The sequence below is a fragment of the Sciurus carolinensis genome, chromosome 19, assembly GCF_902686445.1.
Source record: "Sciurus carolinensis chromosome 19, mSciCar1.2, whole genome shotgun sequence".
NCBI classification, from domain to species: Eukaryota; Metazoa; Chordata; class Mammalia; order Rodentia; family Sciuridae; genus Sciurus; species Sciurus carolinensis.
This window is the reverse complement of record NC_062231.1, coordinates 26,709,324-26,851,957: the sequence shown is the minus strand read 5'-3', so window position 1 is coordinate 26,851,957 and position 142,634 is coordinate 26,709,324. Positions and strand designations below refer to the sequence as shown.

Genomic DNA, 142,634 nt, shown 5'->3' with positions numbered 1-142,634 from the left:
GGGTGCACCACACGCTTTAGGCCCCAGCGGGAACGCTCTGAGGAGTCAAGGGGGTACTCATAGGTACGCTGGGACTGTCCCCACAAAGCCAGGGCACCCTGTCACCCCTCTTCCATGCAGAGAATGCTGTCCCTCAAGGTCTGATGGCAGCGCTCAGAGGCGACCAAAATAAAGGCCGTCTAGACCTCCGGGCCGCGAGCCCTCGCGCTGATTTCTCTCTTAAGCACTCCGTTTCGGTGTGTGGTTAGGCAGGAAGAATCGTTCTAGAGAACACATTAAAAATTAATTACAGGAGTCTCCCCGCATATTTAATGGCGGCAGTCAGGTTCTCAGAGTGATGCTTCCCCAGGCAGGCGTCGGGCCGAATCATTCAAACACGGGGAGTCTGACTCGGCCTCCCAGGAGGTTTTGGGGGATTCAGGATCGGCGCAGAACCCAGGCCCGCATCAGCCCCGTGCTGGGGACCCCGTCCCGCTCGACCTGGGGGTTCAGGGGAGGCGGGGCTCAGAGCCCTGCAGAGCCGCAGCCCCAGGCCCCACCCTGCCCTGGCGCCCCGGGCAGCCTCGGGCTCCTCTGCCCGTCAGAGCCTCCGTATGGCCTCCCCGGCAGACACGGGCTGCTTTCGTGTGCACCATCTCTGAAATCAGGACGTCAGTTAAAATCAGGGGGAGGGTGTCAGGGGCGATCCCGGGGGTGTCACAGAGGAGAGTGACCAGCGAGGCCCTGGACACTCACTCCACCCACCCTGGCTCTGTGCTGGTGGCCCAGGCAAACCACACCTGCATCGGGATGGTCGGGAGAGGGCGTCCGGCAGCGACTGGCAGGAGTAAGTGGCCAGGCACGCCGGCTAAAGTCCCTGGTCAACCCCTGTGTGCGGTTACTCAACTGCTGGTGGACCTACCAACAAGTGTCCAGGGGCTGCCGTTCCGTCCGCCACAGGAGTTCAAAGGCGGTGATTCCAGACCCCCGGGCGACCCTCGAGTGCGGCTCCTGGCCCAGGGTGGATGGACGGGCGGGGAGAGTCCCGTGTGAGTGCGGGACTGTACTGGACTCACGGCCGCTCAGCCATAGGCAGGAAGGCCGTAGGTCCTCCGCCCCACTTCTGCCTCCTCCAGGGGCAGGGCTCTGCTCTTCCCTTCCCAGGGTGCTCTGCCACCGAGCTACCCCCCAGGCCTGTTAACGTCACTTTATTTTGATGAAGGGTCTCACTAGGAGCCTGGTCTGTCCTTGGGCTTGTGATCCACCGGCCTCGGCCTCCCCAGCAGCTGGACGACAGTGGGGACAGCAGGCCCGGCAGGTCTTTCTTTACCTTTAGCACTTGCGTCCGTCACCAGCCCTGGAAAGGGGGGATGGAGAGCGAGGCTGTCCCTGGGGCACTGGACACGGAACGAGGCAGCAGCTGCCAGTCGCGGCCAGGGAGCAGCTTCGGAGGCCTGCGGTTCCGAGACACAGTGCTGGCCAGGGCCTCGGGGCTGGCCTCAGTGCCCATGGGCCACCCTGTCTGCCATGTGTGGGGACGGGAGAGACGGCCTCACAGAAAATCCTTCTCTAAACGTCTGCCATTGTTGATGCCCAGAAGCCCGGTAAGCCCCTCTCAGGGTTGTCGGGACGGACAACAGATCCGCTCAGGCTTAGTTAAGCAGAAAGAATGTGTCAGAGGAGATCAGCAAGCCATGGTCGCCGGCCCTTGCCAGTGCCGGGAGGGCTGTGGAGGGCCACCCTGAAGTCCAGAGCCAGCCACCGTGGGGACTCTGGAGAAAGCACCATTCCCGTCCCTGCAGACAGGTCCTGGCCACGAGAGCTGGAGCCCGGGGCCCCCAGCTGCCCCTGGAGCAGAATTCCTCAGACACCGAGCGCGGGTGACCGGGGCTCTTTATAGAGCTCACTGCTGCCCGCTGGGCTCCCAGGGCTGCATCCCGCTCACAGGGCAGCAGGGCACCTTCCAGGACACCGAGGAACCCGGGAATGTGCAGACCCCAGTCTGCATCAGGCAGGGCCCCACACGGAGGTCACCAAGACACGGGGAGGGTCCTACAGGCCCCAGCAGGGACGCCTCCTCTGCCGTCCTTGCTGCCCCTGGCGTCTCCACCGGGCTTCTCCTCTGAGTCTTCGCTGTGCGTGTCTGCGTCCGAGTCACAGCCCCAGGGGAGGTGCCACCCGCCAGGGACGCCCAGCACAGGCAGCTGCAGGGCCGGCCGAGCAGCTCCGGCTGGGCACTCCGGCTTTCCTAACTGCGTGTCCACCAGCGCCCAGAGTGGCTGGAAGGAGGAGCTGGCGACCCTCAGGCTCCCAAGCCTGCTTCTCACGGTCAGGGCCTCCTCCGTGCCCGCTGCCGAGGCCTCTGCACACCCCTGGCCCCTCTCGCGGTTCCAGCCCCTACCTGACAACTGGAAATGAGGGCAGGAGCTGCTCTGGCCCCCGGCGTGGAGGGGATGAGCCCAGCCGAGGCGGAAGCCTGGGTCGCGGGAACGGCAGCAGCGTCCATCAGCACAGTCCCTCTACCTCCGGGGTCCTGGCCTGGGGGCGTCATGAGCCACATCTGCACGAGGCTCGTGTGCGACTCCAAGCCGCGACTGTCCATGAGTGGTCCTGAGTGCAGACAGGAGGGGCTGCTGGGCGGGTGGGGCCGGCCCTTCTCCCCGAGCCCTGCACGCTGACCGACCGCACCCGGCTGGCTAATGCCCACGTTACGAGAGACCGCGGGAGCAGGGTAGAACCGCAGCTCCCATCTGCCCGCGCGTGGCTCCCTCGTGCCTCCTCCCTGGCGGGGGCTCCAGGGCGGGGGCTCCAGGGCTGACGTGTGGACTCAGTTCTTTCCCACCTCCCCCCGGCTCCTGCAGACTTGCCTCAAAGCCCGGCCAGGCAGCGCAGGAGGTATGTGTGGCCTCCCCGCGTGGCAGACTCTCAAGGAGCCCAAGGAGCAGGGCTGGGCGGAGATTCCATTCCCATCGGGATTGCGCCGTGCACAAGGGAGCCGGTGGAACGTCGCTGGCACGTGAGCACGGGACTCGTAATGAGCTCCTCTCGCCGCCTGCTGCCAAAAGCACCCCGCAGGCTCTGGTGGGGTGGGGACACGGGTCTGAACAGGTAGCTGTTGCTACGCCCGGGGCTCCGCCTGGCTGAGAACCAGCACTTCAAAAGTGGGTGCTGACGGACAGGGGAGGGTGGTGCAGGCTCCTGCCGGCCCTGCACAGCCAACTTGGGCCGGCTGGGGTCCTGGGCACCAGCAGTGGCCTCCCGCTGGCTCCCCCCTGCCTGCTGGGTGCCGTGTCCTTCCTGGGCAGGATCGCCTTTCAACTCCCCGGAGCCTGGCATGCTGCTGAGGACTCAGCCTAGCTCCTGGAAGCTTCCAGCACCCCCTTAGGAGCCCTGAGCTGGGGGACGTGGGAGAGCGTGGGGACTCTGTAGCGCCAGCGGGTGCTGGGGAGGCCGAGCTGGCACACAGGGAGAGGCCGGGAATCCAGGTGGGGCCCAGAGCAGCCAGCCCAGCACAGGGCCCGGCTGCAGGGGCTGGCCACCCGTACAGGTTCCATCTCAGCCTTTCCGTCCAAACTTGCACGCCCAGCCCTGGCCTCCCACAGGGACAGGCTGGGGTTAAGGCCACCAGGATGCCCCTCTGCACCTGGGGTCCTGCCTGGTCCAGTCAAGGAAGCCGCCCGGAGGCGGGGCTGAAGCAGCCGCTCCAGAGCCACCACGCCCCAGTCCCCCAGGATGCAGAGGCCTCAGCTGACCGCCACCCTGCCTGGGGCCGCGTCCCGGCCAGCGCCCGTGCGGAGCGTGACAGCGAGGTATCACTCACCCCTGGGCCAGGCGCCTGACCCCCCACTAAGGCAGACCCTGGGGGCCCGTTTCGTCAGGGTCTCGGGCAGGGTCATGTGGCCAGCGAGGTCGCTGCTCCTGTGCTACGTGCTGGCCATCCATCGTCGCGGAGGCCACGGGAACACAGCAGTACCATCTCACGGATCAAGACCAAGAGGGCCCGGGAAGTCTCCTGGGATCTGTGTGGGCACCGCTCGGAAGCTCGGAAGCCCTTGCCCGGGGCCTCCGACGCCTGGTCCCCGACTTCAGCCCGCGGGGCTGACACGGCAGACGCGACCCCTGATGGAGCCCCCTGTGCAGGTGGGGCGCCTGCCCTCTGGGGTGCTGCTGCCTCCCGTCCACTCCTGGCACCTGGGGCCCCTCGCTGCAGCCACAGGACCCAGGAGTCCCCAGATGCAAGGCAGGGGTGGACCTGCATGGGAACAGAGGTGTCACTGTCCCTCGCCTCTGACTCGCGTCGAGCCTTGGTCTCTGTTATGGACAGGGGACTGTCACCAGGAGCAATCCCGGAGACTTCCCTGATGCCAGACAGCGCTGTCAGCCTGGCCGGGGGCCCTGGCATCCGATGGCTGATCCAGCACAAGTGCAGCCCCTTTAAAGGACTGACCTTGGAACTTGGAGACCATGGCTTCCCTTGGCTTTCTTACGTGGCATAAAAACATCCTTCTGAAAAGGATCCTGAGGCTTCATCCAATGCCCAGGGTCCAGGACGCGGGGCCCAGTTGCAGAGATGGTCACATCTCCCACCGCCCCGCACCCCGGGATGGTCAAGGCCCTGGGCCCACACGCACCGGCTCCCTCGCTCAGAGGCCCGAGCACCCCGGCTGCCGGGGACGTTCAGGGTGGCCCGGTCTGCGGTCCCCTGAGCCGGGGCAGAGCTGGTCAGAGAGCACGCTCCGGCCTGCAGATGGGGACCCCAGGGGTTCCCAGCAGCCACTCTGACCCTTCAAACAGGCCTTCGCCTGACCAAGCTCACCACACAGGCAGCAGGGAGGCCGGGGTGCCGGGCTGCCCTCGGCCATCGCCTGGCGGCTTCAGAGAGGGCTGAGACCCAGTCTCCCCGGGCAGGCCGACTCAGTCCATCCGGCAGATGCCTGGACATCCGGGTCCTCACGCTCCCCGGGCATTCGGATGGGCGGCTGGAGCTTGGACCCTCTGAGGCAGCCCGCAGAGCCCGAGCCCACGGCCGGCCTCAGCAGGCGGCACCTCTCTGGTCACTTACCCTGCCTGCCAGGGAGCAGCGGCCGGCTTTCCATACAGGCTCTGAATGACCATGTGACGCTGGAGTGCTACCCTGGGCCCCTGGTCACCCAGCTAGCGACAGGCTGGACGGGAACCCTATGCGTCAGGCAGCCTCCATCCCTACCCAGCAGCCCCTGCCCACACCCTGCCGAGCCCTGCTGGAGGTTAACAGCTGGTTGGAAGCAGGTCCGATTTGGCAGGGAGGGAGGACTTAGGGGCTGCGGTCCCAGGAGCCCCGGAGCATGGAACAGCCAGGGGTGATCGTGGCCAGCATCCGTCCCCTGTGCCAGGCTGGCCGGTGAACATTCTGGGCCCTCCCTCTGCCAGCCCGTTCCCTGTTCCAACGGCAGCTCCCAGGCCTGCTGTAGGGTTGCCGCCCCGCTCCCTCCGCTCGGTCACGCAGCTTTGGTGACACTGACAACCACACAGCTTCAGGGAGGGTGTGACGTCCCTCTCCAGCCAGGGGCTGGGGCTCAGGACAGGCGCCTAGCTTCACACGAGCAAACGGGCCCTGGGACGGGCCCCTCTCTCCACAGCACCGGCACGGGAAGCTCCTCTGCCCCGTTCCTCCGGGAGAAACTAAAGGAGGGCCCTCGTTTCCTCTCAGGAAGGGACAGCCCAGGACAGAGGGCTGTAGGACAGAGCTATGGACAAAGGGTGGGCAGAGCAGAGACACAGGTCCTTGGAGACACCTTATGTGGCTAGACGTAACTGCGCCTGAAGCTCACCCGGGGTCATTCAAGCCCCTTCTGGGTAAAAACCAGCTTCGGTTGGGGTCTGTGCCTTTTAGCTTAAAGTCCTGATACGGGTTTGAACCTCAGCACAGCCACACAGAGCTGTGCGGTCTTGTGCAAGCCTTGGTCTCTCTGAACCTCGGTGTCTTCGTCTATGAAATGGAACTGACAAGGCCCATCCTAGATCATTGTGAGGATCAGGAGAGGCTTGAGGTCTACCCAGTGAAGGGCGGCTACGCTAACAAATCCAGTGATCAGTGCCAGCTCGCAGGCCCTGTTCTTAAACCTGTGCGTTAGCACCGAAAGGGGAGCCAATTCCCCTAGAGGCTGGGGAGCGGGCAGCCTGAGGGTCATGGAGAACATCGACAAGGAAGAGGGGAAGCCGAACTCCGTCCGTGGGAAGAAGTCTTCCTGGCTGGCCGCGGGGCTCCCAGGCCCGAGAGATCTGGTCATGACACTCTGACCTGAGTGTCCCGCAGGGCGCTCGGAAGCCACGTTCTGCCTCTCCGGATGTGTGATGGTCTGATAGCCTCAGCCCTCGTAATTGTGTTGTATTGACAAATAAATTTGTTTGGAACAAGCGAACGTTTTGCAGGCAGGAAACAGACCAAGTCCGAGAATTCATTTTGCTTTTTGGCACCGCCGAGCCCAGCTTAGCATTCATTACGCGCCCGTGTAAAACGGTCCCCGAGAGCGCAGGCCTGAGTTATCTCTTTAATTATATTTATTTTTTCAGCTGCATTTCAGATCATGAACAGACTCGCCGGGCAAGCCTCCCGCCTCCCTGGAAACCACGTCGCGGGGATGAAATGTTCAGAGACGTGAGACAGACCTGCCGGCTGCCACAGGCCATCATCCCTCCTGGACGGGAGACGGGGCTCGGCCACTCAAACCCCTGCGCTCGGGCCAGGGAGTCCACGGAAACCCAGGCCTGGTCACCAGAGTGAAGTGGCCATCAGGTTTGTGCAGAGAGGGCAAGTCGCCGGGAGGCCCTGTGGGGTGGACCTCTGGGGGTCACTGGGACCCACCAGTCCGCCGGGTCTCCCGCTGCCCCGGGGCACCTGGCAGCCATCTCTGAAGGTGGCCCTTGTCCCTGATGGGTGAGGAACAAACCCTGACCCCAGCAGGGCCCGTCAGAGTCCTGCAGCTGACCGAGGACGGGGCAGCTGGGAGTGCAGGCAGCCCTGCCCGCTGCCACACGCTCCGAGGGCAGCAAAGGCCCCCTGGGCACTCCACAGGGTTCCAGCTCCGCAGGTGACGCTCCCGTGCTGCCCGAGGCCACGGTGTCCTCTCTCTGACCTCCAGAGCCGAGAGAGCCACGCAAGAAGCCAAGGAGGTCGAGAAAGAGGATCAGCGGGAGGGACTTGCCGAGGACGGCTGAGCGCCCCCTCCCACCTCCAATGGCCCCTGCGCACATACTGTGTGCTGGCAGCTGCGAACACATGGCAGTGGGCGGTGGCCCGGGCCTCGTCAGGCTCACGGAAGGACGGGCCCGAGTCCACTTCTCTAAGAAGAGGCCTGCGACCCCAAGGTCGCCGGTGCCACATCCCAGAGAACCAGGCCAGAGCCGAGCACGGCCGGCCCGCGCCCCAGACCTGGGTCCCAGCGCTTCCCGGGAAACTCCAGGAGCTCGGGACACGTCGGGAAGAGCCACCGCAGGCCCGCCTCCCACTGCACAAGGACGCCCAGCGGCCTCCAGGTTCCCATTGCTAGAGCCCCGTCTTCAGGGGCACCAGGGACACTGCGGAATCCGCAAATGGTCATACCAGCCAGTGACGGACGGGCGGACACAGGTTATGCCACGCTCCGAAACACGCCGCCAGGTAGGCGCTGTGTTCCAGGAAACTGGGGCGCAGCGAGGCCGGGCCACTAGCCCGGACGCACAGCTGGAAAGTACTGGAGACGGACGGCAAGCCCCAGCGTCGCTCCCAGGACCCTTTGCTGCCCTGCTCCGCTCTGCTGGAGGTGGACCCCGGCCTCACAGGCGCCAGCTGATGCTCTACCGCGGAGCTGCACCCGAGCCCCTGATCTGCGCTTTGAGCCACTGACTCTGACTCCTCATCAAGGGAGTCCTGAGCCTCGTGGCTGCCTGGAGAGGACGGAGCCCCACTGACCCTGGAGACCTGACCCACTGGCTGCTCCTGCTCCTGATTTCAGCGAGACCTCCACCTGCCGCACTCAGGAGAAGCCTCCCTGCCTCCTGCGAGCGAGCCTCGGGGCTCTGTGGTCGGAAGGGGCCCACAGCAAGGCTGCCGAGCCCAGGAACACGGTGCCTCTGCACGCTCGCGCACGGCCTCCCCTGCGGGGCCTCCACACAGCCGGGGGTCTGGCTCAGGAAGGTTCTGGAAGCAGCCCGGGCATCCCAGAAGAACCCGACCTCCAGCCACCACCTGGGCTGGGCCTGGGCTCGGGGCCTCCACGCAGGCCTTCCCGTCCCTCACAACAAGCGTGTGCCCACGGTCCTGTGGTCCTCCCTGACCACCTGCCCCTGATGGAGGCCAGTCCCGCCCACAGGCCAGGCCTCTTTAGCCTTGAATCCCAAGAGTGAGACCAGGATCCAGGTTCTTTTCTCCCGGGAAATCCCTCAGTGCCCCCAGGGACGAGGGGTGACGCTGCTTTTTTAAAAAAAGAAAGAGGCGTTTGTAGCACAGCCCAGAAGCCTGGAGCTGCACCTGCAGACAGGAATGTCCACGGGAAAGCGCGTCCTCCCGCGCCGGCCACCAGTGCCTCTCCTGGGAGGGTCGCCTCGCCTCTGACAGGCCGCTCTGTGCTTCAACGCCTCACCGATGGAGGCTGCTTCTGAGGCGCTCCTCCTAGCGGCCGCTTTCCTAAGGCTCAGTGGCTCTGGCAGACCCGTCGCAACCGCGAGCAGGACGTGGCCTCAGGTGTCTCGGGAAACCAGGTCCAGGCCCGCGGCCGAGCACGGTTCTCCCCTGGCCCCGGCCGCCCGGGGGCTCGGCCTCCGTCTCTTGCTGGAGATCGGGAACTCATTGAGGATGGCCTTCCTCCCGAGAGCAGCTTGCGTTTCCTGAAGTGCCTGGTCAACTGGGAAGGGGGCCAGGACGGACCTTTGCAGAGCTCAGCCGCCGAGCGAGGAGAAAGAAGAGAAGGCACCCTGGAGCGGCCGGGTCACCATCGAAGCCAGCAGAAACGAGACTCGCACACCACCGCCACCCACAGGCTGCCCAGAGCAGACATCACCAGTCGATCACAGACGGTGGCTCTCCCGACCAGCCTGGCCCCGCAGGCCGGCCGCCAGTCCAAGTGCAACTAGAGATGCCTGTTCTGCCCCAGGACTTGATCAGCGACCCTGACCCTTCAGATGGGCCCCCTAGGAGCTCTGGCCGGTGGCCGTAGGTCTCCCCTGGTCCTGACTGCACCCCGCGGGGACCTGGCTATTTCCCTCTGACTCATGCAGAGGTCTCTCTGGCGCCAGGGGAACTGCCCTGGGTGCCTCCGCCCTCTGCAGGTGACCCGGAGAGGCCGCGCCCTCTCGCCGCCTTAGATCAAGCTGCGTCAGCGGCCAAGCCACAAACTAGCAGGGCCGCCTCAGCCCCGCCCCCGAAAGCCCCTCCCAGGACCTGCAAGGGCTCCGCCACACAGTGGCGGTCACTGGCCCCGTCCCTGCCCCAGGGTTCTGCACATGAGAAAGCGAAGACTGGAGAGAAGGGAGAGGCAGAAACTCGTCTCCCGACTCCCCAGCCAAACACCCAGGCTGGCGTCAGACGTCAGCACTTGTCCCCCACGGGACGCCCCCCGAGCTCCTGCCACACCTCCCGCCCTGGGTCCAGGTCTTCTCCGTCCACTGGTGACTTCCATTTCTAGATCTGCAAGCCCCGCCCCCGCGTTCAGCTCACAAAACTGCCTCCTGGGTCTCACCACCACGAGGTTCCACCAGGACCCCCAAATCATCATCTAACCCTGACACCAGAGCGTGCTCTTGCACAGTTCCCCATCTGCACGCCCGACCCAGACAGCCCCAGCCCTGCAGGGGCTCGTGCCTTGAAGCTGGGCTCCTCCCTCCTGGAAAAACTGCCTCCGTGTCCTTCCACCTTGATCTTGACCTTGACCTCCACCCATCTCTCCCATCCCTGAAAACAGGTCAGCGTCATGTCTCTTAAGTGCAGACGTGAGGCTCTTACTCTCTGGTGTATAATACCTCAGAGCTGCTCAGCGATGACCAGATCGCGTCCAGCGTGGCTTATCAGGCCCTGCGCGCTCTGGCCTACGCCCTTCTCTACCAGTCGCTGGGGACTCCACACGCTGGAACTTAGCATCCAGTGTCGTGTGCACATGTGCCCAAGCGTCTGCCTCCTCCAGTTCTGCTGCTCGCAGCTCGCTGGGGAGGCCGGGAGGCCAGGAGGCGCAGCTGCAGGAGTCGGGGCGAAGGCCAGAGCTGCCCACTCAACACTGTAGCGTGGCGCAGCCCACAGGTGGGAGGGTGGTGGACCAGCCAGCTGCTGGGCGCTGCTGTTCCACTGTAGTCGCTTCACATTCCAAACCCGCGCTGGATCCGCCGCGAGCCTGCCCGGGGCCTGGGGCCAGCGCGGGAGCCTCCTCAGCTGCGGGGGCCAGGCGCTGAGGCCGCCAAGCCTGCCCCCAGTGCCAGCATGCTGCCGGGCACACACGGAGCTCGGATCGCCAAAGAGCGGGCACGGCGCCTCGCGAGGACCCGCACCATGGGTCCTGCGCCGCGAAGGCGCATCCAGGGTGCGCGGGGCCCGGGGTGGAGAACGGCTCGCTGTTTGTACTGTTTCCACCGGAAAGTCGAGTCGGACCCAAGACGCCGTTTCACTTCATGGGACCGTGCAGGTTCGGAGGACCGGGCAGAGCCGAGGGTGCCCTGGGCTTCTCCGGAGGCCGAGCTGGGCTTCTCGGGAGGCGGAGCTGGCACAGGGTCTGGCACCCAGGCCTCCCGCACAGGCAGGGGAGCCACCGGCTCGGGATCAGCGCCGAGCCTTCCCTGCGGGGCAGACGGGGACCTGGCAGGGCGGACGGGGAGGCTGAGTGTCCGCGGGTGGCCACTGCTCAACGAAGCCCAGAGGGACGGCTGGGGAGCTTCTCGGGCCCCCAGGAGCCGGGAGGGAGGAGGCTGGGCCTCCCTCTCGCTGCCCCGTCCAAGGGCAGCTTCACCAGGGCTGCGGTGGGCAGCCTCGTGCTCCCCAGCCTCCCGGGCCTCGGCCGCCCTGCCTCTCTTCTCCGGCTCTCCAAGCAGCCACCCAGATACTAGTCACCCGCCTTGCCTCCGCCCCAGGGGACGCTGGCTGGACGGAAGCCAAGACGGGAGAGGGACCCACGAGGCTGGGGGCTGACCCTGACCTGACCTGTGCCAAGCGTGGCCTGGGCGCCACCTGGCCAGGTCCCTCCCGGGCTCTGGAGCTGTTATCACCCCTCACAGACGAGGACGTCAAGCTCAGAGAGGGTTAGCGTCTTCCCCAGGGACACACAGGCACAAAGGGCTGGAACAGGCGGCTTCCGAACTCTGAGCTCCTGCTCTCAGGCCGCTGCAAGTGCAGACCTGCGGGCACAGGGCAGAGGTGCAGGGAGGCTGCCCGGGTGTCCGTGCCACACGGGAGCCTCACCGGAGGTGAGGAGAGGCCTCGTGTGCCCTGGGGCCACCTCCCTGCTCCAGCCTGGATGCCCCTCCCCAGGGCTTCCCCGACCCTCCACCCTCGCGCCTTCGGCTCCCCGGATGGCGATTTTCACCCACGTCACCCAACAGGGCGAGCAGCTCGGCCTCGCTGCTTCCGTTCACCTTGCGACCACCCAGCAGAGACGGGACCGTCACCCGTTCCTCTCCTCGGAGAAAACGGAGGCAGAGAACGAAGGTCGTCGGCCTCGATCGCGGGGCTCGCAAGCAGCCCGACAACCAGCCGGGCCCAGTGGCGCCAGTGCCCGAGGAGCCACGGGGTCCTGCGTGTCACAGCAGCAGCCGGGGACGCTGGCTCACTCCTGCCTCCCGGCTCTCACGCAAGGGAACCGGGAGGCACCGCCCCAGGGTGGGAGCAGCCCCACGGCCGCTTAGAGCAGCTGGATGCAAGTCCTTGGCACTCCATCCCCTTCACTGACTCACTGTGTACTGACTGAGCACCTTCTGTATACAGCCACTGATGACCCAGCCCCCTGGAGCCTCCATTCGAAGGAGGAGACAGAAATCCCGTGCTCCGTTCAGCATTTCAAGTAACTCACAGCCGTCGCCAGGCCAATAGCCAAGGGGCCGCCGGGGGCTACAGCGGGCAGAGGGGCACAGCACAGGGACGGAGCCCAGGGACAAGGCTGTGCAGGGGAGCGGGCTTGCTGTGTGCACGGGACCAGAGGGGGACACATGAGATAACCAACACTCACAGCTGCGTTGTCCGTAAGAGCCCGAAGCAGAAACGAGCCAGACGCCACCACCACAGAGCAGGTAAACTCAGGTATATCCAGACAGTGGAATATTACTCGCCCCTATAAAGGAGTGGACAAGCCCATTACAACAGATGGCATGCTGATGGCTCCTCTGTTGGAAGGCCCACGGTGGCAAACGTCTAGAAACAAGTAGCTCAGAGGTCGCTCGGCAGGAGGGGAGAGCATGACCCACCATGGGGACCAGGTTGCTTCGAGGCAAGGAAAATGTTCTAAAATCAGGTGGCAGCAAGCATGGCCCCTCTGCGCACATACCCAAACCATCTCGCTACCCTTAGGTCTCCACAGAGTGTTTAAATAACACAAAGAAGCAGGAGGGGCAGAGCGGCAGGGGAATGAATGTGGGGCGACAGAGGCCCTGAGAGTAAGAACTCCGGGTGGTGTTCCGCGACGGGGAGCCACGGGGGTTTCTGAGCCGGGACTGTGGTGTCCCTTTACACGTTTTAAAGCTTGTAGCCAGGCAGGTGGCGCACCTGTGATCCTGTGACTCGGGAGGCTGAGGCAGGAGGATGGCAAGTTGGAGGCCAGCCTCAGCAACTTAGCAAGGCCCTGTCTGAAAATAACAATAAAAAGGTCTGGGGATGTAGGTCAGTGGTAGCACGTTCCTGGGTTCCACCTCAAGGACCAAAAATAAATTCCTAAAGAGAAATACAAAGCGGGTTCGTTCCCACGAGGGCCAAGCCGGTGGCTTCTGGTCCCCGATCCAGAGCCCAGCCGAGCCCAGGGTCCCGCCCCCGAGGTCACAGCGAGTTCCGTCATCTCGGGGACTTCGCTGCTTGACCCCAAAATAGGAGGATGACAGCGTCTCATTTGCTGGGAGGCTAAAGCCCTTAGAATGGGGCCTGGTCCCCGGGAGGCAAGGGCCTCTGAAGCCATGGCCGTCGAGGCCGGCGTGGGTGCTGGCTGCACGCAGCCTCCCGCCCGGACCCCAGAGTGGAACCGTCCAAGACCTCCTTCCAAGCCGGCCATCAGCCAGCGCCGGGCTCCTGCCGCCCGGCCCTCCCGGGTAATCGGAAGCAGATGCGGCCGCCCGACGGGTCTCCGGAGGCCTGTCCTGGCTCTCACGTCACGGCAGTGGGCCCAGCCACGTCCTCGAGCCTTTAAATCAGAGGTTGTCCAGGGACGGCCTCCTGGGCTGCCAGATGTGTGGCCGCCTGCTTCGCGGCGGAGGCGGGCAGGGCTGGGCCCGGTCGGGTCCTGGACAACACCGGCTCCTCCGCGGCAGGCAGGGGGCAGGGTGTGCGGCAGGGAGAGGCGGCCTGCGCTGCAGAGCAGGAGGCTGAGGCCGCGGCCTCTGCTCTCCCTCCCCGCCCGGGGCTCGCCCTCCGACCCGTCTCCTCGCGGCCCATCCCTAAGAATCTGGAGGGTGGCGGTGAGTGGGTCAGACCCCAACGCCGGGACTGCGGAGAGCGGAGGCCCCAGAAGAGAGGCCGCGCGGGGCCAGGGCGGGCGCAGAAGCGGGAGACCGCCTGCCGGCCTGCAGCCCAGGCTCGGGAGGGCCCGCAGCCCCCGCGCCCGCACGCCTCCCACACACCCGCGCAGCCTCCGCGCTCACCCCGGACGAGGCAGCGGGGCCTCCCTGAAGCGCCGGCCGGCTGGCCTCCACGGTGGGGCGGGCCGGGCTCCATTCGGGCTGGGCGCCCTGGGGTCCAGCACCGCGCCAGGCCAGGTGTGGCCGGGAGCCGCACCCACGGGGCCAGAGGCCAGCGTGTCCTGCCGCGGTCCAGACCCTGGGCCTGGTGGGCGCACCTCCAGCTCCCGGGACAAGGAAGGTTCTGGAAGGCGCAGAGCTCCGGCTGCGGGGAGACGGGCGGGCCCTCAGCTGGCAGGTGGCCCTGCGGGTAGGCGGATCTCTCCAGGGGAAAGTCCCCCATCCTGTGCTCAGGGGAACGGCGTCCAGGGTCCACTCCCAGCCCGGGGTCCTCGGCGGCCAATCGGGATGGGAATGGGAATGACGGGCGTGGCTGCGGGTTCTGCAGGTGAGGGGACCCGGCCGTGGTCACAGGTTCGGAAGCCGACACGACGTGAGCCTGCCCTGTTCTGTCCAAGGGGCGCCACGAGGCTCCCCTGGGCGTCCCTGCCTCTGCCCTGCTGGCCGGGGCTGCCCGTGCCTGGGCACGGCGAGCGGGTCCCCAGGCCCTGCCCTCTGGGAGCCAGCAGCAGCTGTGCCCCGTGACATCACAGATGCCTCTGGGACCTTGCCCGACGTCCCCGGAGGGCAGTCCCTCGTCCCGGGAGGGCCAGGACATAGCAGAACAAAACGCCCACGAGTGTTCCCGTCAGCGCCAATCAGGGCTGGTCAGAGGCGTCCCTGGGGAGCGGCCGGGGGCTGGGCCGGCCAGGTCCCCTGGGAGCCCAGAGACCCCAGCAGAGACGCCAGCTCCCCAGCTCAGCCACGCCTCTGTCCTCCTGCCCGAGTCCAGCTGCACTGAAATGAGGCCCGTCCCTCTCAGAAGCCTCTCCCGCTCCGGCTCACTGGACACAGCGGAGGGGCCGGGCCCAGGGGGCTCTTGTGTCCTCGCTCCCAAGAGCCCGAGGCGTCCAGAGCCACGTCAGGCCGCCAGGTGGCCTGACCAGGGGGTGCTCCCCCCTTTGCTCCTGGTCACCAAGAGGAGGTGCCAGCCAGCTGGGTGAGCACCTCCCTTAGGTGACGCGGCCTCGGCTTGGCCTCCCCAGCTGGTCACCTGGAGCCAGCTGCCTCCCCCGGGACGGTGGCTTCGGGGCCTGTGGCCCTGCCGCTGCCGCTGCTTGAACTTGCTGCTTCCTGCACTCAGGCCACTCTTACCCTCGTCCTGGCCACACGTCCCTGTCCCGGGCGGTGGCACCACCCACAACAGCTCCACAGAGGGTCACACGGGACCAGCCTGCACCGCGGGACCTGCCGGCCACCCTGGAGCCGTGGTCACCAGGCCCGGGCACTGGGCCCATCGCAGGAGGAAGCCCTCGACGGGCCGTGGCGGAAGCTTCCGGGACCTTTGAAACCCGGTGTGTGTTATTCTGGTCGCTCCATCTGTTTCCTGTGGTGAAGACTGTCCAGATGACAGGGCCCTGGACCTGGAGGGGACAGGACCCGGGACGAGGCAGGGGTGGCCGGGCTGGGCGGGGGTCCCCGGGCCGCCCCGGCCTCTGCAGGTGGGTTTCCAGCTGGTTCTCAGGACCTGCGCCCACCCACCCGCCTGCAGGCACCGGGGCCTCCATTACAGACGGACAGGCAGGGTGAGGACCACCAGGCCAGGCAGGGACACCAGGGCCTGTCCACCCCGTCACTGCCACCACGGGGGCCGGGGGGCCAGGCCTCACCCACGGCTGGGGTTCTCACGTGTCCTCAGACGCTAGAGCAGGTGTCCCCATGGGACCAGGAGAAGGGGCCAGCCCAGAGCTCAGGACACCCTGGGGGCTGCCCTGACCAGTCCCACCCACCCCAAAGCCAGTCCCCACCGGCGTCCTCAGGACGGACAGGCCACGCAGCTCCTGGGCACTGACAGTGGGGTGGCCAGGGGTGACCCCGTTGGAGGTGCCAACGGCCCCTGGGCATCCCGGGCTGGTGACCTGGTGTGCTGCCCATGCCGAGTCCACTCTGCCCACAGGGCCCTGGACCTCCCTCCCGCACTGCCTCCCCCAGCAAGGTCCTCCCTGTCCTGGCCCGCGGGCCCTGGGTGCTGTGCCGAGTCATCCCGACCCAGAGGCCGAGGAGGGGACCCGGGAAGCAGAGCTCCCGGGACAGAAGCCACAGTCGCGCACACGTCGAAGTCACGTTCCGACCCGTCTCCAGGACGCAGCCGAGACCCACGCGACGACTGTCCTGCCGCAGCTGAGACAGGCCTGTGGGATGGCCCCGTGGGGGACATGGGCCCTGGGTGACCAGAGGCTGAGGGAGGCCTGCCTGTGTCCTGCTGCGTCAGACCTGGAGTGTCCCCAGAGCCCTAGTAGGAGGCTGGGTCCCCAGGCCTGGGTCCCAGGCCTGGCAGTGAAGGAGGCGGGACCTTGGGAGGGGCCGAGGGGGAAGTCAGGTGGCTGGGCACATTGACCTTGGCGGGAAGGTCGGGTCCCCACACTCCTCCTCTCTTTTGCTTCCAGACTGACAGGAGGTGACGGCTCCCTCGGTCACACCCTCCTGCCAGGATGTGCTGCCTTGTCACAACCCCCAAAGCAAAACCCACCATGAACTGAAATTCCAAAACTGTGAATCGACCTGTGTCAACCTTTCTTCTTAAGTTACCTCGGGTGTTTTGTTACAGTCCTGCCAAGCTGACCATCGCACACCAGGACCCCAAACCACCAACAGAGGCGTCGGCAGAGACCCGAAGCCCAGATTTGCCCATGGTTCCGACTTCTGGGAGGAGAGACCAAGTCTCGGCCCGGGGCCCTGTCCTGCCGAGGGCGGCTGCCTGAGGCCTTAGCCCTTTGTGAAGTCGCGTACCCACGAGCCAGAAGGTGGTCGCCAGGGAGCCTCTGACGGAGCCACAGGGGCGTGGAGGCAGTCAGTCAGGGCCTGGCGCGAAGGGCTGAGGGGAGTTCTTTCCGCTCCGTGCTCCAGCCTCGTTGAACGTGGGCATCTCTTGTCGATTTCTGTCAATTAACATAGAAATATCTTGGAAAATCCTCTCCCACCTGGGAAAGGCTCCAGCCGGGATCCGAGGGGAACGTCTCTCTCCGTAGGTGGACCAGGCGCGGTCGGCTGGCCAGCCATCTGGAAAGTCGGGCGCCCTCCTCACCTGGGAGACGCTGCCAGCCCCTCTGCCCAGCGGCCTCCCCGCCGCTCAGCTCCTGCCAGTTCACCTCCAGTGGGCCTGTCCGAGGCCTGGGGTCCCCGGGGGCAGGACGAGGAGCCGCTGAGCCCGCAGCCTCCGTCCCAGAGCCGCTGGCCCTTGTCAACGGCTGTCCTGCAGAACGAGCGACCTTCTCTGCTGAACTTGCGCAGAGTTGATGATCCCCCGGGGCCTGGCCAGTGCCGCTGCAGATCTCACCCGGAGCCAGACGCTGACCCGGGGACGGCTCCGAGCCCCCAGGGCCTGAATTACCAGTCATAAAGCGGCAGCAAAAACTGTCACCCTCCCGGATCCTGGAGTCCCTGCCTGCAGACCCACAGGCTCTCCGAGGGCAGGGCTGGGTCTGCTTCATCTTCCAGGGGGCCCAGCAGAGGTGCCTCCTAGGAAGAAGAAGAGCCGCGGAAATACAGTAGGTCGTGCTCCTCCCTGGGACCTACTGTGTGCCAGGAGCTGGGCCAGTCGCCGGCCAAACGCGATGCCATTTAATCCTCACGAGCTCCAGACTATGTGGTCACTGTTCCCAGGGGATAGAGAAGGACCCCAAGGCCATCGGGGGTCTCACCTCCTCGACCTTCAGCCCTCGACCTTGGCTCGTTTTCTCCCATCTCCCCCCTCTCAGCCCTTCACCCTCCAGCAAAGAAAAAGGCAGGACCTGGTATGTGAAACCACGAGGTCATTTGTGTTGGACGCTCTCTCCTAACTGGTCATCTCGTCACAAAACAAGGATTTCAGATTTCCTCTGCACAGCATCAGTCCAAACGTGGGAGAGAAAATAACCGGCAGAAATAAGCGGATCCACCCCGGGGGCTCCCAGCCTGGAACACAGTCAAACCCACGCACATGTAGTCTTCCCCACCCACCTACGTTTTTCTCACGTGTCTCCAACTTCTCTGACTTACTGAAGAGGAGTCGGTCACGCTGCAAGTGACCGGAAACGCACGTGCAAATGGGTGCCTTAAAGCTCTAAGAAGGGGGGTGCTTGTCTCTGAGGACACGACATCCCATGGTTTAAGAGCTAAAAGCCTACGCTGGTCTCTTGGCCTTTGCTTCATGAATATAAGAAAGCTGCCACAGCTCCTGCCATTAAATCTGCATCCTGAGAAAGAGGAAAGTGGGAAAACCACAAGCCAAAAGCCCATCTGCTGAGCCAGCCTCTCCTGGGTGGGTTTTTCTGGGAGTCCTTTGTGGCGACTTCATTGCGTGTCCACAACAGAGTCCCTTGGCACTCCTCATTCAGCCACCACAGAATTCTGCTTCTGCAAACGCCTTCCCTGGGCCCCAGCAGCTGGCCCAGGTCAGCATGCAAAGCCGCCTGGGAGCGTCAGCGGCTGGATCGCACTGCCTGGCCTTCCGGGGAGCTTGCTGGCGCCCCTCGTTGGCTGGGGACAGGTGCAGGCCTGCTGCCCGGGAGCAACCCGCTCACACTCTGCACCTGGCTCCTCTGTCCCACCCGCTGTCCCTGGGCACTTCTGCCCCAGCCTGCTGGTCCAGGGCACAGCTCTGCCTCCCGAGGGCCGCGGCTCTGCAGGCGCCTGGCAGAGTGGAGCGGCCTGCGTGGAGCGGACACACGCCTCGGCTCCCAGGGTCACCTGGCTGCTGAACCCACGTGGCCTCCAGCCCTGGCCGGAAGAGGGCAGTTGTGCCCATGGACACCTGGGCTCTGTGGGCGGCCAGGGAGTGGTGCCGGCCAGTGTCCACCATTGCCACCAGGCCCGTGCCAGGCTGGACACAGGGCTGCAGTGCTGACCAGGCAGGCCCGGCCCTCGGGTAGACAGGCAGGCACCTGTGCACAGCGCAGGGTGCAGGCTCGGGACCCCAAGGCCGGGGGACCTCAAGATGTTCAAACTACAGACGAAGAAACCGAAGGCCAGAGAGTCGAGGGATTTGCCCCCACAGGCGCCTACCTCTGAGTGCGCACCCTGAACGCCTGGCCAACTCGGCGAGGCGGCTCTCACTGTGGGGGAGCAGGAGCGGCCCAGGCAAGGGAGGCAGGGAGGAGGGACAGCCCAGGCCTGGCCAGGCACTGAGCCCTGCGGCTAGAGGGGCTGCTCAGGCCCCTCCAAGTGCCCCAAGGGACCAGGAGCCCCCTCCAGGTTAAAGGGGCCACGCAGGACGGAACCAGGAGCTGCTCCTCCCTCCCCCCTCTCCCCCTCCATCCCTCTCTCCCTCCCCTGCCCCATCCTCCCCTCCCCCTCCCTCTCTCTCTTCTCCTCTCTCCCCCTCCATCCCCTCCCCCTCCCCCTCCCTTCTCTCTCTCTCCCTCCCCTGCCCCATCCTCCCCTCCCCCTCCCTCTCTCTCTTCTCCTCTCTCCCCCTTCATCCCCCTCCCCCTCCCCCTTCCCCCTCTCTCCCTCCCCTGCCCCATCCTCCCCTCCCCCTCCCTCTCTCTCTCTTCTCCTCTCTCCCCCTCCATCCCCCTCCCCCTCCCCCTTCCCCTTCTCTCCCTCCCCTGCCCCATCCTCCCCTCCCCCTCCCTCTCTCTCTCTTCTCCTCTCTCCCCCTCCCCCTCCCCTTCTCTCTCTCTCTCTCTCCTGCCCCATCCCCCCCGTCCCTTCCCTCCTCACCCCCCAGGCCCCCCAGGCTCCTGCTCCAACACAACACTCCCTTGAACCCAGTTCACAATGGCTCCCTGTCACCTCCAGGCCAAGTCCCCAGGTTGGCCCCAAAGGCCCCCGCGTGTCCCTTCCAGAACTGGAGAGCCAGGGGCTCAGGTCCAGCTCCAGGTGAGCCGAGGGCCATCAGAGAGTCTGCGGGAGCCTGGGGCTCCCCAGTTGGACAGTGGGGTCCAGCACCCCAGGGGATCCCCCTGGATGATCTGAGAAGGTGGCGGCCCCGGGTTAGGGAGCTGCCCACGGCCAGTTCTACTGGCCACCAACACCAGCCGGTGGACCCGCGCCTCCCGCTGCCCCACCCCCGGTGTCGCCCTGCAGCATGCCCCCAGCTCTGGCTCCGCTGCTGGCCAGCTGGATGGCCCTCTGTCCTGCTCTCCCCTCCGGCTCTCCCCGCTGACTCTGGATCTCAAATCCGGCTGCCAGATGGAGTCACCGGGGAGCTTTTGAAAGTCCCCACACGTGGCCACGAGGAGCCGGTCACACAGCGAGCTGGACTGGCAGGGCCCGGCAGTGGCTGGTCCCCCGCCCAGGGTGACAGACCGAATGACCGTCTCGGGGCCTGACGTCCACCTGCACCCGCAAGCACCTCTGCTGGGTGACCGGCTTGTGTGGTCGAAGCCAGGCCTGGAAGAGAAGGGGCAGCGAGGACCCGCCCGGTACCCGGCCAGCCTGGTGGGACAACGGTCAAGGGCACACGGCCCCGTCCTCCCTCCCTCTGCGCCCACTTCCTTCTCGGTAGCAGCCATGCCTGACCCGCCCCCCGGGGAGCCAGCCCGTCCTGTCCCCACGCGGCTCTCAGCAGGGACTCCCCAGGGCAGACCTGAAGGTGCGGTCAGAGGGCCTGGGCAGCAGAATGGCCAGCCTGCCCTGGCCCGTCCACTGCAGGCCCGGGAGGCCCACCCTGGGAGGCCCGGGGCCCAGGAGCCTGCGGCCTGCGGACCGTCTTCCAGGGACACGCTAGACGGGCCCTCCGTCCGAGGGCTCTTCGGCTGTGGCCCTGTCCTTCACCCCCGGGGGACCCTGCCTCCAGTCCTGGGGACGCTCTGGGACTGCCCGGGCCCAGGACCGAGGGCAGCACATGGCCAGGGGCTCCAGGGCCAGGTCCTGCGGGGACTCCCCTGGGTGTGGAGGCCGGGCTCCCGAGGCCACAGGCGGGCGCTCGGGCCGCACCAGACAGCAGAGCGCAGGTTCCCGGGAATCCAGCGGCCACGTCCACTGCAGGCCCCCGGCGGAGGGGACGGCGACTGACCCATGGTCCCCGACTGCTCAGGCCTTCGTGGCAGGACCTGGTCCCCAGGCCCCGCAGACAGCTCCTCTGAGGGACCCGTCCCTGGGGGCCCAGGGCGGGCGGGGCCCCAAGGCTGGGCCTGAGGCAGCACCTCGGGCACTGCAGTGCGGGTCAGGGTGGGTCCAGACTGTGACCCGCCCAGGCTCAGCTGGCCTTTTGGACGGGCAGCCCAGCACTGCCTGCCACCTGCCCTGCTCGGCTCGGGCCTGCTGTTTGGACCTGGGACTCTGCAGCCGGATCCCGGATCCCGACGGCAGAAGCAAGTGAGCCCCGGCTCTCCAGTCAGGGAGACAGCTGGGGGCCGGACGCGGAGGGGGAAGCCGGCCAGTGCGCCCCAGCCCCCACACCCCTCTGCCCTAAACTCAGCGGCCCGCGCACTGCAGGAACCTGCCTGCGGGCCAGCCGTCTGCCTGAGGGTCTCCAAGGCAGCGGGGCTCCGTTGGTCCCTCCTAGCCGCTGTGCGACCTTGAGCCTTTCTCTGCCTCTCTGGTCTCACCTGCCAAGCGGAGCCAGCCCTGAGCTGGAGCACTGGTGGGAGCCGGGTGAAGACGGGGGCAGAGGGAAGTCCTCCGGCACTTCAGGAATAAATAACCGCCTGCGGGTCACCACAGCTCTTTGCTTTTCTGGGCCTCGGGCCTTGTTCCCGCCCACCCTCTCCTGGGGTCCCTGCTCAACCTTCTACCAACGGCCCCCCTGGCAAAGCCACCCGAGAGCCACAGGGACGGGCAGCAGCCCCACGCTTTGCCTTGCCTTCGGGTGTAAACATCAGTGTTGGCCCGGCCAGGCGCGGGAGCCAGGAGCTGCCCGGCAGAGGGCCCAGCCCAGCCGGCCCTCCAGGCTGCAGCCGGCAGGAAACTGGCTGGCAATGCTTTGACCCCACCCGGCCCGAGTGGGGAGTGCGCCCCGGGCCCCCAGCCAAGGCCCCCACGACAGAGCTCGGGACAGGGCTTTGCCAAGAGTATCCAGGGCCAAGTCGAGCCACGCCTTCCTCCAGGATGACCAGGGCCAGGAGGGCATGGGCCTTGGCAACAGGAGCCCAGGGACCCGCTGCAGCTAGAATTGTCTGCTTATTTCAACCAGAAGCAAAAAAACAGAAGCCAGAAGCCGAGCACGTGGTGCACACCCGTAATCCCAGCCACTCCGGAGGCTGGGGCAGGAGGATTGAAGCTTGAGGCCAGCCCGGACAACGTGGTAAGGCCGTGTCTCAGAATCAAAAGGGCTGGGGTGGAGCCTGGGGTGGAGCCTGGGGTGGAGCGATGGCCGAGCTTGTGCCGGGCCCTGGGTCCAGCCCCCGGCACTGGGGAAGAAAAGCCTTCGGAGGCAACTGCTGAGGCCCAGGCGATTGTCACTGGTAGCCACCAGGGACCCATTCCAGCTACTGAAGCAGTTTAATGTGGACAGAGGGGACTCTGAGAGCCAGGGACAGAGGGGCAGCCTCCCGAGCTGGCCCTGGTGTGACTCAGCAGCTGACAGGGCTCAGTCAAGACCGGATTTGCCACCAACCCTGCCGCTTACCTGCTGTGTGATTCAGGGCAAGCTTCTTAACCTCTCTGTGCTTCAGTTTCTTTAGCCACCAAACTGCACCCTTCACAGGGTTGCTTGGAGGAGGGAACGAGATGCCACCCTTTCCCCAGCGTGGAGAAGAGTGCGTCCTCCCAGAGGCAAAGGCTGCTCTGCCACTGGGTGAGGCTCTGTAGGTCAGTGACCAGCCCACAGACCGTCTGTCCTGTTCCATACTGGCTCGATCAGTGACCACCTCCTTCCCATCAGAGCGGCCACAGGAGAATATTACACAGCAGTTAAAAAGGACTGGGTCACCTCCAAGAGCCCGTATGGACATTTCCATGCACAGGGGTGGTGGACGTGCAGCTCTTCCCTGCAGGTCAGCAGACACTGGGGCTCATCTTGGCCAGGCAGCCAAGACCCCATGGCCTGAGCCCCTGCGTGAAGCTACCCCCAGCCTGACTCCAATGACAGCACCCACCACAAATATCCGCGGCACAGTAGCTCCTACTCAGCTCGGCTCACTGCAGACGGCCAGGGCCCAGCTCGACAGCAGCATCTGCACTGAGCTCTCGGGCATAGCAAGCAAACACACCTGCGTCCCAGCCCGGGAGCCATCTGGGCTGCCCCCACAGACGCTGGACTTCCCTGCGGAGGTGTCCACCGGGCCTGTACCCGAGTCCTCACCACTCAGCTCTCAGCGGGCCATGTCCCTGCCACAGCCAGCGCCTGCCTGGCCAGCCGCACCGCCAAGCCCCTCCAGGAGCTGGACGCCTCCCGTGGCAGCTTGGATGGGGGCCGTGGACTTCAAGGCCACAGGGTCACTCCTCCCGGCGTCTGCCTCCGGCTCCAGAGCCCTCCAGCTTTGGAATGGGCTGCGGGGCCACGGGACTGCGGGGAGGCTGCTGAGGTGGCAGGACTCGAAGGCCCTCCAGTCGCTGTCCCGTGGCTGCAGAAAGGCCAGTGGGTCCACAAACGTGGCTGCTTTACCCCTGAGCTGCCGTGCTCGGCCAAGGGCTGAGTGCACCCAGCAACCAGGGCCTTCTGGGGCCTTCCTGGGCCTTCCTGGTCCCCGTGTGAGTCCATTATCTGGCGAGGTGGGAAGAAAAGGGGCTCGCGTGGCTCACGGTTCTAGAAGCTGGACAAAGCAGTCCCAGCTCCTATGAGGATCCGACTGAACTGCACTGCGGGCACCAAGGCTGGAGGCAGAGGTAGCTTCCCAAGAATGAACCGGGGCCCCAGCAGCTCTGCATCACCTGCTCCAGGGCAGCACCCAGGGTGACCTAATTTCTTCCCATGGGCCCTACTGCCCAGACCATCCCCACCAGGGTAGAGCTGGAGCAGGGAAGAGTGGAGACCACACACCTCCCCATCACAAGCATAAGGGAGTCCTCTCACACACATGTGCAAAGAGGCAAATACGAGAACACGACAAGCAGACTGTGGTGTTGAGAAAACCAGGAGGGAACCAAACACCCATCCCCTGGCAGTAACGGACGAGCCACACCACGTGTGCACAGTGGAATACTATGCAACAATTACAAAGGAAGACCTACTGCCTTCAGTGATGTGGAAAGAGTCCCCAAGGCCAGGCAGGTGAGAAATCAAGTCATGGAACAGATGCAGAGTGACCTTTGCCAGCGGTGGGTGGAGAGAACCCTCACAAGGGTGTCTGTGTCCTTGGGGGTGCCAAGCTGAAGCCCTGGCACAGGCCTGTGGCCCATGGCGGCATCCCCGGTCCACTGAGCCCTTGACAGGACCAGAGTGTCAGAGTGGCCTCTGAGAGCAGGAGAGGCCAGCATGGCCACAGGGCCCCCAAGAGCCTGGCAGAGCCTCTCTTAACCCTGCAGCCCCGGAAAGGCAGAGGGAAAGGGAGCAGGTCGCTGCGAGGCGAGCCACGTGGGGGCCTCGGGCTGCAGGACCCTCGGGCCAGCCTGCTCTGGGGACGGGGAGGGGCCAGGTGTCACGCCTCCTTCATGGTGTCTCCTGGCCTCAGGTGCACCGTCCGGGCTGGAAGCCGCCAGCCTGGGCTGCTTAGATTCAGTGGAATGACAGGCGCCATTCCTCAGTCACACTGGGACAGTTCACAGGCTGGATGGCCAGCGGCCAGGGGCCACCGCTGGGGACACAGCCACCACAGGGACATCCCGCTGGGCAGTGCCGCTGCCGGCTCCCTGCAGCTCCCCGGTCAGAGAGGCAGAAACCCCCTGGGCCAGAGGCCTCGCGTCCACACCACACTGAGTCGAGTCCCTCTGGACGGTGACGTCTAAAGGCCATCGACTGGGTGGCTCGCCAGCAGCACAAAGTGACCTCCACAGCTCTGGAGGCGGCAGAGTCCAGACCCCGGCCAACGGCGGCTCCGGGGCTTGGCGGGGCCCCTCCTGGGCATGGCTGGCATCTGTTTGCTGTGTCCTCACAGGCAGGGCACCAGGAAAGGCCCTGGGCCCGGCAGGCGGCCCTGGGGAGCAGATGGCCCCGCCGGGCCGCGCCTCTGCCCCGCAGCACAGGCTCCGCCAAGCGCCGATCCCCTCAGACCCGGGCCTTCTGGTGGCGTTGGCCCTCCAGGGACGCCCGTCCCAGGCCCGGCCCGCGGCCTCCCCGCTGGCGCCCCGGGCTGCACGGCCGCCTTCTGCAATTTGAAGGCTCTGCCTGGCGGAACCCAGAAGCTGACCTGGGACTCCAGCCAGCGTCCTGCTTCCCTGGCGAGCCGGGGCCTGCCCGCCCAAGCCGCAAGCCGGGGCGCTTCCTTCCTTCCCCGCAGGCCCCGCTGCTCCCTGGTGCGAGCCACCTGGCCGCCCTCGCCCCTCTGCCGCGCCTGCTCTTCCCGCCCGCCGCCAGCCCCGCCCCCATCGCAGACGGGCCCCCGCGCCGCCGCCTTCCCCTTCCCTGGACCCCCAGCTTCTCCAGGCCTCCGGCTCCACGGACCCCGCCCACTGCCCTTCCCCAGGCTGCCCCCGCCCCGCCCACTGCCCTTCCCCAGGCTGCCCCCGCCCCGCCCACTGCCCTTCCCCAGGCTGCCCCCGCCCCGCCCACTGCCCTTCCCCAGGCTGCCCCCGCCCCGCCCACTGCCCTTCCCCAGGCTGCCCCCGCCCCGCCCACTGCCCTTCCCCAGGCTGCCCCGCCCCACGGACCCGCCCACCGCTCTTCCCCAGGCTGCCCCGCCCCACGGACCCGCCCACTGCCCTTCCCCAGGCTGCCCCGCCCCACGGACCCGCCCACTGCTCTTCCCCAGGCTGCCCCGCCCCACGGACCCCGCCCATTGCCCTTCCCCAGGCTGCCCCTGCCCCGCCCACTGCCCTTCCCCAGGCTGCCCCCGCCCCGCCCCACGGACCCCGCCCACTGTCCTTCCCCAGGCTGCCCCCGCCCCGCCCCACGGACCCCGCCCACTGCCCTTCCCCAGGCTGCCCCTGCCCCGCCTACTGCCCTTCCCCAGGCTGCCCCTGCCCCGCCCCGGAGCGTCCCTGTCCCCCATCGCAGCGACTGACGCCCGATGCGATGCGACTATTTATTGAGCACATACTATTGCCAGGCAACGTCCTGGGACAGCGAGCACAACAGGCCAAAATCCGGGTCCTCTGGGGCCTGGGCCTGTGGGTAGGGGCAGCGGGCGCCAGGATGCGCAAGGGCGGAGGGGGGACGCGGGCGGGGCTGAGGCCAGACGGGGTGATGGGAACAGGTGTCATTTTAAACAGGCAGTCGGCGAGGACAAGCCTCCATGAGCAGGGGACACTTGAGGCACGGCCTGGGAGGGGCGAAGACCTGACGCATCAGGCAGAGGCAGGAAAGCAGGCCAGGTCAGGGGAGCCGCAGGGACACCCCCGGCGGCCCGTGCCTCTGGCTCCGTGAAGAGCTGGGAGCCCCTGGAGCAGAGGGAACCCACCAGGGGACAGGAGGTAACCAAGGGTGACAGGGGAGGGAGCTGCCGGGCGTGGCGGGCCTGGCTTCCGGAAGGACTTGGATCTCATGCTCAGGGGACTGTGATGTCGCTGGAGGGTCTGGTTGGAAAGCGTCTGGCTGCTGAGGGGCCGCAGGGGCTGAAGCGGGAGACCGCCTAGAAGCTGCGGCAGGGAGGCAGGGAGGCACCGCTAGCTCTGCAGAGGCACAGTGGAAAGGAGGGAGTCCATCAGGCTTTCGGGACCCACGAGAAAGTGGCCCCAGCCACAGGCCTGCAGACACAGCCTATGCTGGACGTGAGAGAAAGGGACGGATTGGAGGACCATACCCAGGCCTATGGCCAAGCACGTGCAGAGGCAGAGTCGCCAATAACCAAGATGGTGTCCGGGTCCGTTTTCTGCTGCTGTCACGGATCGCCGGAGGCTGGGTAACCCATACAGAACAGACGTTGCTTCGGCAGTTTTGAAGGCTGGGAGGTCCAGGAACAAGGAGCCGACCTCCCGAAAGGGACTTGGCGCTCTGTCATCCATGGCGGAAGGCAGAAGGGTAGACAGCGCCCGCGAGAGAGCAGCAGGGGGCCAGACTCCCTCCTCTCACAGACCCCTCCTCGCCACAGGAGCCCACCTGCTCCTGGGGCAGAGCCGAGGCCGCCACCTCCTGAAAGGTCCCGCCTCCTGACAGGGGGCCTGCCTGTGTCCCAGCCCTGAGCAGGTATGCTCCACGTTCATTATTGGCTCACTCCCCTCCACAGCTCCCAGGGGGCCAGGCGGGTGCAGACCCCCACCCACCGAGACCCCATGGGCAGGGCCATGGTCCCCTGGCCCGAGTACCAGCCAGGCACAAGCAGGGCAGTCGATTCCACCATTCTTCCAGCCGAGGATACACAAGACGCAACCCACCCCTCACGCTCAGCCAAGTGGCCATCCTCAGATCCTGCAGCCTCTACCGTGGAGGCTCAGGGTGGAGGATGCCTGGGGTCAGGGGGACAGAGCCAGATGGAAGCTGTATCCCCATTCTGACTGGCCAGCACTACCTCTTGGTAATTGCTGGAATGGAGTCACGAATCTTGGCCCGGGTCCTAGGGAGAGCAAATCGGGCTTGACAGGGACTTCCGCCCCTCGGTGTCCTCATCTGTGAAATGGAGAACAACATAATACCAGTCGACCTCAAGGGCCGCTGCTGGGATGACCTAATTAGGTGACCGTTGCCGTAGTGTCCCGGACACCATAAGTGCTTTTAGGAGCTACCAACCACTTCATGGAGATAAAAATCCAGCCGCTCGCGAGCCGCGGCCTGCCCTGCCCAGAACTCCACACGTCCTCCTGGCCTCCGCCCCTCCTCCTGGCCTCCGCCCCTCCGCTCTGGACTCTCAGCAGGAGCCAGCCAGCCCTGGAGGGGACTCCCAGCCGGCAGGACTGGCCACTCTGGAGCTGGCCCCAGGAGTGGCTTCAGCCAGCCGGTCCCCTCCCTCCCGAGGGGCCGTTCAGGGAGGGACGGTGATCAATCCTCAGACGGAAGCCTCAGGATCCGAGGAGCATCGGGCTCGGGCCGGCCACGTCCTGCCATTTCACAGTGCGTGCCAACCCTCCTGATGCTCCACACGGCAGCCGGCTGGTGGCCCCAGCCCGGGCTGCTGCCCGAGGGACCTGCAGGCTTTCTGGTAAGTGGCAGCACAGAGTACCCCGTGCTAACACGCCAGCCGGTCACCCACCCACCCGCCAGCCCATCTGCCCGTCTACAGGCCACGGTGCCGCCCGCCACCCACCCTCTCGCCCATCCATCCCTCTAATCGCCCACCCCACCCCCCAACCGCCACCAACCCAACAACCAGCCCAAACACCCAGGTGCCCCACCGTCCCTCCCTGGTCACCCACCACCCACCCAGGCGCCCACACAACAGCCGCTGACCCAGCCTCCACCTGGAGGGCCAGGAACCCACACACCCACCCTCGCCCCGTCCACCTGCTCACCCACCCAGAAGCTCGCCGCCTGGCCACCTGCACCAGCACGCGGTGTCTCTGACTCCTGCCCAAGACCTCCCCACGCACTCCGTCCACGCGGGCTCCCAGGAGCCAGCTCGTCCAGGGACCGTCCATCAAGTGACCGGCGCCCACCAGCTGCTCACACCCAGCAGTGGCCAGGCCACTCTGTTAGACGCTCCATCCGCCAACACTGACCACCGTCCGCAGCGCCACGGGCCACCTGGGGCCGCAGCCCGTTCCAGGCCTGTGGGGCTTAGGCGAAGCCCCGCCCTCACGCAGAGTCCACCACAGACCCCTGCCCCACGCTGTCAGGGTGGCCCGGATGTGTGCAGTCCGGTCCAGAGGAGGGCAGGGGGCCGGCCACACCTGGACTGAGGTTCCAGCCGCCTCACATCCAGCTGTTAGGGCCAGAGGCAGCGCTCGCCTGCGGAGTCAGGTCATGGGACAGGCGAGGAGAGCCCGGCCGCCCAGATGGGACACGGGCTGGCCACTGCACCGTGCCCACCGCCCCGCTGGTCCTGACGGCCCACGTCCAGGTGGCCTGAGCCCAGCCAAGGGTGCTGTGTGGGGTGGACCCTGAGCGCAGAGAGCAGCCAGGCAGGTGCCAGGGCGTGTCCACCAACAGACACATGCTCACGCCAGGCCCCAGGAGGCCCAGCCGAGTCCACGCAGCCAGGTGCTCCTCCTGGGCAGCACTGGGCGCCTCTCCTGGGGACCCTCCCTCCCCAGGACAGAGGGCTGGGGCCACCTCACCTTGGGACCCTCCCTCCCCAGGACAGAGGGCTGGGCCACCTCACCTTGGGACCCTCCCTCCCCAGGACAGAGGGCGGGACCACCTCACCTGGGGACCCTCCCTCCCCAGGACAGAGGGCTGGGGCCACCTCACCTGGGGACCCTCCCTCCCCAGGACAGAGGGCGGGACCACCTCACCTGGGGACCCTCCCTCCCCAGGACAGAGGGCTGGGACCACCTCACCTGGGGACCCTCCCTCCCCAGGACAGAGGGCTGGGACCACCTCACCTGGGGACCCTCCCTCCCTCCCCAGGACAGAGGACGGGACCACCTCACCTGGGGACCCTCCCTCCCTCCCCAGGACAGAGGGCTGGGACCGCCTCACCTGGGGACCCTCCCTCCCCAGGACAGAGGACTGGACCACCTCACCTGGGGACCCTCCCTCCCCAGGACAGAGGACTGGACCACCTCACCTGGGGACCCTCCCTCCCCAGGACAGAGGGCTGGGGCCACCTCACCTGGGGACCCTCCCTCCCCAGGACAGAGGGCTGGGACCACCTCACCTGGGGACCCTCCCTCCCCAGGACAGAGGGCGGGACCACCTCACCTGGGGACCCTCCCTCCCCAGGACAGAGGGCGGGACCACCTCACCTGGGGACCCTCCCTCCCCAGGACAGAGGGCTGGGACCACCTCACCTGGGGACCCTCCCTCCCCAGGACAGAGGGCGGGACCACCTCACCTGGGGACCCTCCCTCCCCAGGACAGAGGGCGGGACCACCTCACCTGGGGACCCTCCCTCCCCAGGACAGAGGGCTGGGACCACCTTACCTGGGACCCTCCCTCCCCAGGACAGAGGGCTGGGACCACCTTACCTGGGACCCTCCCTCCCCAGGACAGAGGGCTGGGACCACCTCACCTGGGACCCTCCCTCCCCAGGACAGAGGGCTGGGACCACCTCACCTGGGGACCCTCCCTCCCCAGGACAGAGGGCTGGGGCCACCTCACCTGGGGACCCTCCCTCCCCAGGACAGAGGGCTGGGGCCACCTCACCTGGGACCCTCCCTCCCCAGGACAGAGGGCTGGGGCCACCTCACCTGGGGACCCTCCCTCCCCAGGACAGAGGGCTGGGGCCACCTCACCTGGGACCCTCCCTCCCCAGGACAGAGGGCTGGGACCACCTCACCTGGGGACCCTCCCTCCCCAGGACAGAGGGCTGGGGCCACCTCACCTGGGGACCCTCCCTCCCCAGGACAGAGGGCTGGGGCCACCTCACCTGGGGACCCTCCCTCCCCAGGACAGAGGGCTGGGGCCACCTCACCTGGGGACCCTCCCTCCCCAGGACAGAGGGCTGGGGCCACCTCACCTGGGGACCCTCCCTCCCCAGGACAGAGGGCTGGGGCCACCTCACCTGGGGACCCTCCCTCCCCAGGACAGAGGGCTGGGGCCACCTCACCTGGGGACCCTCCCTCCCCAGGACAGAGGGCTGGGACCACCTCACCTGGGACCCTCCCTCCCCAGGACAGAGGGCTGGGACCACCTCACCTGGGGACCCTCCCTCCCCAGGACAGAGGGCTGGGCCGCCTCACCTGGGGACCCTCCCTCCCCAGGACAGAGGACTGGGTGGCCTCACCTGGGGACCCTCCCTCCCCAGGACAGAGGCTGGGATCCTCCCTCCCCAGGACAGAGGCTGGGACCCCCACCCCTTACTCCCCAGGACTCCCCAGGTGAGGGGTGGGGTGTGGCCCTGGGCGCTCTGGGGACACAGCCCCCCCAGGCCGTCGCGGCGTCAGGAAGCAGTGGCTCGGGAGCCGGTGGCGGCAGGCTGGCGACAGGCCCACAATGACTCTCATTTCCTAGGAAACGGGCCTCGCTCGCACCTTCCCGGGAGCCTCCGCATTTGGGGCGGTCACGTGGCTCGGAGCTATTTTTAGCGCGGCCTGTGTTGCAGGAAGAACTTGATGAAAATACTAAACTCATTAAAGGCCGGGAGGGGGCGGGGCGGCGTGCGCCGCGCAGGCTGCAGCCTCCGATGCCGGCGGTGCAGAGGCTCGAGCCGCACCTGGCACTCTGCCCACAGAGGCGCACAGTGGGACCGACTCCCACGCCCGTCACCGCCGGGCCCCAGACCCGGCCTGTGACCAGCCGCCCACCCCACTCCATCTTGCAGATGAGGAGACCGAGGGCCCCAGGGGCGGAGGCAGCGGCTGGAGGGCGGGGGCGGGAACCCAGGCCTCCGACCCAGAAGCTGGCTCTCCCCTCCCACTGCTGGGAACCCGAGTCCCCGCTGCTCCAGACCGGGAGCAGGGCCTAGCGATGGCTCAGGCAGAGGACCCCCAGCGCGGGCGGCTGCTCCTGGGCCTGGCCCCAGCTGCCTCCCTGCCTCCCTGCTTTCTGAGACAGGGTCTCGCCCTGTTGCGGGGTCTCAAACTTGCCATCCTCTGCCTCAGTCCCCCCAGTCGCTGGGGCACCCGCTGGTCATCGCGGGCTCCATCTCACGTGGGGCCCTGGCTGCCGGGCGCGGGGTCCTGCGCGGGTGCCGCGATCTGCAGTTCCACCCGCGGCTCCAGGTATTTTCCTTCCTCCTCAGCACCGATCGGGGCTCCCTTTACCTGGCAATGGCCGCCAGACCCGGATTCCGGAGTGGGGCGTCTCACACGGGGGCACCTGCCTGGGCCGCGGCCCCCTTCCTACCATGCCTGGGCCTCTGGAGAGCCCCCTCCGCTGGCCTCCAGTGTCGGACAGCCACGGGGACCCCAATGGCCTCTGGTGGGGGACTTCGCGTGGGGCCGTGTCCCCTCCCCGAGATCCGGGCTGGCTTGGCTCTGGGGGAAGTGACAACTTCTGCCGCCCCCGCCCGGGCCACCCACCTAGTACCCCAGCCGCCATGTTGGGAGGAAGCCGAGCAGCCCGTGGAGACCTCCCACGCAGGAGGGCCCAGGGCCCGGCCAGGCCAGTACCTGCCTGCCAGTCGAGCCCTCTGGAGAGCCTGACCTCAGCCCCGTCCAGTCACCTCTGCTTTGTCACATGGCGCTGAGAAAAGCTCTCTTCCGTCTCGACCTGCCCGAGTCACAGGTTCACGAGCAGCAGGTGGGGTTGTCTGTGTTCCAGCCACTAAGCTCAGGCTGGTTTGTCTGCAGCCCGAGAGAGCAAATCAGAGAGACTGAGGCACTGGCCCCAGGTCACACAGCTGGTCTGCAGAGCCAGGCCCTGGGGCGAAGTCTCGGGACCCTGGGGCAACAGAGAGGAAACCAGGACCAGAGCACGGAGTAACACCCTGAAGTCCCAGGGCCAGTGCTGTGGCTGAACTGCGTCCCCCACACAAGACAGGCTGGGGTCCTCCCGCCCAGTGCCCAGGTCCAGGAGACCCCAGCCCTGGGGAAGGGCCTGCAGTGCGTGCAGCTGGCTCCTGCTGGCCTGGGCGCTACCAGGAGACACGCTCCGAGGAGGGGCGGCTGGGGCGGGCAGGCCCGGGGCAGCGGGAGCCGCCCTTTCTTCCAGGCTTGTCCCTGGCAGCGAGGCTGTGGGAGCTCCGCGCGGCCTGGCCCTGCGGCCTGGAGCCAGCTCTGTGCCCAGCAGGAGAGGAAGAGCTTCAGGCCCCGGGGCCCGGAAATCAAGGGCTGCTGCCCCACGGCCACCGCGCAGGCCTCAGGGCGTCCACTGCCCAGCGTTCCCACAGAGGCCCGGGCTGGGCTGCCCGGGCACTGGGTGTGGCCCTCCCCGAGGCTCACAGGAAGGGCTACAGGTGCCCTCTCCCCACCTCCCGGAGTGACAGCTGTCACGGGCCGGCTTCTAGCGCAGGCTGCCCGCGGCCACCCCTTCCTCCTCGACTCCCGGCCTTCCTCTTAGAGGAAGTCCCTGGGCCACACCAGATCCCGGAGTGCCCGCGGCCTCCCAGCTGGGCTCCCCACCCCAGCTCGGGTGTGTGTGTGCCGGGTGACCGCCACAGGACAGGCAGACCAGGGCCAGGAGGGGCTGTGGTCAGGCCCCACCCTGGACCCCAGGCCTTCCGGAGAAGCTTAAGTGGGCTTAAACCCAGGCTGCCAGAGGAAGCTGTCGTGGAGAGCCTGGCCTGCGTGGAGGCCCCCACGAGGCCTGTTCCACCCCAGCCCCGCCCTGGGACTGGATCCGGGACTGGGGGAGACGGGTGGGGACTTACAAGGCAGGCAGAGGGAGGAGGGTGACCTGAGCCCTTTCTCCATGAGTGTGTGTCCCTGCTGCTGCGGAGGAAGCAGGAGGCTCAGCTGATGTACTGTGTTGGTGTGGCTCCAGGGCTGGGAGGGTTGCTCTGGAGCCTGAAGATGCTCAGGGCACCCCAGGGAGTGGCCAGGCCTGGGGGCAGAGGAGCCTCTGCCCTGGGTGTCCCTAAGGACGATGAGACACACTCCAGCCCCACCATGCTTATCACAGCAGCCCTCGTGGACTTGGATTGATTGGTTGGTTGTCACACGTGCTAGGTAAGCACTTCACCACGAAGCTACATCCCCCAGGCCTTTTGATGTTGAGACAGGGGCTCGCGAAGTGGCTGAGGCTGGCCTCCAACTTGCCTCCAATCCTCCTGCCTCAGCCTCCTGAGTCACTGGGATTACAGGCATGTGCCACAGTGCCAGGCTTGCTGGCAGATTTATCAGTGGGCGAAGAAAAGAGAGTGGAGGAGGTGAAGGGCAGAGGGAGAAACAGACAGCCAGATGGACAAACAGACACAGGCTGAGCGGGGAGGGAGGGAGCCCAGGCCAGACAGAGCTACAAAGACAGAAAGGGACTCAGAAAGGAGAGGAAGGCATGGAAGGGGGAGGGAGAAGAGAGGGGAGAGGAGGGGAGGGAATGAATAGAGGGGCCCGAGAGAGGGGCGGAGGGTCCCAGTGGAGCCCGGGCGGGGATGGAGCGCAGCACTGCGCCTGAGGGTGGACCCACCTCCCCAGCACCAAGCCTGGTCTCTGCGGGAAGACGGAGACGGTCCAGGCCCCGGCAGACCTCCTCTGCAGGCCTCCATTCCCTAATGACCACGGAGCTGCCCTCCCCTGCTGCACCTGCCAGAGGAGGGTGTCCCCCTGGGCCGGCCGTCCACCACAGCACCTCCTCTGCTCTGTACCCAGACACGGGCTGCTGGGGCCTGCCATCAGGCCCACCTTAGTGGAGGGCGGGCCCAAGCCCTCGTAAGGGCCCTGTGCCCACGTCAGCCCCGGCCCGGCTGCCAAGAGCAGGCCCTCCAGCAGAAAGCAGCCCGTCCCCCGGGATGGACAGTCCTGCAGGCTCAGGAAGGGGCTCTCCCCAGCTGGACTGCAGCCCGTGTTGGCGGTTCCCGGAGCCCCGGAGCCCCCGCAGAGCGAGACACCCCTCCCGGCCCTCCCGGCCTCCCCAGCAGAGCTGGGAGGAGCGGCCGGCACAGGGCAGGCCGCATCCAGGACACAGGCCGCTGGAAGGAGCCAGCCAGGGCGCAGGCGGCGGAAGCCTGAGAGCAGGCTCGGGAGGGCGGGGGACAGGACGTCCTGAAGCCAGCGGGCAGGCCGGGAGCGGGCACGTGTCTGGCAGCGCTGGGTGGGTGTGGCCGTGGCTGGCGAGCGTGTGAGCCTGTGTGGTGGAGGCGGGGCGGGCAGGGCAGGCGCCTGGGCAGGGCCGGGAGGGGAGCGGCCAGGTCTTCCTCCAGGCAGAGGGAGGAGGAGCCAGAGGAAGCAGGCAGCTGGCCCAGCCCCACTGCCCAGGTGGGCGGGCAGCCTGCCCCGTGCGTCCTGGCTGGGGGGCATCCAGGTGGGCGGGCAGCCTGCCCCGTGTGGTCCTGGGTAGGGGGCGTCCAGGTGGGCGGGCAGCCTGCCCGTGCGTCCTGGGTGGGGGGCGTCCAGGTGGGCGGGCGGCCTGCCCGTGTCTCCTGGGTGGGGGGCGCCCAGGTGGGTGGGCAGCCTGCCCGTGTCTCCTGGGTGGGGGGCGCCAGGTGGGCGGCTCTTTCCTGCCTTCCGGCACAGCTGACCATGGACCCCCTGAACTGGCCTGCAGGCCCCTCACCGTCCGGCCACCTCCTGCCTGATGAAGCAGGAGCAGCGGGGACCCTGGAGGCCGCCAGGTGGGCAGGCTGCTTGGCGAGTGCCCGGGCTGCGGACGGGGAGGGATGGCGCTGGCTGACGGTCACAGAGGGGCTCCCAGGGGCGGCTGTGGGTGGGACTGACCAGGCCAGCAGGGGAGGGCGCCCGGCCAACCCAGCTGCTCTCTGCTGTTGGAGACTTTCTGTCTCAGCAGCTAGAGGCCAAGCAGCTAGGCAGTGGGCTCCGCTGGGCAGTGGGCTCCGCTGGCCGTGCTGAGGCGCCACCTCTGACCTGGGGCAGGATGGCCAGGGAGCCTATATGGTTTTCCAGGGACACGGGGCAGCTCGGACTGCTGACCCTGCCCCGCCCCACAGACCCTACCCACTGCCCTTCCCCACAGGCTCCGCCACCTCTCAGGGACCTTCCCTTCCAGTGACTGTCACCCATGAGCCCTGATTGGGTCACCCGGGCTGCCCGCGGCTGCTCGGGGACTGAGCCTGGCTGGCCAGGTGACCCGTGACCCGGGGGACCGGCTGCCGCACGGGGCTGGCCGGCTGCCCGGCTCTTCAGCCTGGCTGGGCAGGCCACGCCCTGGGAGGACCGCTTCAGTGCCCCGTGACGAGGGCCATGTGCGGGATTGGTGGACAGGCCGGCTGGACGCCTGGTGACCCGCGGAGCTCTGCCAGCGCTAGGGACGTGTCCCTGACCGTAGTTCGCTGTGCTGACCGACGGCTGGAGGGCTGCAGCCTGCACGGCTTCGTGTCTGACTGACCGGGAGCCATGGCAGCCTGGATGGCATCCCCTGCTCTCAGGGACGGGCGAGTGGCTGACCGGCTGGTGCTCCCTGGTGGCTGACCTGCAGGGCCACGGCCTGGCCACTGCCTTAGTCACTCCAACTGGCTGTCCCCTGCCAGGGGCCCTGGTGGCTGGGACGGCTGGTGTCCCTTGGTGTGAGCAGTGCTGTCCGCCTGGGCAGCTGACCAGGACTCTGCAGCGGGAACCTCCCCTGGACGGCCACTATAATGTGCTGCTGGCTTTGATTGGCCTTTGAGGGACTGGGGTCACTGGCTGGCCGGCTGCCTGCCCCTGCCTTGACTCATGGATCGATGGTGGCCGGTCTGAGGTGACCAGCGGCAGGAGACCTGCTAGCCACGTCTGTGAAGCTCGCGTGTGTGGGAAGCGGGGGACGCGGTCGGGTTGGGCGAGCCTCGGCTCCGCGTGGACTCGCCCACTTGGGTGGACTAGAGGGTGGCGTGTGGGTCAGGAGTGGGTCGCTGGGGCGTGACCTGGGCTTGGACTGTCGCTGGGGAGCAGGGCGCTCTGCTTCCTGATGACCACGTCCTCAGCTGGCCGTGGCCCGTCAGAAGCCTCGCCTCGGGTGGAGAGCGACGGCGTTGGCCGTCAGTGGGCAGCACCTCCGAAATGTGGGCACCAGAACTGTCCTAAGACCGAGCTTGTGGGCTCTTCTGGTCACTGAGGCAGACTGCAACAGCATCTGGCCAGAGGCCGTGGCTGGCTGACCACCGATTAGCCGACTGATGGGCGGGCGTCTGGCTGACCCTCCAGGACGGGAGCTGCCCAGGCGTCTGTGACCGGCTGACCCTGGGACGGCAGCCCCGGCTGGCTGTAGGAGCAGCTACTTGCCTGACTGGCTGGGCGTGCGGACCGTGGCCACACCACGTGTGCTGGCCCTCGGAGTCTGACGGAGACAAGGGCAGACGGACTGGCCTTCCTGACTGACCGCCTCCGGGTCAGCCCGTAAACACGGTCCCTCTCCTTCCTGGAAGCATCACGGTGCCCGAGTGTGCACTGGCCCAGCCCCAGGGGACAGAGCCGCTTCTGGGCAGGGGCAGGAGCAGGAAGCAGGAGGCCGGAGCCCGAGGGGAACAGGACCGGGCCCTGCCCAGGGCTGGGTCCCGGGAAAGCTGTCCGCCGGCCGCAGGGCTGGCGTGAGTTGTGGCCCGTCTCACGGGGCCTTTGGGGGCAAAGCGGGGAGGGGAGCGGGTCCTATAAACCCCGAGGCAGTTACGGCGGAGGGGAGGGGAGCCGGTGGGCTGTGCTACGGGGCTGGACGGGCAGCGCCGCCCTGGAAAACCCTGGCAGAGCAGGCGGGAGACCTGGGAGGAGCAGACACCACCCGGCCACCCCAGGGCCTGGAGGGCTGCCCGCACCCAGCAGAGCCACCTCCTCTCCCTCTCCAGGGACCGCCTCGGTCAGGGCCGGACCTCTGAGTCCGCCTCCTCGCCTGCTAAAGGGACATGGCCCAGGGACAGGCACGCCGATGGGCAGGTTCCAGCAGGGAGACTGGGCCGGGGTCCCACTTCCTGGCCCCCGAGAGTGACGGGCAGCGCACCTCCCCGCAAGCTCCCCGTGTGGCCAGCTCACAGGTCCCAGGTGAGGCCTGAGATCGGCTGAGGCCAGGACAGCAGGAGGCGGGCCCCTCGGGAGCTGCCTCTGGACACGCGGGGTCTTCCGTGGCGTGCTCCTGGGAAGCCCCACCCTCAGCCCCGCGGCCTGCCGACCTCCGCCAGAGCCAGCAGCGCAGCCGATGCCACCCCCCACACCAGAGCCCACAGACCCTGGGGCACCGGCTGCTCCTGCCACACAGCCACGGCCCGGCCCCCTCCCCAGGCAGAGAGGGAGGCCAGGAGGACGTTCTCCAGGGTCCCCGTCCCTGCAGGGCAGAGTAAGGCCAGGCTCCTCTCTGGAGCCAAGGGAGGCAGGGAAGCTGGGAGGCTGGGAGGCTGGGCGAGGGCCGGGAAGAGCCCTCCCACCTCCCAGGGCTGCCAGGGGTGAGCTCGCCACTGCCCTTCAGGCTCACACCGCAGGGGGAGTTGCAGCCAAGTGTCCCCAAGGTCACGGCCACTCATCCCTCCGGGCATCCTCCCCGTGGGGGTCCACGGACGGCCCCAGCCACAGACCAGACCCGCCCAGCTTCTTCATCTGCACCGCGGGGCTCGCCCACCTCCCAGGACCAAGGGCTGGACGGGGTTGGAGAAGCAGGGTTGGCCTCCATCCAGAGCTCCCACCTCGTCCCCGAAGGGGGCGGGGCCCGGCCTGGGTGCTGGGGTCGCGTGGGGCCCTCCCGCCCAGCTACACCGGTGCTGTGCCCATCAGCGTGGATGTGCCCACCTGGGCAGGCCGAGCTGGCCCCGTGGGCTCCTCGGGCCTCCTCCGTCCACGCTGGAGAAAGGGAGGTCCTGCCTTGGGAGAGGAACGGCCACGGGAGGCTGGCGGGAGCCCTGGCCCTCCGCGGCAGCCCCTGCAAAGCCACGCCAAGGGCGAAAGGTGCCAGGGTCACTGGGCTGGCCATGGCCCGAGGCCTGGTGACACAGGGAAGGAAGGAGTCCCTGCGAGACTCAGAGGAAGGCAGCCTTGGGGACCTGCCCTCCATTCCAGAGGAGCCGGCCTGCTCTCTAGGTGAGACCGTCCTGGCCGGACGCAGGGCCCATCAGAGCAGCCCTGCTGTCCAGGCCAAGGTGTCGGGTGCCCACGGGCAGGCCCTGCACTCCGCACCCCACACCTGGACCCGGCCCTCCGTGGGGCCAGCTGCGTGCTTGCAGGACACCTGGCCCAGGCAGCTCCGCCCCCTGCTCAGGGCTCCAGGCCTCCTCTGTCCACTTCTGTTCCCCGTAACGGGTCAGCAGGCCACAGCCGCTACCTGCTTCTACAACATCTGCTGCCCCAGGCGCTCAGATACCTGATCCCCAGGGACAGGACCTCCCCTGCCCACCTTGCAGTCTTCAAGAAGCCTGTTGGCCATCCTATTACCTACCCTGCTCCCGCAGCCCAGCGGGCACAGGGCGGGGGTCCTGCCCGCCTCACCCTGCCCTGCGCTCCTCCCTCCAGCACCCGCACTCTGCCACCTGTCTGGCCTGCTGGGCTCTTGCTAACCTCAGGGCCTTCGCACAGGCTGTTCGGATCTGCACTGCCTTCCCCAGCTGGGGTCTTGGCTCACACGCACTCCCTCTGAGAGGAATTGACGAGGTCTCCACCCGTCCGCTCCCTTTCCTTGCCAGTTTCCTTTCTCTCTTCTGCCCTGGCTGCCTGCTTCCCAAGGAGGGCCCGGCGCTGGGTCCTCTGGAGTGCTGTCTCTCCAGCGTCTAAGTCCTGACCTCCAGGGCCTGCGTGTGTGGCTCTAGATGGAAAAAGGTCTTTACAAGATGTCATTAAATTAAGGATCTCGGGTAAGATGACCTGGATTGGCCAGTGGCTCTGAAACCCAGTAGCGAGTGTCCTGTTAAAAGACAGGAGAGGGCTGGCTGGGCATGGTGGCACACGCCTTTAATCCCAGCGACCCGGGAGGCTGAGGCAGGAGGATCACAGGTTCGAGGCCAGCCTCAGCAGTGTAGCGAGGCTGTAAGCAACCTAGCAAGACCTGTCTCTAAACAAAAAGTGAATGGGGCTGGGGATGTGGCTCAGTGGTTAAGCCACCTGGGTTCAATCCCAGCACCAACGAGGAAGGCCGCGAGGACGCGGAGGCCAGAGCTGTCAGACAGAGGCAGGGCTGGAGTTAGGCAGCCCCAGGCCCTGGGCAGCCTGGAGCCCGCAGAAGCTGGACGAGGGTCCTCCTCTAGCGCCGCTGGGGGTGTAGGCCAAGCTGACCGTGCGATGTCCCCAGGGCTGGGGAGAGGACATCTCCCTGGCGCTCAACCAACCCATGTGGGTCAGCCAGGGAACTGACCGGCCAGGGAAGGGGGAGCTCACCTTTCTGCTTCAGCCCCCTGAGCACGTGCTTCCCAGAATCATGGACTCTCCTTCTGGACGGGACAGCAGCCCGAGTCCCCCGACCTCGCCACCTCTGCTTCTGCTTCCCTCTGGGTGGACGCCCTCCTACGAGCGGCAGGCCAGGGAGGCCCGCGCCTGCGCCCAGTGCGTGCACTTATCAAGTCGGCTGAGCGCCTGCGCACGCGCCCGGGCTCCGCGGATCAGCGGGACGGCGACGAAGCCCCGGTCTCTCTGGGGCTGGCCTTCTGTGCACAGGGCCGGGATTACTGCTCCTGGATGTCCCCAGACAGGACGGCGCCCCGGGAGGGCTGGGGTGGGAGCCACGGTCGCGAAGACCAGGGCTGCCCTCCCGTGGCCACAGCCCAGGAGCCTCCCGCGTCCAGGAGTGGGGCTCGGTGGACGGAGAGTGGGCTGGCCACGCCGTGGGGCCGGGACAGCGCAGCGGTTCCGGGTGCGGACGCTTCTGGGCCCAGAGCTGGTGTTATGGCTTAGACGAGGGGTGTCCCCAGAGCCCGTGTGTGACAGGCGGGGCTCCGAGAGCCGGGCTCCGCGGGGTGGACGGGGCGGCAGGCGTGGGGCGGGGCTGGAGGTGGCCCTGGCCGTGCCTCGGGAGGACACTTGGAGCTGAGCGCAGTCCCTAGCTTCCTGGTGCCTGTCCTGGGCTGCCTCCCGGGGCCACACTTGCGCCACGGAGCCCGGCCTCGCCTCGGGCTCGAGGAAAGGGGTCGCTGTCTGTGGACCGCGACCTCTGAGACCCTGAGCGCCAAAGTGGCTTTTCCTCCTCGACTTGGTCTCCTCGGTGTTTGTGGTCACAGTGGGAACGGAGCCGACTCAGCAGTGGCCGGAGGAGTGGGCTCCAGGGACACGGGGGAAGCCATGTGACGCGTGGGAGGTGTGGACAGACCCCAGGCTGGGCTCTCGCCCTGGAGGCCAGGAGGCTGCTTCCAGACCACCGTCTCCAAGGAGTCACAAGTCCCCGGCCCAGGAGGCCTGTCTCGCGTGGCTTATCATGAAAATGGTGAGCACTAGGATTTCCACCGACAGAGGAGCCCCAAGTTCAGGTGGCCCTAGGGGCAGGGCCAGGGTCTGAACCAGGTCTGGCTTCTGTCCCCTCTCTCCGGCATGTGGTTGTTTCTGAATCATTAGGGTGTTTGATGTTTGCAAGGGAAAAACATCTGATTTAAACTGGCTTAAGCTCATCCTCACCCCAAAGAACTGATTGTGGCTGTTAGGGGTTTCAGGCACAGCTGGATCCAGATGCTCAAGGAAGATGTTCTGTCGTTCGGGTCTCACCCTGTGGCCTACTGGCCTCTGTCTCGGCTTCACTTTAAGGCCAGAGGTGCCAGCAGTGGCTGCCGAACCCCCAGGCTGCACGTCGAGCCTCCCGACTCCCTGGCAAGGGGAACACCCCCTGTCCCCCCCCCAAGTCCCGAGCTCCGCTTTCATTGGCCAGCTTGGGTCACGTGACCAGCCCAGAGCTGATCCTTGGTCAGTGCCGTGCAGTGTTCGCACTGTCCAGGAATGGATCAGGTGTCCAGGCTGAGTACCCCAGGGGCACCGCAAGCTCCTGCCTCCAGGTCACAGGACGGAGGAGGAGGAGGGTCTGCCAGGGGAAGTGGGCAACCCGCCAGCGGAAGAGTCCTGCAGGCCGGACCCGCCACGCTCCCCAGGGCCTCTGGGTCTCCAGGAAGGTTCCCTCGGGAGGCGTCCAGCCTCCTCGTCCTGGAGAGGAGAGGCGAAGCCCTTGTAGGCCGGTGGCCTGCGTGTGGCGGGGAGGGCACCACTTGTCCTTGCCCTGGCCTGGCAGTGGTCGTTGGGCCCTGCTGGCCAGAGTGGAGCTGCGTGGGCGCCGCAGAGGCCTCGCTGTGCCCGAGGAGTGGGCGTGGGCCTTGGTGCCTCCGTGCGGCCCCAGGAGACGTCCTCCTAGCGCCCGGAGCCCGGATGCAGCTGCTGCGGGCAGAGGCGGCGGGCGCCAGGCCCTGAGCCGGTCCCCACGGCCTAGGTCACCCCGAGCCCCGCCTGGCTCTACCTGGGATCTGGAAAGCTGGGCACCAGCACCCAGAAAAGCCTTTCTCCCCAAATGTGCAAAACGAGTTGCTCGGGGCGTCAGACGGCTACGCGCTCCAAGCAGGCTGAGCAAGGGAGGGCGGCGCAGGCAGGGCCCGAGCAACCCGCCGGCCGGCTTCCCGCACGAGTCCCTGCGCCCCTGGCCCACAGGCCCCAGGGCTTCGCACCTGGGAGGCGGATCTCTGCCCCGGGCCTTTGCACAGCTGTGGCCTCCCCTGTGAAGGCCGTTGGGCAGGGCACTCCGAGTCTTCCCTGCAGTCTGCCCTTCACAGGGCTCGCCAAGGGCAGGTGCCCCCGAAGCAGCAGCGGAAGGTGGGGACGACGGCTGGCAGGGACCCGCTCGCGGCCTGGGCGCCCCCTCACGCTCTGCACGTCCACCGCGCGGGCATCTCTCCGTGAAGCCACGCTGCCCAGCACTCCGCGGCCGGGCTGTCCCGCTCTCCCTGCCACCAGCGAGCCCCCAGGTGCCCTCTGTCCTCAGGCCCCCGCCGTCCCCTCGGCCCACTGCACGCCAAGCTCCGGCTACCCGGGCCCTGCAGGACTCCGGGCCTCCTGAAGCCCTGGGGGCAGCTCTGAGCCAGCACCCTGGTCACCCTTGTCACCCTGGGCTGCGGGCTGGCCGCCCCGCCCGCACCTGAGTCCAGCCGTGCCTCGTCCACCACCCCACCCCCTGGGCACGGGACCCCCGCTCACGCCCGGCTCAGCTGGCGTCCACACGTGCGCTGTGCACGCTGCACACACCTGTCCTGTGCCCTCCCTGGGGCCACCACTGCCGAGACGCCCTCTGGCACTGGCCTCTCCACCACAGCTGAGCCCGCTGCGGGCACTCGGGGACACTCAGAGCGTCCCTTTCCTCTCGGCCAGACGCCAGACTGGGCTGAAGCCTGCCGGCGCCGGCTCTTTGCACCTGCTTAGCGGTCTCACGCGGGCGCTGGGACTCCCGGGTCCCCCAGCACAGAGGCCAGGAGGCCGGGAGGACCCGGAGGCGCTGGGGCCGCGGGGAGCGAAGGTGAGCCGCACTCGGTGGGGCCCCCGCCCAGCGCCCCGCAGGTGGTCAACGGAGGTCATCCGGGAGCCCGAGGTCCTTACGGGGACGCCCGACAGGAAGAGGGTGTGGGCCTCAGAGCAGAGCGACCACGGTCAGCGTCCTGCCCGGAGGCGCAGCCCAGCAGGGAGCGCGGCCCGCACGCTGACCCTGCTGTCCATCTCCAGCTCCCGAGGCCCGGCCTCCACTGTCCAGCCTCCCAGGGCCCAGCAGCTCCTGTGTCCCCACCACTCCAACTGGACAGACCGAGCGGGTCTCGCCTGCGGCAGCCTCCTGCCCAGACACGGCGTGACTGCGACCCCGCGAGGTCCCCAGGCCGCGGCGTCCCCAGGGCGTGCTCCCGGGAAGCCAAGGTCAGATGGACCACAGGGCCTTAGGCGACGGCTTGGTGGGCCTGGCGGGCCTGCGAGGTCACAGAGTCAGCGAGGACGGGCCTGCGAGGTCACAGAGTCAGCGAGAACGGGCCTGCGAGGTCACAGAGTCAGCGAGGACGGGCCTGGAGCTGGGACGCGGGGCCCCGAGAGGCTGTGACACGCAGGGAGCTGGACCCGCCGGCAGCTGGCACGGGGGACAGGGAGGTTCAAAGGAAGGGATGCTGGTCAGCCTCCCCCGCCTTCCGCCGGTCCTGGCACAGGGCCGTCGGCACCAGGAGACACTGGACCTTGCGCGGGGCCCTGCTGATGACCACGTCGGAACCGTCCCCACCAGCCCGTTGGTGGGGAGGCCCGAGTTCCGCGCGGAGCTTGGTGACAGGCGAGGTCCCGCAGCCTTGTGGGGACACATAGGGCGGCCTCGAGCTCCGTCTGGGGTGCAGACTGGTGGGCAGGAGCCTCCCGTTCCAGCAGAGCTGCGCTGGCCAGAGCCACTTCGACCTGCCCGACCACCAGTGGGCCTGTTGCCGCTGCCCACCTTCCAGACCAAAGACCACCTTTCTAACGTGGTGTCCCGACGGCAGAAGGCAAGGGCCCTGGGCGCTGGCACCGCTGGCCGTTCCCGTGTGCACGCTGCCTGTGCCAGCTCTGGGGAAGGATCCCGGGCTGCGGTATCCCTCGGCCTCATGAGGCAGGAGAGGCCCGGCCTCACAGGCCTCCAGCCGAGGCCAGCCACCTCCTGCTCCCAGGCCCCACCTGCAGCCGTGGCTGGGGTCTGTCTGCCTGGCCCCGCTGGCTCCTGCCGGCGTCCTCAACTCCACGTTGTCATTTTGGTGGCCAGTTACTAGGTCCTTGACCCAGATGGCTGGGTCAGAGTTCAGAGGCCAGGACAAGGCCCAGGCCCCTGGGCTTAGGCCTGATGGGCCAACAAAATGCCTTTTCCTTTTTAATCTCTGTGCACTGTGGATACTAAGGACCCCGTTTTTCCTCGATGGAGCATCCTGACTGCAGGTGGGTAATACTGACTAGCAGTGGTCACCACAAAATGCACCAACCCGCGGCCCCTCAAACACGTCACCTCGCTGGATCCCCAAGACACTCCTTGGAGCTGAGCTCTAAGGTGCCATCCCGTTTTACATGGATGCAGAAAGTGGAGCGGGGAAAGGCTAAGGAGCTTCCCAACACCACGTGACAGGCAGTTGGTTCAGGGTCTTCTGACCACAAACAGAGCAAGCAAAGGAAATGGGAAGAGATGACATCAGCTAAGCCCCTGGATCCAGCCATGCCTGAAGCTGCCCCAGATTTCACAGTAAACACAAGCCGATCCATTCCCCCCATTTGCTTCAGCTGCTTCGTTTCACTGTCTCTTGAAGACAAAGGAGCCCTGCTTCATACATCCCTCCTGCACACTCTGCTTGGGCAGAAGGTGGGAGAAAAGCATCTTGGTGTCTCCTAGAGTCACCTAACAGGGCTCCGTCCACGAACACCACATCCCTTCCTGAGGTTCTACCACTAACCTCACCCTGTAAGACTGAGGCTCAAAGAGACTAAGCTTCTCATCCAAGACCTCACAGCTAATCAGGGGCAGGCAGGCCAGGGCCCACTCAGACCTGCCTGTGCAAACGTCCGTGACCGTGACTTCCTCCATCGAACCCAGCGTCATGATGCTGATTTGCAAGGCACAGCCCCACCACTCCAAAAATCAGCACCAGGATGGCCGTGGAAGCCCAGGAGCCGGCGCAGCTAAGACGGGGCTTTAAAAAGATAATAACTGCGGGGCACGGTAGTGCACGCCTGTAATCCCAGAGGCTAGGGAGGCTGAGGCAGGAGGATCACGAGTTCAAAGCCAGCCTCAACCACTTAGTGAGGCCCTAAGCAACTCAGCACGACCCTGTCTCTAAATAAGACACGAAACGGGGCTGGGGAGGTGGCTTAGGTGTCGAGTGACCCTGAGCTCAATCCACCCCGCTGGCTCAACAACGGCCGCGGCCAGGCCAGGGCTCATGGGGCGGGTCCCGGTGAGCGAGCTTCGTGGCCGGAGGTGCCCGGGCAGGCCCGCCGGACTCAGGGCTTGGTCCGCGGTGGCAGTGCAGCGTCTGGGGCTGAGGTCAGGCGGAACGTCACGGCGGAGGCCGCCGGGAAGAGTCCCACTCGGCTGGTGGCAGCCGGGACGCAGAGGCGGCGGGGAGGCACCCTTCCAGGGCGCGCCCACCGCCCCAGAGGGCGAGTCCGCGAGGAGGTCGGAACCCGAGGCCCCCTCGCTCCCCGAGGCCCCACCTCTGGACGCCCTGCGGCCCTGGGCTCAGGAGCCGGGGGACGCCCCAGGTCCAGCCTCGCTGCTCCTCCTGCGGGCTCCGCGGGGGCGTCCGGCCACGCGGCCCTCCTGGCACTGGTGCCGCTGGTGATTTCTGGAGCGCCGCCCAGACCTCTGCCTTTGCCTCCGTGCAGAAGCCTCCTGTGTGTCCCTGCGTCCCTACTGCAAGGACATAGTCACACTGGGTGACAACCCCTACTGGGTCCTCTCTCTGTCAGGAGCCTAGTTCTTTTTTGGAGGGATGGGAATCGAACTTGGGGCACTGGGCCCCTGAGCCACATCCCAGCCCTGTTTTGTATTTTATTTAGAGACAGCGTCTCACCGAGTTGCTGAGGCTGGCCTGGAACTCACGATCCTCCTGCCTCAGCCTCCGGAGCCACTGGGATTACCGTACACACCCTGCCTGGCCGAAGAGCCTGTTTCTGGAAGAGGCCAGGTTCACGGGCCAAGTGAGGACGCCAGCATCTCCGGGGCACAACTCCAGACCTACCACGGGGAACTGTCCCCAAGAAGAACAAAGCCACCAGCAGACGGAGACGGGGGCGCGACCCTAAGGAAATCCGAGGGCAGACACCATCTGACGGGAGCGCCAGGAGGAAGCTCCCCTGGGGGGGCGCCAGCAGCTCCCGGCATCCGGAGCACAGCTGTGGACATCAGCACCCGGGCCCCCACGGCAGGGAGGCCTCTGGCTTCCCAAGGATCCCAGACCAAACCAAGCCATCTGGGGCTCCCGCCACGTGCCCGCGGCCACCACTCCCGGGGAGGCACGGGAGGCTGGGCGGAACCACCTGGCGGGACGCGGCCCCCTCGCCCTTCCAGCGGAGTCTGAGCCCTCGGGCGGCCGGGGTTCTCAGCGGCACTGCGGCAGGCCACACCTGTCCTCCAGGCAGGAAGAGAGGCCCGTGGTGCCAGGAGTCCCGTCTCCCTGAGCGGGAGTGTGGCCGAGGCGGGGTCATCCCAGAGGGGCAGGGCCAGCAGCCAGCGGCGCGGTCGGTCTCCTGGACACAAGCAGGGGTGTAGAGGACACACGTCTGCCGTCAGGGTGCCGCGACCGCCCTCCTCTGCAGCCGGGCTGGTGCCTGAAGGCGGGAATGACCCCCAGGAGTCACAGTGAGGCCCTAGGACGCGAAATGAAGGATCGTTCTGCGAAGCTGCACCGGTTCCCCAGGGCCCTCCAGTGGGAAATGCAGGTTGCAGGAAACCAGCTGCCCAGGGCAAGGCAGGAACTAACCTCTGAGCACCTACCAGGAGGCAGGAATGTATCCGTCCAAAGCCTTACAACTTCCCTTCCCATCCTGCAGAGAAAGAGACCGAGGTTCAGAGAGGCTCAGTGATGAGCTCAAAATCAGAGAAACAATTCATACCTATTATGCTTCCATTACAAGCCCCTGGCTCTGCTCTTTAAGCCTTGTTCTAAGCGATAATTGTTGGTAGAAGGTACTTGCGTGTTAATATCGTAGTAGAGAAAGTCAAGTCAGTCTCTTGCCAAAGACGTCCAGAGCTTTCCATATGCTAATGATCATTATTCCAATAAAACTTTGTCGGCATTAAAATTTGAATTTCATAATTTTCATAAATCATGCATATTATTTCTTTAAAAATATTTCCAGCCACTTACGCTGGGCACAGTGGCGCACGCCCGTAATCCCTACGATGTGGCAGAGGCAGGAGAACTGCAAGTTCGAGGCCAGCCTCAGCAACTCAGCAGAGCCCAAGCAACCGCTACCGCTAGCGGGAAGCTGTCTCGAAATCAAAGCTCGGTGGTGGAGCCCCAGGGTGCGATCCCCAGCACCAAAAATAAAACATTCACAGATGTAAACAACTTCAGCCACGTGGAAATGTGGTCACACCCATCTCACGGGCTGCACAGGAACAGGTGTCCATCCTGCTGGGTTCCCTGGTCACTGGGGTCAGAGGAGGCGCTACACGCGGGGATTGAGATGGAACCCATACAAGGCGCTTCCTTATGGCTCAATTCCGTCCGGCTCTGGGGACGCCATCTGCCTTCTGTGAACTGCGTCTGCATCCCCACCAGGAACCGTCACAGGGCTGGGACAGAGGGGGACTTCCACCCTCCGCCCGGCGCATCCCGAGGGACCTCGTCCCCGCGGGGACCTTTCTGCCTGCGGAGGAGCGATGGCAGGCCTGCCTGATGGTCACAGCTGATCTCGGGATGAACAGAGACGCCGGCGGGCGGCTCTCCTCTGGTCACCCGACCTGCTTGCACTCGGTCCGCGCTGTCCCGTGATCTCTGGGCAGGAGTCGCCTGGACGCCACGCATCGTTCGTTAGCAGGTCTGCCCCGTGGGGAGGCCTCAGACTCACACGTTTGGCAGGCTGTTCGCACTGTGCCCGACGAGACGGCGGCCCGCAGGCTCCTCCCCGTGGGTGCGAACTCCTCTGAAGGCGGGCACGGATCCCCCGTAGGCACGCCCGCCGCTGCTCACGCTGGGCCGCTGCGAAGGCTGAAGGGCAGGCTGACGGGGGACCCTCGTCCAGAGTCCAGGCTGCAGGGCTGCTGGTGGCTCACCCAGAGGGCTGCAGCTCCCACCTCCGTCCCGGCAGCTTGAGAACCTACGCAGGCATGAAGAAGAGCCTGCGTTCCGTTACCAACACGCTCACATGCCACCACGTGCCAGCACCAGCTGCCAGGCTCCCACTGGGGGCTGCGCATCTGCCCACTGACCACAAACTGCTGGAAACAAAGAGGACAGTGGGCCTCACCAAAAACAGTCGGACTCTGTGACGCAAAGGAAAGCTCCTAGCGCAGAAGCCTCCGCACCTGTCAAAGAAGCCACGGGACCTCACCTCACCTCGGGGCCACGCGGAACAGTGACATTTGAAGGCATGACCGGCAGTCACAAGCCCTTGGCGTTCCTGCAGTTATCGGTGAAGCACAGAATCAAAGGGCAGGGCAGGAAAAAAACGGGCGGAATTTGCTGCACAGGTGTTGAAACGCCACCCAGTGCTGGGCCCTGAGCAGAGGCCAGGATCACGCCCTGGGGGTCCCGGGCAGCGTCCACTCTCACGGCCTGAACATCCCTCTGCGTCCTGCCCTGACAGGGGTCTGGGGCTGACAGACGTACTGGGACAGCCTGGGCAGGACCTTGCCCACGGGGCCAGATGCGCCCTGGTCGGCAGCCTTGGGGGCTGGGCTTCGGGCTGCCCGTCCAGCCGTGCTGGACGAGGCCCCTCCACCCTGGCCGTGCTCTGGACAGGAAGCCGAGCCCTTCCAAGCGGGACTTCCTGGCCCCGAGCCCCGCTGGCCTGATCTTACTTCCGGGGCTGAAGAACGCATGCAGACCTGGAGTGGCTAACCCGTGGCCGGGGGAGCGAGTCTGGATTCGGCTGAAAGGGAGCACTCTGCTCGCTGACCCTGGGCACGAACCCGAGGCTAGACTCTGCCCACGTGGGGACGACGTCCTACGCCACTTACGGGCCTTGCAGGTCCAGTGGGCAGCGCCTGCAGGTGGCCACCTGTTCTGCCCGTGCACACCCACCCTTACGTGCTGGTGTGGCACAGCCCTGGGGCGCGCCTGGGACCAGGGACGAGCGTGGGGGCCGGGCCTTCGTGAGCCCAGCAGGCCCCACACCAACGCCCCTCTGCCCCGCCCGCCCCGTTTCCAGACACACCCTGCGTCCTCTCTAGAAAGGGCAGGGCCTTCCCTGCAGTGCCTGACTGGTGGCCAGGACCTTGCTTCAGAGCCTCGGGGCCACAGGGTGGCTGCAGCCCCACCCTGGACATGACTGAGGCAGAGTGGCTTTCCACCTGACGCTGACCCCGCCTCCTGCCCCGGCCGAGGAGGCTGGCTCAGCCCTGCCAGAGCCGTGGAGGCAGGTGGGCAGCACAGGTCAGGCGCACGGCGGCCTGACGGAGGTTCACCTTCAGCGAGGGCTCCAGCCGGGCTGCTCCCCGCAGCAGGGTCCCGACACTTGCCCTCAACTCTGGAGCAAGCGCACCAGACCAGCAGCCGACGCCTCCTTCCCCACCCAGGGCTGCATCGCGGGGGCTCAGCCCCTCCAGCACCGGGGACCCCCTGGAGGGCGCCTTGGATACAAAAAAGAACAAAGCCAAGGGAGGGTCACAGCGGACCACCCATCTGTCTGAAAACGCAGGCAGGGGGCCAGAGCTCCTCCCGACAGGACCCGCAGCCTCAGGGTCCCATCGAGGCGCGGTGGCACACACCAGCGGGAGGCGGGGCGGCTGGGCCAGGCCCTGGATAAGAAGGGCTGGGTGTGGCTGAGTGGTCAGCGCCCCCAGGCTCAATCCCCGTTAGAACCAAGCGGACGGCCCCTCTGCTCACCGCGCTCGCGATGCACAGTGCTGGGTGCAGACGCCAGGACTGCGCGGATCGCCTGGGGCCTGCGGGTTCCTTATGCCTGGGAGACGTGGCTGGCATTGGCTGGGAGATGTGTCCCTGGCACGCTGACCCGGCTGACCCGTGTGCCTGGCCAGGCTGAGGAGCCTCCCAGCCCAGCATGACCGACCCTTCCACATCCTGCTCCCTGTACTTTCACCCGTGACCCTGAGGCACCGACGCCCCTGGAACAGCAGCTTCCCGCCATCGACCCCGGCACCCTCTGCGCCCTGGGGACCCTGCCCGAGCTCACCGCGGCGGTGCCGCAAGGAGCCGCCTTCCCGAGGTCCAAAGCTGGGCAGCCCGGAAATAAAGATTCCCAGTGTAGATTTTACTATTTTATTTGTGAAAAAACTACAAGCAGAATTCATAAATAGACATTTCTATTTAAAGCAGGAAAATGATAAAGTGGCTTCTAATAACATAGTCGTGCACATGCCAGTAACAGGAATATATTAACATCTTTTATTTGCTAGACAAAGAGCAGTGTCCAATATAAATTTCCCCAAAACATTTAAGACCTGTGAATTTCTGACCAGTTCACAAAACCACCAACTGACACTTTAGCATGAAGAGAAAACAAACCTAACAGACCGTCAGCTCTAGAGACCTTACAGAGCAGAAACTCCCAAAAGCGTTATACAAGCTGTCTTTCTGGGCAAATGGAAAATAGAGCTCGTATAATACATTAACAAAAATTCACAAGGTAAGATTATGTTTTGACATACTTAACAAGCATTCTCTATTTGTCTCCAACAAACAAAGCTAAGGAAATAATGTAACCATCTTTACACAGTAAATTAAGGTTACAGGTCATACACAAGAACAGAACTGCTTGCGCATTAAAAACTGTTCAGCTCCATTGTCAAACTCTAAATGTTGGCTCTTAAACCATTTTCGGTTACATACAAGCAAAGGTTATTATATATTCAGCAATTAATAAATTTTCAATAATTTAAGATACGGTAGCTTAAAAAAGTAGACTGAGAATGGTCTTGGTAAGGCAGGTGGAACATCTTATGGAAGGAAACTCACAGAAGCTCCTGCCGACGTGTTTAAACAGCCCGATTGACACTGAAAGGTTTGGGTTCGAATCGTCTGTGGAGTCAGATGCCTTGACCTGTTTTAACCGCGCTTGCTTCCCGAGCAGCACGGGCGGGTCAGCCGTCACACGCGAGCGCGTGGTGTTACCGCGCATGGAAACTCGCCTCAACACTGTGCTTCTCCTTCTGCCTTCACCTGCTTTCTGTGCCACTGAACGCCGAGCGTCTGGTCCTTCCAGGGACACCCTCGTCACCTACACTAGTGTTCTCACGCGTGGCCAAACCCCAGGGCGGACCACAGGCGCAGGAAGCTGCAGGAATTCCACTTCCAGAGGACATGCCTGAGGGATGCCATCCAGCTGGGGAACTCAGGTCTCAGGTGCCCGCCACCTCGCCGCCCCAGGCGCTACGGCAGCCACCGGCTGGCCCCGGGACACCTGGTGCTGGGACAACGCCCACCGTCCATCTGGCCAGACGGCGAGCCAGCCCACTCACCCTCAAGCCAAGCTCCCCTTCCTTCACCTCTCCTCTTCTTCAATTTATCACGGAGGCAAAACCAAAAAACCAAGACACTGGCCATGAAGCAATTAGCAGCCGCTGAGTAGCTGGTTCGTCAGCTTTCCACTAATCTAGGGGTCCGATCACTTTACATGAAACTGATTTTGAAAAAGCACACAGTGTTTCTGAACAAAGTGCATGCCAACACTTACTGGTTCAAAAAGCAGTGCAACCCACGAGTTTGGTGGCATTTAATTTTTTTTTTAAAAAGTTAATTAAAAAACTTAGCAATTCCTTACACCTCTGGAAAATAAATATGGCTGACTAATTTACCCTCCCTGAGACCCGTAATAAAAGGAATATTAAAACTTTTTAGAAGGAATGTCTTTGCAATATCCCACTAATATTAAAACGTGGATTTAAAATTCATAGTCAAATCACTATGTATTATATATTCGGATGCTTGTAGAAAGCACCTGATCTCCTTTGGTTCATTGATAAATACTTTAAAAAGGTATCTAAAAAGATAAGTACAGCTTGCATCCCAGACACAAGCGTTATTTTAAAAAGGGGAACATTGTCCGTGCATCTGAGATTAGGACCACAGCGACGAGTGCACTGCTTTGTGATCTAGGCCTTGGAGGACGAAGTCCGAATCATGGTGCATGGTGGCTACAGCGTGTTTTAATGTAAACGTGAAAGGGACCTTTCCCGCGGGCTACTCAATTCAAGCTGTTAATTTTTTTCTTTTACTTGTTGCCTCCAGACAGAAATCACTTCTATCATCAGGGAAACCAGGTTCTAGCACCACGGTGTGATGCTTCACTACATCGAATGCCCTCCTGGGTCCTTAAAGGGAGATCAAACAAGGAAGGTGGACCTCAAGCTCCCACGCTCGAAATGCGCGACGTGAATGTGCAAGGCAGAGAGAAGAGACCCCGAACCCAAACGAAAGAGGGCGCAGCAAGCAAAGGCCTCCGACTGAGGAGGGCAGGGCCGGGTTAGGTCAGGTAGTGGCTTCTTATCCCCCAAGAAGGTCAAGAGAGCGAGGAGAGACTCTTGAGGGCGAGCTCCGGAAGTGGTCTCTGCCGAGGGAGGCGAGGGAAGTGAGGGAGGCCGAGGCGGCACGTCTGCCCTCGCAGGCAGCCGGCCTTCCCTGCGCCCAGGCCACTCTGGCCGGCCCCTTCCCTCGGGAGACCGGCCGGGTCTCCAGCACTCAAGAGCCCCGGGGGCCGCTCATGCGGCTGTAACCTTTGCCAAGAGAATGAACCACGGTCGGGTTTAAGAACAACAGAGGAGCCTTGGTCTGCAGCGGCGGGGCGAGGGTCTGAGTGACACAGGACGTGAGGCGACCAAGTCCGACTGTGAAACCGCCGCCGCAGGGCCCCGTGGAGGCGGCGGCCCGGTGGACAAAGACGCAGACTCAACGCCTCAGACACAAGGGGGTCTGCAAGACGGGTGGAACCAGGGAGAGAACACCGCGGCGCCGCGGTGCGTGTGCAGAAGAGCAGCAGCAGCGTGTCGCCGCCGCCGGCAGGGACACTCGGCATTCTGGAGCTAGCTCGGTTACTTCTGAATGACCAGGGCCTCCCCGACACCCCACGTGTGATTTGTCAGTTACCCCATAGCAAATGCAGGCGATCTGGAGCAGTCTTTAAATTTGAGATCACATTGTTTAAAAAATATATATTTTTATATCGTCCAGTACTCGTTAGACAGATGAGAGAGTCAAGTTCCCACGTGGGTGGGACGCACTTCACCTGAGACCGACTCTGACTCAGTCTCAGCACTTTCATGGAAGGGACTGTCCCAGATCTGCAACTGTCCAATGTTGTATCCACTTCACAGTGTATCAAGCACCAGCGCTGCCATGGATTGGTTTCAAATAACCCTTTATATATAATTTTATATTTATATATATATAGTCATATCAAAACTGATAGTACATAGTATAACTGGAAGAAAGAACTAAACTTAAAAGGATATGCTGGAAGGATGGAGTTTGTGAACACAATAAATAAAAGTTCCCTCCCCCCTCCCAACGCCCCCTCAACAAAACAAAAACAAAAACCAGTTGTAATGTACATGGAAAATTGTGCACAGCAGATTTTTTTATATAAAAAGTAGATTCAGGAGCACATCCAATTATAAATGATTGTTAGGAAAATCATATAAAACAATGGAATACATAAAAGTGTCACGAGTAACCGTCAGGGTGCGAAATTCCTGGGTGGCCAGATGCCCGTGGCGAGCAGGAAGCATCCTGCAGCGCGGCAGGAGGCGGTGGCCGTCCGCAGAAGGCTCCGGGCGCCGGCAGCGGGCAGCAGGCTCTGGACTCCACACCCTGGCTCGCAGTCCTCGGCCCATGTGCAACTTCAGAAGGACTCGTCGTTGGCGGCCGACATGTCGCCCTTGGGCGTGGAGGAGCGGGAGGAGCCCTTGTCTGTGCTCTCCGAGCCCGAGCTGCTCTGGTTCTGCTGCTCGGACCCTGCACTGGAGGTCACCGTGGAGGATGACGTGGAGGAGGAGCGAGTCTTTTCCTTAAAGTCTGTGATAATGACGGTGACGTTGCCCACAGTCACTGCCAACTGCTGTGCGGTGCTCCTGTCCACGTTTTTCAGCCGGGGCCTGCAACACCGGGGGAGGGGCAGTTAGGGAAGGGCCTCTAAAAGCCACTCACGGCAGATCCACACCGAGACTCGCAGCGCAGTGGCCCCAGATCCACACGCCACATGTGCCCACTTCAGCGTGACGCGTGGCTGCCAGCTCAGCCCCCGCAGATCCACTGCGAGCTCACCCGCCCCGCCTGCTCCCCAGCCCCTCCCTGGGCCACGGGGCTCTTTGGGACGGCCAAGCCAGAGTGGCCGTCCAGCACTTGGTCCTAGCGTCCGCGTACCTTGAGGTGTGATTCGTTTCGCTGGTCTTCGCCGTGGCGTTCGCAGACTGTATACTGTTGGCTTCGCTAGGAGGATCTTTCAGAATATCAGACTTTGGTCTGGGTGGGGAGAAAAGAAGGGTGAGGTCAGCCGTGACTGGCCCGCGGGAGGCCGCGCCTCGCGAGCCACCGAGGACTTACTTGGTTTTCTTGTTGGTGTTCTTCTTGGTGACCCCAGGACTGATCTCCTTATCCTTCTCGGGCTTCTCCTTGTCTTGCTTTTCCACCTTCTCCTTCTTCTCCTTTTTCGGGGGTGGTGGAGTGGCATACTGCTGAGCCACCTGCTGTGCCACCAGCTGAGAATTGATCCGGGGTTTTCTGAAACATTCAAGAAAAGGCATCATTTAGTTGCTTTTTAAGTAGTTTTCCAACTTCTGCTTTCCTGCCTTGTTAGGTACTTTATTACTGACATCTGGCAACTCAAAGCTGAATTATGTGGTGTTGCCTCTACATTATCATTTCCACATAGATCAGGCACAGAATTTCTCCTTTTTCAAAGGACGTGATACACTTGCATGTGTTGACACAAAGTCGCGCTGCTGTGTGGCCAATAAAAGAAGACGGTGTCCTCAGAGTACCGGGAACACTGCTTCTTTTGAGCTGTCAAGATTACACTGACTGACAGCTTTCAAACACTCCTGCTGCAGAAGGTTAAGCTCTATTAAATGGACATGGGTAATCCCCTGAAAAGAATGAAGTCAGAGTATGACATCCAGTTCTCAATCTAATTGTTCGACGGAGGACGCTCCCTGCAGCTCTGGGTGGAGGGACGACCTGCAGCAGCCATGACCAGTAGCTGCAGCCCACACCAGCTCCCGGGGCGAAGACTGAGCCACTGTGGGAAAGTCAGACAGGGACACATTCACTGTGCCGTCAGCCACTACATCTGTGCCAATCTCCAACTGACACTGGCACCCGGCGCTATTGTTTACAGATTCCACGTGGCGCTGAGCGCTGTCCCCGCGCGTGACCACTGGGACCCAGAGAGGGGAGAGAACACCTGTGCACTTTCTCCCACGGCTGCCCTCCTCCCCTGCCATGCTATGTTCCAAACCCCCCAGCCATGGGTGCCTGGATCCAGAGTCGTTGTGGTGACAGATCTGACGCCTACGGTCAAAGAGCTCACAGTGTGTGGATGCTGGACCAGGGACGACTTGTGTCCGGGTCAGGACAGAGTGCTGCAGCGCAATTTCTCTGCACGACTCAGAAAGTGTGCAACTAAAACCCATGACTTGTTTATTTCTGGAATTTTCCACTTGAATTTTTTAAAAACTGTGGTTGACTGAAAAGTGAAACCTGGGATCAGAGGACTATTGTCATACTAATTTCCAAAGAGATCTCCATCCACGCAGATGTTCAGCAGAGAATGAACTTCCCAGGTACTATCCAACAGGTACACGCCGTTAACAAGCTGAGGCGGCTGGGGCCCCGAGGCAGAGGCCGGCTGCAGACCGAGCTCCCGCTCTGTACAGACACCCTGACCAGAGGAAAAGAACAGCGAGGTTCCATGAATGGCCGGCCCGCAAGCAGGAGGGCATGCCCAGACCCAGACAGAGCTGGTCTGGGAGGAAAAAACCAGCCAGGGTGCAGGAGGAGAGGGACAGCTGCCCCTCAGGGACACTTGGGCACTTCCGTGCTGGTCAGATAAGCACACAAACTGGGGTCCCACAGCTGGCTTCCACCAGCCGTGGCAGTGCCAGCTGGGAAGCACCCTAGAGCCCATGTGGACCACTGCAGTGGACACATGAGTTCACGGACCTGGAGGAGGGGACCCACCCAGCCAGGCCCAGCCCAGTCCCCAACCGAAGCAGCAGCTATTCTGGCTCATGCCACCATCTTCAGAGGAAGTGGCCGTGTTGAGACTTACAGAAGACAATGACCACTAGCTACATTCCAGCAACGGGCACGGAACGCAACCCACCACCCGCCATCTCATTCAGGGTCAGAACCAACCGCCAGGGGGTAAGCAACACTCAGGTGCCGGAACCAAGGACCCCAGCCAGGTAACCATGTGCATAGCCACTTGAACTTTACCAAAAGGATCCCTTGAGGGGAACTTTCAAGCCACAACACCTAGTTTCCTCAAAAGAAATGTGGCCCAAGGATGAGAGAGGATGGCTGGACCCTGGTGCAAGAGCTCCCCAGACAAGAGAATCCAAGCCAAGGGCCTGGTCAGGCGCACCCGCAGTCACCAGGCCCACCCAGCCCGAGTCTGAGAGCCTGCCCCACAGGGTGGCTTCCTGATGCCACACACGAGCTGTGCCACCACTGCCCATCCAGCACGCACCCCGATGCCGGGGACTCCACCTCCTCTTCGTCACCACACGTTCAGCACTGCGCTAGGAGCTCAGCAGAATTAGGAGGGACGTGAGTGCAGAAAAGAAAGGCAATGTGGGGTGCAGGCTGGAGCGAGGTGCAGCTCTGGACGGGAGGAGAGGCCCTGGGGACGGCCAGGGAGAGCAGAGCGGTCACCGAGCTGCTGCTAACAGCGCGGTGCCAGGGGCTGAGCACTGTGAGTGCCAGTCCTGGATGACAAGCTGCGGAGAGCAACAAGGACCGTGCCAGGGGTGGCCTGGGGCGGAGGAGGGGAGTGCGTCCTGGGGAAAGGCCTGTTCCTTTCCAGTCCCAGGGCTCTGAGGACGGTCAGGGGTCATTCTGCTTGGAAGAGCTTCTCAGCTGGCTGTTCCTGTCCAGGGAAGTGGTGGTAAGACAGCTGGGGTGGAATCTGGAGCCGTGGAGAAGAGACCTGGAAACCAAGGAGCCCTGAAATGTCCCTGGTGTGCTGAGTCGCACGCACCACCCATCCCGTGCAAAGAGCAGGCTGGCGCACGGGCTGCCCGCCTCACAAGGCGCCCTCGACGGCCCGCTCGCAGCTCCCCAGGCCCGCATGCCGGGCAGGGAGGCGCCTGGAGAGTGCTTCTGCCACGGGCAGCCAGGAGGCTCTCCAGTCGGCTGCAGAGCCCAACCTGCAGGCACCAAAGGGAAACAGGGGGCGCAGCCCGGACGTGCGACAGGGTATGGCCCGCCAACTCTCCCACTCCTGGGTCGTCTGACCAGAAGTGAGGACGTGTGCCTCCCTCTGCGCACACAGTGCTCCAATGAGAAGGGCCCGGGGCTCTGCGGGATCTGGCCCTCACCAAGAGGAACGCGGCAGCTGCCGACCCTGTGCCATCTGTGCTGTGTAAACGTCCTCAGGTGACGTGCCGTCCTGTTGGCACGAAAGCCCTGGGCAGCAGGCATTCGCTACCCTTGACCAATTTGACTTTTTCAGTCCATGTCTCTCAGCAAATGTGGCAGTCCTTCTAGGTTCAGGGGCACTTCCATGAGATGGGTGAACCTGCCTTCTGGAAGGAGAGAAAGCCACCAGTGGGCACTCTCCCAGGAAAGGTGCCCCCGAGGACACGAGCCCGCTGCCCTTTCCTTCCTTCCTTCCTTCCTTCCAGGACAAGGCTCCCTGCTGCCAGGAGAGCTGGATGAGCAGTCCCTGGAGGGAGCCTCAGTCCTCGGGCCCTTCAGGCCTCAGATGAGGCATACCATGAGCAAGACTGAACACAGCCCCCTCCAGACCAGGGCCGCCCCTCCCCGACACATTCAGAACGCAGGAGCGGAGTTCAACTTGTCCATGGTTCAGGTGCATGGCACTCAAACCCAGTTCCTCCTGGACTCTCCAGCGACTGCCCTCAAAAAGGTGTCCTCAAACTGGCCTGGAACCTATGACATGGGCACAAGGTCCTAGGGCTGAAGAGACCCAGGTCAAGGCACAGCTAGCTGACACCTGAGAGCCCCCGGCCCTCATCAGCCTCCGCACCCCAGACCCTGGCAAGAGGGGGCTGCATGGTTGTCCCTGAGGAAGATAAGAGGCTGTGGTGAGCTGGCAGGGGTGGGGACCTTGGCTCCCACCGCAGCTGGAGCAGTCCCCGTGAGAAACGCCCTGGTGACCGCCAACACTTCTGACCTGAGAAATGACTCCCACAAACCCACGTTGCTTCACGGAGTCTCCTGCGTGTCAAGTGACAAACCAAGGAGCTCTGTGCACAGGCAGAGCGCCATCACATCAGAGCTGACTGCTACAGGACAGGGCTCGCCCCAACCCCAATCCTGAAGCCAGCCACGAGCAGCCATCGCCGTGACTGCTGCTCCTGGTATCTAAGCCTCAAACTGAAACCAAACACAGCAACCACAACCACCACTGGCCAAAACCAAAACCACGTGTTTCCCGCGTGAAGTGTGGCACAGGCAAGTTTCTGGAATCTTCTTCAAGACCAACTTCTTGTGAAAAAATAACCATCTTCTTGAAATTAAAATGCGCTATGAAACTTCAATGAGGACATCATAAAGAAAACACGTCTATCTGTTTGCATTTAGATGACAAATTTTATTTTGGAAAAAAAGCCCATTCCATGAGAACTAAAGTGAATCTTTATTTGGGGACATCCATGATTTCTGCAGCAGCAGCAGCCCCGAGAGTGCACGTGACCACAGGCCTTTCAGGATGGCCTGGATCTACCCCAGGCAGCCTCTCCTTTTCTTCCGTGCACCATCCACAGCTCAGCCGCCACACAAGTGACAAGCGCAAGGCCATCTTCTGGAGCCGGCCACCCAGAGCAGGAGAACCTTTTCAATGAACTGTCTCTTCACCAACGATCTTCAGTGCATTCTTTACGGAATGCCACCTTTCAATGAAAATGCCCCCAAAGGCTCTGGAACCACACAATCAACACAACCACCTAAAAATGGGGCGCAGGGTGGGGGAAGCTCCACCATAAACGTGGTTCCTGAAACCTTACATCCTCGCCACCAAACGCTGACGCTGGCCTGGCGTTCTCTGCACCCTCCCTGGCGCTGGCAACTTGAAATCAAGAGCGATCGGCTGGGAGCAGACCCTGTTCACGGCCCTGCAGGGCCTCTTCCCTGTGCTCGCGAGCTCAGATCACACGCGGTTTGACTAGGATGCGTGTGACCACAAATACTAACTGATCTTGTATTACTGACACCCCAAAATCTATTACATCCCAGCAAGGAACTTCCCAAAGCATTCTGTGTACAACCATTACCTGGTGACACCACTGACTAAAATATCTTTTAAAAAAGGAATAGTAATACATGTGACTCAGGGAACTGGTAGGCCAAGCAGGAGAACAGGCTTCATAAACTGCATACAGTGTTTTTTTGGCCAAAGTTTCTGGAGCTAAATAAATCTGATCATTGTTGGACTAGCCTATAAAATAAAATGTATCCTAAGTTATAAGTGACCAAATTACAAATACATTTTGGACTATAAATCATTTTTAAACTGGGCATTCTCACGCTGACTCTAAGGCAATCAGGTGTTAACGAGTCTGCCCATCCCCAACAGCACTGACCACTGAACACCAACCACCCCCGGCTCCCAGGACCAGAACAACTCCTTCTCTGCCAGTTGGGCCCACCAGGTTCCTGAGCCACTGCACATCTTAAGTATCCAGGGAGCTGTATGACCTGATGACTTCATTCAAGTCCGACTGTCATTATCTGAACCCTCAGTCGTCACTTAACCTGATTGAGGCCACACTCTGGGACAGTATTAATGTCCAGGTTCCTGATAGCGCCTCTTCTTCAGGGCTCTTTCTCTCCTACGACGTTCCTCTTGCAAGGACACACTTGTCTCCCATCCCACTACACCTGGGGCTCATCTTTTAGAAGCCACGGGTGACCCGAAGAGAACCTGGTCCACTCTAGGTCAATCCTTCCCCCAAGTACACATCCCTGCCTGTGCTCTGTATCAGAAAGACTCGACCCCAACCCCTCCCACTACCAAATTCAAAAGCCCAGGCCGTCGTCCCCTTCCTCCCCTTTCTTTCTCCCCCGTGTCTTTCCTTCTGTTGCGGAGAGTGCAGCAGAAAGGGAAAGGTGTGGGCTCTGGAGCGAGAGGCCTCTGGTCAACCCAGGTTCTGCTACTGAGCGCAGCCAGGTACTTGGAATGGGAGCGGGCCACACCTCACTTCACAGGGCTCTGGAGCTATTCAACAGAGAGATCCTGGTGACAATGAAATGAACATTTCAAGCACTACGTTTCCAGCTGAAGATGTGCCTGCTGCCCATGCTCAGGTCCTGGGAGGCACATGGGGACACACGCCTTTTGCACGTGGCAATACTCTAATGTTAGTGACTATGCCACTGCAAGGGCCGCGCCGAGGAAGCCTCCGCAGCGCAGCAGCCAGCTCCTGGTATGTGTCCAGAGGAAACCCTGGTGTGCAGTGCTCTCTGAGAAGTCAGAGCCTGCAGGAGGTCACCTCAGCAACACACGGGTGCTGCAGACTCAGGAGCTCAGGAACAACTGGCTCCAACAGAACTGCAGGGTCTGGATTCAAAGCTGTCCTTGTGAACACTGAAATCTCTGACGCCCTGAAAACATACCAGGAAGCGAAGGCACTGTGACTTTCCTGCGACTCAGGAACACACGCTCCAACAGGAAGTACGACGAGGGGTCTGGCCTGCTTCATAAGGCAATCTGGAGCCACTCATAATACCTCAGTGTAGCGGCTCCCAAGAACCTTGGTCTCTGTCTGCTGGGTGCCCAGGGCCTTTTCAGAAGGGCTATCGAGTACCAACTACTTCCACAGAATCCCGAAGTCATGTCTTCTCCCTTTCTTTCTCTCACAAGTCCACAGGACTTCTCAAAGACTCGGCGACACGTGATGACATCCTGGCTGATGGCCTGCAGACGCTGGTGCCAGACGCCCTCAGTCTGATCCTGACATGGAGAGGAGGGCAAGACTTCCTGGGGTCCCTGATTCCCAAGAGGGTGTGAGAGCTCCTGAGCTCGGGCTGGGAGGACTGCTGCCCAGTCCCTGGACAGGCCTGTTCCTGTGCACAGGAGGAAGCTCTGCGACAACTGAGATCAAGGGTCCTCGCAAAACTTCACAAACGCATCGCGAAAAGCAGCATCACCTCCGGTTGCAGACAAGAAACATTTTGAAAATCTAAACATTCTATATCCTGTCAACACCAGCACAACTTTCCAAAAGTGAGCATGACTGTGTCGGCCATCACTACGAAACTGACCACCTTCCACCTCCTCTCCCCTGCGGCGCACGCCTACAACACCAGGAGCGTTCTGTGGTCATCCCAGTATTTTAAGTGTCCCAGGATAAACACGTAGGTCTCCACCAGCATTTCTCCAAAATGCAAGCCCACCACAAGCACGGTGTTAGCTCAATGTTTCATGTAAAGACAAGTGGACTTCCTCAAAGATGGAGAAATTTCTTAATACCTCCATTCCACACCTACGACATGAATTTTCTTCCATAGTACGAGACTCGGGCCTGAGTGGTGCTGGGATCACTGGCAAGCTTGAGGCAGCCCGAGCACTACAGAAGTGCTGGTCCTGGGGCTGGGCGCCTGGCCACCTGTCCAGTCTGCCTCCTACGAAGGGGCAGGGCCTGCAGGCACCCCGTGTACCACACCATGCTGGGCCCCATGCTTGTGAAATTCCGGTTAAGGGGAGGGCCAGTCATAAACCCATTCCACTTGCTCTCTCCCACCTCAGTCTCCGCTGCGGCACTGTGCCTGTTTTCAGACTGATTAACCAGGTTTTCTGGATGCCTGCCTACTATGTGCCAAGGCAGGCTACCGTGCATTCTGGATGTTGGGGTTACATGCTTGTTTTCTGAGGGCTCAACTGGATATCAATGCCCATGCCTGGGGTGAGGGTCCTCTGTCTTTTAGGGAGCCTTCTCAGGTACACAAACTGGGTCACAGGATTCAACTAGGTAAGATGCTTCAGTCCACTCTTCTGCTTTCTGTATTTATTTTGGAACCCTAACTTTGACTTTGAATAAATGACATGAACTCTTCAAACTTGTTTCCTCATTGATAAAAATAAGTGAGCTTTAAGGTTCCTTTAGCTCAGACGCTTGCTTTCAATATTTAAGAAAGACAACTAGCTGGACACCGTGGTGCACACCTGCAATCCCAGCAGCTCAGGAGCCTCAGCAACTTATCCAGTTGCACTAAGTAACTCGGTAAGATCCTGTCTCCAAATAAAATAAAATAAAATAAAATAGGGCTGGAGCCTCAACCTCCCAAGCTGCTGAGAGTGCAGGCATGGCCACTGTGCCCAGTTATAAAGTTTGTTGTTCACACTCCTAGTAATTCATTTTGCCTGTTTTCAAGTCAAACACAATCATCAGATGTTACATTCTGCAAACTATGTGCTGTTACAATTATTTGGACATGAAGTCTCCTCCTTCCTCCAAACGATACACAAAATCACCTCAGGAACCAGGTTAGTGACCAAGATGAGTCCTACAAACTACAAATCTCTACTACACCAACTACAGTTTCAGATGTTGGAGAGTTGGTGAATCAATTCTTTCTCCACAAAATACTACATCAAAGCAATCTGATATGCTCTGCAAATTACCTCCCAGTTGTCAGTGTCCCCAAGTAAAATGTATGAACCATGTGAAATTACAGCTCCAGCTACAAATGTATTCCTAAATCACCAAAAAAACCAGCAATTCTTAAAAAAAAAAAAAAAAAAAAAAAGCTATGAGATAAAAGGTAACTTAAGGTCTCCCTCTTTAAAGAAAACAAAACCTTCCATACAGAATATAACAGTTGCAAGAAACAAGCTAACTCCTGACCAATGCTCAGGCTGAGGTTCCCCCGCTGCAGCCTGGGAAGGAACTCCCTCCCTCTCATGGCCTGCACGGCATGGAGTCTCAGCCACAGTACAGACACTGGGGCCCGTGTGCTGAGCCACACCTCACCTCGGGCGGAGACAAAGGGGGGGGGGGACACACACCCACACCCAGGTGAGAGTCGCCATCTCCTCTAACCAGAAGGCACCGTGAAGGAGAGGACTACAGCCAGAGGTGAGGACTCGCCCTCTCATCAGACACCTGCTGCAAACCTGCCACTGCACTGGGTGCACTGGAGGGGGGGGCGCCTGGTGGGCTAACCCCAGTGTCTCCACAGTTACAACCAGCTGCGCTCCTGGTCGGCCACAGTCCTCAATTCCAGTAAGAAAGGAAACTCTCAAGGCATCTTTACCTGGGATAGGTGAAGAATTACAAGGGAATAAAGGTGAGCACACACAGACACGAGCCTGGGGGCAACCCACACTGTGGCCGGGCAGACCATGAGAACTCATGTCCGTTCAGACGGGATCTCTGATTAAATGTCCAGCATACTTATCACACAAGGAAGAGTCACTTATCCGAACAACAAAAACGATTCATTTGCAAGTACAGAAACTCAAATCAAGAAGAAACAGTCTCAGCGTGCTCGTCCTGCACCCATCCCCACATGCCTGGGCATACACCTGAGTGCCTAAGAAAGTCATGCCAGTGTCAAGCCCACTGCAGCTAAGGACACATTTCAGAAAACCCTGCAGCCAACTCTTTCTAGAAAATACTGATTCTGACAGATGGACAGAAGTAGTGTTTAACATTAACAAGTATTTCTATTGGAGGCTGAGGCAGAAGGAGCCCAAGATCAAGGCCAGTCTGGGTAACTGCATGGGACCCTCTCTCAAAGTAAAATTTAAAAATAAATTAATAAAAAGGGCAAGGATATAATGCCATGGTGATCTGACTGCCTGGCCCTGTGACGAAAGCCTCTGCTCACAGAGTGGAACCCCACTCCCCAGCCCGACGTGCTGGGCTCCTGGGTTCTGCTCAGTCCACACTGGCTCCCCAGGCGCTTGTGCACCCTCGATGCAGCCACTTCATCGCAGACCTTTCTCACCCCTGCCACGTGAGCTTATCTGCAGTGCCTTCCTGCACTGCCCAGGCTGGCCTCACACCGCAGTCCTCTTGCCTCTGCCTCCCAAGGCACCATCATCCCTAACTTCGTAAACACTGTTCTCCACACTTCTCCCGCAAAGCCCTCACCTCCCAGAAGACCAAGCGCAAATGCCACTTCTTTCCTAAACTCTGCTGGCAAGGAGCAGACTATGGCCAGGCTTTCAGAGTTTCCAAAACACCCTATCTGTCTACCACTTCACATTTCACATGATAATTCATCACCCTATGTGTCTGTCTCTCCCTTCTGGACTGTGAACACCTCACAATTCCAAGGCAGTACTGACCTTTCCAATGCTACACTGTACTCCATAAACCTGCTTTAAAATGATTGTTTCCTGACAGTAGTAGTTCAGTTAATGCTGGCTGCAAGTATGTGTGTCCTCTGTATACTGTGGTTCAGACAGCAGATGCTGTGCCGGCATGTGGCATAACATTGCAATATAATGCTGTGCTTTAACTGTCTGGCTGGGCCTCAGAACAGAGCTCCTCGGGGATTTTATGCAGCTGACTCATCTTCTATACTGCCACATAGTAGGGTCTCAATCCACAGGCGAGGAAGATCACAGGGAACGCCAGGGAGGAGGCGCCGTGCCCAGTGACTACACATCCCCACTCTGAAGGTACCAGAGGAACCAAAGGTGAAGTTCCCAACAGGAAACACAGGACCAGACTAGTGAAAGCAGACCTGAACCCAAGCTCTGCTCTTTCCACTAAACCACTCTGCCCACCCAGCAAACTGTGCCTTGAGAAGGGAACTATACAGCCGCCAGTGAAAGGAAGCACAGCAAGATGGGACACACCACTTCAGAAAGGAAGGTAGAATGGGAATACTCGAGGTGCAGCAGAGGACGGAGAGCAGGCTCTGAATGTGACCTCAAGGCAGAGATCTTCTAAACCACCTCTTTTCTGATCCCTGCACTAGATGAAGTACATGCCCCTTTGGTCCTATCTCAAATACCCAGACCAAACATCCTCCCTTATACCACGAGTAGGTCTGAAGAAGCCCAACATCCACAATCTGCTCGCAGTGTCTGCAACCTGAGTACACAGGGCCAAGGAACCAGGAGAAAACTCAGGATGGGAGTCCTTTGGGAGTGTTCTCAAGTCTTTTCTGTGTCTCTACACAAGTAAGAGAGATCTATGAGTACAGTAAAAACAGAGTCCCCAAAGCCCGAGCACAACAAATAAACCTGCTAACACTGTCATCGCAAGTGCAAGAACTAAGACATCAGCTGGGGTTCCCACTCAGCCAGCTAAGCTAGGTCCCCAATCACAGATGTCTCTGAATCCTTGGCTTACGAAAAGGAATGTACAGATCAACTGGATGATCTTAGAGTGTATCATCAAAGTCTCCGAGGGGTGTACACGTTCTGACACGGACTTTTCAGCCAGGCAGGATGGCACGCCTATAATTCTGGAAACTTGGGAGGCTGAGGCAGGATGATGGCAAGTTCAAGGTCAGCCTGGGTAACAGCAAGATCCTGTCTCAAAATAAAAACAAAAAAGGGGTTGGGATGTAGCTCAGTGGAGAGCATATCAGGGTTCCACCCCAGTACCACAAGAACAAACAAACAAAAACCTTTTCAATATGGCAACCACTTCAAATTAAGTGTCTGCCTTTGGCATCAAAGCGATTCAATTTCCATCCTTGTGACGTCTCTAACAATGTCAGGAGTCTACATTCCATAAATGACTGAACGCCTGTCTGAGAAGAATTTTTCTCCTTTAATTTCTGCAAGTACACTTTCTGCTAAGATTTGCCAAAATTTTAATCTACGAATTTGGAGACAAAATAGATCTTTTACAAATGCTTTTTTAGAAGTAGAAATTTTAAATGTTTTACTTTAAAACTTATTCTAGACTTACAGCAAAGTTCCCATATAGCCCTCCCCAAGGTCCCTTAACATTTAAGGGCTTACAGAAACGCAGCACACGGTCCACAGAGAACACCTGTCCCAGACTCTCACCCCTTTGAGAATGTCTCCAATCTCTCCCTGAAGCACCCTGCCTGCTGCAGGGTCCTACCTGGCTGTCACATCACTTGCTCCTACTTTCATTCTTCTATTCTGCCATCTGACGGCTCCTCAGTCCTCCTGGCCCTGATGCCTCTGAGGACTGCTGGTCATTCTGTTTGAAGGCCCCTTATTGGGGGCCTCATGTTCACTTGGAATGGGTTGAGGTCACATTTCCAGCGTTCCTGGCACTACTGTGTCTTACTTCTCCACCTTAAAGTTTCTTTCAAATAAACATCTCGTTGGAGAAACTTTTAATGCTATACAAAACACTTTCTCCTTAAACTCTCAACCATTAATTTTAAGCATTCCAATGTGCACTGTGCACTATGACTCCTACTTTTAAGTCGGTGGGTTTCCCTTCTTACATTCTTCCGTGGTCCACTGGTGATTCTCTAGTTCCCTCTTTCCTTTCACATTCACTAACAGGAATTTTTCTTAAGAGCCATTTTTTCTTTCCCATGTATTTATTTTACTCTACGGGCCAAAATCCAATGTTATCATTATGTGTTTTTCCCCTCAAACTGTTGCAGCTTTGGCTATGAGGAGCTCCTTTCTTGGGCTGATCCCTGCCTGTGTTCTTTTGAGAAAACCCCCATCCTTATTTGAGGGCTTAGGAGTCTGTTAAGTTTTTTGGGACCAAATGATCCTTGGACTGTGATCCATTCATAAGCACTGTATTTGAGAACCAATGCAAACCATCTCGAGAAGAAATAAAATATTTTTTAAGCTGGTCAATCCTGCACGGTGGTAAGTCATCAAACTCCACACAGCCTTACGTTCCTGACAACAGAACAGTCATCAAAAGCAGGCAGATGTCTACGTGACTCAGACTTGGAATAGACGGGTCACATTTTCTGAGTTTTTCTCTAAGGTACAGCACTAATTTAATGCCTCTACTAATGAAAAACTGCTGTGTTTCAAAGACACTTGGATCATCAAACAAGACAAGGCCAGAAGTAGAAATGCTGAGAATCAAGGGCAGATTCCAGTAGATGAGTCTTCTCTAAAACATAAAATATAGCTAAGGCACTCAGGAGGGCAAAGAGAAAGGGTTTCAAACTTCAAGAAACTGCAGCCAGGGGCTGGGGAGATAGCTCAGATAGCACAAGGCCCTGGGTTTGATCCCCAGAACCCGCCCCCCCCCCCAAAAAAAAGAAACTGCAGCCAGTCTGCCAGGAACAAGGTGCACGAGTCAAGGGGGAATTCGCAGCCTGCCGTTGAGGGAAGTGGCAGAAGTCATGCTCTTACCCGGAGCCTCTCTGCACTCAACCCAAGGCTCAAGGCTGCTCCAAACGCTCCTCTTTCCTCACTTAGAGGTGCCTCCAAACACCTGCCTTTCAAACAAAAACCGAGGACAAGAACAATAGGTGCTGCAGTTTGTTAACCTGCTTGACTTGGCCCATTTTTATCTAGGATAAATTTTAATGGGGTCCAATTTACATGTGCAGGGATTTTTGGGGTTTTGTTTTGGGGGTGGTGGGGTGGAGGGTGGCAGGGACTTGCTATGTTGGCCTTGAACTCCTCTCCCCTCTGCCTTCTGAGCAGCGGGAACTATGGATCATGCACATACACTGTATGTCTACACTCTAAGAAGTCGTAACAAAAGAGTACACAGTGTGATCACCACCCCAATCCTCCCGTGTGCCCCATCCCAGACAATCTCACTCTGGCTCCAGGAGGCCAGCAGCCCATTTCCTGCCCCTGAGAGTCAGGTTTGTTTCCTCCAACCTCAAATACGAAATCCTCGTTGCACCCCCGCTGTGATGGCGAGATTCGCTTGTGTTGTGTGTGTAGTCCATTCAGTCTCCTAATGAGAGACAGTCAGGCTTTTTCCAATTTTAAGTGATCATGAATAAAGCTGAGATGAACATTCAAGTATGAATCTTTGTGTGGACATATGTTTTCATTTCTCTTGGCTAAAAGATCTATGGCAAGTCTATATTCAACTTACAAGAAACTGCCAAACTCTTCCAAAGTGCTCATGCCAGTCACATTCCCTGCAGCAAAGCAGGAGCATCCCAAAGGCTGCACTCCCTCAACAACACTGGGTACTGTCAGTCTTTTTAATTTGAGCCACTTGAGTGGGTGTGCAGCAGCGTCTCGAGGTAGTTTAATTTGCAGTTCTTGGATGACTGATGATATCGTGCCATTTCGTTGCCTCGATGCAAACAGTATGGCTGTACTCTGTATGAATACGGCTGACAGCCCGACAGAGCCCCGAGCCTAGGCGTCACGTACGAAGCTCAAGACGACTACCCAATGGTCAGGCCAGGAGACTGTTACTGCCACAGTCGTGCTCACTTAAATTCATTCTTAATAAACCACCCTGAAGAATCCTGCTCAGCTACAGGCCTAGAGATTTTAATGTCTTACTCAGGACTCAGAAAAGAGAACGAAAGTTAAAATGACACTCGTCTAAGGTAGGCAAAGAGTTTTTTGACTTAAGCTGAACAGCTTTACAAGAACCTAGTATCAGGCTGGGATGTGACTTGGTAACAGAGCACTTGCTTAGCCTGAGGCTCTGCGTTCAATCTCCAGCACCGCAAAAACAATCACAATCACCATCACCACCACCCTACAAATAATGTCTTCAAAATTAACCCACTGAGCTGGCCAAACCACAAGTTCAAGGTCAAGCTCAGCAATTTAGCAAGGGCCTGTCTCAGAATAAAATTTAAAAAGAAAATTAAAGGAGGACTGGGTGGAGCTCAGAACTAGAGCACTCACGGGTTCAAACCCCAATACCACCACCGCCACCCCACTGCCCACCCAGCTGAGTAAGAATATGTATGCTATATAAAGGTTTGCAAAATCAGTGAGTTAGATGTAGGCTCGGCAGACTAGTGACAAGACTGCAAAAAGGATGGCTGGAGGGACACTAGCACTTAGATAACAGAGTCAAACCTGAAGGGGCTCAGTGAACTGGAATAATGGATTGCGATCAGATGATGAGATTTCAGAGGATAGCAATATTTATGGAGATAATCTGCTTGCTGTAATTCTCAATCTGAATGTAAATGGTCTACTGCAAAGAGAAATAAGATGTTAAGAAAATGGAAGTTCAGCCCTGGTCTTTTATCAATCTGCACATGAATTACAAGGAACCACAGCTTTTTAGTTTTGGTTTTCCTAACTGTTAAAAAGAAAATAGGAGTCTACATTACTCTTACAATAGGGCTGAGGATAAAATGTTGGAACCCATGAAGTAAGTCCTTGGGGGAATACAGGAGGACTATTTTGTTTCCCCCATTTTTGTATACAGTCAATAAAACAAATTCAAGTTGGAAAACCTTTGCTTTTGCTGGGCCTAGTGGCACACACCTGTAATCCCAGCAACTAGGGAGGCTGAGACGGGAGGATTTCGAGACCCAGGCCAGCCTCAGAGACTCAGTAAGAACCTGCTGGGGGCAGGGGTGGCAGGGGACGGAGTTCGGTGGTAGAGTGCCCCTGGGCTCCGCAACCTAACTATCCCCAACCCTGCCTCTAATTTTAGTGAAACCAGATGAATATTTTCTGCCACACTTCAGACAAATAAGCTCAAAGGGTTGATGCTACATAATAAATGTTATAGGAGAGGGGAAAGGAAAAAAAAAAGGCACACGGAGCCTCCTGGCCAGGCTGCGTTTGCTGAGCACCACCAGCCGTTCCAGTTCGTCCACATGGTGTTCCAATGCCACAGGGAACCCAGCCGGCCCCTTCCGGCTGCCTAGGCTGCTATCCAGTCCACACCGCTGCTTTCACAGGGCCCTGCAAGAGGCACACACAGCTGTGCCACCTCTGTTACACCAGCAGCTGTCCATGGTCCCTGCTGCTATTTTAAGTCTTCCACACTGGCACCCGGCCTTCGTTCTGGGAGACTGGAATGCATTTAAAACAACACACTGGAGTTGAGAACACAATTCCTTCAGAAGCAGACCACAATTCTGTTCCATTTTGGACCACTAACTCAGCATTTTCTCCAAGTGTCTTTCAAAGAAACTTACCCTCTTATATATTATTGCATTCATCTATGGGTCATGAAACTACAGTCAAAACTTTCTTATACTTACTAATAAACTAGCCACAGTCATGTTATCTGAGCATATATCCACATCCCGAATTAAAATCAATTAAGGAAGTCGAGAAGATGCATACACAACAAGTCCTATTCATCTATAAACGTGAAGTACTATTTCATGAAACCCACAATCACAGACAATGGGCCCAAACCCTTTCCATCAAACAGCAGCTAAGAAAAAAGTTTCTGGCTCACAGGGGTGCAGGTCAGGGCTGCTCAGACTACTACATCTCAACCACAAGCAGGGCACAGTGGTGCCTGCCTGCAATCCCAGCTGCTAGACAGGTTCTAGTAGCTAAGAAGCTATCCAACGTGCACAGCTCCTAAAAAGCCCATCTCTTGGAGTTATGGGTCTGAGGTGTTCCCCAGCAGCTCAAGTGTGAGACACTGCAAGAATGCTCAGGGGTGGAGCAATGAGATTATGAGATGGGGTCTTCTCAGTGCCCGGATCCACTGATACGGGTTAACTGGGTGGTAACTACAGGCAGGGAGGGAGTGGCTGGAGGAGGTGGGTCACTGAACTGTGCCTTTGGGGTTTGGATTTTGTTCCTGGTGTATGGAGCTCTGCTTCCTGGTTGCCATGTCCTGGGCTGCTCTCCCCCTCCAGGCCCTTCCAGCTTGATGTGCTGCCTCACCTCATGCCCAGAGCTATGGAGTCAGCTGTCCACAAACTGAGACTTTTGAAAACTGTGAGCCCCAAATAACCTTTTCTTCCTCTAAGTTAGTTATCTTACTCACAGTGACCAAAAGCTAACTTACTCACAGTGACCAAAAGCTAACTAAAACACTTGGGTAGGGGCTGTGGCTCAGTGGTAATGCACTTTCCTAGCATGTGTAAAGCACTGGGTTCGATCCTCAGTACCACATAAAAATTTTCAAAAAATAAAGGCATACTGTTCATCTACAACTAGAAAATATGAAAACACACACACACACACACACACACACACACACAGGCAACCAGATGGTGTCTGAAACCCCAGTTCTGCCTGTGCAAACTGCAGCACTGAGGGGGAAATCACAATGTTTACACACAGGAGCCCCCTCACTTCTGCTCCTCACCAGGGGCTGGGGGCATCGAGTTTAGACGTGTTTAAGGATCTCCTAAAGGCAAAGGTGGCCTTATACCAATGCTGCAAGAAAACTCAAGGCACAATGGGGCGATGATACAATGTGCACTGATAAAACATCAAAAGAACGCAACTGGACCACAACCTCAAGCAAGGTGTCAAACGCGTCCATCCAGCTGATGATGAAAACCAGCTTTAAGGAGGTTTCAGGTGGGCTGTAAGGAACTACACTCTTGTGCAAACCTCTGAAGGCTCGCTTAGCCTTGGTGCCACCATGTGACTCATAGAAACCTTGGGGAGGTGCAGAGATAATGTGTCCTGAGGAACACCCATCATGGGCCCTTAAGCTCACACTGTTCAGAGTACTGAAGGCTGAGAAGTCCTGCACCGAGTCTGCATGACTGTTCCCACCCAGTGACCCACAGGCATGTGCTCAGGGGCTCTGTCTTGTCCCTGTCATGTACACTGAAGCTCTGTTCGCTTTCTGTGGGACAGCAGTCATGTTCTCTTCTACCCTGAAGACTTGGGGTTCTTTGCTGTCCCCTCTTCCAGTAAGTTCATTCGAAGGTGCCAAGGGTCTGAGTGGCTGGCAGGGTGATGCAGTTCCACTACTCCGCACCTCCCAGGAGAGCCTAGCTGCTGCCACTCAGGAACTCTCTCCAACACAGGGGGAGAGCACCTGCAGAGAAACCTTCAGGGCACGGGATGCTTCCCTCCTTTGCTGTCACTTTCTAACCCTGAAGAACTCACCCCACTCTACAGCCGAGTGGACAGGCTCGTAAGGAACTGGCAGTTTTCACAAGAACTTGAGCTCTACCTGCTACACACCACCAACCAACAGGCTGAGCCCTGAGCAGGACTCCTCCACCTTCTTGCCAGTTTGGAACAGAAGGGCCAGAGCCTAAAGGGAATTCTAACCCACAAGTGATACCACCTCTTCTAAACTTCCCAAGTGTGGAAGGGAGGTTTTTTACACAATTACTTCACACTCTTACTTTCTAATTCTGTGGTGCCAACAATCTTAACATGTCACAATTTCAGACAGGTGAAATGTGGAAAACTGACATTTCAAATCAGGGGGAAGGGCACGCTTTACTTCCGTGGATCACTTAACACTTGCCTAGAACAGCTACCACTACAAAATATGTCAAATTAATTTTAAAAAGCGTACGGTCATTTCCCCTTACCAAGTACTTGGTTTTAGTTAACCAGACAGTCATGACCTGAAAATACGATATAGAAAGTTCCAGAAATAAACAATTCTTAAGTTAAATTTTTTTTTTATTCCAGCATGCTGAAACAATTTTTCTACTTTCGTCTTAGTTATTATTAACCTGTAACTGTGCCTAATTTATCAAACTTTCTTATGGGTATGCATGTGCTGGAAAAAACAGTATGTAAGTGAGGTCTGATATTTTTCATGCTTTCAGGCATCAACGATGATTGTGGAACATGCCCTTTAAAGATATGGGGGACCAATAATGTATTTGAGTCAGATTTCTTTGTTTAAAATAGTCTACTTTTAGAACTACTTAACCTAAACCTTCAGGAAGGTGGCTGAAGTCACCATGTCTATCACAAAATAAAAAAAACTTCTTAAATGATCCTAGAAAAATAACTCCTGGGCTGGGGTTGTGGCTCACTAGAGCACATGCCTACCACGTGTGAGGCACTGGGTTTGATTCTCAGAACCATGTTGAAAAAAAATGATTTGAAAAAAAAAAAATGTGGTTTTGTCCATCTATAACTAAAAGTGTTTTTTAAAAATAAGTAAGTCCCTTAATATGTGCTGCATTTAATTCTGAAGCTCCAGGCCTACACAAGTAGAAACAGGAAGCAAAAATACAGGTTTGTAGAGGGAAATATGGGGCATTTAGTTATCTTTTGAGAAAAATACCAGGCTTGTGTTCCTGGACACGTGTATTCGTTGTGCTAAGTGCCGAGAAAACAGATGAACACAAACCTACATCACAAATGACATCTGCACTAGTCTTGATTGGAGGGTGGGGTGAGGTCTCTTCTAGCAGCCTTAGCGAACAGGATGAAAATGACTAACGCAGAAAAAAGGTGCACCACAAGCAGCACCTACATGCGCCTTCTTGGGCTCTGTGGGCTCCAGGTCATGCGCCTCAGGTCCAGCAGACGCCAGTTTTCATGACAAGCAAGAACAACAGGTTAAGACTCCACAAGAACTTGCAAATCTCACTATGTCACACTCGGGTCGTCTTGATTCTTCTCAATTTTTCAACTGTGAGAACTACAAAACATGGCGAAATTAAAATGACTGAAGATGGCCACACACAAATGTCATCTGACCTCTTTCCTGTAGAGACCTCCACATCTGTATGTCCACTACCTTGGACCAATTCAACATGCATGTCCAAGAATCACTCCAAATCTCCCTCTCAACCTCTGGCCCACCACTGCATTTCATTAAAGAGGCATTAACGGAGTATGTTTCCCTAGCTTGTTTATACACTCCTAAATTGAGTTTGTGCTTGGGCATTTAATTTCTCTAAATTTTACATACCTGGTGATCAAGGACTATAGTTCTAACTTTTTTCCATGAAGACCTGCGCCCTTGAGTACAAGGAAGATACCCACACCCAGTATTAAAGGTGGACAGCTGTCTGTCTTTCCTCCCAGAGCACCTTGAACAACACTGGTAAATGGAAAGCCCACACTGCAAAGTCTTCCCAAGACACACATGCTCTGGGGAATATGCTCCAACAGGAAAAAGTAACTCCAGGTATGCCAACTGCTCTCCTCCTCAGCTGAACTGATAAGGTCCACCTTGAAAATGTGGCGCTTAAGGAAGTCTAGAGATATCTCAAGCACATCCTTGAGTTCATGGAAGCAGACTAAAATGACATGGCTTGGGTAACACTAATTCCATAGGTTCATGTAGCAAAGTCCACGTAAAATTCATAGATGTGCGCTGCCATATACACATGAGGGTAATGAATTAATTCCAGTTATGGCAAAGGTAAAGGAGTCCCCAAAAGCAGAGGTGTGGCCTCCAACAGCCTGGCAACAGTGGGGAGCCTTCCCCTCCCCACCAACCAGCCTTCCTCCCAGATGACACAGCATGCAGCGTTACTTTGCCCCAATCTCAGACACACCCGCACACACTCCTTCACAAACATGCCCCTGCCCAAGTCCCAAATGCACCCCACACAGGCACACCCCTCAAAGATACCTGCCCTCAGGCATACACACCAAGACCAACAAAATACACACAATCCACCATTTGATAAACCAGTGTCCCTAATGTCACCTAAAAGGCGAATGCTCCAATGCCTGCCCTCACACGCTTACAACACAGCACGCAACACAGCCCCATCCTTTAATCCACTCTGCACACCTTCCAGCCAATTCTCCAACTCCACTGCTGCCCTGTGAAGCAGACTGCCATGGCTTTTAAGTTTGCCCATGAACTCTTTGATATTCCTTGTGGGGGGTTAAGGAGCCAAATCTCTCCTTTGCTATGGGCTACACTTAGTGACTGATCTAATAGAATAGGAGTCGGTGACTTTGGAGACTAGACTTAAAAAGAAACTCTGGCTCCCCCTTGCTCTCTCTTGGACCACTGGGGGGTCAGTGGTCTCACGGTGAGAACGCTCACGCCACCTATGGAGAGGTCACATGGTGAGCAACAAGAGCCTCCAACAGGAAGGCTCTGAGGACTTCGGCAAAACCTTACATCTAAGTCAGTCATCCTGAGAGGTCCTGAAGTCACGGTCAAGCCTTCAAATGACTGCTACGATGTCACTAGCCTAAGTCAGAACCACCCACTTAAGACACTTCCAGATCTCCCAACACTTCAAAAATGTCAAGTCGTAATTTTTTTCCATTGCTAATTAGGAGGTAAATTATTACACAGTCACAGGCAACTTACATACAGAAAACGCCCGCACATTCCCACAATATGCACTCATTTTATCCAGAAGAGTGCCAGCAAGAAAGCTACAGGGTCCAGATTATGACCCATCTATTCCCCCCAATCCTTTATTGAAAGTTATATGCTCTGTGTCTGTTCTGGTTAATTTGAGAAACCCACAAGTGAATCTTATATTCCTGCACCACCACACCCGGAGAAGCCCACCATTAGGCAATCTCATCGGTGTGTGAACATGAACACACAGGGACACAGACACTACAGCCTCGCCGGCTGCACAGGCTGGGTGTGTGCCGCATACCCAGGCTCCTAGGGCACAGTCCACAGCTGGCAGGACTGGACCAGGTGTGGGATGTGCTGCAGCTGGCCGAACACGGCACTCTACTCTTGATAAAAAGGAGGCGCACACTTACGTGCGTAAACCAGAACAGCCGTGGCCTCCCTATCGAGGTGCCCAGCGCTGCGACCTGGACATAACTGCGTGCTCTGCTTGACATGCCTGGCTGTCCGCGGGTCTGCTTACTCGGACACTCCAAACGCACAGCACACTGCTTCCACAGCTGACACCTACATGTCACCAGGCAACAGCAGCTTTTCCACTGCGTTATAACATTACGTGGCTCTCATTGTACATTTGGTCCCATGGCTGACCAAAACGTCATCAGGTAGCACATGACTGTGTAAGTAACCCAGCTGTGACCTCACGAACTTCAGAAAATAAATCACTTTGTCATCAAAATGTCCTGCACTCCTTTAGATCAGGGATCAGAAACTTTCTCTGCAACAGGATAGACAGAACTCTTTTAGGCTCTATAGGCCAAGAGGCAAAATTCAGACTATCATGTATACACTTGTATAACAGGCACTTAAAAAATGTTATGAAAAAAATCAAAAGTCTGCATTCTTAGGTTGCAGGCCATAGTTTGCCTACCAGAGTGGAGACTACAGAATGTGTTCTCTTAGACATGCAGTGCCATCAAACAAGAAGAAATGCACATTTCCTTCAGGCAGGACGCTGGGGTCAAGGGGACCGCTCTGGTCTGTTTCCATCCCTCCAAGCCCTTGTGGTGAAACCTAGCTCTTAGGAGACAGAGCGGGAGGTGTGACTTTGGGAGGTGTCTAAGTCATGAGGGCAGACCCTCAGGAACGAGGCCCGTGCTCTCCCCTTCCACCATGGCAGGAAGTAAGGCACCACAAGGCAAGGAATGGGCCCTCGCCGGGCAATGAATCAATCTATTGGCACCCTGACCGTGGACTCCAGCCTCCAGAACTGAGAGATGGATCTGTGTTTGCCAGTCACCGAGCCGAGGCAGTCTGTTAGAGCACCTCAAATGGCCAAGACAGGAGTGGAGGCGACACTCTGCAGGCACGAACCTGGCACCAAGCGAGAGAGCAAGGCCAGGCCTGCTGCCACCCAAGGCGGCTAACCTCCACTGCCACATCCTCTGGCTTGAAAATTCCTTTGGGTTGAGTTTTTTTTTGTTTTTCCTCTGGTTTGCTTCAAAGAGCACCGAGCCCTGTAAACTTAACATATCTGAACCAATGGATGTCTAGAATGAGGTTAATCAGATTAAATGAGTCCTTGCAGCAGGAGAAGTCAGGAATGATGGCCAGCAGCTAGCCCTCACTCTGTGACCAGCTGGGTGACTTTTGGCCTACTCATCAGATTTCTCTGGGATCCAGAGGCTTCATGATGGAGCTGTAGTTTACTACATCTCAATCCTACAGAGAAGCCTAAAATAATTTTGTCTATTTAACAGGTATACTGCGTGGTGAGCAGGTGTTCTTATACTAAAAAGGTGGAAGAAAATGAAAAGAATTAAAGTCTGGGAAATACCTGTGTGCTTCGGTTCTCCCATTAGGATGATTCTAAGAAGTCAGTGAGGTTATTTCCAAAGAGAACACCAGGATCCTTGTTTAATTTGCCTTAGACAGTATTTTGTCTCTGTCTCTAAAATTATAGAACCATTAATCTTCTTGGTAGAACTCTCTTTCCCTTCAATAAAAGCTTCCCATTAGATGTCCCTTTTCAGGTGAAAATATCACTGAAGGCCCTTGCAATCAGTCTGGAGGACCAATCAATGACCATGAAGACCCCCATAGGAAAAATAACAAGATCAGCTACATCTAGCACAAATGGAGAACCAGGTGCTTGTTGTGAAATCATATATCAAGTCTTACACTCACTCGGCTGCAGTCTCCTGCTTGGTGGTTGAGAGCACTTGGGCAAGATCACATTTTCCTATAGTGCAGCACTTGGTAACGAGCAAGGGATCAGGACGGATCCTTATAATATATAGTGTAATATCCACTCAAACTGTTCAAAGTCTTCAGTATTTCAGACACACTTAGCATGAAGTTGTGAATGTATTTAGGAGACTACACTGAAGTAAAAGATCTTAAAAACAATTATGAAGACCTTACAAAAACAATACTTTAAGAAAATTCCCATTTTCTTAATGTGAAAATAGTATTTCAACAAGGGCAATCACCTCTCCTCCAATAAATTTATTCTATATATTACTTTAATGAAGCTGAGGGAAAGAAAGAAACAAATCTGAATGTTTCCAAGAGTAGAAATGAAACTAATATTTAAATGAGTTTATTTGGGACTTAGCATGTAATCCAACCAGTATTCCCTATCCATTTTGTTTTACAAAGGATGATGAGGTTAACCCAAAAACAAACAATCCCAATGAAAGCCAAAAAAAAGAAACTAGGGCTAGACACTTTTGTTCAATTTAGTTGAACTTCACATTTTGGCTCCAGGCAGCTGATGGAAAAGAGAAGGAAGGACCGGGGTGCAGTAGGGGCATTCCATAACCTAAGAACAGCTCTGGTCCTCGCAGACTGCTCGGAAATCCACAGGTTTAAACGGCTTCCACAGAGCACTGCAGGGAGCCCAAAGAGAGATCCTCGGGGCAAACGTGCTATGTAGGCTCTGATCTTTCTTAATTATCAATTTTTGACAATTTTGGAGAAGCTGAATAGAGAAATCAGCTGGAAGAAGGAGTTTCGGAGATCCTAGAGAAGGGAAACCAGACACAGAGGCAGGTGCATGAAGGCACTTCAATCAGGCCACATCACCCGCCCCCAGCACACGGACTGCTGAGGCAGCTGCAGGCAAAACTTTTTTTTTTGTTTTGTTTTGGAGAGTCCACCTTGACATATGGATGAAAACTACAACCTGGCCACTTAAAATTCTGCCTGGCAAATATTCAGAGCAGGTGCCCACCAGGGTCACAGAAAAGCCATGAGAGACCGGCCCACTACATAGGCTTACGCTGCCTACAAGCGTAGTCATCAGAGAAAAATAAGACAATCCCCAAGCATTCTAACCCCGGGGTAATCAATGATTAAAACTGGCAGCCACGGTGATCGTCTTCTTGAAGCTGTGAGGTCAGTCCAGACAATGGCAAGACGATAGGTGACCATGTTCACTTGCCTCTTCCCGTGGAATATATTCAGTGCATTCTACAGAGAGATGAAATCCACACACTCAGTGATTCAACAGAGGTTTAGCGGATATTTATTTAGTGGGTACTAAAACCCTGGACTCGCTTTTAAATTCCATAATACTGCCTTTCTTATAGCATTCATGTATATCTTGACAGTATGGTCACCAGTAAGTGCTAAAGTATCAAAAATTTGTCTTAAGACTGGTCTGTTATCAATAAGCAACATCAAACATTAATGAACAAGTGACTTGCCTGCCATGCCTGGCCATTTAGAACTTTAAAGGTTTGGCTTAGCCCTTTCCTTTTCCTAACTAGCTTATTTAAGTCAATAAATTCTGTGATGGCAAGCACTGTATCACTTGATAAGTATTCCTCTGGAAAAAAATCACTCTCCATCAAACACTGCCTAGTTACTCCCTCTCCAGTCTTTCCACCTGGACGTCGCATCCTTCACCCCACAGGTGCATCTTTTAATTCAAGCCTAAACTGATCCTCGGATGCCCACCTAACTAATACCTGCCTTCCCACAAGGACCCCTTTCCCCTGAACAAACAGGCTGCTGGACCCTTTTCCTGGGAGCTCTTCCTCCTAACCTGGCAGCGTGCTGCCCCCGTCCCTGCCCAGGCCTCTGCACTGTGGCTGTGTAGGAGCTGGCACGTGCTTTGCTCTGCAGACACGTGGAGTTCTGGTCCAGTTACCTTGCACTTCTAATCATCCATTCAACATATGCTCTGACTCAAGCACTGTGTAGCTGCCAGAAATAGAACTGGCAGAGCCCAGCTCTTAAAAGAGCTGGTCTGATAAGGGAGCCAAGGAAGCCAGTAGTCACAAGTCCACAGAAGTCCTCAACTAAGGAGCGTTCTGAGGAAGCCAGAAACACCAGCCAACATTCAGAGAAAGTGCCCCCCATTAAGCCCAGGGAATAAACCAGGTTTAAGGGGGAGGGAAGTGTCCAGGACAGGAGATCTCAGGCAAGGGAAATATGGCAACAGGGTCCTGGGAGGAAGGAAAATCATTATGAGTGATGGGACAAAACTCGTAAGAAGGTCCTGAAGAAATAAGCAGACCGGTGGGCAATCCCGCGGGATCCCACCACGCGCAAGCAGGCTCGCCCTTAGAGAGCAACCGCTTCCAAGTCCGAGGAGTCAGATCAGCGGGCAGCCTTGGGAAGAGCTGTGAGGCTCCTGCCCACCAACAGGTTCTGACTTAACAGGGTGAGAGGGCTCACCTAGGAAAAGGCCTTCTGAAGAGCTCCCGGGGGCTCGTGCGCGCACCTGGTGAAGGACAGGACCTGGCACGGCCCTCCTCACCAGCACCTCAGCAACTGCCTCCTGCTCACAGCCACTCCCCGAACACCAGGGTGTCTGTCCTCTTCTTCCTGGACTCTGCCTATTGCCGGGGTTCCCACATGCGAGCCACACATACCTTCTTGATATCCTTTCAGATGAGGAAGCGTGTGTCAAAACAAGAGGGTCGGCCGTGCTGGGATGGAACACTACACTACCCCGAGAGCCAGCAGTCTGGCCCTGCTTACTCCCAGCCAAGACCCCAGCTTTTGGGTAAAATCCCTGAAACTGGCCTGAAATAAAATGAGTGATGTCTGTCCAGAAGAAGCATCTTTTTAAAGCCCCATCACCATCTAAAACAAGAACAAGAGAAAGGAAAGCACTGGACCTGCATGTGCTCCTTTTGTCCAGGCAGAAAGCTCTTGAGACTGACAGACACAGGGTCCCAAGAATCAGGGTGGGGAAAGTATTCCAGATTGCTTAAGCTACAACCACGTCACAGTTACAAGAATTCAAAAGCAAGTCGAATACAGGTCAACAAACTATTAGCATCGCCAAAATGTAAGTAGAGACTTGAGGACACGACAGCAGAACCTTTATCTACGCAGGAAAACAAGAGATACACTGGGGAAAGTCACATATGTGTGTGATGAAAAGTTTATTTTCATTTCATTTGGGTAGTTAATATCAAGTTGTTCAATGAAGTGGGAAGTTAAATTACTGGATAGAGTACTTACTCATTTTACTTTCAAAAGCATATAATTACTATTTTACTCCAAAAATTCAGCTCTCCCAATACAGTACCACCACCACACCACTCAGGAGCTCTTTTTCAAACAGGTAATGTGTATTAGTCAGTTTGGTCCTTCAGATCACTGGCTCCACAGAACAAGGTCTGCCTTACTCCTTCAGTGAACAATCACAACAAAAACAAGATACCCACTGCAAGAGCAAGCAAGACCAGCTCCGTCTCTGGGAAGGTGCAAGCCTCTACAAAGAGCAAGCAGCTGCCCGCCCTGCTTGCTTTGGAGCTGCCTCCTGGGCAACAGCATGGGGCTGCCACGGGTGTTTCTGGATGGGCTGCTTCCATCCTCATCTTTAAATGGGGTCACAACGAGCGTCTTCGTGGCTACTGTAAAGTTAAAGAACACCCCTCAAATGCCTTGCACTGGGCGAGGTCACGCGATAAATGAGCATTATCCCACCTCCTGCGATAGATCAAAGTGCAGCTCACCTGAACTTAGCTATCACAAAGAGGGACAAAGTTCATTCTTCCATGGTCACTCATCAGACTCTAACCCCTTCAAAAGAAAGGGTTCCCACAATGCACTGTGAACCAGATCTAAGGTCTTCAGATTTCACAACGCGGTGTCCCATAGCACTACCAGGGCACGTCTGCCTAGACCACACCTCCTTCCATCACTCTTGTTGATTACATCCTGAAGCCTCTTTTACTGATTTTACCTAACACCGCTGTGCCAGGCTTTATGAGGTCCTGTGCACCTCTCAACAAGTCAAACAGCATGGGTGAGGCTTCTCTATACTTCACACCTCCACTTTGTTGTTTTTTCACTTTCAACACTCTCCCATTTATTTTCAAGAAATTCTTTCAAAACGACAATGTCACAAAAGAGAAAATGGCATGAGAGGCCCAGAGATGGCGGTGACCTTTTAAGATATTAGCTAGTGGAAATGCAAGCAATCTCAATTAGGTCTTCCGAAAGCTTCGTGCCTCCTTCAGAGCGCCATCTATTTATTTTTTAAATACTATGTTGGCACATTCTCTGCAATTACACACCCGGGTCTTCCGCCACTCAGAGCACACTGTAGTGTTTCTGTGGTCCTGAGCTCAGCTGGCTTAGGCAGACTAATGAGGCCACACCTGTGTTCCCCTCTCTGTGGAGGTCCAGGTTTTGGGGGCCCAGATACCAAGCTGACGTTCCCCCCGCACAGCCTCACTGTAAACGCCCATTGCCAGATGGCAAGTGTGCCTGTGAACCACTTCACTTTCTCCCGTGTGTTAGGAGTTGACAGACCTAACGACTCTGTCCTGGGGTGGAGGGGCCAGGAGGCAGGAGTGAGACAGTTTTAAGGTCGGAAGACAATGTTACGAGTCTAGGTGTCATAAGAGGAACTACTAACTTGGTGCTGGCGAATGGGAAAGGGCTTCACAAAGGAACTGATCAGGAAGTCAAGTTCAGTGGAATTCCACCAGCATAAGGGAACTTTCACATTTCAACTTTAAAGCCTCTATTTTTTTTTCACATGACATAAAAAAAGCTTTCTTATAAATACATCCAATTGGTTGGGCGCGGTGGCACATGCCTGTAATCCCAGAGGCATGGGAGGCTGAGGCAGGAGGATCACAAGTTGAAAGCCAGTCTCAGCAAAAGCAAGGCGCTAAGCTACTCAGTGAGACCCTGTCTCTAAATAAAATACAAAATAAGGCTGGGGATGTTGCTCAGTGGTCGAGTGCCCCTGAATCCAATCCCCAGTACCTGCCCTCAAACTCCAGTTGGCCCTTCCTATGTCATAAATAGAACTGTTCTAAATTCATGAATACGCTAGTTGCAGATCAAAATTTTTTAAAAAATAAAATCATATCTGTACAGAACAGGTAGACTTTTTCTTTAAAAATTATGTACATATTCTATGTAGTATGTAAATAACGAGTATTACATGTATGTGTAAGTGAAGGACCATTAAGAATGTGAAAAACTGCAATAATCTGGGCAGCTAAAGCACATTATCACCCACAAAACAAAGGGCTGTGGTGTTCACTCACTGCTTGGGTCACTAGAAAATGAAAAGCAGATGGCAGGTAACGTCTCCAGTTCGGTGCTTGCAAACTCACACGAGCACTGACTACATCAGGGCATGCTTACGGAGGTCCACAGCCTTTCTCAGTCTAAACCACACAACACCAAACTAATGACAGGAGTTGAGCCTTTTGTTTTACAGGTAGAAAAAAGCCAGGGAAGCACAGGCAGCTTGCAGGTGGATACAGGGCACTTAGGGCAGCACCCTCAGAGAGCCCGAGGATCCCCACTCCCACGCCAGACACCACCTGTCCTCTCAACACTAAACCTTCAAAAAAACTTCCGTGATAACTGGCAGCAGCGATGACGGTGACAACCGGTGTGAAGGGGCGTCACTTTACAGTGCTTCCCAAACTCAGCAGCGCTCTGGCTGCATTTGAGAGTCTGCTTCTAAAGGATGGAACTACATTCATGTTTGTTTACTGTGTCAATGGCCCTGCCTTGGTCAGTGGGGGACTCTGCTTACTGTCGGGAGAAATGCTCTCTGCTGCGCCAAGGACATCTAATCCAGAAGCACCCAAGTGTGTGTGTGTGTAGGAATTTCTTTAAAAACTAAAGTTAAATGAAATATGACTATAATCTTTAAGCCGTACGTAAGAAAGTATTTTCTAAACTCAACTTTTTAAAAACTTTCTTTAGTTGTAGATAGACACAATACGTTTATTTATTTACTGTTATGTGCTGCTGAGGATTGAACCCAGCGCCTCACACCTGCCAGGCGAGCACTCTGCTGATGGGCCACAACCCCAGCCCCTATAAATTCAACTTCAACAGCACTTTAAAAATTATTGTTGGTCATACACAACATCAGGATACTCCCTGACGTAATCACAAAACCATGTTACACACCAGCTCCAACTCAGTCCCAGCAACCCCAGCACGCCCCTGCTGCCCCTCCTACTCCACCGACTCCCCTTCAATCCTTTTAGGGATTTCTGGTTTTGTTTCAAATTAGTGCACTGCAGACACAGCAGGTGTCAGTACCCACCCTGCCACATCCACAAGTCTGGTCCAGTTCATTCCACGTTCCTCCCTTTCCCATCCTTTCTTCCTCCCTCCTCAATTCCCTTCCCCCACTCTACCATCTTTCCTTTATTTTAATGAAATTCCCTCTCGCTTTTTTTCCTTTCTTAATAGCATTCCCTTTGCTTTACCAAAGGGAATAAGTAAAGTATGAATTTACATGGCTTAAAAAAAAAAAAAAGGCATATTTTCACTATGCTACAGGTTTTAACATGGTTTTTACTTCTATTTTGCTGTGAGCTACCTGGGAATCTTAAAGTTTATTGTGAACAATACAGACATCTCAGATCACAAATCTAAGCACATTATTCAAATTGTGAGTGCTCACCCTTAGCAAGGACGACAAAATTTAACTCGACAGCAAAGATTACTGATTTACCAATTTATAAATCCATGGCAAGAAGTCATCCCAATGTTAACAGAAAAGAAGTATATCCCATATCCCACTGAAACCACCTCCCAGGTGACTAGGACCACAAATGCCCCTGAGAAGTCATATATGTCTGCAGAGGCCACAGTGAGGTTGGCTGCTCCTCACTCTGCAAAGATTCAGAAGGGTGTCAACCAATCCTTGAAAGCTATAATAATTGTGCAAATAAGAACAATTAAGTAATCCAAATTTGCCTCCATATGCACCAAATGGGATTCTATGATGTCTTAGCAGATCTGTCTTTTTCTAAGCAGAAAAGCCTAGCGATAAAGTGGTAGCACAAGCCCCCTGATCAATCAGCATTCCTTTCAAAAAGGCTCTCCAAGACACTAACGAACAGGTGTTCCAGAGAATATGTTCAGTAACAGAAAAACAAAATGCATTACACTAGCACTGTGGAGAAAACCCGATTAAGCTGTATGCTGAAAAGTAACCAACGGGAGCCAGACCGTCACCCTTGGGGGAAAGGCGGAAAGTCCAGTCACTGGCTAGGTAACGCCTCAAGTCTGCGACACAGGCTTCCCAGTTTGTAACTGAGGAAAAGCAACCAACTTGTCTTGCGGGTAGATGGCTGGTCCACTCCCTTTGTGAGAGTGTGGGAGACAAGGGCAGGGTCAGACTACTACCTCACAGCCCCATGCTGCCCACCCCCCGCCCTCGCCTAAGACTTGAATACACCAAACTCAAAATGTGTTTCAAGCGAGCCCATGACAATGGGTGTTAAAAAAAAAAAAAAAAAGTCACAACATGCACATTAAAATACTTCCATATTAACAAATCTGTGCTGGGAAAAGTGAAATGACTGCAAGAACCAGATGCTCCATCTATAACAGAACAAGGCAAAGGCGATCTTTCAACAAGGCCAGTGCGTCCGGATGGGAACGGATTCGCCCAGGAGCTGAACACACCAGCTCTCCAGGTGTCTCCCGGACCTTCCCCTCACAGAATCACCTCATTTAAGTAGTTTCTCAGTGAAGTGTCAGTGAAATTCGTATTATTTTCCCCCCATCACTACCAAGTTTAGATGAATTATACTTTTTAGCCAGAAAAAACAAAATCTGCAGTTTTCTCTACTTTGGGCTGTACAAGGGACTGAATCCAGGGACACCCTGGGTTCAAACACTAAGCTACATCACTGGCCCTTCTTTATTTTGTGGACAGTCTTGCTAAATTATTAAGGCTGGTCTTGAACTCTCTGTCCTCCTGCCTCAGCCTCCCACATAGCTGGACTGTGGGTGTGCACCACCATCCCAAGCTGAACTTCTATTCTTTATAAATCACCCCCTCTCAGGGACTGCTACGCAGCACAAACTATGACAACTCCATAGTCCACACGACCCGTCCCCTCTGGAAGGTGATTTCAGACCCCACAGAGTCTCATCTTCGGGATCAGAACCACCAACATGGCATGCAGTCCACGCGTGCCTACACAGTGCTCACGAGACTAGGACACTTCTGCAAAGGGCAGGCTGGAGGACTGCAAGGTGGCTGATGCACAGGAAGGCCGAGGGTTCAGGAAAACTAATCCACTGCCCTCTTTAGTTGTGCTGTTCTGAAACCCACCAGAGGCTCATTTTAAATCCAGTGTGCTTAGAGTGCTGCCCAGCAAGTGCAGGTGCTGGGAGGGTGAGGAGTACAGTTCCCCTGCCGTCCCAAGTGCAGATTCCGTAGTCCTTCCTCACCGGACTCTCCCCTTGTTTTTGAACAGCATGTTCTCAAGATCTACTTCTCATTTTGATAATTAGTACCAGTGAACTAACAGCAAACCGGACAACACTGAGATATTCACTATGAAGGGAGAAAAGGTGACAAAAACCTGGCAAATCTCACGTTAGATCTACACTACTGTACTTGATCTCTAGACAGCGATTCAGCAACAATACAGTCTTTACTTACAAGTATTCTTTTTTTTTTCTTTAATGTGGTGCTGAGGATCGAACCTAGTGCCTCACACACACGAGGCAAGCGCTCTACCACTGAGCCACAACCCCAGCCCCTACTTAAAAGTTTTTAATGGAGAAATTACAGACTGTTAAAGATTTCCTTTGCTACTAGTGTCCATACAAGTAACAACAGAAAACAGACCTCAAGGAGACACTGGTAAGCCTACATTTCTAAATAATCAGACTTTATCTGGCATCAGAATAAACAGGTATTACAAACATTAAATACTATATGATAATAAATACACTTAGTGTATCTCTCTCAAGCTTAATTACTTACTCTTCATAAAACTATCCATAGTAGTCCAAGGCTAAGAATATTACCTTTTCGCTGTAAAGTAAGACGATGAAAACCAAACTTTTCACACAGATTTATAATATATCTAGAAAGGTCCTGGAGCAAAAGTAGAGCTTTCAAATTCTTTCTTTATTGGTGGGCAAGAAAACTAAAAACAAGAAGAGTAAAGATAATATTCCAACATGGTTTTAGAAACAGACTAAAAAAAGGCATATAAGGTATATATCATTCTTTCCTACCTAAATTTCTTTCTTAAAAAGATGTACTCCTACATGAGGGGGAGAAATTATAAACTGGACTCTGTCTTAGACCGTTAAGGCTATTTTAACAATACTTTAGACTGGGTTCATTAACAACAAAAATGGACGGTTCTTGGTTCTGGAGCCTGGAAGGCCAAGACCGAGCTGGGCTTGAGCAGGTTGGGGACTGGGGAGGGCAGTTCCTGGTAGATGGGGCCTTCTGTGTGTCCTCACAGGAGGGAAGCAGCAAAACCTGCCTGGGCCCGTGGTGAAGGCATTCCTGCCACTCACAAGAGTGGGCCCCAGGAACTAACCCCGTCAAGGGCCACGTCAACACACTGAAGAGCTCAACATGTGCAATTCTGGAGGACACGCTCAGATCACAACAGACCCTGCCAAAATTAACCTTTTACTCTTCAAAAGACACCAAAAGGAAAATGAAAAGGTCTGTTCGTGTTTAAAGGAGGTATATCCATCCAGAAAATAGACAACAAAAATACAAGCCAAAAGACTTGAATATGAATTTGACCAAAAACATCTACAAGTGTCTTCTAAGCACAAGAAAAGATGCTAAATATCCTAGTCATTTGAAAAATGTATATTAAAACCACAAGGAAGTTTCACAATACACCCACTAGAAAGACTGCGTTAAAAACACCACCACCAGGCATGGGTGAGGAAGTGGAAACTGGAAGCTTCGGGTGTTGCTGGTCCTCATACAAAATGGAAACACTGTTTTGGAAAATGTTTTTTCTTAAAGGTTAAAAAGTTTCCTTAAGAGTTAAACATACAATTATAAATCTCAGCTACCTACTCCTAGGCATCTACTTAAGAGAAACAAAGACACATGTCCACACAAATGTTAAACAGCAGCAATAGCAATAAATGCGAAAGAAAGAACGGTAATTGCCAACCACCAGAAGATGCATGAATTGCCAACCACCAGAAGATGCATGAAATGTGGCTTTTACCCATACTAGAAAATGCTACACAACAACAAAAAGGAATGCAGTATTAGTAATACAAAACAGACAAGTATCGAAACACGCTAAGTTAAAGAAGCCAGACCAAGACAGACCACGTACTGTGTGCTCCTACAGAGACTAAACGCAGGTTCCCTGGCTGCACAGGGAGAAAAGGACTGGCTGCAGACAGACACGAGGGAACCTTCTGGGGAGCTGAAGCGCTTCAAAACAAAAATAGACCTGGTGACGGCTGCACAGCAATATAAAATCACTAAAAATCACTAAACTGTGTGGTAGGCAATTTGTATGGAATATAAATTACACTGGAATGAAGCTATTAAATGAAAATTTTAAATTCAATCTTATAATATATAAGCTAGTTTAATTTTCAAAATATTCTCCCATTTTGTTCTGTACAAGTTTCATTCCCAAGCATGCACTGTAGGTAAGACTCGTGAAAATCAAGAGCCTAAGTTTCTCACTTAGGACATAATGTTCAGAAATTTCTGACACATTCCATTCTTATCAGTAGGGTCCAAGGGGTGGGGAATCCCTGCACTACCCAGTGACTAGAAGAGCGACATGACGTCTTCTGAGAAGACTCTGTTGTATTTTGTCAAACTACACACCACAGCACCACACAGAAATGAGTGCGCGCGCTGAGGGTGCACAGGTCAAATGAGGGAAGCTGAAAGATGTCTATGAATCGCTTCACGTCAATGTCCTGGATGGCATGCTGTACTACAGTTGTGCAAGACGGCGTGGATGAAAAAAACCGGCAAGAGGACACAAGAAATTGCTGTAGTATTTCTCATGACCACACGTGGATCTACAATCATCTCAAGATTTGATTAATTTATTTACTTAGGTACCAGGGATTGAACACAGGGACTGGAGTTTAACCACAGAGCCACAACCCCAGCCCTTTATTTTTGAGAGAGGGTCTCGATAAACTGCTTAGGCTGGCTTTAAATTTGATTCTCCTGCCTCAGCAACCCGAGCTGCTGGGATTATAGGCAAGCACCACTGATTCCCCCACCGCCCGCCTTTTTTTATTTAAAAGAAACACCCCTCTGCTCCATCCAAAGTTCCTCCATTCTTTCCTTGCCCCCCCCCATTATGGATCTGCATCCACATATCAGAGAAAATATTCAGCCTTTGTTTTTTGGGGTTTGGCTCATTTCACTTAGCATGATATTCTCCAACTCTATCCATTTACCTGCAAATGCCAGTATTTCATTCTTTAAGGCTGAATAATATTCTATTGTGTATATATACCACAGTTTCTTTATCCATTCATCTATTAAAGAGCACCTAAGTTGGTTCTATAGCTTAGCTATTGTGAGTTGAGCTGCTATAAACATTGATGTGGCTGCATCAGTGCAGTATGCAGAGTTTAAGTCCTTTGGGTATAAAACAAGGAGTGGGATAGCTGGAATAGCTTATTCTTTTTCTATTTTTTCTATTTTTAGTGAGCAGAAACCTTTTCCTGAATTGAAGCAGACCTAAGAAATGCTGTGATGAAAATCAATCATTAACTACTGATTCCTTAAAACTGGGGGGGGGGGGGCCGCAGCGGGGAGTCTGGGAAAGAAATTTAAACCTTAAAATTTTCACACCAAGCTGCATTAACAACCTCTGGAACTGGACTTAAAATGTTCACAGGGGAGCTCCAGTGGGACAACTGGTCAGCACACTGTACTTATAAAATGTAGAGGACAAACAGAGAAACAAGATGTATCCCATTTGTTTACAATAAAAATAAATTTTTAAAAAATGTAGAGGACAGCAACAATCCCCATCCATCAGAAAGGTGTTTTCCAGTGTGGCACAGATGAAGCCATGCCTTCAAGTCCATACACAAACACACCTTTCCTTCTGAATTCCAGATTTATCAAGCTCATTATCCAACAGGTTTCTTAAGACTTCACATCTAACAAAGGGGATCTGATAGGATAACCTGAGCATTCTGCTTATAATTCAGACTGTTGGGAGCCTGATTTAATCTTGGTTTATTATTCCCACCCAAATACTGCAAAAGCTCAGCCTCTTGAACCTGGTGACCTAATGTGACAGCCAGCTGGTCTTCACATGGAAAGGACAGTTACCAGAACAAGGAAACTGAGAGTGGGGCAGCCCGCCTTTCTATTCTGAGACAGGAGCTGCTGTAAAGGAGCCCTCTGAGAAACTGCAACACTACCTGACAACTAGAACAGCAGAAAGAAAGCATGCCAGCACACACTGCTGTCCCTCTGTCCCCTCCCCTCAACCAGCAGATGACTGAAAACAAAGGATGGAGGACAAAAGAGGAGATTGATGGAACAGGGGCAGGGAGCTGCTGAAGGGCACATTAGACCTCAGGAAGCATGCTCTTCGAGCGCACCCCTCGATGTTCCAACCCCGCAGCTCAACTCAGGAGTGTTTCCAACAGGTAACGGGAATGAAAAGACGTTTAGCCTTCTTGGAAGGGAAGATACATCAGAACAATGAAGGACCATCTCCCACCCTTTCTCGACCCACCCCTGTGCAATCTGACAGCTGCAATGTTGGTATCATGTAGGAAAAAGGGAATCCTGCTGCTGACCAGACACGCTGAGCCATCTGACAAATGGAAGAAGCCCACAGCCAGCAACGAGCACCACCACTCAGAAGTACCTCAGCTGAAGAAAACTGCCAACTGCCAAATGGACAGATTTACAAAGGCATACACAACAACACTATATGTAACAGAAAGCAGAAACAACCAATTATCTAGCTGAAAAATGGACATGCTGTTTTACCCAATGGCACACTACACAACAGGTAAAATGTGCAAACCTGATCAACTGCCAATGTGGTTACATATCAAACAATGCAGAACAAACACAAGATGCCACGGGGTGCATACAGCACACCATTTCACCAGACTTTCCAAACACACCAGAGGTACACACTGAGAGTGGGTTCAGATCAACAGGTGTGAAAACCAGGAAGCTATTCACAGGAGTGCAGCATACCTATGGCAATGACAGTGGTCCGGACAGGACCTGAGGGGGGAAAGAGGCGTTCGCTGAAAACGGCAGACCATGTACACTGTTTCGGAAATTTTAATTAAACTATCAAAAAGTAAGTATGGGCAATGTTAACATTTATTAATGTTAGGTGTGAACAAAGGCTATCTTATGTTGCTTTTTTTATGCTTTCCGAGTAGTTTGAAGCATTGTTTTTTTCACGTTTCTAAAAAGGATAGCACGTTAAAATCAAGAAAAAAGATACCAACCCTTACAGACATTTGGAGATAAGAAATTATGAACAATTCCATATTTACTAAGATGGAAGGCTGGACTAAATGTGTCTCTCAGCTGGGATGCGGCTGAGAGGTAAAGAACTCGCCTAGCCTGGGAGAGATCCTAGTTCAAAGGCTGCAAAAGCAAGCAAGCATCCCTCAGGTTCTTCCAGACCACCACAGCTCACTAAGAACAGATAAAGAAGCCTCCCCAACAAACCAACCAGCACTCCAAAATCCTCAGCACTTAGAACAGAAGAAAACAGGGGACCCGCCCCTACGGCGAATGACTTGCTTTTAAGGAAGAATTCTACAGGCTCTCCAAAAGGAAAGGAAGGTTCCAGGGAGGACCTGAACTTATGGCCTCGATGTTAAAAGACCAAAATTATCACAATACCAAAACGAGACAAAGATAACTACAAAGCAATCTGTCTCAGTAAGATGGATCCAAATTATAGGCTGAGCACCCCTAATTTGAAAAGTTCCAAAATGCACCAACATAATGTCGCAAGTGAACAATTCCTCACTTAACCCTCATGTGACAAGCCACCCATCAAAAGGGAGACCTGTTTAAAGTACTGTACAAATGCCTTCAGGTGTTTACTGTTCTTATGCTTGGCCACCATCCCCCAGTCACCTCATTATGAGTAAGAAACACTCCATAATCTCCTGGAACTCTGAAAAGTTTGTGGTCCCAGGTACTCTAGACAAGGGATACTCGACCTATTACTAGATAGCACACTCAGACCTATAGTCACACCACACCTGTGAGTTGGAAGACTCATTAGGAAGAAGTCAATCTGCCATCTTTTACTGCACTATCCAACACAGTAACCACTAGTGACATCATTATATCTGAACTTAATTAAAATCAAATAAACTTTAAAATTCATTTCCTTAATCTCACTAGCCACATTTTAAGTAGTTAACAGTCATGTACAGCAAGTGATTAGGAAACAGTGGACAGTGTAAATACAGAAAACATGCCAACCATTCCCAGAAGTCCCTTGGAGGAGGTGGGTAGCTTAGTGGTAGAGTGCACACCCAACATGCCCAAGGTCCTGGGTTCAACACCCAGAACCACAAAAACAAAACACAAAGATCTTTTGGACAGTGCTGATTTACAGGTTCAGTGCAATCCTGTCAAAATTCCAGAAAGTTTCACAGAAACTGACAAGCTAATGAAAATTTACATGACAAATGAGGACTTAAAATACTCAAAACAACTCTGAAAAAACTGAACCAAGGTGAAGTGCTAAGGATACTTAATGCCATGACTTACCTTGATTATTTACAATATTCAAGATAGTGTAGTACTAACAGAAACTCAGGTGCCAAGAATAAATGAATAAAACAAAGTCCAGAAATATATCCACATGTGGTCATCTGGTTTTTGATAGATGTCAATATAATCTGAGGGAGGAAAGTCTTTTAAAACATGAAGAACATCTATCCATACCTTTCTCTATTAACCCAGAACTAAATGTAAAACCTCCAACTTATAAATGTTCACAGAAAACTCAAGGGAAATCTTTATGACCCTAGTTTAAGGAAAGCTTTCTTGGATGAAACTTTATTAAAAGCATGCACTGGGAAAAACACTGATTAATACTGGATTTCATACACAGTTAACATTTCTGCTCCTCGAAGACACTATTAAGAAAATGAAAAGCCATGGACAGAAAATATCTACAAAACATAAGCCCAATTAAGAACTGTTATCCAGTGTATCTGAGAATCTCAACAATAATGAATTAACATGATTTAAAAATGGGTAAAACAATATTACTTCACCTCACCACATGAGAAGAGGCTCATTGTTAGGGAAATGGAAAACCAGTTACCACTGGTTACCACTACAGAGTCACTATGATGGCTACTACAATCTAAAAAAGAAAACCCAACATTCCGCAAGTACCAAACGCGAAGGCAGATGCAAAGAAATTGGAATTCAGACATTGCTGGTGACAAGATAAAATGGGACTTTCCAGGAGGACAGAAATAACTATTTCTTGATGGATATTTTCATGTTTAAGCTCATCAAAATTTATAGACCTGTACACCTGAAAGGGCTCATCTTACATACAGAAATAGCTCAGTAAGCCTAACTTAAAAAGAAAATAAATTCAGTTAAATCAAAAGATAGGGGGGAAAAGGAGAAGAATGAATGGGTTGGGGGGAAAATACAAGGGAAAAAATTTTCAGTTTTCCATTCAAAAACTCCTCATGTAACTCCGAATGGCCTTCTGAGAACCTCACATAGCCACTGCATTAACCCTGGACCCTGTGAGACAAGGAAAAGATGCTGCCGCTCCCTCCCAAGGCAACCTGCTCCTAATCTGGGAAGGTACAGTCAACCAGTTAAACCTCAAAAAGGACAAGGACATGTCAGGTTCTCTACCTCTGCCAAGATGCTCCAGGTGCTCCTCGATCACCTACAGAGAGAGGCATCAGAAAGAATCATCAAGGTGAAAGGCTTCTGAACTCAAAGTAAACTTCACCAAGGGAAAGGCACTATGGCTGGGCTAGAGGGTAACTTAAAAACCCCACCAACAGGGCTGGGGATATAGCTCAGTTGGTAGAGTGCTTGCTGCGTAAGCAATGAGGTGGGCAGAAAACAGAAACATACGTCAGGAGAAACGAAGCTCTCTTGACCGCAAAGTCCCTCGTATCAAACACAAGCTCACCTACCAAACTCACTGGCGTCTGAGTAACAAGCCAGGCCAAGCGATGGACTTCCTAGAACAACACATAAGAACTAAGTCTGAGACAGGCATCACTGTGCAGGTACTGATTTTAACAGGAAGCACCTTACAGCAGGGCCCACCTGGAGAAGTGGGGGCACTGGAAATCGAGAGGAGATGCTCCTACTTTATTATGAAACACCCGTGTCTGCCACAGTTCTGAAAGCCTGGCAGGGTGGGTGAAGCCCACCGTTTCTGTCAAAAAATATCTCGACAAAAGCATCTCCAAGGCCTGTTTGTTTATAAGGAGATTCTTCTAAGGAGGAAGAAACACTAGCGTAACCAAGGAAAATTTAAAAGGATTCTCGCTCTTTTTGGCTAGATATGCTACAGCATATTTCTTACCATAAAAGAGGATTTAACACTCATGTTATAAAACTCCTAGTTACTTTGCAATAGGATGCAAGCAAGCTTTAAGTAAAATGCTGCTCAACAAACCCCAAGCACAAGAAACACTGGGGGCGGGGGGCTACTGAGGCTCATTATAATCAAACTGCTGAGAACCAGTGATAAGGAAAAGTCTTCTAAAGCAGAGAAAACAAAAGACGTTTTGTAACACAGTGCTGAAATGATGCCACCCTGCACCCTGTCAGGCACGGTGGCACACATCTGCAATCCCAGCTCCTTACTTGGGAGGGTAAGGCAGCAGGATTCCAGGTTCAAAGTCAGCCTGGGCAACTTAGCAAGACCCTGCCTCAAAACAAAAAGGACATGTACGTAGCTCAGTATTAGGGTGCTTGCGCATCACTGCCAAAGGGGAGAGGAAAGGAGGAGAGGGGAGTGGAACCAGCAGGGAGGGGAGGAGAGGGAAAGAACATGAAAAAGAAATGACATGCCCCAAAAGACAATGAGTCAAGCTCTGTGACATGATGTGAAAACCTGAAGTTAGAATTTTACATCCATTAAAAAATCTTTTGAACAAGCACAAGAAACTGGAAGCCTCATACCCTGTTGGAAAACAAAATGGTGCAGTTATTTTGCAAAACTAGAACTGGAACACAGCTCCTCCAAAGGCTGAATACATATTGCAGGATTCCATTTATATGAAATACCCCAATTAGGCCAATTTTCAGAGATGGAAAGTATATCAGAGACTCCCTGCAGGGTTGGGGCAGGGAAGGCTTGCAGGTAGCTAAAAGGTATGGGATTTCTTGAGTGTGCTGGGTGGGGGATGAAATGTGGCCAGGTTTATAACTCTGAACATATTAACCAGCAATGAAATGCATACCAAAAATAGATGAACTGTATGATTATGTGAATCACATCTCAAGAAAGCTGTGACCAGGAAGGGGCAAAATTAAATCTGGAAACAGTAAAAAACATGGAAGAATCACCAGCAGATCTGTACTGTAAGAACTATGGGGAGGCCCCTCAGGCAGAAGTAAAGTATTACCAGGTAGAAACATACACCTACACAAAGGCATGAAGAGCAGAGGGAACGGCAAAATGCGGGAAAACAACAAAAGACTTACTGTGCTACATTTTTAAATCTTTTAAAAAACTGACTAAAAAATTGTAAGATGGTGGAGATACAACAGAAGTAAATGTATGACAAGAACAGCACCAAGGCCAGGAGGAGGAAATGGGTATTATACTACTACAGTCTTTCCACTGTGTGTGAAACAGTATCACTTGAAGGCGGACTGCAGTACTTAAAACAGCAAAGCAAGGACTAAAATAAGTAGGGTGAAAGTCAATAAGTTAATAAGGAGAATTAAGGGAAACACACAGTTAAACCAAAAGGCGGCAAAATGAAATATAGAAGAATGTGTGGGGAAAACAAAAGAAAACCAGCAAAATATAAACACATTAAGTGTAAATGGTCCAAACATTGTAATTAAAAGGCGGAGACTGTGATATGTGATTAGAAAAGCAAAACCCAATCATATACTGCCTACAAGAAACTCATTTCAAATATAAAGACACAACTATAGGGGAAAAGTATGCCATGCTAACTACAGTGAGAAGAAAGCTGGAAAGGCTAAGTAAACAGAGGGCACAATAAATTTCTGAGCAAACAATATTACCAGGGATAAAAAGGGTTGTTTTGAAAAGACAAAGAATCAATTCATCAAGAAGACTTCTTAATATTCTAAATGTTTAGGAGCCTAATAAAACTAAGCATAATTACATTAGAAAGTCAGAAGATTGTATGGAAAAATCCTCACATAACTAGAAATTTAAAAAATTCTCAATAACTCATCTGACCAAAAAAATTTTTAAAAAGGAAAATAAAAGTACTTGGAGCTGCATGAAAATGAAAACAATATCAAAATGTATGGGTTACAACTAAACAGAGAAAAATTAATAGCTGCAAACACCCGCATTTGAAAAAGAAAGGTCTCCAATTAAGAACCTCAGCTGACAACTTCAGATAATAGTAACAGAAAAGCAAATGAAGCTCAAGTAGACAGAAGCAAGATTAGTCCAGAAGTCAATGAAATACAAAAGAGAAATATAGAGAAAAAAGTGAAAGTCAAAGCTTGCTTAAGAGCAACAGAATTCTGATAAGCCAGACTCAAAGAGAACACACATATCAGTAAAGAATGAGGTGACAGCTCCAAATAATAAAAAGAATAAAAAAATCTAAAATTTTTTAAAATATATTTTAAAGTAATTCAAATTGTAGTTAAAACCTACTACAAAGAAAATCCTAGACCCAAATGGTTTCACCAGTACATTATTAAAGTTTTAAAGTAGAAACAACTACCAATTGTATACCTCTTCTAGAAAAATGAAGAGGGAACATTTCCCAACTCATTCTATGAAACTTGTATTACCTTCAATATAAAACCAGACAAATATTTTACAAAGAGAAAAAACTGCAGACCAATATTCTACATGAATACAGATGCAAATATTCTTAATGGAATACTTCGACATGAGCAATCACCATGAGAATACACTGACGAAGTGGGCTTCATCACTGGAATGTCAAATTGGTTTAAAATTTCAAAATCAAGCAATTTGGCACTAAATCCAATTTCTATTCTTTAATAAAAACTCTCAGGAAACTAATATATAAAGAAACTTCCTAAACCTGGGAGTGGGAGGCTACAGCAAACAGCACAATTAAAAAACACTGAATGCTTTATTCCCCCTTAAAATTAAAAATAATGCATGAATATCCATTCAAAATTAACACTGCACTGGAGTCCTTCCAGTATGTTAAAAGAAATATAGGGCATCTAGAATGGAAAAGAAGAAGCAAAACTGTCTTAATTCACACATATGATTTGTCTATGGGGCAGACTCTGGAATCTACCCAAACAGCTACTGAAATTGATAGGCAAGTATAATGTTACAGGGTTCATGATTAACAAAAATGACTTGTATTTCCATCAACTAGAAACAAAAAAAATATAAATATCTAGTGACAAATTTGACAAAAGTAAAGCCTGTGGAAGACTGAAAACCATGAAACGCTGCTGAGAAAAGACCTAAATAAATAGAGATATACCATGTTCATGGACTGGAATACGGAATCTAATGGTTTGGATCATCAGTTTCCCTCCATTCTATCTAAAGTCAATGCCACTAATACAAACACTTGCATGACTTTTATGTAGATACTGATCGATTTTTAAAGAATAACAAAGTCGAAAAACAATCTAATTGCAAGACTTACTATAAAGCTACTTAAGACCACAATATGGATGTAAAGAAAGACCAAGACCAATGGAACACAACAGAGTCTAGAAACAGACTCACACATATATAGTTAATTAATTTCCATCCAAGATGTCAACCAATTAAAGAAAGGATGATCTTCTTACCAGGCAGGGTGGAGCATGCCCTTAATCTCAGGTACTGTTGAAGGTGAGGCAGGAATCCAAGTTTGAGGGCAGCCTGAGCAACTTAAACTTAATAAAATACTGTCTCAAAATAAAAAATAAAAATGCTGAGGGTAGAGCTTGGAGGTAGACAGAGCACATGTCTAAATCCCTAGGTTCAATACCCAGTCCCACCCCACCACCCAAAAGAGAAAACCCCACAATCTCACAATTCACCATGTCAAACAATCAACTTTAAAAATGAGTAATATGGGGGCTGGGGAGGTAGTTCAGTCAGTAGAGTGCTTGCCTTGTAAGCACAAGGCCCTGGGTTCGATCCCCAGCACCCAAAAAAAAAAAAAAAATGAGTAATATGAACAGATACTTAAAAAACACTGATGGGAAATAAGCATGGGATACAGGCTTGACGTCCTCAGTTATTAGGAAGGTACAAGTTAAAACCATAACCCAGTAGAAGCCTAAAATTAAAAACACTGACTATATGAACTTAGGATGTGGAAAAACTACAACTCTCTTACGATACTAGTGGGACTTTAAAATGACAGAACCACTTTAAGAAATAGCTTGGAAATTTCTTAAAAAGCAAAACCTATGTAGGGCCCATTCTCAGGTATTTACTCAAGAGAAAGAAAAACGTATGTCTACACAAAGACTTGTTCAGGAATATACTCTGCAGCTTTGTTTCTAAGAGTCAGAAACTGCCAACAATTCAAATGTCCATCGTCCAGTGACTGGTGGGACAAATCTGCAGTTATCCACACAATGGAATACCATTTGATAAGAAAGAATAAACAATGATGAATCTAAAACTAAGCATGCTGACTGAAGGAAGTGGGCATTCCATCCCCCAAAGAATACACATTTACACAGAATTCAAGAAAGGCTGGGATGCAGCTCAGTGACAGAGCTCTTGCCTGGGATCCCATACCAAAAAAAAAAGAATTCAAGAAAATGCCAACTAATCTACAGTGAGAGAAAGCAGATTAAACAGTTACCTGGGGACAGAAAGGAACAGGAAAGAAAATGTTTAGGGGTGATGCATGTGATCATTGGATTCACTGTGGTGGTTTTCCATATTACATTTATATGTGAAGCTTCTTAATATGCTAATTATACTTTAATGAGGCTGAAAATAATTAACCAAGGATGGCAAATGCAGCACTTTTACTCCTGACTGCAGTATAATACTTCTTGATTTCAGTTAGAGATTAAGCAATACTGAAATTGTACATCAGTCTACAAAATTTGCCTTAGTCAAGTTTTATTATTTGTCATCTTTTAAAAGCTGATGGAACCTAGTCACTTAGTCCTACTCAAGAATGTACTCTAAAAGCACTATTCATGTACAGCGAGTTTCCCCACTACCTTGTGTCCTCACGATGCCCTGGCAGTGGAGTCCACCGTTTCAGCCCAAGTTCAGCCATCAGTACCATCATCACCCTTACACACACACACACACACACACACACACACACACACACACCAACAAACGCCAAGCCCGTCTTTCTCAGAAGCAACTCACACTGCCAGGATTTCACCAAAGTATGAAGTCTTGACTGACGGATAGAAGCCATCGTCCATCTGGCCGTCAACACTGGAGCAGCTTCACGAATTTTGGGGTCCCCATGCTTTTTCTCATATTCCCAGCAGTACAGTAACCCTACTATACTGTTCCTTACCGTCACCCCAATATCTGGCTCAAACTTTTTTTTTCTATCTATGACAAGAAAACGAATGAAAGAAAAGAAACAGAGCCAGCCTCAGTGTACTCAGGTCAACTGCGCAGTTAGTTGTGTCCTGCTTCATACCCTCTGAGCTCTCAAGGCCAGTGCACAGGGAGCTGTGACTTCTTCCATTACTATTTTTTTTGGGGGGGGGGGGGGGGCGGGCAGGCAGGGTCTTGCTAAGTAGCTGAGGCCAGCCAGGAACAATCCTCTTGCCTTGGCCTCTCACGTGCAGAACTTCTTTCACTACACTCAAGTCTGGTCTTGAAATGCCAGTGGTAAGGAAGGAAATCAACTTTCTTTGCCAGAAGTCTAATTAATTCTAGGGCTTGGGGGTCTGAAAGATTGGGCAGGAGGTGATGAAAACGACTGAAGCAAATCAGGCTTAGATAAGGAAATTCCAAACCATCCAAGGCTAGTGGAAGCTGGCTGCTGTTGCCGCATTCATCCCAGCTGCAGCCGTGTCCAGCCATAAGGCAGAGGCCAAGAAGCCTTGCTTACACTGAAATAAGTGCAAAGATCCTGCTAAACTGAAGGCAAAAATCACAATCTCAACCATAAAATTACAGAAAAATGCTGATTCATCTAAAACAGCTGACTCCAAAGAAAAATCATTCACCAGTCCAAAGGCCTCCCATTCCTTAAAGAAAATACAAACAGCACAGTGTGTTACTTTCTTAAAACTGAAATCTAGATTCCAGAGGGTTCCTCAATTTACAAACCAGTTAGGTGGAAGTTTTAAAATACAAGACTGAGTAGCAAACACCTTCTTCAGAAATTCAAAGTTTGAAGGTCAGTTCTCACCCCTTTCCTCTGAAGTCTGATTCATTAGCACTGAAGGATAAAAGTTAAAATGACAAAAAAAAATTTAAGGTATATATGCATTATGTTATTAGAGTCTGACGTCATTTTCTACTACACTACTATGGAGAATAGAAGAAACTGAACATGAAGGTAACTTTGGAGACAAATGAATAAGAATTATAAATGAAAATCCCACTTCTAGAGCATAATTTCACATAGAACTATATAGCCTGGATAACTGATGGGGAACAGGAATAGATCATCAGAATCTACGAACCTGACAACAAGGTCACCACACTGACAACAAAACCTTCGAGGAACACCTAAACTAAAAAGTGACACTGGTCCCCAAGAAAAACAAGCCATTCTTACCAGCATCCTCTGAGCATTTTATGAGAATAACCCAACTAATTCTGAAAACGCATCTTTCAGAACCTCAAGAGAATCAAAATGATTCATGGGCTCCCATCAGTTCATCTACCCACAAGTCAAGTGCCCCACCTAAGGGTCATGCAGACACACTGTGCTGACAACACACAGTGCACAGGACAGTTTCTGTTGGTCGATGTTTTTTAAACTAAAAAATATTCAGATTACAAAATTTCTATGTCACATCTACACAGAAGCCAACTTTGTACTTCAGCATCAGCTCCTGCTTTCACTGATTACTGTGCATTAATCAGTAGTGCTTATTAATAATTCCTAATAAATTATCTTACAATGCAACATACTCTTTTTGCTGAAACATTCCAATTCATTAGAAGAAACGTCTTTTCTCATGAAACTCACATTAGGTCAAAGAGTTCTGAAAATATTAGTAAACCATTCTGAGGTTTCATTTATAAAACAGTACCAGAGGAAAAGTCATCATCTAGGTAGGAGTTTGCCTCTGAAAATCGTAAAATGACAGTGCATAAATTATTACACAGTTCAAAAAAATTCTTTAGACTATTGCTTGAAAACTTCTTCCTAAGAGAATTACAACTATTCTGAGTCCTAGTCAGCTGCAAGACCTCTATGAAAAAACACAGACCTCATAACCTTATTGATTTGAGTCTACCTTTGCCTCCTTAAGTCATTTTCTGAATCTAGACCACTGGAGTCAGTTTCTAAAACCTTCAGCCAAAAGGCAGAGATGAGAACTTCAGGAGCACATGCTGAGTCCTCCTGAGAGATCTCCTTCACCGCTTCACAGAGTCCTCCCTCTTCTGCAGCCAACAGGTCCATCTCCGCTGTAAGCAGAGAAGCAGGTATGAATGTGGAAGGAAAAGAGATCTAAGGAACCATCTTCAGAGTCAAAGAGTAAAATGAGAAACTTGAGTGAGCAAGGAACTAGTGGCAATATGTCCAAGGCAATCAGGTTTTCTAAGTGACCGCAACCCATCTGCAAAAGTGGCTGATCAACATCTGTCTTACTTTTAAATTCCTTAAAAGAGAGCATTTAAACAAGAGATCAGAGGAACAGATTGCCCACTGCAATGAAGAATACAAAAAGCAGCACTTCGGTAAGAACCGGAGACTTAACAATAATAGGTCACCGTCTCTGTTGCTGAGGGCTTCCGGAGCAGCCAATGTAAACGAGAAATTCCAAGAAGGAATGACTCTCGGGCCATGCTGGAGACAGAGCACCCCCAAAATGTCGATGATGAGAGAAAAGAATCTAAAGGAGAAGAATAAGAGCTGGGTCTTGAAGACGATGCTGGGGCCCACCCGGGAGTTTTCACACAGTTAGAAGCCTAGGTGGCAAGCAGCATGGTGGCAGGAAAGCATGTGTTCCAAGAATACTCATCGCTTAACCAAAAAGTGCACGCAAACAAGGGCAGGACCTCGCTGAGCAGTGAGGAGGCCCCCAAGGTGGCTGCACAGTCAGGTGGCACGACTGACATGTTCTCTACAGTTATCTCCGGGTAACACAAAAGACTTCGCCCTGGCAGACCAGGCTCGAGGTTACTGCGATAATACAGGTCCAGGTCTGGGAAACAGGCTTAAAATCAACTAGGCTGTACTGGAAAAAAAGAGTGAAGTAATGAGAACTTAAAATAATGTAGTAGCAGCCAGCGTAGCAGAGGAGTAAAAACCAGTGGAATGTAGTATGTGCTACGAATGGGTATTCTAAATTAATGTCTACGGAGGGTGCCGCTCTGTGGATGGCAATGCCATTATCAGATAAAAGGACTAAAGGACACAAGTGATCCTGTGAAGTTGGAAAAGACAACTACAACTCTACTCATATGAGGTTAGGAATATAAGCTCTAAGTCTTGCTTTTTTATCCGTAAAATGGGGACAGAGTCATGTATACCTCAGTCTTCTAACAATTAAATGAGAAAATGCATGAAACGGGCTTATCACAGTGCCTACCCTACACTAAATGCCCCTTAAATGGTGCCAAAACTCATTAGCACAGGGCAGGCTGCAAGATCACTGCTGAAGCCTTTATGAGTTGCGCCCCACTGTTCTTAAAGAGCAGCACCCTTCCCAGTCTTTTATGCTCAGCACCTAGGACACCCAACAAACAGGTTGGATAAACGCTAAGCAAGAGAAACGTGTAATGTGCACCTGTTCTACTAGAACCAAGTTTTGCTGTGGGGCATAACTCGGTATTAACTATTTCAGTAATAAAAATTCTTTTCAAAGAAAGATTTATCAGCCTCATTCTTTTAATTAAATAATGTAACAAAGTTCCATACATGAATTGCCTTAGGGTTGCAATCCACCAGTTAACACTTAAAAACACACTTGTCTTCCACACCAGATTTTCATTCTGCTGTGACTCCCTACCTCTGAGATCCTGAAAGACTGAATTCAGTTTGGGGTCAGTCTACAATCAGTTTAATGTCAGAGTGGGAACATCAAGGCCAAGAATTTCAAAATAAAAACATTACCTACAATGTTCAGGTGCATATAAACTGAACACCACCAAAAATTTTCAGCAAATGAAACTTTCCTACTCAGAGATCCTAATGTGTAAATAAATATCTCTTTATACATCACTGGGTGGAATACATTACAAATAAATTGTTTTATATATATTTTTTAAACAAGTAATTTAGCATGAGGTTATTTAAGAGTCATTTTATTATAAACTGCCAAAACTGACAAATCTCAGTATTTTAAAACTGGTAAAGACATGAAATGAACCAGTTCTATTAATTTCAAATTTAAATCCCAACATAGCATACACCTCTGTGCATATAAAACTTGTATCTTACAATAATAAAGTATTTTAAAGCTTTTACTCATATTTGACTGTGGTAACAGAAACTGTATATGGTGAAACTGTGATGAAATCTTGGCCACTGAGATTCCCCTTCCAAAACAGAAATCTTTGAAACATGATTCCACTATATCAAATTTCTCCCCAAAAGCCAATCAGGATATTGTTTCACAGTTCTTATATCCTTTAATTTAAAAAAGAAGAGGAACAAGAACAAGAAACACAAAAATCTAATGCAGAATTTCAATTACTAAGATTCAAAAAGATCAGAAATTATGAATTCTTTGTATAGGATTTGCTGGATGCTATGTGTAAGTATTCTAGTTCTCAAACTATAGAATAGACAGACAGGCAGGAAGGGGGGCACTATCAGGCAAATCAAAGCTCCAAAGAGGGCACATCTGAAAACCAAGCATCAAACAGCACTCCACCATCCTACCTTCCCTATTATCACTCTCATCCTGAGCATCAAAATATTATTCCCCTTCTTACAAATATGCTTCTAGGGTGCAAACCGGGACTGCCAAGATGAGTTACTTATTGTCATGCATTCTGCTCCACGGTACCCCAAAACAAAGTAGACATGCTATGGCTCGCTCAATATTATAACTGGAGGACTTAGAAATAAAGCCAAGTCCTGCATACAAGGACCACAGAACCTACCTCCTGGAACAGTCTGAAAGTCCAGTGACACCTGGTCCATCTGACTCCACCGGGCACACAGCACCGCTGCCTTGGGAGAGTCAATCATTCAAACTCACGACTCACCCAGGAATTCAATGGCTTGTAATGTTCTTTCAAAAAGTTGTGTAATTTTAAAAGTTGTCAAGTGTTGAACAGCACTTGAAGGAATCTAATTTTAAGATAGTGAGGATATATTACATATTCTCAGTCTGTTTTTATGGGTTTATCTCTCTAAGAAGATAGGATGAGGAACACTAAACTTTATGAAAAGAAACACAGCGACGAGCAAAACAAGTCAATCTCTACAGCCTCCATTCACTTGGTTTATCACAGGTGATGTGATGAGGCTAAAACTCTGAGCAAGTACTACTCAACTGGCATTATATTATTGCCCTCCTCTAATTCAAATGGACCTGGAAGAAAGTGATAAGTTCTCTCTCAAGATGACAAAGGTGGAAGGGAAAGAAAAAAAGACCGATGAGAGAACACTGGTAACAAGTTCATTTGTCCATTCAATTAAGTCACTTTTTTTCCTATTCTACCTAGAAAGAAATCAAGTTAAGGTTTCTGAGCCTCTGCTTCTTCCACTTAAAATTATTAACAACTACCTCTCAGGTGGCTTTGATACTATACTGGGAGAATACATACAGATGACATGCAAAATGTAAAGCACTATGCAAACAAAGAATCTCAGAAGGGTCTAAGAACATCTCGATGCTGACGGACCTGGTGCACTCTGTCCATTCAGTCAAGTCATGATTTACGAGTTAAGGCCCCAAGCTTTATGTCTGGAACATGAAAATTAGTCCATGCACCATACATTCATTTAATCACTACCAATACTAATAAGTCAAAGCTGGACAGTGGCACACACCTGTGACCCCAGCTATTCAAGAGGTGAGGGAGAAGGATACCAAATCCCAGGCCAGCCTCAGCAACTTAACAAGACCGTATCTCAAAATAAATTTTAAAAAGACTGGAGTAGCAGCTTAATGGTGGAGTACTTGCCTAGCATCATGCAGGAGGCCCTCAATTCAATCCCCAGCACAGGTGGAAGAAAAAGAGAGAGAGAAAGAGAGAAAAGTCACCCTTCATTGTTTACAGTATGTATTCTGTGCCAGGTCCTGTGCTAATAAGTACACTACATACATTCATTTAATCTTTTTTTTTTTCTTTGTACGGGGAATTGAGGCCAGAGGTGCTTAACCACTGAGCCACATCCCCAGCCCTTTTTCTATTTTATACTGAAATAAGGTCTCACTAAGTTGCTTCAGACCTCACCCTGTGATCCTCCTGCCTCAGCTTCTCAAGTCTCTGGGATCACAGGTGTGTCACTGTGCCCAGCCTTATTTAATCTTTACAGAATCACTATACAAGTTAATACCCCCATATTTAATAAATGGAAAACAAAAGGTTTGAGTAACCTGACCAAGGTCAGTAGGGGTGGCAAAGAGCAGCACTCCCGTCACTCAAGCTGAGGTCAACACCAAAACCCTGGTTCTCAGCTACTACTCTTCCTCTCCAACATGACGGCCACCAGTCGACACTCAAAATGCAACCAGTCTGAATTAAGCGCCACAGTTATAAAACATGCACCAGATTATGAAGATTTTGTATGAAAATATAAAACATAATTTTTATTGGTTACATGTTGAAACAGTAACATTCTGAAAATAATTGACTAAATAAAATACACTCTTAAATTTCACCTTTTTACTTTCTGCATACAGCTACTAGAAAGTTCTGAATTATGTGTGTGTGGCTTGCATTATGTTTACTTGGACAGCACTGATTCAGAACTTCACACAGGATATCTTGTAATATAATTTCAAATACAACATATTTTGAAGAATGTATTTAGATACTTCCCAATCTTAATGGTTTATTTCTGTGGTATGGGGTTAAACCCAGCAGTGTTCTACAGATACTTTCTAATCTTAATGGTTTATTTCTGTGGTCCTGGGTTGGTTAAACTCAGCAGCGCTCTACCACTTAACTATATATACTATAAATCTCCAGCTCTTTTTACTTTTTATTGGGGGGTGGGGGGGGTATGTACTGGGGATTGAACCCAAGGGCACTTAACCACTAAGCACCACATCCCCTAGTCCTTTTTTCTATTTTACTTAAGGACAGGTTCTCACTAGGGTTGCTGAGGCTGGCTTTGAACTCGCAAAGCTGCTACCTCCTCCCCCAAGCTGCTAGGATTGCCAGGTGTGTGCCACCAAGCCCAGTCTTATTTTTCTTTTTAATTTTATTATTTTGAGACAGGGTCTTGCTAGATTTCTAAGAGTGGCCTCAAACTTGTGATCCTCCCACCTCCACCTCCCAAGTAGCTGGGATTACAAGTGTGTGCCACCACACCCAGTTTAACAGTTTAATTCAGTATAAACAATAAAAACAATTTCAGTCTTAAGGCAAAAACAGTTCCACTTAAATTTCAATGTCCCAAAATAATTTTCTTAAAAATCTGATATCTGCTTTCTTCCCAACCACAAAAGTGATACAGACACACCAACAGAAACTACATGGGAAAAAAAGCACCAATCATCTTGGTGACAGTTAATATTTCGATCAATCATTCCTTCTAGGTTTGTATAGGTTGGACAGTAAGAAACATTAAAGTAGGATCACATAACTTTGTCATTCTGTAACTTGCTGTTTTCTAATCATTTCACTATAAATATTTTCCTCCATCCTTACATATTCTTTCTAAACATTTTAACTTACTTTGAAATAACTGTAGACTCACAGGAAGTCACAAGAATAATACAGTGAAATCGCTCGTAATCTTAATCCAGTTTCTTCACGATGTGCACCGTCTAGATTATGGTAAAATGTCAAAACTGGGAAACTGACAGTGGTATGTGTGTGTAAACAGTTCTATGCCATTTTTTGTGTGCTTTACAATTTCAAGAACAATTTACTTTAGACTCAATATTTTTACAAACTTATAGGTACAATGATAATTTGACACCTGTATGAACGTACAATAACCAAGTTAGTGCAGCTATACTACCTAGGTCGCCTCAAATGATGTCGTTTCTTTACTGAGAACCTTCTGAACTCTCTTCCACTTCTCTGGAAATAACAGTGGTCAACACCAGTCGCCTACCATGCTGGACCACCAGAGCTCACTCCTCCCAACTTTACTCTGCTACCAGCGTCCAACCTCTCATTCCCCTCCACCAACCCAAGTCATTTTTTTACACCTGTATATACAGGTAACTATAAGCACAACCAAGACACACATCCACATGATCACCACAAAGAGCTCCCCCTTCCTGGCCTTTTCACTCCACCCAGCACTCCTAGTCCCTCCACCAGCCTCAAGCATTGCCATTGTCATTTCAAGAGGCTGTTGGGCCCTGCAGTATGAGAATCTTTGCTACTGGCTCTTTTCATTCTGCACAAGGCCCTTGAGATCCACCCAAATTATACTAAGAATCAATACTTGTTCCTTTGTATTGCTCTATAGTATTCCACAGTACAGATGTTCCATTCACCTACTGAAGAACACCTAGATTACCTCTTATTTGAGGCTACGACAAAACATGGTACCAGATTTTGTGTGAACAGAAGCTTCCATTTCTCTGGGATAAATATCCAGGGGTGCAACCACGAGGTCACATGGTAAGTAACGTTTAGTTCTGTAAGGCACTGCCAGGCTATTTTCTGGAGCAGAAAATAGCATACTGTTCTACATTCTCATCAGCCATGTATGACACATCTTGTAACATTTTTTTAACAGCTGCAGAATATTCTATCATGAGTATTACATATTTTTAACAACTCTGTACCGATCTTTACTTAGGTAATTTTCAGTTTTTTGTCACATACTGAGAAAATTTTATGTGGTCACACAAATTCCTAGAAATCATATTTTGTTGGGTTACAGGGTACAAATATTTTAAAAGCATTTGATACCAATTGCCATTCTGGCCTCCAAAAACTTAAACCAATTTACGTAACCATTGAAGGTAAGAATGCCCATTTCCAACCTCACTAAAATTATTTTTAGTCTTTTCAATCTGGCCAAAAAAATGTTATCTTATTTTGTATCTCTCTGAACAATGGGGGAAAGTTATACTTTCCTCAAGTTTGTGTTCCTTAATGAATTACTTGTTCAAATTATGTGCCAGATTTTTACTGGAATGTTGGTTTACTGATTATTTTAAAACCTGGTTCCAACTCCACCAGAAAACTTCTAGAACTAATAAATGAATTTAGCAAAATAACAGGATATAAAATCAACACACATAAATCTAATACATTTCTATTCATAAGTGATGAATTCTCTGAAAGAGAAATTAGGGAAACTATTCCATTTACAATAGCCTCAAAAAAATAAAATAAAATAAAATACTTGGGAATCAATCTAAAGACCTCTACAATGAAAACTACAGAACACTAAAGAAAGAAATTAAAGAAAACCATAGAAGACGGAAAGATCTCCCATGTTCTTGGATAGACAGAATTAATATTATCAAAACAGCCATATTTCCAAAGGTGCTATACAGATATATTGCAATTCCAATTAAAATTCCAATGACATTCCTCACAGAAATAGAGAAAGCAATCAAGAAATTCATCAAAAGACCCAGAAAAGCCAAAGCAATCCTGAGTAGAAGAGTGATGCAGAAGGTATCACAATACCAGACCTTAAACTCTACTATAGAGCAATAGTAACAAAAATGGCTGGGTACTGGCACCAAAATAGACAGGTAGACCAATGGTACAGAATAGAAGACCCACAGCGTATAGTTATCTCATACTTGACACAAAAGGTGCCAAAAACAAACAACAGAGAAAAGATTGCCTCTTCAACAAATGGTGCTGGGAAAACTGGAAATCCATATGCAGTAAAATGAAATTAAACCCCTCCCTCTCGCCCTGCACAAAACTCAACTGAAAATGGATCAAGGACCTAGGAATTGGACCTGAGACCTTTCACCAAAAGAAGAAAAAGTAGGCCCGAATCTCCATCACACTGGCTTAGGACCAGACTTCCTTAACAAGACCCCCAGAGCGTAAGAAATGAAAGAAAAAAATCAATAAATGGGATGGATTCAAACTAAAAAAATTTTTCCCAGCAAAGGAAACAATCAATAATGTGAAAAGAGAGCCTACAGAGTGGGAGAAAATCTTTTCCACATGCACTTCAGACAGAGCACTAATCTCCAAAAAGAACTTAAACTTAACACCAAAAAATACAAAGAACCCAATCAATAAATGGGCTAAGGAGCTGGGCAGACACTTTATGGAAGATATACAGGTGATCAACAAATATATGAAAAAGTGCTGATCGTCCCTAGTAATTAGAGAAATGCAATTAAAACCACCCTAAGATTTCATACAACTCCAATCAGAATGGCTATTATCAAGAACACGAGCAATAGTAAGTGTTAGTGGGGATGTGGGGGGAAAGGCACAGTCATACATTGCTGGTGGGGTTGCAAATTGGTGCAGTCACGCTGGAAAGCAGTATGGAGATTCCTCAGAAACCTTGGAATAGACCCCACTCCTTGGTTTATACCCAGAAGACTTAAAATCAGCATACTACAGTGACACAGCCACATCAATGTTCACAGCTGCTCAATGCACAATAGCTAGATTGTGGAAACAACCTAGATGCCATTCAACTGACAAACGGAAAAGAAACTGGGATATATACACAATGGAATATTACTCATCCACAAAGAATAAAATTATGGCATTTGCTGGTAAATGGATGGAGTTGGAGAATATCATGCTAAGTGAAATAAGACAAGCCCAAAAAAACAGAGGTCGAATGTTTTCTCTGATAAGTGGATGATGATACATAATGGGGGCGGGAATGGAGGAACTTTGGATTGTGTAGAGGGAAATGGTGGGGGGGGGGTGAGGGAAGGAAAGATAGTGGACTGAGACAGACATTATTATCCTACATACATGTATATTACATGAATGGTGTGAATCCACATTGTGTACAACCATAGAAATGAAAAGTTGTACCTCATTTGTGCACAATGAATCAAAATGCAGCCTGTAAAAAATAAATAAATAAAAAACCTGGTTCCATGCAGAAACAGGATTTTTTAAAAATATTTTATCTGAAATCAAAGACAACAGCTGATTCTAGAGTGTAGAAAAGACACCAGAGTGTAAGTGATATGGTCCCTCAATTTATAAATATTCATATACTTTGCACAATGTATTCATTAAGGTATCACCTCCAATGCCAAACCTAAGTCAAAAATATAGGTCCTAAAATATTGAACACTTAGTTAAGTTCACTTTGAAATGCCAACACACAATCAAAAGATCAAAACCTTTGCCAGGCAGGGTGGCGCACGCCTGAATCCCAGTAGCGAGGGAGACTGAGGCAGGAGGAGTCCAAGTTCAAAGCCAGCCTCAGTAACTTTGCAGGCTTAATTAAGCAACTCACCAAGAGACCTTGTCTCTAAATAAAATATTAAAAGGGGTGGGAGGGTGTGGCTCAGTGATTAAGCGCCCCTGGGTCAATCCCCAGTAAAAAAATAAAATAAAAACCTCAACTTCCCTGGGAAACCTGGCTGCTCTTTAGGAGAACCTGAAGTCACGTAAACCATAGTTTCCAAAGTGTGCTACCCAGATCGACAGCATCAACACTACCTGCAAACTTACTAGAAATGGAATTTCTCAGAACCTACACCAGAACTAGCTGATCAAAAACTCCAGGGTTGAGATTCAGCAATGTATGTTTAACAAGACTTCAAAATGAGTCTTTAGCAAATGGCGCTGGCAAAACTGGATATTCATATGCAGAAGAATGAAAGTAGATCCCTCTCATTCTGCACAAAAGTCAACTCAAAATGACTCAAGGACCTAAGAATTAGACTAGAAACTTCACAACTACGTCAACACTCCAACATACAGACAGGCAGAGGCAGAGACTTCCTCAACAGGACTCCTAAATTCAAGAAATACCAAGAATTAACAAATACCCAAAATATAATTCAAAAAACTTACACCAAGGGGGGGGGAATCAATAAATGGGCAAATGAACTAGACACACAACTCCCCCCCCCCCCAAAAAAAAGAAAGCAAATACAAAGTGCCCAAAACAACTGAGATTTCTTCTCACTCCAGTTAGAATGGAGACTACAAATAATAACACTGGAGAGAACATGGGCAAAAAAGAACGCTAAGCTGATGGTGGGACTGTAAATTAGCACAACCACTATGAAAATCAGTACAGAGCATCTCTGCTCAAAAGACAAGGGATGGAACCCCACAGGAGCCAGCTACACCACTGCTCTGTATTTCATTCTGAAGCACTGAAGTTGGCATACATATACATATAGCAATACACACACAACCATGTTTACAGCAGCACAATTCACAACAGCCGAACTACAGAACCAATCAAGATTTCTGTCAACGGATAAACAGATAAAGAAAACGTGGTACATATACAGAGTGGAGTTTTATGTGGCCATAAAGAATGAAATCATGTCATTCACTAGGAAATGGATGGAAATCAGAAAGTATTACACTAAGCAAAATAAGCCAAACTCGGAAGGTCAAGGACTGTGGAAGTTTTCTCTCATATGTGGAAGCTAGAGAAACAAGGAAGAGGAGGGGGATGTCCTTCTGAAAACAGAAGGGAGGACCAGAAGAAGAAAGGAGCAGGGGAAGGAGGGAGAGTGGAGGGAAGGGGGGAGCAGAGGGAAGGGAGGAGAGGTTCCAGGGACTGATGCTGGCAGGCATGTACAAATACCTAACAACGAACCCCACTATCATAACGCGCCAAAGGCTTTCAGGTGACTGTGGGGCACACTATGGTCTGAGAATTACCACTCTAAACAAATTTAGAAAACATTAAGGCAGCGTACCCTTGTATACGAAACTGTTCTTTAAAGAAGGGTTTGGGCAAAGTTAGTTAAGCCTTCGATGTTAAGAATTCAATATGTAGTTCTTCCCCCAAATGAAAACAATCCAGAAAAAAACAATTTCTGCTTTGCTCTCTACAAATAAGAAATTCTAAAAATCATGAAATGTTCACAAAACTTCTCCCTCAGAGAATCCAAAATGAACCATATCAGATCTCTTTAAATCAGACTTAATGTGTTTCACATCACAGAGTCTCATTCACCCATTCAGTTATTTGTGGTCCAGTGAATAAATAAATTGCTCAATAAACAAAAATAATCCTTGATGGCAGGATTGAGTGATGTTTATTTTTTTGTTTTGTCCCCATATGTCCTATAATAAATGTGAATTACTTTCATAACCAAAACAAAGGATGAGGAATCATTTACCAAATATAACTATAAAATAACCTACAGAAGAACATTACTTTTAGGTTTTAACAACCTTCACTGATATTCTTTCTTCTTTTACCCATACAATAAAAATACATAAATAATTTATGAGATGCTAGATTGATAACAAATAAATGATATTCAGCTCCCACCTTCAAAGAGCTTATTATCGTTGAAAATCAGGAAGGAACCTATCATAAGTACCCCCACAGTAGCAAATGTGGGGTGCCAAGTTGTGGTGGAAACTTTCTATCCACCTAGCAAGTGTCCCGGTTCCCCTTCCAAGTAACAGACCCTGAAGATGAGTTAAGCTGGTCCAGTCACAGAATCCCCACCTCCAGGCAACAAAAGATGGATGATCCACAGATTGGGCAAGTGGCAGGAGACCTGATTCTTTTAACTCTTCCTTTGATTCTGAGTCCAAACGGATGTGTATCCTCCTCGTGACTGGCTATGTACACCAGTAAATGGTTTTCTTTTGTTTTTTGATTAAAGGAGCTTGAGGTGGATTCCTACTTCTTACAACTTTGACCATTCTTGTCGCATTTATGATATTAAATTAAGTTTACTTTTGTAGAAGAATGGAGAGAGTAACTATAAACACTCACATGTGACATCTCGTCTGTTCTTAGAAAGCAGCCACCAGTCTGTTTTAGACCAGTGACTGACCACCATGCACGTGAAGGACCCAACGTGCTGACGACACTGGCAGCACCCACCTCACCCTTCGTTTCTCGCCCTTCCTAAGATCTGTAAAGTTTCTATCATTTGTACTGCTAGTACTCTTGAACTTCAGAGAAAAATACTTTGAAAAGTTTTAAGATACTATTTTTTTTTCTAAACATATCCCTTCTGCTAGTTTCTCTCCCCAACCATAGGATGATTTAAACAGAGGGAGGGGAAGAGGGGGACAGTAGTATCTACCCCTGCTTAAAAATAAATTTTCATCTGGTAATCTTGAGATTTCAACCACTCACCATTTCTGAGTAATTCAGTAGTACTTTTGCACTGCCTTTACTCAGAATTCATTTTTAGCACCATTTAGTGGTTTTTGTCAATAACTGCATGGAAATGAAAATATAGCTAAATAAATGAATGAAGTGCATGAGTCAAGACTTCAATTTAACAGAAATAATCCAAATTACTCAACAGGATGGTAGTGTGCACAGCATCCAAGGTCCACCTATCAAGCACAAGCAGTCCGGCTATCAAGTCATCTTCAGAGGACAGAACAAGAGCAAAACATTTCCAACACTATTCAGTATGTTTTGTAACCATTTTTAAGCACTCTTAAGGTGTCAGCTTACATAAAACTTCAGTTCTTAACACCCCCCAATAGGTTTTGTACCACATGATCAATGCCCTCCTTTATTATTACCAATCAGACTTTCTAAATGACTTCTGGCTACTGACACCACAGACTGGACAACCAGAAAGAAGGATTATCACATAAATATTATTTAGGTAAGCATACCAAAGATCTTAAGTTCAAAAAAACCACTCCAGGAAGCAAGTTAAATGTACTGTCTACAGCCCCCAAGGCTGCAATCCTGTTTTAAGTTCAAGTACCTGTTTAGAAAACAAAACCAGAAAAACAGGAATACTACCCAGACTTCATAAAGGCAAACTTCTAACCCAGTCACATTAAAGACACAAGATGAGAGCCCTAATACGTAACATACAGAAGAACATTTACTACAACTCTGTTAGGCAGGGGGAGACAAGGTCTCACTCCAACCTCCCCAACAGCGAGGATTAGAGGTGCAGGCCCCCACAGCAACAGAATTCTTTCTGGAATTTTTTTCTTCTAGTCTTCATTTATTCTGTGCAGTAAACATTTACTAAACTGCTACCAAATGCCAGGCACTGTAAGAGACACAGGAAAATAAAGCTATGGAAGAAAGGCCTCACCCTTAGGAGGAGACACCATAGCACAGGCGGTCTGAAAAATCACATAAAAATAGAGTTTAAGTGTCATGACAGAGGTGTGCATGACTGCAGGGAGAGAGAAAGGCTTCCTGAGACCCGAGAGAGGACACAAGTGTAGTCAGTCAGGATAGAGAGAGGAAAAGCATTTCAAAAGGAAACAGAAGAGCGTGTGGAGGCACGCAAGTGAGACTCCACGGTCCACGCTCAGAAAACACCACACGAAGCGTGGGGGACAGACGGGAGGGCACGTGGGCTGCTCCCAGAAAATCTAAAGAGAGACAAAGGAAAGGACCCAAACCTCAAAGCTTTTTGTGATACTCATGATTTGGATTCTATACTAAAGGCAATGAGAACCAGGATGAAATTTTAACCAGGAACTGGAATGATCTTATTGGCATTTGAGAAAACACTTGTATATTACATTAATTCCACCTTTCAACCTGTGGGGTATGAACTGTCCTAACGGCCCGAGGAAGAAACCCAGGACGCAGTTGGCTTTGCTTGCCCTGTGTACGCAGGCACAGGGGTAGTGATGGGTGGATAGTAAATATTACCTGGGAAATAAGAGACAGGAGAAAAAAAAAAAAAGTGTGGATGATATCATCCAAACAGATGAAGGTACAGGATGGGGGGTGGGGCAAATAATTACCAGAATAACCTCTATCTGCCTCCAGAATAAATCTGACATCCAAGAATCAGTTTCTCTCCAACCTCTTTTAAAAAGCACTTACTGTCTTCTACCTTGGACTCAACTCATTCCACACCCACCGCCGTTCACATCAAGGGCTCCTTTCCATCACTGGCTATCTTCTTATTCTCTAAGTTTTCAACAAGTTTGTCAAGGTCCTTGAAAGCAGGAGTTCTCCACTTATTTAACCAATACCTTGAAACAAAATGACTGATGAACATATTACTGATGAAAGGCTAAAACTACTCCTTGATGACCACTAGAAAGCCTTGCACTCACGCTGTGCTGCTGCCGAGGTGTGCAGCAGCTCAGGTATGTAAGCAAAGAGGGTGGAGAAGGGTCCTCTCTCTAGAATGTGTAAGGAAGGGTCTGCAGACAAAGAGCTGAGCTCTAAGACATTACTAGGGACAAAACAAACTGGTAAAATCAGCACTGCACACAACACAGATGAGTCTTGCAAACACGACTATGACTGGAAGAAGCCAGAACCACAGTGCATATACTCTAAGACTCCATTCAAACAATTCAAAAGCAAGCCAAAACTAATCTCCTGTGCTAAAGTCAGGAGAGCAGGCCAGGGGGCGGTGTACAAGGAAGGGTTCCTGGGAATGTTCTCTTTAAAAATCTGAGGCACAATCTGGGTACCAGTTACAAACACATATTCGCCTTGTGAAAGCACAACACATCTTTAAACTCATGATCCATGCACCTTCAGTTCAGTAACTCTTTAAAAACAAACACGCAGACAAAGGGTCACTACTTTTGGTGAATCTAAAAGGGACTACCACAAAGAGAAAAGGCACTGGTGACAGGGAAAAGCGAAAACCAGAGTCACTAGGACTAGGGAACGTACCAGCTCAGGTCATGATGAGAAGGCTTCCAAGTGTCAGGTACTAAGAAACTGAGTTAGTTCTGACAACTAACCTGGTAAACTACAGCTGCTTGACAATTTTCTAAATCTTGGAGTTTCTTCACACCTACTGAAGCACACAATTAACATATGCCACATAAACAACACACAAGTGAACCATTCAAGCCCTCCCATCTCAATGACTAACAGATTACACTGGGAAGCTGGTGAGCCTGAGTTCAGTCTACAACTCACCACTGAGTTCAGTAGCTTCTGCACCAATGCTCCAGCTCTACCAAATGAGCTAGCCTACGCAGGTAAAGTCACACCTTAACTGTCCCCTAGCATCAAAAACAAGCAGCCCACTTCTAACAGGGCAAATGCACACCTCAACACTGCCCAAAGGAAGCTTCTGCCTGATCCTCATCAGGCTACAGTTTCTTACCCTACCAATTTCTTCCGGGCACTTGTGGTTAGCTAAGTTACCTCATTTTTCTGTCCACTTGTTTCTCTTCTATTCCTCTCCACAGTATTTCAAATCCCATGAGAATAGGGACTTGTCTGTCTTTACACCATTGTATACCCAGAGCCCAGATGGCTGCATGCTCAATAAAAAAATGTCAAATGACCACAACTACCCAGGTAATTTACTTTAAGGTCGTCAAGTACACATAGGATCAAGTCAGTGCCAATAAATCAGTTAAGTCCAATGCAACAGCAAACACGAAATAAATTATTACTCCACTCCTGGGTTAGGAGTAATCTTTGAAACTGTACCAGCTTCTGTACCAGCTCTGAGGTTGAAAGGTTTGATAAGGTTTCACAATTTGGAAGACGGGCAATTTTTCGATGTACTTTATGGAGTATTTCTGTAAAAGACAAACACAACAAAGCCAAGTACCCTAAGGCATAAAGCCACTGTTGGGGACTCTCAGGAAGCACTGTCCCACACCTGCCTCTGCCCCAACGCAGGTACCTTTTCCTTCTTGTGGGGGTTTTCCTTTCTGAAAAGAATCACCAGGTGACACCCATATGGAGCTTCCAGCAAAGGTCATAACTAAGTTGTGTTTCCCCACAAAATGTCTACAATAGTTCCTAAAGCATTCTGAGGTGACACGGTATCTGCATTGAAGGGGAAAGATTCCAAAGTTACAACTGCAAAGAATCAGGGAGTCTTGAACAAGGAAAACTTACACACAAAACAGTTGCTGCTTCTCCCTGAACTCCAATATCCTGAGTACCAACTTTTTTTTAAATCAAGTTATTTATTTCCATACAATAGCATTAGCCAAAGTTAACTTCCTCGCTTCTACTTGTCTATAAAAGCTCCAAAAACAGTAAATTTTTCAGAGGTGCAGTAGTCAAATCATCAGGGATTAAGTAAAGCATGACTTCAACTCAACATCATAAGAGGAAAGTTCTAAATCTGTGGCAATTATCCATTTTCTCATTTTTCAAATAATGCAATGTAAACAGTCGCTGAAGGTAAAAATGCAGCCCTACTAGCAAAGAAACATCCATTAGCAAGAGCATGCAGCGCCATTCTGGCAATGCTTACTTCGGACACACACTGCAGTCACAGACACAAGACCCCATAAGCAAGACGGCTTCTTCCCTAGTCTAGGAAGCGACTGTCAGACACCTGGAACTTAAGACAACAGTCAGGTGAGTCCCCCACGCTGGGCTTTGCTTTCCTTCCTCTCTTAAAGAGGCGTCTTCCTTTTTGTGTCTGTCAAAGCAGGAGGAAATACACTGCAGCGACCACACAGGAAGGGACAGGACTTTTTCCTGCCCACCTGCCATCTCTCTCTAACCCTGCACTCCCCCTTTATTCTCCATCTTGCAAGGTGGCAAGGCTTAGAGTACACCAGTAGATGGTAGGAAGCAACCCTCTCAGGTGCCCATGGCGCCTCCGTGCTCCTGGGTCAGAGGCTTTGTATCAAAGAACAGGCAGAAGGTGTCCACCTTAGGAGATGGAAATGTTCTAAACCATACTGTAATGATGGCATCGCAACTCTTTAAAAAGACCAAAAAAAAGTAATTGCAGCATTAAGAATGGATGAATCTTATATGTAAATTATACCTCAACAAAAGTCGGGATTATTGTTTTGAACTGGGGACTGAGGAGTGCTTTACCACTGAGCTACATCCCCAGCCCATTTTTTATTATGAGACAGCACCCAGCTAAGCTGCTGAGGTTGGCCTCAAACTTGGGTTCCATCTGCCTCAGCCTTCTGAGTTACTGGGATGACAGGTGTGCACCACCTTGCAGGACCTCAAAAAAGATTTTAAAATAATGACCAAGGGCTAGAGAGTGGGATAGTGTGCTTGAAAAAGAATTGCATAAAAGAACCAGAGATTCAACACACACTTAATAATACATCTAAAATATAGATCTCCATTGCCCCAAGCCTTCCAAGTGGACTATTACAAATTCCTTAGGACCTTAGCATATTCCTTAGGACCCTCTGATCTCCCTTTCATTCTGCTCTATGCTGCTCAAGAAAAGAAGTAAATCCTCACTCTGAATCACTTTCATGATTATACCTGCAGAATTAAAAATAACTGATGCACATGACAATAATAGTGTAAAGTTGGCAGGTGAATTTGAAGAAATCAATTCTAGTTTTCCAAAAGAAATGGGGGGAGGGACACCATGTAATTGATTCTCCAAGCCAGACTGCTCCAATCCCATTTTTTATTGCCTCTCAGAACCTTTACAACTTGAATTATAGTCATCTGGATACACATCTTACCATCTTTTAAACATTTCCCTTTCCTCCCCAATGCCTTCAGGAATATCTCCCACACCATCCTTTGGATGAGTGGCAATATTTTCCTAATCATATTTAGGAATATCAACTCTGTCCTCACAGGGCAAATATAGTTCTGTGCCCCACTGGGCTACCACTAATTCAAAGCTGTACTCCTGGACTGACTGGTACGTGACATTAACAATAAAGACAAAAATGATCAAAAACTTAAAATTAACCATAGGCTAGGTAACTAGGCTGTTAAAATACAAAAACAGATAAAACAATATGTCAGTCAACGAATTGTTCTAAAAGCCCCAAATTTTGCCTATTACCCAGCTTCCAAAACCCAAAAACAGGGCTGGGTTGTAGCTCAGTGGCAGTACTAGTCTTGACAGTGGCAGTGACAAGTACTAGTCTGTGCAAGGTCCTGGCTTCAATCTCCCCAGAACTGGGAAAACAAAAGCAAAAAACATAACAAGTTTTGTACTGTCATCAGTACCAAGCCTTATTAATACCAGGCAAGACAGAAAATGTCAAGTTCACATCAAACCTTTGAGGTACAAAAACTGCATGAAAAAGACTCAAGAAAAAACTCTACAGTGGCAAGTATCACGGAGCAATTAACCAAGCTAACACACTAGAGGACAGGATGAAACCTGTCAAAAGCTCACTGCCCACATGACGCCCATCCGTAATTGAGGAAAGCCAAGGTGTCAACTGAATTCCGATTAATAACAACTTCTGCAAAGATCTAACCAAAATCAAAGAAATCTCAGCCAAGTGAGAGTATCACGACTTGGTGAGAGTTCAAGTTCTCAGACACATGAAATGTTCGTTCAAATTCTACTCAATGACAGACATCAAAAAACCTGCATGAAGACCCACAAAGACACTTGTAAGCAACTTTCCCTGAACTTACTCTGAAATATTTCATTTGTTTAAAAGCTGAATTACACTGTTGTCATCTCTGGTCCTGAAAAAAACTTTAAAGTCAAAACCTTCCCCGTGCTTCCAAAAAGTTGATGAGTCAGGTTTTTTAAAATACTTATAGAAACCGAAATGCATTTCATTATGAGATAATTATTCCCAGCAATAAATCAGATATAAACTTTTAAGTTTGGCTCAAGTCTCTCTTCACCAGTGAGGTTCAAGTTCTCAGGAGTTTCCTAGTCATTTACTTGAACACCATCTACAGTAACACTCAAAGCAAAACCACAATAAAGAGGTTTGGCCTCTGAGGGATTCTACATGTAAAAAACATCACTCATAAATACACAATCACTATTGCTTTAAGTAACACATTTCTAAACTTCCATGCCATCTCATGGAATCCCCTATTTTAGATGGCAAAACAAATTCTATGAAACCACCTATGTGTGTTTTTTCTCTAATTTTAAGTAAATCTATGATGACACAAAAAGGTGACATGAATTACTTATGGGAAAATATCTTCCTCAAGTTCTAAAGTATTTTTATCAGAGGTCTCATTAGTTGGTGGAATTCACAGAATAGTTCTACCAGTAATTAGGCCACACAATCCCGGTTATTCGCTTTTAGGGTGTCCAGTATCCTATCTAATCCCAGGTATAAACAGCAAGGAAGCCCTAACAGGATACATCCAAAGAAGCACATCCAGCTGGAGCAGTGGAGCGCGACTACACAGTCACACGGGATGCCACCAGTTCAAAACAAGTACCTGATGAAATGAGACTTGTGGCCATCAACTGTCAAGTCGTGAGGCATACCCCAAGAACTCACCCCAATGCCTGTCCATTAAATGACACCAACAACAGCTTCACTTCGAGCACTACTGACATTCCAGGTAAAAGTTTAGAGATGACCGGCAGACCACAACGTCAGAGTCCTGACATTTCATCCCACTGTATGTGAAATCTGGAGTAGTTCAACTCGCTTTTCCACACCATACAGTTACCACCTCCATTTAAATGAAAAGGAATTCTTTTTCAGCATTCTTTTCATCATAATGTAGCTTAAAACACAAACTTCAAAATAGTCACTCCACTGACTTCACCATTTTGCAAAATCGTCCTCCATCACCACTCTGCAAAAGCTAATCAAGAAGGGGGAAAAAAAGAAAACAACAACAACAAAAAAAAAAAAAAAAACCCTGACAACTCAGCCTTCCAAAATATACACTTTATCAAACCCCCAACATCTATTTTCAAGTGCAGGAAAATAACAGACATTTGCAGCTCGAAACAGAAAAGCACAACCAGCCTTTCTGCACTACCACCATTAAATTTCCCAGAGAAGAGAAAAATAACTCAGGACAGGCAAATTAAAACCATTCTGCACATGGCAGAAATAAAAAGGTCTCATGTCCTACAATCCATAGCAAGAGCCCTGCTTCCTCCCGTTCCCAGCCAACACCAATAAGCCAAAGGATACAAGTGTCAAACCCAGCGTCTGCATGAAATAAGACGAAAACCTGGGGAAATTCCTCCCCATAAATCTTCCCGGGAACACGAGGCGCTGCACCCAACGCCAAAGACACGCGACCCCAAGCCCGTCGCCCACCCCCGGGCGCAGCAGAAGCCGCGATCAACAAGTTGGAGCCGGGGCAGAAAGTGCGGCCGGCCGCCCTCTCCCCCACCCCAGGAAAAGAGCCCCCGACGCAGGGCCGGCGCGCGGTACCTGGTGGAGGTGCCTTTCCGCACGTCGCAGATGCTGCATTTGAAGGCTTCGGCGCTGTTCCTGAAGGTGCACACGCTGCAATCCCAAAAGCCCTCGTCCGCGGCGGGCTTGGCTTGCCTCTTCGGCCTTCGCGGGAGCGGGGAGAGGGGCACAGCAAACACAGCGCGCGTGAGCCTCGCGATTCCGCAGGAATCCGGCGCCGCAAACTTCGCCGGCGCCCCCCGCCCACCCCGCGCGGCCGCCCGCCCGCCCGGCCGGGGGCCCCGCGCACCCGCGGCCCAGCCGGAGGCCGCGGCGGGCGGGCGGCGCGTCCGGGGGGCGCGGGGCTGCGCGGCGGGGCGCGGGCCGCCGCCGCCGCCCGCCCGCCCGCGCCGCCTCCTCCCCACCTGGGCAAATCTCCTTTGTCTGGGAGGAGCGGCGGCGGCGGAGGGAGGCTGAGGAGGAGCCGCCATGGCTGCGGCGCGCACGGCCCCGGCCCGCGCGGAGCGCCGCCGCCCGCCGCCGCCGCCCGCCGGTCTCCATCTTAGCCGCGCCTCCCCGCGCGCGCCGCTCGGGCCTAGTCGCCGCCGGCCCCGCCGCCCCGGCCTCCCTTCCGCCCGCGGCGCCGAGCAGGTACCTGGTCGGGCTCTTCTTGTCGCCCATGGTCACGGACGGGCTGCGCCCAGCCCCCCCGCCGCCGCCGCCGCCGCCCGCAGGAGAAACGCCGCCCGGGAGTCGTCGCGGACCGGCCCCCCTCCCTCCCCCGCGCCCGCCCGCCCGCCCGCCCTCAGCCGCCGGGGCTCGAGCTCGGCCGCCGCCGCCGCCGCCGCCAGTCTCCGGACGAGACTAGTCCCCGCCAGCGCCGCCTCCGCCGAGTGACTGACGAGGGGCGGGGCCGGCGCCGCGCGTCACGCGCCGGGCGGCCAATGGGAGCGCGGCGGCCGGCGCCGCGGGGGCGGGGGCGGGGCGCGGGGGAGGCGGGGCGTGGCGGACGTGGGCCGGCCGGCGGCGTGCGTGCCCGGGAGCGTGTGCGCGCGGGGGGCGCGCGTGCCTGCCGGGGGCCCCAGCGGCCCGGCGCGGCGGAGCGTGCGAGCCCGGCGGGGCGCACGTGGCCGCGCCCGGGGGCGGGCAACCGGCGGCGGGGTCCGGCACGGCCGTCCCGCGGGGCTGCCGCCCGGCGCCCGGCCCCACAGCGGCGCGGGAGAAGTAGTTCCGCGCAGTTTGCGCGCGCCGCGGGGGCTCGCAACAGCCGCGCCGCTCGCAGCGCCTCGAGGCTTGCAGCGCGCCGGGAGCCGGCGGGGCCTCCTGCGGCCCGCGTGCCCCGGCGCACTTGTGCCCTCTGCCACGCGGAGCTCCGTGGCCGCCGCCCCCAAAGTCCCTGCCTCCGGCGGAGACGCCGGCCCAGAGCCCCCGCCCGGGCCGTCGCGGGAGGGAACTCGCAGAAAGGGTGTGGTGTAACTACTGCCCCCGAGGCCAGACCCCGGGCTGCTGCCGCGACTCCTCCCGGACTCCCCGGGAGCCTAAATAGGGCGTTTCCCTGGAGAAGTTGCTATTCAGATCCTGGCGACCACATGCCAGCATTCTAACCTTGTGCCGCAGCTCCTTCATCTCCAAAATGAGGCTAATAACCCTCCTCCTCCGGTTGTTTTCAAAATTCAGAGACACAATGGATGGAAAGCACGCAGACCCGTGCCTGGCACTTAGGAAGCGCCTGGGCCTGGCTGGTGCCCCATGTCCCCCGCCTTAGGGAGCCCGAAGGTGGGGAACGAGCAGCGCCCCTCACTTTGGCGCCGCTCAGGATGGCGCTAGCCTGATTGACTTGAACGTGACTCTGGACGCTCTGCCCTCGGGCACGGGTCAGCCGGGAGGGGAAAGACCCCAGATCAAAAAGGCACGTGCAGGCTGCGCTGAAGCCCCAGGTGGGGGGAGGGACAGGACCACAGGATGTGCTGGGGGTGGGGTGGGTGCGGTGTGGAGGGAAGATAAGACGGCCTAGGGTAACGCACCAACGCGAAGTAGGTTGCTATCAGGACTGGCCCCTGGAAGGTACGCTGTGGGACGGCGGAAGCTCCCTCAGGCCGAGAACCCCGGAGCAGGAAGTCCTAGGATCGGTCCAGGGATCAGGAGCGAGAGAATAAGAGGGAGGCAGTGTGACGACGATAAGCTTGATCAGCACTCGATGTGCTCTCCAGGCAGGCACACCCAGGAGGGCCAGGAGGCGCAGCCTGTTCAACAAGGGTCAGCAGCCTCCCAGGCCTCCCGCTCAGATGCCTCCTCAGGAGGAGAGGAGGAAGAGGGAGGCCGGATCCCTTGGGGCAGAGGGGCCAGAGGAGCCAAGGAACCTAGTCGTGGTCCAGTGCCTGCAGCCTTGGCCCTGGCGGCTGCCTGGCAGGCTCCCAGGACTCTGCCCCTGGTGAAGGTGCTGGGCATTAAGAAACCCCACTGGAGGAGGGGAGGCAGTTCAGTGGGCAGAGGCTTACCCAGGAGGCTGGAGGGCACTGGAGAAGTGGCTGGGAGAAGAGGGTAGGGTAGCTGGGAGTCAGCCCTTTGTGGAAAGGAAACTGACCTTTTTTATCATTTGTAAAGTAAAATACACAAGCCAGGTGCAGGCCCATGATCCCAGCAAATCGGGAGGCTGAGCCTGGAAAATGGCAGGTTCCAGGATAGACTGAGCCACTTAGCCTGTTTCAAAATAAAAAATAAAAAGGACTGGGGGAAAGTGCCACACCCAAAAAAAGTAAGATGCACGAATCATGTTGTGGCCGGGTGCCTGGAGAGACCCCTGAACCCACCGTCCAGGTGAAGACAGGCCGTTTTCCTTCTCGGGGAGCTGCCCACCTCAGGAGGCCACTGCTCCAGCCCCTGCCTGCCACAGGGCCCTACTCCCGAATCGGCTTGGTATCCGTCCTGGTTGTTGCCTGCATCAGCGTGCTTTCTTCTTTGTTTGCTTAATTAAGTGCATAGAGACCCTTTGCACTTACGCCATGACTTACTTGTCCATGGGACCCTGACTTTTCAGTGTCCCTCCTTTGTGTTACCTTTCCAAAACGGAAATTGTCTTTAAAAATGTATACATATCTATTTAAGGAAAGGGGGTTTCCAGAATCAAGAGCTCATCACTGTCATCGCTAGGAACTTACCAGTTGGAACCGCAGAGGCCGTAATTCGGTTCAGGGGTTGGAGGTGAATGTCAATGGTCTCCTCCTCCTTAAGGCCTCATGGACTCTTCTGCAGTTTGGTGCCACCAGGGACGGCCCTAGGCAGAGTGCCCTGTGGTGCCACAGTGGATAACATCATGCTGAGCTGGGGGGTCGGGGGACAAGTGAGAAGTGACAGGCGATGCCCCTCCTGGCTCCTATCTTGCCACATGTCACCTTTCACTTGCTTCAGGCTATTTGGTGGAGAGGGCACTCTGGGGATTGAACCCACGGGCACTTAACCACTGAGCCAGGTCCCAGCCCTTTATGTTATTTATCTATTTATTTTTTAATTTTGGGACAGAGTCTCAGTAAGTTGCTTAGGGCCTCGCTAATTTGCCAAGGCTGGCCTCAAACCTGTGATCCTCCTGCCTCAGCCTCCCGAGTTGCTGAGATTACAGGCAGGCAGGCACCACCACAGCGGCTCATTTCATGTTTCATTTGAAGGAACGGATTGTGAAACCCATGATTTCAGAGGAGGCAATGGTTAGAAGCACACCCCAAGAAAGGTCTGCTGTGAACAATCCCGCAGGCACCTAGGCCAGGTGGACAGACACACTTTGGTCACCGTCCCCTGAGTGACTCCACTCACCCTGCCTCGGGCCCCCTCGCGGTTCCTGGAAGGGTGTATCAGCTTATCACCTCCAGGGCCTCAGGGCCTTGCACCCACCATCCCTCCACCCGGAATGCCCTTTCCCCAGAGAGCCACGTCAGCCGCCTGGCCTCCCCCGGGTCATGTCCTCTGTGGGTCCTCCCTGGCACCTAAGCTGAAGTGCACACCAGCGCTCGGCGGCCGAGGCCTCCGGTGCCCCCTTTTCTCCTTGGCGCCTCGCCATCCGCATGCCTGGAAGTGCACTTGCCTCATTGGGCAGACAGCCGCCCAGACCCAACCTCTGTGATGGAGGGATTTGCGGCCGTGGGTCCCCCCTGCTCACATGCAGCACAGTCCCAGTGGACGTGAGTTGGAGAGATTTTTTCCACTTCCCAGTGCCGTCTTGAGCGGCAGCTGGGTGGCCCTGCCGGGGGCTGGAGGACGAGATGGACAAGAGTCTTGGTTCCTCTTCCAGCATTCAATCCTGGTGGAAAGACAGACGTTACAAAAGCGACGGACTGCAGGTGCCATAATGGCTACAAAGGCCAACGAGATGCCAGGTGAGGGGCTGCTGAGGACGGGAGGGTGGTGCTGCGTCCCTTCCCGGGAGAGGGAAGGCGGCCCGGGAGCTGAGACTCGGGAGGAGCAGGCTAGCCCTGGCGGGGAGGCTGAGCTGGGCGTGAGGGCTGTACCCTGAGTGCCCTGGAGGATTTACCAAGCGTCTCATCCACCTGGACTGCCTGCAGAGCTGCGGAGGGGGACCCCCGGGGAAGGGGAGGGAGGGGACGGTCCTTTGAAATGGCTGGGCCAGCGACGTGGGCGGCGTGGGCAGCGTGCGTGTTTCCTTCCTTCCTTTGGCTCAAGAGAGAGCCCTGTGCATGCCAAAGGAAGGGTTTGGGAAGTGTCCAAGTCAGCCGCCTCCTGCCTTAAATCAACAATGCCACCCCCAGGGGGACCCCCAGTGACCCACCAAGCCTGGGACTTTGTCCTTAGGAACACCCACTGAAGACGTCATCAACAAGGGAGAGAGAGGAGCCTTTCTTCCAACTCTTCAGGGCTCACCCCTTCCCCACCCGCTACCCGGACGGTCTGAGCCCCCAGCCATGGTCAAGGCCGAGGCGGTCACTAACTTGTGGTGAAATGAGGAAAACCAGGGGTAAACGTAGGAATCTGCTTTGTCCGAGGAAGTGACCAAGGACCGATTCTTGGGAAAGAGTGTTTTTCCTTCTGAGGTCACCTCCTTCCAATTTCCAGCATCCCGTCTTCATGGAGCGTGGCCTTACTCACTGCTGTGGTCCGAATGTGTCCCCCACAGTCCACGTGCCTGACGTCAAATGTCCTCATCAGCCACATCACCAGTCGACAGTGCTCCGGTTTCCCAGCCCTCTCCCCTCACTGATTCCTTCCTCCGTGTTTCCAGGGACCCAGGTCTCAATGACTTCAATGGGACTCTCAGACCTAGGGTGACTGAAGAGGACACCAGTCGCAGACTGACCAGGGAGGCCCCCCGGGAAGGGCAGAGGCTAGGAAAGCTAGGCGTTCAACCCCAGCTGCTGAGAATCGACGCGCTACCTGGCGTGAACGTCGCTTTGGTGGTTTTAAGAGAGAAAATTGCTTCCTGGAGCCACCGCCTGCCCGGGAGAGTCCTGCTGGCTTCCCTCAGGACTCGGGCCCTGCTGCCAGCCGTGGACCTCTGGAGGAGGATCCTGCAGGCAGGACGGATTCCTCGGGAAGCAGAGGCGCATCCCTGGCCGGGATGTCAGGGAAGCAGTCACAGCGCCGCCCGCCTCTCCACAGCAGGAAGCGCATCATGCCACTTACAAGAATTAGAAAAATTAAACCGCACCGTAGACCTAAGTGTCGAACTTAAAACTTCCAGAAGAAAACGGGAGGGAAAATCTTCATGGGCCTGGGTAGGCAAAGGTTTCTGAGGGGCGGACATGGCGGCACACCCTGTCATCCCAGCAGCCCAGGAGGCTGAGGCTGGAGGATCTGTGAGTTCAAAGCCAGCCTCAGCAACTTAGCAAGGCCTGAAGCAACTCAGCGAGACCCTGTCTCAAAATAAAACTTAAAAAGGGGCTGGGATGTGGCTCAGTGGTTAAGCGCCCCTGGGTTCAATATCCAGGGCCAAACAAGAAAAAAAAAAAAGGTTTCTCAGGGATGACATAACAAACCCCATGAAAGAAAAAGTTGAGTTTTCATCAAAACTGAAAGCTGCTTCTCTTCAAAAGACAAACGTCAGGAAAATGAAGAGCTGGGTCGGAGACTGAGGGGAGGGGCAGGTGTTTACACATCACGTACCCCGTCGAGGACTTGTGCCCAAGATGCGGAAGAACTGGTACCAGACAGGAGGACCAGCAGCCCCAGCCAACGGGCCCAGGATGTGCCCGGACATTTCCCCTGAAGATAGAGGTCTGGCTCCCCGTCCCGTGGAAGGATGCTCGGCACCCTATTCACCAAGGAACACGCACGTCAACCCAGGGCGAGGTGTCTGTGCGCATGAGAGTGGCTGAAATCAAAAACCCTGCCCGTGCCAAGTGCAGGGGAGGCAGTGGGCCTGCTGTCCCCCGGTACAGTGGGAGTGCAATATGGTGCACTTCCTCTGGAAGAGCACTTTGGCAGTTTCTTATCAAGTTAAACATACACTAACCATATGAGCCAGCAATCCCACTCCTAGGGATTTACCAAGAGAAGCGCAGGCATATGCTCACGCAGAACCCCGCCGCAGGCGCTTCCAGCAGCTTTACTCATGGGCGCCGAAATCTGGAAGCAACCCAGATGCCCTTCAGCTGGTGAACGACAACACATCGTGGTACATCCATGCCGTGGAATACTACTGAGCAATTAAAAGGAACCAACTACTGGCCCCGGGCGACATGGACAAATCCCAAATGCGTCCTTCGAAATGAAAGAAGCCAGGCTCAGAAGACTATGAACTCAGGGATCCCGTTGTCGGGACTTTCTGGAATAGGCAAAGCGAGGGAGATGGTGCACAGGTCAGTGGTTTCCAGGGCAGGGTGCGGAAGGAGGGTTGGGGAGGGATGGAAATGGAATGCATCTCAAGTGTGGAGCTTTTGTGGGTCTGTGGTACCGGGATGGAGCCCAGGGGCGCTGAACCACTGAGCCACCTCCCCCGCCCTTTTTTTATTTAGAGACAGGGTCTCGCTGAGTTGCTTAAGACCTCACTGAGTTGCTGAGGCTGGCCTTGAACTTGCGATCCTCCTGCCTCAGCCTCCGGAGGAGCCTCTGGGATCACAGACGTGTGCGCCAGACTTGATTGTGGAATTTCTTACAAAAGGAAATGTGTCAGTCAAAATGGGACCCCGTATGCTAAGAAGGATAAGTTTTAAAGGATGCAAATCATACCTCAGTAAATCTAATTCTGATCATTCTGGGTTCAAAAGTTCCCCAACCCTGTGCATTCCGTATCACTTTCCCTCTTCAGCTAGGACCCCGAGAACTAGCATTCCCTGGTCTTGCTGTGTGCCTGGCCCTGTGCTGCCCTGCGCTGTCCCGAGGGCCATGCAGGCCATTGTCCAGGGCACTCCCTCCTCCACACCCTGCCCAGTCCACCAGCACATCTCCTGCACTGGACCCTCAGTGCACATCCTGAACCTGGCCCCTTTCCTGACCTCCGCTGCGGTCCCTCCTTCCCACGCTGGGCTCACCTCGCAGACCCCAGAGTGGCCTACCCCGTTCCTTCTTGCCCCTGCACCTGTTAGGATACACCGTGGTAACAGCTTCCAGAACTTTCTGCTTGCCCTCTGTCTGAGAAGACATGCTGCAGGGTGCTGTGGCTCTGCCCCGAATCTCCTCGCCCTGGAACTCCAGGTGCTGGGTGGGAGTGTGTCCCCCGCTGCGAGCTGCCAGCTGGCTGTGCTGGGAGGTGGGAGCTGGAGGGAGCTGTCCGTCAGGCTCCACCCTCCTCAGTGGAGGACACGGTTGGTCCTCTCACCTCCCAGCCTCTGCCCTGCCAGGATGCAGAACCCAAGGTGTAGAGAGCGGCCCTCCCCAGACGCCGGCGCCCGGACCCTGGGCTTCCCAGCCTCCTGGACCATGAGAGACCAAGTTCCACTCTTTGGAAGGTTTCACGGGCGCGCAGACAGACCAAGACAGCTGCCCGAGCTGCGTCCACCCGGATCCCGGTGGGTCAGCGAGATGGCGCTCAGGAGGGCCTCCGCGGGGCAGTGCCAGCTCAGTCACAGTCAACGACTGACTGACGGGAAGCTCACCCACCCCAGGGTACAGAGCGGGAAATATTCGGCCCTTAGCCTGTGATGACCAGGATCCTTCAAAGTCTCTTTTGCAAACAGTGGTCAGAGGGATCCTTTCAGAATGCCTAGACCAGGTCACTCCCCGCTCACAGTTCTCCTCCTTCTCAGGATACTTACGGGCAATCTGGAATCACGACCCTGGCCCCGCCCACCGACCTCACCCACTTCCGGCTTCTCGGCCCCCAACTCAGCTCTAGCACGTGGCCCCTGCTGTTTCCTGCCAGGTCTGACCCCTCCTGGTGGCGGCCTACCTGCTGAGACTCACTCACAGGGACATCTAGTGTTGGGGTCTGTTGACAGGTCGTGGGCTGAATGGTGTCCCCCCAGATCCAATCTGCTGAAGATAGAGTCCCTGCTGCTTCAACAAGGGACTGTGTTTGGAGATGGTGATCTTTAAAGAGGTGATTAATGTCCCAGCAGCTCGGGAGGCTGAGGCAGGAGGGTCGAAAGTTCAAAGCCAGCCTCAGCAAGGCCTGAAACAACTCAGCGAGACCCCGTCTCTAAATGAAATATAAAAAGGACTGAGGATGTGGCTAGTGGTTAAGTGCCCCTGGGTTCAATGCCCAGTGCCAAAAAACAAGCAGATGTCAAGAGACGACTCATGTGAAATCAGCCCCTGGGGACCAGACCCCCAGTGGCAGTGTCCCTTGAAGAAGAAGTGCACCCATACACAGAGACATCAAATGCACCGAGGTGCACAGCAAGAGGCAGCCTTGGCAGGCCAAGCAGAGGCTGAGGAGACCCAGCCTGCCCACGCTGTGGCCTTGGGTGTCCGGCTCCAGGGTGGGGAAAGACATTTCTGCTCTTTAAGCTTCCCTGGCTGTGGCATTGGTTAAAGCAGCCCTAGCAGACCAACATGGTGTCATGAGTCTGTCCGAGCTAAAGGGAGGCTGCCCAGGGTAATAATGACCCCCAGGTCTGTTTGCTCAGGCCAGGTGCTGAGCACCTGAGGGTCTCAACTGAGTGAATTACCTCGTGAGGTAGATTCTGCTAGGGTGTACGTAGTATAAATTAAAAAATCAAGGCAAAAAGAAAGGTAAGTCACTTGCCCCGAGTCATGCATTTGGAAAGCCGCTGGGCCAGGACTTGAACCTGGCAGCGTGGGCCCTGTAGCCACGTCCCGAGGGTCGAAGTGAGCTCAGTGCACATCCCCATGTCCAGCGTCCAGACGGGAAAGGAGGACCCACAGCCTGCCCCACATCCACAGCCAGGTGTAGCAGAACCAGAATTTCAGGTTCTCTGAACTTCACAAACCAAATCCCTGGAACCTGAGGCTCCTGCTGTGCGGGAGGAAGGGAAGGAACCCACCTGGAGAAACCAGAGCAAAAACCTGTCGTCCACATTGGGTTTGCAGGAGGCAGAAGTGCCCGCCCTGCCGGGGAAGCTTGGGCCACTGACGGGTGAGAGGGCCTGGGCGGACAGGGCCTGGATCTGGGAAGACAGAGGAGAAAGTGCAATTCCGGAGCCTGGAGAGCATCCTGGCCCTCACCCCCTCTTCAGGGCCCTCTCCACCCGCTGCTCACAGAGAGGGCAAGACTCCTGCCCAAAGTCACACAGCCCCAGGGCAGTGGCAGGATTCCTTCAGGTGTCCTGACGCCAGAGTCTGTTCCCTTCTAACTTCCATTTTTAGTTTCGACAGGCATGCGTGAGGTCCCTACTGTGTGCCAGAGGCCAGGTGCTGACAGTACTGGGGTAAAGGACGCTGCGGGCCTGGCTGCAGGAGAAGCTGGGGCGAGCAGGGCGGCCGGCCGGTGAGTGCTGCTCTGCCCTCGGCCCCTCTGACCTGGGTGCTTCCCTCCCGGCAGACTGTGGGGCTGCGCTCTCCGCGTGGAGGAGAGTGTGACCAGCAAACCACCTGCCGGCCTGGCTCTCTCCTATGCTGGAGCTGAACCCCAGGTCCCCAGGGGAAGGGCCAGGAGGGGGACGGCAGAGGAAGGGGCGGGCCGCGCTCTTCCAGGCCGGAAAGGATTCCCAGGAGCAGGGGAGGAGGGCGGCCCAGGCCAGAGAGCCGCTGCCGAGCACCAGCCTGGCACCCGTGCAGGCAGAGCCGAAGGCCACCCCAGGGGCTCCGCCCTGGTGTGGGCACTGCCAGGGCCACTGTGGGACGCAGGGGGGCCAAGAGGACAGCCAGGCACGTCTCCATGGCAACCGGTGGGGAGCAGATGCCCTGGCACCAGGTCGACGCCCGCCCGACGCGGAGAGTGAGTCGGGATGGGGTCAGAATGAAATCAGTAAGAGGCCAGGAGAGACTCCTGGGTGCCCGAGAGCCGGGCTGCTGTCGTGAGGGGCGAAGCCAGCGCGCGAGAACTCGCAGACCTGCCAGAGGCCTTCCCAGGGCAGGGACGGCGCCTGGGGGATGCGCGTGTGGGCACCCAGCCCTCCGTGATCGCCCAAAGCAGGCGGGCCGCAAGGGTGGCATCTGGAAGACAGTGGCAGGCGGCACAGACCGTGGGGCGAGGGGGCCTCGCGATGGACTCTGAAGCTCTGGGACTAACGCGGTGGCCGTGACTCGGGGTCTGGGTAGGAAAGGGGACAGAAGGCCAGCTTAGAAAAGAATGCAGGAAGGACGTGGAGAGGGTGGGTGGAAAGGGCAGGGGCAGTCAGCAGCGGACACTCCTGGACTGGCTCGGGCTGGGCTAGGGCGGGCGGAGGAAGGAGGCAGGACGCAGCCCCGATTCCCACCCTGCACGCGTGGCTCAGGACGCTTGTGGCTGCAAGAGACAAGAGCGACGGAGCCGAGTAGCGCGCAGTGGGGGACAGGCGTGGTGCCCAACAGGGTTGGGAGCCCCTCCCCGCGAGGGCGATGGTCAGAAGCCCCGCCCCGCAAGGGCGATGCTCAGGACCCCAGCTCCGTCCTCTCGCCCGCCCAGGCCCAAGGCTGATGGGGAAGACTGCTCCCCTGTCTCTTCAGGGGGGAGAGGACTGTGACCAGCCCTCCTGCAGAACTGGGTCCCACACCACTCCTTAAATAACGACGGGTTGGCCCGTCCCGGGAACAGGAACGGCCGTGGGGACACCCCCACCCCTACAAGGCCACTGACCCAGGCCAGCGGAGAGGACTTTTCTGTTTATTTATTTGGTACAGAGGATTGAACCTGGGGCACTGGGTCATAACCCCAGCCCTTTTTTCTTTTTCCTTCTGAGACAGTTGTTTAGGGCCTCGCTAAGTTGCCGAGGCTGGCCTCAAACCTGTGGTCCTCCTGCCTCAGCCTCCGGAGCTGCTGGGATGACAGGGTGTGGCCACCACCCCCGGCAAGTGGAAAGATCTTGAGAACAGCTGGACAGAAGGACCGGAGGGCAGGTTTGGGTTGGAGGACGAGCAGCGTGGATAAGCTCCTACGGGGACCGCCACCGGGAAGGGAGAGGGACCACAGGGAACCCCAGAGGACGCCTCTGCTCCTGGCAGCCGCCGCCTGAGAGGGTGAGGTCAGAGAGGAGTGGCTGAGAAGGTGACTCTGCCTGCCCACAGGTTCCAGGTCCGCCGTGCATGGCCGCAGGTCCTGGCCTGAGCATCTGCCCCTCACTCAGAGTCCTGCTCTGTCAGATGCACCCAGTCAGCCCAACCTCCGGGTCGCTGTGCAGACCTGACCAGAGAAGGTGTGAGGACCGGCCACACAGCCTGACGGTGGCTGCAGAGCTCTGGAAGGACAAAGGACAGCCCCAGAGGGCCCAGGAGGAGCCGCGGGAACACTGGAGATGGCCTGCATGGGTGGCGCACTCACAGCTGCGGGGACAGAGTCGGGAGGAAGAGCAGGCAAGCACGTCGTCTCGCGAGGGAGGTCAGCAGACGAGGCCTGGAGGACGCCCTTTGCATTAGAAGGTCACTGGCACCCTTGACAGCAGCACTCTGAGCCGCCCGCCGCGGCCCGAGCCAGGAAGCAGGGTCAGCAATCAGGACGTGGGCCAAGCAGCCCGGCTGCCAGCTCCAGCCGTGTCCTCTCCACCGGGAGTGGCCGGTGTCGAGTTCCCCCAAGGCGTGCCCAAGAGCTCATCTGCAGACGGTGCGAGGAGGACCCCACCCCGGGTGCACGGAAGGGCCCCCCTCCGTCGGCTCTCACTTTCCTGCGCTTGAAGCCAAGGTGGCTGTTTCCGGATCAGAAAGCATCGCCCCTTTTCCTGGTAGGCTTTCTGTTTACGTTACCATTTCATGGCTGTGTGGTTCTTTTTCCTATAACATATTTTGCAAAGATGCAAAACAAACCAACAAAACAAAACCCAAACAACATATGCATTTGGCATTCAATGCAAAAAAAAGTATCCGAACCCCTCACCCTGCGTGCGGGTTGCAGGAAACCTGTGGGACTAGGAAGACTCTAGAAGGCCCGTGTGGCTTGGCAGACCCTCCCTTAGCAAATGAGCGCAGCTGACTTGAGATTGAGTCGGCCCTTCGGGTTGGCTTGGTCAGGACTGTCATTAAAGCCTAATATTTCTCCGTGGCGGAATGTCTCCTGGTAATCCCAGCGTGGGCGGCCGCTCAGCCCGGTCAGTTCCGCCACCTCCTTCCCTCTCCCGCCTCCCCCTCCTGAGGCTCCCAGCTCCCCAGTGGATTATCCCTCACCCCTAGCAACGACCACGCAGCTGCTACTGCGGCTGGACTCTGGCGAGGACAGTGGGCTCGGGGCCAGCCCTCCCGTCCAGGACTCCCCATGGAAGATGCTAGAAGACAGCAGCACACACTCTCACCCGCAAAGACCCGAGCGCGTCCCCTTTGCCCAACATCTGGATTGCAACACACAGAGTTCAGAGGTCCACAGCGTGCGTCCGCACCTGGCTAGCTATTTAAACGGAGCTGACCTCAAACCAAACACCAGAGCCTGTGCTCTTGCTTATGCCGAGGGTCCCCTGCCAGATATAAACATTAACCTCAGTGTCTCCCGCCCCCTCTGTGGCTAAGGGTGCACATTAACCACCCTGTGCAGAGGATGCTGCCCGCCCCTCCCGCGCACTGGCGGCTCTTCCCAGGCAGGCCCGTCTCCTTTCCACCCACCAGGCTCAGGGTGTGTGGCCTCTGGCACTTTTGGTCATCTGGTGGCATATCTGTCACCAGGACGGGCTTGTGACAAAGTGCCCTGTCGTCAGCACCTCTCAGGATCCCATGCTGGGCCGGGGCAGCAGGGGAGAGCCGGCCTTGGAGCAGACGCGGCCCCTCCGCTCGGCAGCTCAGGGCGACCCCTGCTCGTGGGGTGAGCATGGTGGGCGCAGCTTGCAGCAGCCTGGACACAGCAGGTGTGGTGGCACAGGGACAGTCGGACCCCGAGACTCCTGCACGGCACTGACCCCGACTCCTCTGCTTCCGAAAGGAGGCCTCAGGGGGAGCGTGATTTGATGGCACAGAGGTCTGTTAACACGTCCTCTCGATGGCCGTTGATGTGCCGGGTGCCGGGGGACGGGGTCCTGTGCACAGTATCGGGGGCTAAAGGGGACACAGGACCCACAGGACGCGTAACCAAAGGTCATGGAGAAAGCGGTGTCCAGGTGGGACGTTCACTGGTTCCTTCATCCCACGTCTCCTCCCCGCTCAGGTTCTGTCCCAGCACCGCGCTGGGTCCTGAGAAGACAGCAGAGATGACGGACGAGGTGCCCCACCCCGGAGCCCACTCGACGGAGCTGGGCCGCGTGCCCCCGGCAGCCGGGCCGGAGAGTCCCTCCTGGAGATAACGGGCTGTCGTGGTGGGAGGGGCCGTCCGGCCGGCCACTTCTGGGGTCATCAGTTCTTTCCTTTCTGTGACCAGAAGACCTGACAGAAGCAACCAGAGGAGGAGAGTTCATTTGGGCTCACGGTCTCAGAGGTCTCCGTGCAGAGGGCCGGCGCCACTGCTCTGGGCCCAGGAGGAGCAGAACCTCATGGCGGCAGGGCCTGGAGGAGGAAGGCCGCTCAGGACGCGGCCACCAGGAAGCAGAGCACCCCAAAGACACCCCCAGGGCTGGCACCTCAGCCGCACCCTGCCTGCCTACAGTGCCACCCGGTCATCCGCGCACTGATCAGGCTGAGGCTGTCCCCACCCAATCCCGGCTCCTCAGACTTCTTGAACTGTCACATGAGCTTCTGGGGACACCTCACCCCAAACCATGACGCTTCTGAAACAGGGAGCTATGGGGTGGGGAGAGGAGGGCTTGGTCTCGTCCCGAGGTTCTCAGCTGGGCCAGCCCTGCTCCCAGGGGACGTGGCAGTGGGGACCCTGTGCCTTCCACGGCTCGGGGAGGCAGGAGCTGCTGGCCTCTGCAGGTCAGCCTCACAGCCTCCCCGTCCTAGAGGCCGATGGGGTCCAGGTCAAGAAACTCAGGCCAGTCAGAGGGTCAGAGCGCGTTGGGAAAGACGCGCCATCGGATCCGAGTCGTGGCCCCCGGCGCCACTTCAGGAGGAGCTGGGTGCTCAGGCCCCTGAGCCGAACGCAGGACCAACCGAGGGCAGTGGGGAGGCAGAGGGGAGGGTCTCGAGGCTGTGTCAGCAAGCGGGGGCTTCACGTGGAGGGCTTGAGGGCACCTGTCCCCCCGCGTCTCCCCTCGGCCCGCTCCTGCCCTTGGATAAACGTCCAGGCGCATTAGCAAAGCCGCGAGCAGCATCGCCGGCCACGGCGAGCGTGGGGCTGGACCAGGCTGGGCCTTCGCAAGCCAGAGTGAGGCGTCAGGACCGGAGGCCGCAGCCCGTCCTGAGAATGGAGTGTGGCCCTTGGCGATGGATCGCACGTTGGGAGAAGGATCGCACGTTGGGAGAAGGATCGCGGGCGGGCGTGAGAGGCTCCAGCTGGGCGGGGCCTGGGGAAGGGTGGAGAGAGGGCGCGGGGGAGCCACGGACGCGGTGCCCCTGGCCGGGAGGAGCCTCAAGGAACCTGCGTCCTGCTGAGGTCTGCCTTGGGAACGAGGATGAGGACGGGAGGTCACGGGGCCCAGGAGGGTGGCCTGGCTTGCACGCGCAGGAGCCGTCACAGGAAGCATCCGGCCGGAGACGGGAAGGCACAGGGCGCAGGAGGAGGAGGGAACGCAGGGCAGGGGCCAGGGACACAGGAAGGAAGCGGGCATTCTTGCCGAGGGAGCACAAGAAGGTGGTCAAGCTGCCCATTGGAGCAGAGGTTCAGCAGGATGTGAGAGTAGACGAAGCGGCTGGACACGTCACTCAAGAGTTGGTCGGTGACCTTTCCAAGAGCAGTTTCACTATAATGGTGAGGGTGGAATTTATTCAAAGACACTTGATTACCCAAATGTAGAGGGAAAAAATGGGAAAGGGATGTCTTTATAACTAGGCAGAATCTGAGTAGCCATCATTTTCCAAGCTTGGCAAAAAGAAAGAGAGAGTGCCAATTAAGTAGCAGAAAAACTGATGAACAATAGTTCAAAGCCAGAGAATAGTCGTGGTGTACTAGAAAGAAAAGTCTGGACACAAGCAGCCTCGGGGCTGGTTTGGTAGCTTAGCAATATCTTTAAGAACCCAGACTTGTTCTTATTTCTCTGTTCGGCCATCTTAAATATGTTGGAGTCTGTCCTCAAACGTACATCCTCATGGTCACAAAACAGCAGCCACAGCTCCAAGCATCACGTCCTCACACAACAGTATCTAAAGCCAGAAGGAAGAGAGAAACCACTGAAACGAGGCTCAGGCTCCTCCCTTCTTTCATCATGGCACTTTCCCTCTGGTCTCCCTGGGCATGACTAGTCCACTTGCCTTCCGCAAGACCCATTAAGGAAGAGGAAAGTGAGACTGTCCTTAGGGGCTGGCACCGATCACGCCACCTGCCCTGGGGCTAGGCACAGGGTGTCAGAACCAAACCTGTGAGGAGCGGCCTCGGTGGGAAAGCAGAGGCCTCACGGAACAAGGGAATCCCCAGGAGGGCTGGGAAGAGAAGGATGGCGTCCAGAGTGGAGCAGCGCGAAGCCCCGCAGTGCACAGCAGCCGCTGGCTGCAGGCCTTCTGTCTCACGCCCAGGAGTCCACAGGAGGTCGCGGTCCTCGGCTCACCCTCAGAACACGAGGAGGACGTTCCCGCTCCACGTAGGAGAGCAAGGCGTGCGGAGGTTCAGGGCGGAGCCTGGCCTCCTGGGCAGCGTCCGTGGACCTGCCGGCCGCATTCCTCTCCGGCTGAAGGTCCCGTCCCGCCTCCCAGCGTCCCAGCTCCCGCACAAGCCGGCCTGTAAAGCCCCTTCCTCGCGGCTCTGCACCCTGTTCACCACCTGGCTACTCGAACTCTGTGCCCCAGGACCTGGAGGAGGGATCGCTGGGCCTGCCGCGTGTATCGTGGGCTGTGGCGGCAACGTGGGACGCTGAGACTCACCTAGAGGAAAGAGCAGGGCTCCAACCAAGATGCCCCAAATCCCCTGCGTGCCAGTTCCCAGCAGGAGTTCAGGTCCACGTCCTGACGAGAGCTGGCTTTCCTGGGTGCTGACTATGTTCCGGCCTCTGTGCTGAGCATCCGGGTGCATCAGCTCACGGACCCTCACACGGCCTCTGTGCTGAGCATCCGGGTGCATCAGCTCACGGACCCTCACACGGCCTCTGTGCTGAGCATCCGGGTGCATCAGCTCACAGACCCTCACACGGAAATGACAAAGAAACGTTATTTCTGTTTCACAGATGAGACAACACAGGCCTTCAGCCGGGCACAGTGGCCACACCTGTGATCGCAGAAACCCAGGAGGCCGAGGCAGGAGGATTGTGAGTTGAAGGCCAGCCTCAGCAACTGAGCGAGACTGAGTCTCAAAATAAAAAATAAAAAGCCCTGGAGTTGTGGCTCAGTGGTTAAGTGCCTCTGGACTCGGCTCCCAGTACCAGGAGGCTCAGGAGTGTTTAAGCAGTTTGCTTCGGTCACTGTCGGTGGGGCGAGGTGGGACTTGAGCCCGCCCAGAGCGGTCCCTCCAGAAAGGTCGCATCTGAACAGGACCCTTTACCACCCGGGTGCCGCTAGGTGCCAACACCCGCCAGTCTCTCCAGGGGTCAGATGAGCCCCCATGTTCACCCAGTCCCTGGAGAAGCGGGAGGGAGGAGATTCGGAAACTCACAATCCCCCTCTCTCTTTAAAATTCTAATTCCAAAGACGTCGCAAGTGCATTTCACACGTCCATCCTTAAAACCTCGGTAGCGTGCGGCGAAGCCGTAGGGAGGGGGCGATGAACAGGCTGCCCCGGGCCCGGGCGGGGGCCTTGCTTCGCCCCCACAGAGGCCCTGACACCGCCAGCCCCCCGGGACTCGCCTGCCCATTTCCAAGATGGCGCCTGCGGCGGGGACTGAGGCCTGGGCTGGGGTGGGCGCCAGCTGGGAGGTGGCGCAGGGAGGCCCCGTCCTGGGATCCACGTCCCGGGACAGCGACTTCCAGAGCTCCCAACCGTGATCCAGAGAGGGATGACCGCCAGCCGTCCACCCGGGGAGGGCCTGGACACCCTCAGCGCCCCGCGCCAGGTGCGCATGGGAGCAGGCCCCCTGCCTGGGCGGGCGCGTGGCCCTGTTGGAGGCAGCTGGCCTCCCCCGCTGCAAAGGCACAGAGGCCGCTGGCCTGGCCGGGTTTCAGCCCCCTCCCCAGAAAGCCGGGACACGCTCACCTGGTGAACAGGGGAAGGGCCGACTCTGGGAGCTCTGGCGGCGCGTGGCTAAGTCCTGCAGCTCAGCTGGAAGGACGCGATCAAGGGGCGGGCCTCAGAGCCAGGCAGGCCCAAGGCCACGTTCGAACGCTTTCAGAAACGGTTTGCACAGAACCATTTCGTTTAGTTCCACAAAACTGGCCCCGACCCAGCCGCGCCTTCCCTCTTAGGCTTGCTCACAACTCCTCGTGGTACCAGGGAGAGGACAGCAGACGGCTTCACAGAGCTGCTCTAGGACTTAGGCTTCCCACTGGCCACAGTGCTTGGAGCTGTGTGTCCTTGGGCATATTCCTTCACCTCTCTGAACTCCAGTTTCCTCACAGGATCAGTGTAATGGAGACAAGGGTTAATAATGCATAAATCACTTTGCACGATGCCTGCCGAGTGGAAAGGGTGCAGTAAATGAGAGCTATTATTAACCCACGCAGTGCTGGAATAAAGAACTCAAGAGTGGTCAGCCTCTCGGAGCCCGTTTCTATTGCCTCAGCACCCACCCAGATGGGTTGTGGTCAACAATGTCGAAAGTCCTCTGATTGCCAGGTGTGGTGGCACACGCCTGTCATCCCAGCCCTTCAGGAGGCTGAGGCAGGAGGATCCCGAGTTTGAGGCCAACCTGGACAACTTAGTGAGACCCTGTCTCGATTAAAATGAAGAGGGCCAGGAAGTGGCTCAGTGGCAGAGCACTTGCCTGGCACGTGTGAGGTCCTGGTTCCACCCCTCGGGAATGGGTAGAAGTGGACACGGTGCACACTCGCGCACGCGCACACGCACACACACACACACTAAATCGAGTGGCCTCCATGCATGATGCTGAAGATGAAAAACGTCCTCCACCCTTAAAGAGTCTGCAGACTGCTAAGGAGAGGAGCTGCAGAGACATCTGCTGTCACCAGCGCACTGTTCTGGAGGTTTCTATCATGGCCTTCCGGCTCCATCTGTCACCTGGAAGCGCCGGCGGCCGTATCATGTGACCTGACCCGGCCTCCATACAGCTGATGGGACCGGAGCCAGACACAGGATCACACCAAGCCAATCGGACTCTCTCCTGCAAATTTAAAGCTGCCTGGATTGGCGTTCAGGATGGAGTCTGGCGGAGGAGCCGGTCCCACAGCTGTGTAGACTCCAGGTGATGATGGAGTTTGCAGCCCTGGACCTGTGATAATTAGTAAGCGGACGGTTCTAGCTGAGAGGCCACGGAGACCAAGGGAAACACACCTTTGGGTCCAAATGGCTGCTCACTGCCTGCTTAGATTTCTTTTTCTTCTGGGTCCTGGGATAGAAGCCAGGAGTGCTTCACCTTCACCACTGAGCTACATCCTCAGACCTTTTTATTTTTTATTTTGAGTCTGGGTCTCACTAACTCGCTGAGGCTGGCCTCAACTTGCAGTCCTCCTGCCTCAGCCTCCCAAGCAGCTGGGCCCACAGGCATGCCCCACCGTGCCTGCCTTCCCGGTGGCTATTCAGTTCTTTCTTCAGTGGGTTTCATGCATCTTCTCTTCTGCTAAACCCCTTCTTCCCTGAACCACCAATAGCCCCTGATCCACCAAGGCCCAGCGTGTGGGCCACTCTGATTGGATCTAAGAAATCACCAAAGGCCATTTAGATGCAGCCCCTTGAATCAAAATGACCACCTCTCCAAAGCCTGGCTGGATCACCCATTTGGGTCTGGTCCAGATGGTAGTTTGGTGCTGGATCCCACGTGGTCCTGTCCTGGACAACAGGCGCATCATCCCCTTATCCTGGGAGTGCCGCCATGTCGCGTGAAGCTGGACCAGGAGGACGGGGCTCCCTAAGAGTCCCCCTCCGAGGGGATGCGGTCCCACAGCCCGCCTGCTTACCTTCAGGGTGGCTTAAGGGACACTGCGTCAGCGCGAAGGCGGCAGGGACGTCCACTCCACCTTCCCGGGGCAGCTCAGCCGGTGGCCTTCCCAGGCGCCGAGCAGCACCTCTGGGCCTCAGCTGGGGAGTCCGCGGAAGGGGGCCGCGTGCGCGGAGGAGTCACGCTGCCTGTGCGTCGCGGCGTCTGGGGGCGGCTGCGGGGCTCCGGGTCCAGGCCAGCGGGGCGTGGAGCTTAGCCATGTGTCCCCTCGGCTGAGGCTCAGGCCTCCACCAGAGGCCAGGCTCCCGCAAGGGCTGCCTGCCTGTCCCACAGTGCTGGGAGCAGCGTCCGGAGCCCTCCGCCCGCCGACGGTGATGGCTCCTGCGACAGACGGCTCCGAGCGACATCTGCGAGGCTGTGGCCGAGCAGGAGGGTCTGAGGGCAGCAGAGACCCTCGAGGGGTCGCTATTGCTGCCATCACAGGTCGCCCCAAACTCTGCGCCTGGAAGACAGCACAGCTCCAAGTCCCACTGGGCTCCACTGGGTTGTTTATGTATTTATTGATTTATTTTTTGATACCCGGGATTGAACCCAGGGTCACTGAACCACGGAGCCCCATCCCCAGCCCTCTTTTGTATTTTATTTAGAGACAGGGTCTCACTCAGTTGCTTTAGGGCCTCGCTGACTTGCTGAGGCTGACTTTGAACTCGTGATCCTCCTGCCTCAGCCTCCCGAGCTTCTGGAATCGGGGTCAGGCAATAGGAAAGAGGACAGAATATCTGTTTTTTCTCCCCACTGACAGGTTCTGCCTCCTAGGCACCAAAAGACCTTGAACAAGTTACTTCTCCCCTTAGAGCTTTAGATTTCTCACCCATAAAAGGGACCCCCGGGAGATGGGTCCAGATCAGAGGCGGTGTCTCCTGACCCCTCTGAGTGTTCTGCAGGAAGACACAAGGTCCCAGAGCGGGGATGGGAACAGTTCCTAGTCCTTCAGCCAAGAAAACGCAGGTGGTACCTTCAGAAAGCACCCCAAATGGCCGTCAGCTGTCGCGTGTTGCATGGGGCGTCCCGTAAGGATTCACGTGGGTCTGACTGTCCAAACAATTAGGGCTCCAGCAGTCAGACGCTCCCAAAGCATGGCGGGAAAGAAGTCCCTGGTCAGGACAGCCCCAAGCACCGCGAGCCTCTTGCACGAGGAAGAAACCACCCAGGGCAGGAGCCCGCCAGCCACAGGCACACACGCAGCCCGGGTCCTCAGTGAGCCTCCGCTTTCCTGTAGCTCCAGCTCGGCCCCAAACATGGGCCCCAACCATGGAAGGACCTGCTGCCCCGACCAACCAAAGAAGAAAGGAGACCCTGAGGGGCGGAGTGTGGACGTCTCTCTGGCAAGGGTCCCAGCGCCTGGAGGTGTGTCACGGGTCTCTGAATAGGGAGGCGGGTCTGTGAGAGCTGTTCCTAGGCAGAACTGATCGAGCCCTCCATACAAAGACCTTGGGGCACTGCTTTCTGATTTCCAAGGGGAAAGGAGATGCTCTTCACAGGGGGAAGGACGCAGGTGCTCAGGTGAGTCCTGTCCTTATTCCCATTTTGCAGATGAGAAAACTGAGGCTCAGAGGCTCCAGCGCACACAGCTGGGCCGCAGAAGACCCGGCGCGTGACTCTCATTTCGTCTGACTCCAAGTCTGAGGCTGGTAACTCTCTGCCCCTCAGACGCTGCCCTTGGAACAAGTCTTCAGAGGCCGAAGCTGAGAACAGGGAAACGGTGAACTTCACTCTCTCTAGTTCAGGACAGAGGGTGCCGACCCCGTAGAAGAGGTTTGCAGTTCTTGGAAGAAAGCACAAACGTGGCTGTTAGGTCTCTGGGTGAGGCACCCTGACCCAGGTAGCGATGGGAAAAGGTGCCTTGGACGCTGACTTCCCTGCTTCGGTGGGGGTCTGGTCCCTTCCAGATCAGAACACCTGTGAACCTGCAGTTAGTTCGTTTTGACAAACAGCCTTCCAGACACAAGGGCCGGCGCAGGTGAGCGAGCAGGGGAGCCCGTCTCTGGGGCTGAGCTTCTGGTTGAGTGGGCAGCGTGGGAGACAGTCCCAGGTACGACATTTCACGGGTCAGGACACGAAGACAGGGGACCCCGGGGTGCCCTGGAGCACTCGGGGCCTGCCGGCACT

General features: G+C 54.8%; 1 protein-coding gene across 1 annotated transcript; it reads right to left on the bottom strand.

Moving 5' to 3' along the window:
* Positions 1 to 50,187: 50,187 nt before the first annotated feature.
* Positions 50,188 to 121,789, bottom strand: Rybp (RING1 and YY1 binding protein). Its single transcript, XM_047534919.1, has 5 exons — positions 121,655 to 121,789; positions 121,039 to 121,164; positions 54,495 to 54,671; positions 54,315 to 54,413; positions 50,188 to 54,046 (listed from the first exon to the last, which is right to left on the bottom strand). Exons 1-5 carry the CDS (start codon positions 121,678 to 121,680, stop codon positions 53,794 to 53,796), a joined length of 681 nt encoding a protein of 226 aa, XP_047390875.1. The 5' UTR covers positions 121,681 to 121,789; the 3' UTR covers positions 50,188 to 53,793.
* Positions 121,790 to 142,634: the final 20,845 nt, after the last annotated feature.

What these genes read in the sequence shown, in the direction of transcription:
- Rybp (XM_047534919.1), bottom strand. Translation starts at nt 121,680, where the DNA reads ATGGGCGACAAGAAGAGCCCGACCAG. An exon ending in CGGAAAGGCACCTCCACCAG is followed by an intron (nt 54,672 to 121,038) that starts GTACCGCGCGCC and finishes TGAATGTTTCAG; the next exon opens with AAAACCCCGGATCAATTCTC. An exon ending in AACACCAACAAGAAAACCAA is followed by an intron (nt 54,414 to 54,494) that starts GTAAGTCCTCGG and finishes CTCCCCACCCAG; the next exon opens with ACCAAAGTCTGATATTCTGA.